Source organism: Lathamus discolor, chromosome Z (assembly GCF_037157495.1).
Source record: "Lathamus discolor isolate bLatDis1 chromosome Z, bLatDis1.hap1, whole genome shotgun sequence".
Lineage (NCBI taxonomy): Eukaryota > Metazoa > Chordata > Aves > Psittaciformes > Psittacidae > Lathamus > Lathamus discolor.
In genome coordinates, this window is record NC_088909.1 from 4,707,170 (window position 1) to 4,851,348 (window position 144,179).

The following is a 144,179-nucleotide window of genomic DNA, read 5'->3' on the forward strand; positions in this document are numbered from 1 at the left end:
ACCCAGCGCTTCGGGGGGGGGGCTCCAGTGGGGAGGGAAGGGGAACTCAATAAAGGGGTTTTCCTGTGAGGGATTAAATCCACCTCGGCTGCCAGGTCAGCCATTTCCTGCTCCCCACAGGGAAATCCCATAGCAGTCCTGCTGCGCCAGGGCTGACACAGCTCCACTGGACCCCAGGGCAAAGCAGGATCCTGGCTCTGGCAGCAGGGCTGAGCTGGGATCCAGACCTTGGGTACAGCGCAGGGCACCCCATTTCCCAGAACTGGCACTTGCTGAGAATGAGGATATTTACCACCCTCTGCAGCTTGTTCCCAAAGCTGTCCCAGTGCTGGCATTCCCTGCACACACCCGTGGTTCAGTCCTGCTGCAGGAGACACAGGGAATAGGGGAAATAAAGGTTAGTGGCACATTTAGGCAAGGCTCACCTCCTGATGCTCACAAAGCCCCAGCTTTCACACCAATCTCCATCCCTGCGTTTACTGTTGAAACACGGTTTTACTCACTGTGAAAGGAAATGATTGAGCAAAAGACAAGCTGAAAGTTCCTTTTTTTTTTTTTTTTTACCTGTTTTGTTTCTTTTTAAGTAGAAACCAGGAAAAATTAAACCATTATCGTGACTAACAACATGAGCACATCACAGCACCTCTGCTGCAGCAGCCCACAGCAGGATGCTGCGGTGCCGAGTGTCTGGAGTGAGCAGGTCCAAGCATCACCCCTCTACCCGGGTCCATTGGGGTCCCCATGACCACATCTTCCCCTGCAACAGCCCAGCACAGAGGCAGAGGAGCACCCACCTCCTGGATTTAGCATATCCAAGCAAAGCAGCTATATGTCCAAATCCACTCTCTAGTCTTCTCTCCAAAGTTCTCTGGGGTAGAAAAGCCCCTCCATTCTTCCAAAGAGCCAATATATATTTCTTTGAGCAAAACCCCAGCCGCTTATTTACTATTTACAAGAAGGGGGTTTACAAGATATTCTGCCGCTGAGAGGCTTGTTTAAACCCAGCAGTGCTCAAAAAGCAGAATGACATTTATCACATTTGTTCAGCAGCGCGTGAGCAAAGCAGCAAATACTGGCAGCGGAGAGCAGCTTCTCTGAGCAAAGAAAATAACCCCTCTGAAGTCAGCTCCGAGACATAACTGCTGATTTAATCTCTTGCACCGTCCTCCTGAGGTCTTCTGGAAGAAACTTCTGGAGTCAAAACCTAAAGTGGCTACAAGAAAGCGGGAGAGGGGCTTTTTACAAGGGTCTGTAGGGCCAGGCCAAGGGGAATGGCTTTAACCTGCCCGAGAGGAGACTGAGCTGAGCTCTTAGGCAGAAGCTCTTCCCTGTGAGGGTGCTGAGGCGCTGGCACAGGGTGCCCAGAGAAGCTGTGGCTGCCCCATCCCTGGCAGTGCTCAAGGCCAGGTTGGACACAGGGGCTTGGAGCAAGCTGCTCCAGTGGAAGGGGTCCCTGCCCATGTCAGGGTTGGAACTGGATGAGCTTTAAGGTCCCTTCCAACCCAAACCAGTCTGTGGCTCTAAATAGCAGATTCTCAGCCCTTAGGGTGTATGTTCTGGTCTGTGTCTTTTAACCTGAGTTGTAGCTGAGCCACAGGAAGCCAGTCCTCACCAGTCAGTGCCAGTCCTGCAGCCTGATACAGTCACTACACCCTCTCTGTCTGCTTTTCCTCACAGATAGGAACTTTGTACTGACATACTGTGTATGTGAACCAACAGTGTATGGTCCATCACAGGGACCTGGCACTTCTATTCCACTAAAAGCGATGCAGTGCAACGTGGGCACGTTGCTCCCAAAAAGGCTCAGATGTTGCCACCACTACCAGCAATCCAAAGACTACACAGAACTGGGTTGGCTGGAGGTTCTGCACTGCTTCACCTTAAAATCACTGCATCCTTCTTCTTCCTTCCTTGCTCCTCTGTCTGGATCAATGAGTTTGCTCTATCTGCAGGCAGCTTATACCATCAGCGGAAAGATGATACAAGCAGCCTCCAGTTTCCTAACTTCCCTAAATAACGAGTGCAGAAGTGGTGAACCATGCTGAACCATGGTGCCCCTGCAACAGGGCCACCCCAAAACCATGCAGCTCAGCAGCCCTGACTCACAGCTCTCTAGAAGGTGCCATTCACTCCAGTTACCAGAATGCTGGTTTTAATTCATTTTAAATCTCACGTACCAACATGCAAATGCTTTCCAGACCTCGGAGAAACTCAGTATGTTGTAATCTCCACAAACGTTCCTATGGGAAATTAATCCCTGTAGGATGGTTTGGGCTGTCTGACTTCTCCATTGACCCTGCTGCTTCACAGAGATTCGACTTTAATCTACTCTTTTAATATACACCACTATGGTTTCACTGTACGAGTCATACATGGTTGTACTTGGGGATGAGCACAGCCTGGAATGAGATGTTTTATCCGCCTCATTTTGTCTCGAGTCAGCAGTTTTATGTCATACATTCGACCAAAGCCAAAACAATCAGAAGTTACTTTTAATCATTCAGCGTTATTACCGCCCTGATTATAACGTCTCCATTTCATATGTGGTAAAAGCCACATAAAGCAGGCTGCATATATAAGTATATATTAGGAGAGAAGGCTTTTAATGTAATAGCCAATGAATAGGAAGGAACACAGATTTCGCTATGCCCTCCTAATTGAACATGCAGACAGCACGTCTTGATTTTCAACTGCAACTAAATTCCCCTTTATTTCCTATTCAAATAGTGGCTCAGTAATAACGGCACCAAACTTGGGCAGCGACAGAGCAAAGAGCAGGGTGAGAGGCTCAAAGCCATAGTGGTAACTCCTGTTGTATCTGGTTCTGATTCCTGCTCCAGATGGCTCCTTGCACCCATATACAAGATGAGGATGCCCCAGCTTCTTGACCATCTGCCTTGGCATTATCTAGAGGCTGCTCCAGCAGATGAATTCACAATGTGGGGATCCCGAATCACTGGAGTGAAAAGTAGACATTTATAGATTGACTCCCAAATGCAACTAATGCTTGGCACAATGAAACCTTATTGATTCTTTCTCATTGCTCTCCTGTTCTGAGGCAGCCTGAACTGTAACCACCTGGGTTCATCTGCAGCTTCTTTTCTTCATCATAAAGAGCATCTCCCCAAACATTTAGTCTGCTGCTGATACTCAAGAAAATAACTCCCCACAAAACTTCCCAAAGCCTGTGCTGTTTCCTCAGTGTAAAAACTAAGGTAAGACAATGAAATAGGAACAAGGCATTTTAGACAATTTGGGGGGCATCACTGACTGCATCAAGTACAAGTGAAACATGAACTAAAAATTCACCTCTCCTTGTTACTGCAGCTCACCTTGGTTCCTGGTTATATCTGCAATAAGCCGTGTCGAAACGCGCTTTTAATAATCAAAATAACCGGTCCATATCTGCAGACTGAAATAGTCCAGAAATATTAACCCCACACACTCATCTTTGGAGATTTCACCCCAAAACAGAGAAGGTGAATTGCAATCACAAGCTCCACAGACATCACATCTCTTTATCTGCCAATACAAATTCTTTCCAAAATCCTTTGGGCCGTTAGAAATAGCCCAGAATAAACCCACATCTGTGTGAATCCCCAACATCTGAAGAACACAACTACATGTCAAAGACACTCCATTCCTGTTCAAACCCAGAGAGATTTAGGATACTTTTATGAAGATAAACCCCTTGCTGGCATGCAAGTAGGTCCCCCAAAACCCAGGCAGCAATTCTGGGAGCAGATTTATAGCTGGAACACCAAAAAACTCGGGAATGCCACCACTGCCCTCTGCTGCGGCGCATCCAGGCCCGTCCCACGACATCATCCTGGGGGGAAAATGTGGAAAACAGAACAATCTCTTAATTAAAAAACACTCGGCTTCCCTGCACCCTCCAATACGTTGTGCTTTTACAGCCTTTCTCCCCATCCCATCAAACCATTCCCCCATGTAGATCTGGCTTATGGCACAGGAGCTTTCTACCAGCCTTTTGGCCTCGCACATCCGGGTTTCTAGTTTTGAAGACTTTAGGTTTTAATGTGCTTTTTTTAAGAGCCATTTCTTCAAAGCTGGTTCAAGCATAAGTGAAAAAACATCAGATTCACGGTGTACCGGAGGGGGATTGTCTTGGGTGTTGGGTTTTTTGTTTTACATAATCACTCCCAGACAAAGCAAATAATCAAAAGGCTGCAAAATCCTCATTTTGCAACAAGGGGAGGAGTCTAATACAGAAAATAAAAACTGTGGTTATGTGTCCACATCACACTCTTGCCACATACACTTTATTTTCCTTTGAGCAATACACTGCAGAAGACAGATTTTAGCAACAAGTGCATTTGTAATATCCTTAGTGAGAAATCGATAAATTAATACCATCTGAGCTTCCATCTCATACTAAGGGAGAGATTTCAACACTTGCTTCTTAAACCGGCAATTACTCATTGTCATTTCTTTAGAGTAACTAATAACACTTGTAACCTGTTCCTGTGAAACAAAATGCAGAAATGAATAGACAGGCCCAGGGTGAATTGCATCTTTGCAGCAGGAGCTCCTGTCTCATCTTCCCCTATCCTGACAACTTTGCAAGAGGTCTACACACGTCTTCTACTAGGAGAAAAGGTCTCTGTTGCATACCAGAACCAAGTTACGATACAAATTCATGTTCTATTCTTACTCCAGGGTATTAGGCACATTAGACATTGGAAAAGCTGCAGGAGCGCCCATAGCTGCAAAGAAACACAGCACCATCCAACACCAAAAACCTCCCGAGAGAAAAAAACCTCAGCAAATAGGATGCGCTTCAGAACAAGCCTACATTAGGTAAAATTGTATTAGGTGATTAGACTGTGGTTTTAAAACTGTAATATTAATCTATCACATCTGCAACAAGTCTAAGCAAACCTGAGCAGAAATGCAAGCACAGCTACATTAAACAATACTAAAATCTCCTTACTTGTACACCACTTCTTTCTTTCGCATCCTATTCTTCACACTCTCTTCTTCACTTTTCCCTTATAAAGTCATTTCTGCTGCGCTGGACTTGACTCAAAAGTGTTCCTCACAGAGGCATCTGCTCCAGGTGGAACACTGTTGTTTCTGAGGCTGATGTGTTATCTGCAACCAAGACTCGTTTTATTTATCGCAAGACTGAGACTAACACGGTGTTCCCTTTCCAACAGACAGCAGAAGACAAAGACTTCTGACAGAAGCTGAACTTCACCGCACATTCCCACATCCTGGGAAAGCCTCACAGGGCTGCTTGCAAGCAGAAACCATCCCTGAAATAAAAAGTATTTCATTACACCTTTATTTTGCATACACCTGTATTACTAATCTATCCACAACTGGTTAAGACATCTGTAAAGAGTAAAAACCTTTTGCTAGAAACCCCCTCATCTGCCCAAATTGGACCTGAAAACAAGCTCCAGTTTGTTTCTACTAAATACACGCAACGTCCAACCCTAAAACATGAACCCATATTTGAGTAACACAAGTCCAAATTCAGCAGCCAACCATCTTGCCCAGTTAAAATCAAAGTTAACTGCAAGGACCTGATACTGAGTAATATATTGATTACCGATCACCTGCAATTTCATCTGGGCTGCTCTCATAAATCATCAATAACCAGACAGGACCTGCCCACAGTCCACTGGAGGTACAGGTCAATACTCAATACAGCAGCAAGAGAGGGGAAATACAAAGGAAGAAGGGATTTCTGCAGAACAGGAAGCTACTTCAAGCAGGGTGCAGACACAGGATGTGAATAACCACCAGTACCAAACAATTTCAAAACCTGTTTTCTTCCCTGTTTGGAATAACCCCCCCATTTCTCTTGGATGTTAGAGCCCAGTGAGCAGCCAGGAGCTGAAGTTTCCCCCTGTGACCGCCCAAAATCAAAGCAAACTTTGGACAGAAAATTGTTTTGGAGTTGGTGGAATGTCACCAAAATCATCATAGAATCACAGAACAGTTTGGGTACGAAGGGGCCTTTTCAAAGCTCATCTAGTCCAAACCCCCTGCAATGAGCAGGGATATCTTCAGCTGCATCAGGTTGCCCAGAACCACCTCCAGCCTGGCTTTGAATGTCTCCAGGGATGGGGCATCCACCTTCTCTCTGGGCAACCTGGGCCAGTGTTTTTCCACCCTGAGTGTAAAGAACTTTTTCCTCACATCCAGCCTTAATCTCCCTCTTTTAGTTTAAAACCATCACCTCTCGTCCTGTCACAACAGGCCCTGCTAAAGAGTTTCTCCCCATCTTTCTTATAGCCCTGTTAAGAACTGAAAGAATTAAGTACTTCCCTTACCTTTAAAGGGAATGAAATGCTCTTGTGCTTCCAGTGTTCCTGAAAATCTCCCAGCACTCACTAGTTCCTTTAATCTCCATAGAAGCTTCCAATGAATACCTCCCTTAGCTATCTGAAAATCTAAAACCTTTGTCTGAGAAGTTAGTTCAGCATTCTCAGCTGGATCCCAAACTGCACAAATATTGTGATCACTGCAGCCAACGCTATCAATAAAAGATGAAAATGATCTCAGTGAGAATTTTCACTTCAGAAAATACTAGTAAAATTTGTTTAATAAAGAAAACAAGAAGATAGCTATACATGTGGGTATCAAAGGTGACAAAGTCCTATACAACTTCCTCAGCATCAGGACCATGGTAATGATTTAAAGTTAACACTGCCTAAAGATTCAAGAAACAGAAGATCATGTCTGAAGATCACACAGCTTCGAGCAGGGAGAACAGGATGAGCCCAAACAGCCTGGCCCCATCATAGGACACCATCACCAGGGGCAAGTCAGGGGCAGTGAAGTCCCCAGCAATGCACCACCCCACGGGAGGGTAAAAGAGGAGAGCTTTCTTCAGCAGGTATTGCTGCTCACCCAGCACCAGGACAAGCGGAAGTTTTGATTCCACTGCATGAACTGCACATTCACCACGAGAGCCCCACACAATAAATCATGCAATGAGCAGCTGTGATTTAACATCCGCCTATCTCCAACTCCCCCCTAGGAAGAAGCCACGAACAACCTTTAGTGCTGACTGATGTGGCCAGAACACCCGGGACGGATGGGAATTCCATACCAAGGGACACAAGCTAAAACCTGAGGCATGTGCAGGGCTGCTTCCTTCTCCTGAAAAAGCCAGTGCTGCTTTTCACCAAAGACCAGCACCCATCTCCTGCACAGACATTTAAAGCGAACCACATTTGATCAGAGTATATGCAGCTTAATCTTTAACTGACAAGCTGTGTTCAAATCAACCCTGTTTTCACCAGTAACAACTGTAACATTGCCCCAATCAGCACAGAACATGGCTATCATCAAATTAAGGATTAAACAATATATAGATTTTTATCATCATATTCAGCAGCAGGGAAGGTAACAGGAGCTGGTCAAGGAAATACTTTAACCAAAGTTTTCAATGAAAATGTCAACTGGCTAAATAAGGGAATACTTCAGCCGAGGAAAACAACAACCACCTCAAGAACAATCATGCAGGGCTTTCATGGAAGACACAGAAGGGATTCAATTCCTTTTCTGGCTGATGGATGTTCAGTCCCGGGATCATCACAACCCCAGTACGTGCCCACCTTGGACCTGCCGCTGTTGTGGGTTGACTGCTTGCCTCCCCCTTTCCTTCTCTCCTCAAATTTCAATTCCATCTCAACGCCGAATGGGAACATTTCCAAAGTCTCAAGAAGTTGTAAAAGAAAAAGGAATCTATGCTAATTTGTGGAATGCTATCTACAGCCTGTGTAAGTGCTATGGGGCTTCCAAGGGTAGAATTTACACTTGAGGAAAAATAAAACCCACACACACACACACCTTAAACCAACTTTGTGACTTTTATTGATGGGCGACAACTTTATACTTCTAGGTATCACTAAACTGTGTACAATTAGGAACTTAACATTATAGGAGAGCAGACAGCAAAATTAAAGAAAGCAGACTTAAAATAAGTATCAATCTTAATTATTTGCCCATTTTGTTTTAATTTCATGTACACAGAAGCATAAATGCGGTTTGAAATTTCTTAATAGCAATAAAGTTACAATCACCCATCTATATAGACTAAAATCTTAACTCCAAATATTTGATCTGCAATGTGTACTGAAGCAGTTTCTCATCGCACAATTATCAAAATGTTTCTTCTTATTAGGAATCAGCAACTCTGCATTTCATATGCTCATACATGTTTTGAAGCATGTAGGACCATTTCCATCTCATACACATTTTACCACTTACTAAGAACTATCGGGGGAGCAGAGAGCATTTTTTAGTTGCTTTTTTTTAAAAAAATTTTTAAAATTTTTTTACTTAAGATAAACATTTTCACAGAAATCTACAAGTTCTGTTGCTGGTGCAGGGCTTTCTTCTACTACGCAATTAGGAAGTGGGAATCAAATGCAAATCCCCTTTCATTATCTTAGGATTCAGCATTAACACAGATTAAATTTTTTTAATGGGAGTTTTCTTGTATTTTTGTGATTCATGAGACTTGAGTCTTTCAACCAAGTGACTTCACTCTGCAAAGTCAAAAGTCAACACAAACTACTTTGTGCACAAACCCATGGCAGTTTCTTTTATCATTTGACCCCACAGTTGCAAGGGAAGGAAAAAAAAAAAACCAAAGAAAAAGAAAAATAAAGAAAAAAAAAAATCACTCAAAAGAGCATTTACAGGAGAAAAAAAAGTTAGTGATAGTTGGCGTTCTACAAAGCAGGTATCTTGCACACACAGCGTAGAAGGGCAAGGTTTCACAGCAGGTCAACTCTGCGGTAGTACAGGAGGTAGGCTGTGCGTTCTGCAGAAGGCTTCACCACCTGGCTCTGGTTGATTACTTTGACTGCCTGGTCATCGATACGTAACCAGCCGTTTAGGCCAATTTGGAAGACATCTGTAGTGTAATGGCCACCAGTTGCGCTGTTTCCGTGATGATAGACAACTGCAAAGAGAAAGTCATGATGCATATATACACTATACATTGATAAACAGCCACTGGAAAAGCACATAAAGAAAGAGTGCAACTAGAAGATATTAAGGTCCTTTCCAACCCTGGCTATTCTATGATTCACAGCATACTCATGGTTTAGCCAGATGGTATGATCTTGCTTAAGCAAGAACCTGGGTTTGTTCAGCCGAGAGAAAAGAAGGCTCAGAGATCTTATCACCGTGTTCTAGTATTTAAAGGGCAGCTATAAAGTAGATGGAAACTCCCTTTTTACAAGGTCATGTAGAAAAGATGAGGAGTAATAGGGAGTAACGGGATCCCCTGAGGAGATCCCAACTCGGCACTAGAGCAAAATTTTTCCCCAAGGAGAACAAACAGCCATTGGAATAATTCCCCCAGGGAAGTGGTGAACTCCCCAACACTGGACAGCATGCTGGAACAACGAGTCTGGGTCATGCTTTGCCAAGGGAAGTTGGATCAGATGATCCCTGAGGTTCCTTCCAACCTGGTACTTTATGATTACATCTTTTAAGTGCTAGTGTAAGTTCCTGCTTACATTTGATGCTATGTAGTATTAGTAATGTTTCTCCAGTATACCAGATCTCATGATACTATGTAAATTCAGAATCAAAAGCATCAAATTGCTTTTTACGACTTCCTGGAGGATCTTCTGGGAAGGATGTGCCTCACAAAGATCATCTCAAACAGTGCAGCACACTTTTCAGAGCTTCCAACAGGAATTGCCACACTTAGCAAGATACTCTTAAAGCTAGACACTGGGGTCTGTCTGCAGAAGACAACAGTATGCTGTTGTAAAAATATTTGTAAAAAATTTTGTAAAAAAAAATGTTGTAAAAATAAAATAAAAATAAAAACTTTTGCTAAAACTATGTAGTAGTCCAAAGGGAAGAGACCTTTTAAGTATGTAATTCTAAGGATGTATAAAGGAAATTGCATGCAACTTCTTCTAGGAGTAAGACCTATAATTAACAAGAACAAATAAAACCAGAAGGAATTGCCCTATTTGACAAGAAGTATATAATTATAAAATTCTTTACACTCTTTCAAGATTAGTCAAACTTCAAACTTACTCAGATCTTCCTCATACTTCTAAGAAAATAAACATGTTAGAATAACTAGAGTTAAGCAAAGCAAAAAGGCAGTATCTATATATACTATACCCATATGTTTGGGGGAATTCAGAAAATAACTTTTTTACAGCTTAAACTTTAATTACTGATTTCTAAAATTTAGTGTTAGATAATTAGGCGAATCCTGGATAACAGCTGAAACAGTTCAAAAGCTTATTTTAGTAATTTAAAATTAATCTAACAAACTCAGTTTCTGCAGACGAGAACTCCTCTACTGACTCAAAAATGAAAAATTTTCCACAGAAGGACTTAGAAAACAGAAAAATCAGCAACACATTTTCTTCAAGCCACCTTAAATACACTGTCTAAACTTGTCCCATAAAAAACACTATTAAAAAAAAAAAAAGAAAAAAAAAAGAAATTACGCTGGCAGAAACACTCCCGAATTTCCACAAGCCACCTTAAATACACTGTCTAAACTTGTCCCATAAAAAACACTATAAAAAAAAAAAAAAAGAAAAAAAAAAAGAAATTACGCTGGCAGAAACACTCCCGAATTTCCACAAGACACAGGTATGTTATTTCCCTCTCTAACCTCAGTGGTCACAAAACTGGATCCAAACCACCAAGTCACACAAGGCCACCAGTAACTGGCACAGATTTGGTGATGCAGAAGTGAAGACCTTTGGTTCTTCACTTTATTATGTTCTCCTGAAGCCAACACAAATAAGCAGGTGCAAACTGTGTAAGAGTTTTAAACTTCAGGAAATTCATTACTGCCCAGAGGCTGTTTTGTTAGATATTCAAATGCTGGTTTTGAATTTTTATATAAGCTTTCAATATTAACTACCAATTTAAGTATTTTGTGTACACCATAGACACATTGTTTTCTCACACAAAAATCACCATCTCCAAGTTAAACTTTTCCACCTACAATACACTATTCATACCCTGCCAGCAACACTCATCTTGAGGGCTCAAAAGGATGCAAAGCCAGCATTCAAACAGTCATTTCAAAGGATGTCTGAAATTATTCTGAAAATATGTGGTGTATTTTAGGCACAGTTACATGTCAGCTGTATTTCAGCTTCTGCTGGTATTTTTTAGGGTTGATCTGTTATAGAACTCTGGTTTTGTACAATGCTGGATCAGCGAGATATAAATACACAATGTAACAATGTATGTGTATATGCAGGTAATCAAGAAAACCCCACTAAATACAAGATTCTGACACTCACAAACTACTTCCAAGTAATTTAAAAGAAAATGTTTTATATAATCCAGGAAACTCTAGTGGTTCTAGAACTTTACATGCAGAATTTGTATTTGCAATACAGGGACTGGAAGCACACAGATAAAATACCTGCAAAGAGCCTGTAGGTTCTTTGGCCTTTAAATATTTTACTTTTCACACCAGGAGATAGTAGCTCTGGAGGAGACAAAAAGTTACAAAGGCAATAGTTACCAAGTTTAGAAATGCAATTTCGAACGGATCAATTATTTCTCAGAGAAACCAACACTATCATAAAGGAGAAAACATAACTAAAATGCCTTCTTTAGACACTAAAGAATGTTCATGGTTCTGATACCTGGTAATCAAGGGGATGAATTCTGAGATTTACTGAATGCTAACATTAACAGAAGGTTTAAAAATGCCACCAGAAAAAATGAAGGGGGCGGGTAGGAGAAGATGGGGATGGAGTGGGGAAAGATCACACTATTGTTCCCGTTCATTCCTAACGTCAGCCAATGACAAAATCAATTCCGAATTCCAAATCATACTACAACCATTTTTGTCAGTCAAGGCAAATTGAACTAGTTCAAACAAATTCATATTATTTGAAGAAATATATAAAATATCAAAACAAAAAGGTACTGTCTGATAATGTACATCTCTGACTTGAAATATGAGTAACCATTAATCTGATTTTTTTTTTCCCCTATCAGAACTAACAGTCAATTTCTCAGACCAAAACAAAACGCATTTGATTTGGCAAGCTTCAGATACGGGATTACATGCAGACTCTCACACTTTTCAAAACTAGTACCTCTTAAGGTAATTGTTAAATGAGAGAACTTGGCTGTTTAATCTCTGAACTATCTTCAGGCTCCGTCTTCTATAAAACACTAGTTTCTTTTCATCAGCCACTGTATATTACTATAATTTGACATTTCTCTGAATGAAATCTGAGACAAAAGTATCTAGTATTACTAGGAAACAGACTTTTATAGGAACACACCCCTCATTCAGCAGGATCACTTCCAATATTTGTCCTCCATAGTCTACAACCTTATTCCTTAAACCTGCAGGGACTTCTTATTTGGCCAACCCAATGTTCAGGACACGCCAAAGGCATTAAAATCTTCTGCCATATTGTTCTTTACAAAACAGATGGCCAAACTCATATACAGGAAACATCAGGTTCAGCAAGACTGAACCCAAAACCCCAAATACATTATTTTTTATGAGGGAGGAAAAAGGAAAAGAAAAGGCAGCATACAAGATTATTATTCAAACTATCAAATCTACAGACAACAATGGAGAAGAAAGCTTGTGCATAAAAAGGGAGAAAACTGAAACACAGATACCCCTAAGAAACATAGTATCATGTTTTCCCTAAAGAGGGGAAAATTCTATTAAAATATGTTTACCTTTACTAATTTCCAGATCAACAAGATACTCAATATTCTTGATAAGCTTCTGACATCCACCAGTCTTCTCATACACAAACCGCTTGAGATGTAAAACAAGAACAGGAGGGAGCTCTTCTAGAGTCACTCTTCGACTGATCTCCACCTACCAGATACACAGAACAAAGATAAAGAAAACCTGTAATTTTTTGTTAATTGCTCAAAATTACTCCTTTAAATGAGGAACCAGTATTTAATTTTGAATACACTAACACAAAAAACACAGATTCACTGTTGTTGTAATATTAATTTATGGCAAACACTCCAGTTTATGACTAAACTACACTGAATCTTCAATCCAAGTGTCGTCTCCAAGAACTCAATACTTTCAGCAGAATGTAATGTATCAGAATGACCACAGATATTTAGGTTCTGCAGTACTGAAGAAACACCTTGCTGGAGATCCTCCAGGAACAACTCCTCATGGTGGTTTAGTGACTAGTAATTCTAAGGAAGTTATTATACATTAATTGAAGGTCAATAACTTATAACACAGGCTGTTGATTTCAGAGAACCCTGAACTACAAAAGACAACTGCACTACACCTCAGGTACCTGATGCAAGAAGTTTTGAAAAGCTATTTTAATTTCTAAAAGCTGATACCTTTTTATAAAAAGCTGAAGAAAAATAAAATCCAATCCAGATTAAAACAGCCAGAAGACAACAATAATTTTTAGCTTTATCAATCATCCCGAGTTTCCCTTCTGTAAAATGGAGATGAAATTTTAAAACACATTCTGAAAATTACTGCCTACAAAGTCTTGTGCTGCCTGTACAGCTCAATCTTAATACAAGAACAGCTATTTCAACTTGAATTTCCTTCAAAAAAATCTAAAGGACATTGTGAATGCTTGTATTTCCATTCAGAGTCTAAAATATAAACCAGAGCAAGCCTCCAGCACCTAATCTGAACACCCATTTCTTCCAAACCCAATAACAGAACACTGGGTTATCAGTAAAGAAGTTACAACCATATGCAGTAAAAACCAAAAATGACTAGCAGAACAAAATCTGTGTGGTAGATCACGATGACCTTGCATTGCAAATGTTTCTTTCACATGGAAGACAACTGGAGAAATAAATGTTCTCCAACACTCCTACTGAGCATACAAAGAAGACAAATTTCAGCTATCCATCTTTAGCTCTTCCAAGAAAGTGGTCTTTATCCAACTGTATTATCATCTGGATTATTTAGAAAAGTTACAGCTACAGAAATGAATGTCAGGATGAAGATGAACGTCAGAAGTGTTAGAAATGAATGTCAGAATGAAGATGAATGTCAGAAGTGTTAGAAATGAATGTCACAATGCCTCCTTCCATCCTACCTACTGAGAGACATTATGAACAGTGTATTCAAAAATTCCATTTGAGTAATCCACGCACACCAGATATGATGTTCACTAATGCACGCCATAGTAAGCAATACCTCAATGGGGAAAAAAGCTTCATGATTTTCTTCCTTTGAAGTGTTTTTCTATTGCAATTATTACTATTATGCATTGTATTATTTGAAAAAAAAAAAAAACCCACAAAAAAAGATTGCAGAGCTGCATAAGAATATGGAATAAAGTGTCCTGGTTCTTGGAAGTGACAGTGAATCACAGTGCTTGGAGATCTTCACTCCATCTCCTCTGTATCAATTATAACAATTTGTATAATTTCTGACTGGTGTCTCTCTAACCTTCTCTTAAAGCAGTGAAGACAACTTTACAAGCACCACAGGTAACACCTAGTCCAGGTCCTATTCCTGTTTATTGTCCAAGCATCACAGAAAGATCAGCCTTTTCCTTTTCAAAGTAGCCATGACATATAAAATTTTACATCTGGTTCCATCTCTCTTTTTCCACATCTTACTTCCTTTTAAGGCTATGTACAGTAAACCAGTCAACTACACAGTGCCAAGAACACTACTGAATGGAGGTGTTACTGGTTATTGAAGGATTTCAGATTATTAATCCAGACAGAAAGATCATGGGAAGTTTTAGGGAGTTTCTACCAGGCCTACCACCAATGAATATTTTCATTTTTGATTTGTAAGTGAAATTGGTAAATCAAAACCCCTTGAGGAAAGCCACAGAGACAGTAATGCAATAGTTCTGCTACGGGAGTTTTCTTGTTAAAGCTAGAGTGTGCTTTCAAACAATACTCTGAAGAGCTGCTCCTCTACCAAGAACATCTGGCAATTACCAGGAATCATTATGTTAAGATCAGCTAAGGTATTTAACTCGTAACAGCATGTATTATGACCACAGTTCACCTTGCTAACACACACTCCAGTAAAATCTCCAACCGATTACTACACCAACTCAGAAGAGAATGCCTACTTACACGCACGGTTTTAAGAGTCAGTTGTCTCCCTTTCAGTGTATGTGTTCATGTGTAACATGTTTTAGTACTGCAGGACACTTTGAAGAGGTCAGTACCTCTTTTGTTAACGTAACATAACAGTGTTCAACTAACTATTCGTAAAGCAAGAGCTGCATAAAAAGCCTTTAAAAAGTTTAGTATTTGACTGTAAAAAGGGGTCAACAGAACACACCTCTTGCTTGGTTTTTGTGGTGTAACCCTGGACAGATTCTCTCGCCACCAAACTTTCCAATGCATCCTGAACTGTGCGTATCTTGTCTGACTGTATATCCAGTTGCAGGGTGAAGAAAGGTTGCAGTGTAGCAGACTCCTTAGAACTCTGCTGGTAAACAACAGACCTATGGAAACAAAAAGGAGAAAATGTAATAAAGCATGTAATAAAGTAATAATATAGAACCTTCAAGTAAGAATGGACTGAAGTCTACTTTAGTAACTTCATTTATAGTCAATCCAAAACAACACACACAAAGATTAAGCTTAAGTTTTAATAACCTGGATCCACTTTACTGCAATTTAAATGTGTTTCACATCCACTTAGCGCATGAGCAGGATTATATTTGAACTGTTTTATTTATAAAAGGATCAAATCACTTACTGGATTAGCACAAAAACTTTAAAGAAAAATACTGACATTTTTGATAATGCAGTTAAAAAGATGTGCTTCTGGACTCCTTTTGTGTTAAAGTTTTGAAATTACATTTTCCAACAGATTCTTGGAAGTGCGAACTACTAGTGCTCCTCTAACTGTACTTTCTACTGTAAAAATCACACCTGATTCCAGATTCTCCAATAAAAACACACAACATTTTTAGTAATTTCCCTAAAACCAATTTCACAGTGATTTTAAATTGTTTGCTTAAATCTTGCCATAGGAAATATAAACTATGCTCCCTCGAGTACTGGCATTTCCTTTTCCTCCCATCCTTTCTGTGTCCAGACTTTGTCTGTAGACTCCTTGCACATAAGCTGGAATCTTTCGGAAAACTGGCAGGAGTAATGACCCAGGCCATGAGAACATGCTTCCTGTTTGTTTGGTTTTGATTTTGGTTTGAAGTGTATTCAGTTGCAGCCTTCAAGAAGCCTGGCTTGGTGACCACTGTTTTGTGCAATGAGCAGTACACCCCTCAGCCACAACGTCACTGCACTAAATGGACTCTTCCTGCTTTTAATTTTTCTTAAATTTCACGGAAAACCACCCAATATGGCTGAAGAATTATTTTTTTTTATTATTTTTAAGGCAGTGCTTACATTAAAAAGACCCAGCTGCTACAAAAATGTGGTTTTATACAGCCAAAGAAATCATTCATTTCTTACATTGTTACGCTTGTTACACTGCGTTACAAAGCTTGAAAGTAGTAAGGTGATTAACACAGCTCTCTCATCCATGTAGCCATGCTGGAACATCTACAGGTCATATACGAAATGTTAACACACAAGTTTAATGCTGTACTGTAAATTCTTATCAAAAGCCCCTTGGACTCAGGCAAAGCCCTGGAGCACCAATAGGAAGGCAACATATCTTTATGTTGGCAAATATATATCCTTTAGAGCAAACAGAGTGTATGAAAAACAGTAGCATCTTTATTTCTGTTTAACACTTCCTTCTTGGCTATATTTAAGGACAAAACCTTCAACACATGGCAAGCACAGCATTTCAACAAACAAACTCTTCACTGTGTTAAGTCTTCCTGCTTTTGGATATACTTCCCAAACCCTTTTTAAGCTAACCATTATTTAGTGAAATAATCAACAGAAAACAGCCGGAGTTGTTAGCATTTTTCAAGTCCATGTATTAAAGACTTAATTAAGAATTTTCAGAATAATGTTCTGAAAAGTTAACTAAAAACTTTCAAAAAAAAAAAATTAGAAATTAAATTGTAACATGTCTTGAAAACATTTCATTCAAAAAGACATATAAAAATTGATTTCATAGTAAAACCATTACAGGACTATGATTTTCTATAGCAACATCATTATTATAATGTTTCATCTGGTCAAGGAGAAATTAATCAAATGAATAATTATTCTTGGGTACTGTAAGAACTCCACAGTGAGAATTTCTCAGGAAAATAAGCACTGCCCATTGCTAGCCTGTTTAGACTACAACAACGTAATTGATGTATTTTCTTTTAAACAGTGCATTTGAAGGAAGTTGGTACTACTCATGGAAATATTTAGCAGACTTCTAACTGCCCTGTGAGCTGGCTTGCATAACAAGTATTTGAAATTCACACAAGCTGAAAGTCAAAAAGGGATTTCTGCAGACGGACAAAGCAGATCCAGACAGAACCACGTATCTTTTACTTACAACATTTAAGTCTCACTTTGCTTAACGGAGACTTTTTGGGGTTGGCTTATTTTTTTTTAAGCTATCATGCTTAAATATGCATTTAACAGACAATTAAAACCTCAAGAGGACAGCCTGAAGCTTCCCAAGCCAAAAGATGCCAATTCAAACCACTTTTTTTTTTTCCCTAGCTGCTTTTTCCATGCAATTTTTCCCCTTTTCTGATGCTTTCATTTAGTGGAATTCTACTGGCAATTCTGTATTCAATCCTTCCTATGTCCACACTCAGCCTCTGAGGATGAAGCTTTCCAACATCACATGGGACACTGTTTCTGAGTGGTAAATTGTGTGATCTGGTTTGGAGGATAAATAAAGTGGATGTGGTGACAGCAGCCAAGAGATGTCAGATTGGACCCCGTGATTCTGTTGCTTGCTGCAAGTTTTTGCCTGTTTTTGGTATTACCTTTGGTTTATGTAGTTTTCCTACAAAAGACAGTGTTCTCTTGGTACTAATTTAAAAACTAATGGAATCATGTAGAGATCTAATCAATTCTGACCATGATAAAGATAATAAAGGTATTAACACTACCTTGGAGACATGAATATACATACCATCAATGTGGAATTTTATCAATACATATGAACACCAGTCTGCCAGTTTCTATGGAAAATATCATTTTATTTGCCAGATGTCTGACTCAAATCCCAGGAGAATAATTTAAGCACACTTCATGGGCAGAAGGCACTAGCCCAAATTATTCACACCTCTAGACTGAATACCTGGCAACATAATGGGGCCAAACACTAGCAATTAAGTGTCTGTCTCCAATTTAAAAATAATTCTTCAAGTCCAGCATTTGTGTTTTTGAGTATGTTTTTAGCAAGAGTTTACCTTGCTTTCATTTTAAATTACACATTTCTCCAAACAAATCATAAGGCTTCCTTTCCAGAAAATATTCTTTCACTATCTACTTTCTGCCTTCATCTGGTATCAGACCTGAATATAAGTAATGTCCCACATGCTTTTCATTCCTGTAACATCTTGTAGTAATTTACATTTTTCCAAATTTCTTTGGCCTTTAACACTAACTATTGCACATAACTTTCCTGCCTCTGGGAAGCATAAGTCTCTAAATCACCAACAGTTTACAATTTCTTTATTTCACTTTCACTGACTAGATTTAACTCTTGGCAAATCTCACTATACCCTTGTATCCTTATTTGCAAAATTAGTCAAGACTCCTCAGAGGTCATAAAAATTAAGTGGCTCTAAAGTTCTTCAGAGTTCTTAACAGATTAATACACAAAGCATATGTATTTCAAACTCATTCTCTATATGCAATTCAGGGCTTTTGTTGTCTAAACAGTCTATTCTTTTAAGACAATTTAAGAGATTCAGACTCGACAGTAAGTCACAGAATCATCTGATCACTGATCAATCCTTTGATCATTCTGGTCCATATTCTGAACCCTCTCTTGCATACCAAATGCTTCATGGTAGAATCATAAAATCATAGAATAGTTAGGGTTGGAAAGGACCTCAAGATCATCTAGTTCCAACCCCCCTGCCATGGGCACTAAACCATCTCACCAAACGCTTCGTCCAACCTGGCCTTGAACACTGCCAGGGATGGAGAATTCACAACCTCCCTGGGCAACCCATTCCAGTGCCTCACCACCCTAACAGGAAAGAATTTCCTCCTTATATCCAATCTAAACTTTCCCTGTTTAAGTTTTAACCCGTTAGCCCTTGTCCTGTCACTACAGCCCCTGACGAAGAGTCCCTCCCCAGCATCCCTATAGGCCCCCTTCAGGTACTGGAAGGCTGCTATGAGGTCTCCATGCAGCCTTCTCTTTTCCAGGCTGAACAGCCCCAACTTTCTCAGCCTATCTTCATATGGGAGGTGCTTCAGCCCCTGATCATCCTCGTTGCCCTCCTCTGGACTTGTTCCAACAGTTTCATGCCCTTTTTATGTTGAGGACACCAGAACTGCACACAATACTCCAAGTGAGGTCTCACAAGAGCAGAGCAGAGATCACTTCCTTCGACCTGCTGGTCACGCTCCTTTTGATGCAGCCCAGGATACGGCTGGCTTCCTGGGCTGCGAGCGCACACTGAAGCCAGCTCATGTTCATTTTCTCATCGACCAGCATTCCCAAGTCCTTCTCCTCAGGGCTGGTCTGAATCTCTTCTTTGCCTGACCTGTATCTATGTAAAATGTTCATCTCTCCTGGACTGAACAAACTGCGTAACAGTTTCTTCCACCCAACTATCCAATGGTGAAAAATACAGAAAGTAATGCAGAGGAAAACGTTATCTGTAAAAGGCAGAGCAGCCTGTGAGCTCAACAACTTTTACAGAAAAGTACTATACCTTATATGACCACCAAAAATATCGGTAATTGGAGTCTGAACAAAGTCAGCCTGTCGAGTGACTGATGATTTGTTGCGAGGTCCCACTTGCTCCCATTCATCTTCACTGCCTTCCCCTTGTTCGTCTTGCTCCTCTTCCTCATGAACAGTCTGAGCCTCAGGGCCATTGGAAACTGAGAGTTCTTAAAGAAGGAAAAAAAACACCACACTGATTTTTGTACAAATAAAACATGGATACAGATAAAGAATTTGAAAAAGGAAATAAAACCCAATACAAGTAATTTTCAGAGGACAGAATGTTTTCATTGATCATGGATTTGAGAAAATAAATGAGAGCAAGCATATTCCAGGCCCACTCTCAGCTGGACACATCCATGCATTAACACAACGCAGCTCACTGATGACTGTATGTATACAGAGGTAGTTTTCTAGCAAAGTGTGATATATTTTTAGTAGTAAATTCATTGGGTAGAAAATTAGAAAGTCAAGTGTTATTCTGGAAACATAATTATGCCATTATTAAATACAACTCCTTTTCTGCACAGATATTTTACAGAGAACCCAAAGCTTAGCAAATATTTTCTTTGCAAGTGCCAGTCAGGAGGCTATAAACTGCACACAGCTACAGAACAAAATACGGAATGATCAGTTTATATCATAAAAAATTTACCCTACTAAAGAGAAATTGGATAATTAAGTGATCTTAATTCTATGCAGGACTAATATTTGGCTAAGACTAACAGTGTTTTGTTTCATTTTTAATAGCAGACCCAGATGTAAAGGCACTATAAAATTAAGTGACATTTTAGTCCGCATACAAATTCTAATACTTCTTAAAAGACAATTTCTCCAATTTTGACAATAAAAATTTTAAAACAATTTCATATGCTCTGTTTTACGTTAGATATAAATTAGCCATTAGTCTAGAATTTTCCACTTCAAAAAAAGATCTTAATGGTGGCTTTAAAGATTAGTGGAAAAACACACTGATATAATTTTTAACTACCATGGAGAAAGCCAAAACCCCAGTAAGTAACTGACATTGCAGGTATTATGAATGGCAAACAAACACCCATGTTTAAGACAGGATTAGTCAACTTGAGTTGCTTAGCTGAGCTCAGTAAAAATTTGTAATACAGAAATGTGTCATTCAGGACCACCAAGTAAATGGCTTATTATCACTGTCATTCAGAACATTTACAGAATGATTATGCTTTTCCAAGTACCCAGTAACACTTGAGATCACTTGTAAATTGGACAGAATGGACTCATTTTACCCTTTGGGAAGATTTCAAGAAAAGATTATTTGTTAATGTCCAAGTTCACTAAAACATGGCATTCTACTGCTATCTGAACACCTACACCAAATATTGCTCTATTACAGAGCCACACAAAAAAAAGAAAATACAAAAAAATCTACTAACTTCCATTATGCGGAGAGAGAAGTTTCTTCAGGGTCAGCATTTCTTCATGTAGTCCATTGAGGATAAATCCCAAGTATTCTTCAGCATCCTCTTGCCTGCCCTGAATTATATTTGATTTTCCAATTATTATAGGACATTTTCATGTTTTCAATAGCAGGTAAACGACACTGAACATATAGCTTTCTCCTATTAATTTAGCCAATTAACCAACTACTCAGTCAAAGCTGTAAACTCAAGTAAAGTTTAAATTTTGCTATAACCACCCCATATTTTTAGACAAAAGCAGTCAAAAAGAACCAACACATTAACTGGTAAACTCGCACAAGAAGTACACACATAAGCTTGACCCGGAAACAAGCACTTCTACATTCTTCTCAATACAAATTCAATTTAACATGTGAATTGGGTGGGTTTCTTGCTATTACTTTTCAAAGTAATATTAAAAGTTGCTGCCAAGCCACAGCCAAATCAAAAAATGGTTTGGACTATTATTTCTTCTTTAAATTGAAACTAAACCTGAAGTAATACCTTGAGGTCTCTATATACCTTCAACCCTTCCAACCTGAATCCCAAGCAGAAATGAACAACTGTCCATTTCTTAAATATAAATCCATAGACATCTTCCTTATAAAAAGAGATGTTCCATTCCAATAGTTGTTTTTTTAATTCAGATATATCAATGTCAGAATAATCATGACAAATTTGTCACATCATGACAAATTGCTAATTAACATCTTCCTATAATTTAAATCAAGACAGTCTAACTTCATTACAATGAACTATCAGCTAGTTGATTTTCTTGGTATTTACGCACAGAACCTGATACTTAGCTTTACACTGCTTTAACAACAGTGACTGTCTTGCCACGTAATTACAAAAGCCAAAGATTTGGAGGTCTCACCTTTTCTGACAGGCTTGACTTTATAACCGTTAACAGTCTATAAATATATGTAGGTTCAAAGGCAGCTCCTGGTCGGATATCTCTCATAATTTTATCACCTAAAGCTGCAAGGCAAAAGAGAAGTACATATAAATAACGAGATGTAGACAAGGTTTTCTACATTCTACCTCCATGTTCTCTTCATACATCACTAGATTTCTGGAATCCAAAATTATTTTTACTATTAGCTTTATTACAATTTTAGTGATTCAAGCTCAGAATTCATAGGATATCACTCTCTTACATGTAAACTTTTCTTGATTAAAATACATTTTACATAATCCTATGTACTTACAGATGGCCTAGAGTATCACCCCTTTTTACAGTCAACACTCTGAAGCTTAACAAGAATATCCACAGCCATCATAAGGGAACAACTCTAGCTCTATTTAAATTTTTGTACTTTTGTATTCAAAGAACAGTTCCTTAAATCTTTTATATATTCATAATTCTAATAGATCATTTTTCCTCACTGCAGAAAAAAAGGAAAAAAAAACCCAGACAAAAAAGCAGTCTGACAGTATGTTCAACCTAATGATAATACAAGGCCTCAGAAACTTGATTTGAAAACTATACAAGACAATAAAATGACCTAGAAGTATAATAAGTTGCATAAGACACTAAGATTTGTTTTACAGAAACAAAACCTAAGCAGCAAACCACAGAAATGTCTGAACTGTTTGGAAATCACTGGAACAACCAGCTCCTTGTGATATTCTTATACTGTTACATAAACACACTCCTGAAACTGGTTTTTATTTCTATAAGTTTGTAATACAAGAGATTTGGTTTAGAGATTAAAAAAGAAAACTACATGATAAATGTACACTTCTACGGTTTTAACAGTGAAATAGTGCATAGGATGGAGAGGAATTAAAAGCCATGGTAACATGTCTGCAGGCAATCTCTAACTGCTAGAGAGACCTATCATGGCCCTATTTTCTTCCAAATGAATGTAAGTCTTTAGTATTTAAGGAATAATGATAGAATTGAGCAAGTTGATAGGCCAAACAGCTGGAAATATGTAAGGAAGGAAGCAAAGTAAAATCCAGCAAGCATCAAAGGATTTTCTTAGAAAGGGCATGTTCTTAGGTTAGCTTAACTGTTAAGATGTCCTTCAACAAAAATTATTCTTATTGCGGTTGTACATTTGATCTACCAAATAGAAGAAAAATAATATAAGGTGCAACACCTATGACTTCTTGACATGAATCACCAGTAAGAAAAATTGTTAACACTGGCAGAAAACCAACCACAAACTTCTTAAGATACCAAGAAACTTCAAAAGTCCAAAGAGCCAAGAAGGGGATCAATCACCAGTTTTTTAAAGGTCTTAAGTACAGCACACGATGCAGATCCTTACCCCAAAAGCCTTCCGATCATGATTTTAAGACTCTTCTCCCCCTACTCCCACTCACCTTGTTTTGCTTTAGGAGGTACAGGCATATTAGTGAACTCATTCATTAAACGAACACTGAAACAGAACGGAAGGAACAACTAGACATGAGCAGCAAGTTAAAGACTGAGAAGGACAAATAATAAAAATAGATCACTGTCAAAAAATAAAATAAGATCGAAGAATATCATTATGAAGCCTGAGTAAAGTTCAGACACAAAAATTAACCCCGTATTGCTGATGAAATCAACTTGTTCAATTAGTTCTTGCAGCTCTCATGGTTCATTTTTGCATATTAAACACCATTTGAAACCAATACTCCTCAGGCAACAGGAACGATCTTCCTTGACTACTCAAGCATTTGTAAAATACCAAGCTCATTATAAAAGCCATGTATTACCAAAAAAACACGCACAAAAAAAGAAGACTTCTGGATACATATCACCTTTAAAAATCTGCAGTAAACAATCATTCAGTAAGATATTGCTGAATGAGCTTAATCTGATCACAGACACATTTTGTTTTTAACAAGCTACTTACAAACTGTCTATCATTGGTGTTGAGGTACACGGCCGTTGCGATTTTGAATACATTGGAATGGACTTCATTAAATGATACATTGGAGGGCAAGCAACCAAGGCTTGCAGGGTCTATGTAGTGACATTAAGGAAATGTTCAAAGAATGCAGTTTGTATATTAACCAAATATTCAATTACATTTAAAATTATATGCAAAGCAAAGGTAGCTCTATTAAGTAGATCCAGTAACTAAACTGGAGCAGATGGATGGACTTTCATCACAACATTAACCATCAACATACGGAAGTTATACTTAAAACAACAAAAAAAAAACCCATCAATTTGTAACATGTAGTGATTTTACTACAATAATGTCAAGATTTTAATTTAAGGGGAAGGAAACATTAAGTCTAGGAACAGGAGAGGAAAAGAACTTTCATAGGAAACACTTAACAATATAAACAATTTGAAAATTGGCAAGTGATAACCTCTAACACATTTTGTGACAAGAATGGCAGCAGCCAGCTGACAGGATTCAGAAGTTTAAAAGGATGATTCTCCCTCATAACCAAACTACAGCACAAGTACCTGCTGTGATGTAAGACATTCTGCACTATAGAGTTTGGAGTGACCTTTAAAACTGCAGTGTATATTGGGAGGAAATACTTTAAAAACACAAAAATCCATGCTACTTGGTGAGAATAGTGAACAGAGGAAATGTATTAGAAGACATGAGGGGTAAGGAAACTACAAAAGAGGCAGTGATCTCAACAGCCACAGACATATATTAACTTGATCGCTACAGCATCCAAACATTGAGTTACAAATTCTCATGTAACATTTTAAGACTTTAAAAATGGGAGCCAATACATGAGTGCAGAACTGGTTATGTCACTGCTCTCAATTAGGTTATTACGTTCTGCAATAATTAGTCTTGAAATCGATCTTAATGTTTTTCTCTAGCAGTATTACAAGTTAAAGTATCCTGATTGTCACTTGGAGTGAGCCATGGCTAACACAGGAGATACAGATATACTAATAAAAAATATTATTGAACTGTCATAATACAGCACTGAAAAAGGCATTTTCTGTTATGCAAGTTATTTGGGGGGGGGGGGGGGGGTACAATCCTAATAAATTAAGAATGAGCTAATCTTCCATCCTGCTGCAAAACCATTAAACACTGCATTTACAGAAATATGATTGCAACAGCCTCCTCAACAGAAAAACAACTGATCCACTTACCGAACTGCCAAAAAAATAAAAAACCCTAGGAGTAAGAATAGTTACTTTAAGTACAAAAGATAAATAACCACTTTATGCACAAAGAGACATGAAATTAGTAGAAAATACAAGAAGGTTTTCATTCACAAGAAAGTTCTGAAATATTTTGACAGAGGGAATAAACTGCAAATAGGATTGTGCAACCACCTGCAGGGGGACCCTGAGCACAAAACACCCCTGGATTTCTAGACACTACCCTTAAGCACTTTAACCACAGGTGCAGGATATGGAAAGACAGACATATTATAAAATACTTACCAGAATAATGCAGAAAAATTCTGACAGATATAATATAAAGGCTTTAACTTAAGTGTATTAGTTTTTCCCAAGGTAAGGATACAGCATTGATGTAGCACCAGTTTCCTTTGTTGATCAGTCCTCGCGGTTGCAAAGACACTGGTTTATGTATTAGTCTTATATTTTCCAGTATTTCTACAGAATGAGAAACAGCAAGTTGAGCCTCAACAAAACAAACATGCTAGCCATCAAAACAAGTATCTGTTGCTGCATTACAAAATAATTCAAATAAATCAACAAGACTCCCAGAAACTTCAGCAAGTAATTTTTGCTCCATTTAAACACTGCTCATATTTCAAATCAGGCATATTTCTTCAGCCGAAGAGAGGCTGGAATTTGGGTCAGGAGGATGCTGATACAAAAAAGTAAACATCATAATTTCAAAACTGAGACCCGTTTTTGTTTTCTTAAAATCAGATACTTCTATTTATACAGATACAAAAATCACATTAGCTGTAATCCCTTGCCACCACTTCTATTAAGTATTCCCCAAGGTGCTTTGCTTTGAAGAGATGAAGCTGACTTGCAGTCTCCATTTACAAGTTTCAACATACACTGTCTTACACAAAAAATATCTTAGTGCAAACAGGACAGGCAGATGTTAACGTGATCTTCAAAACAGCATGTTTTCTTCACAAGTTTAAGACTTCCAAAACCTCCAAGATAACAGGCTCACATTATACAATGCCTACTGCTTTCCTGCTTCCAAAAACTTCAGCAATGGCCCAAGTTTAAAACTTAGAAACCACTGTGCATAAATAAGTCTGCCTCAGTTATGAAACGGACAGCAACAGGGGGAGTTTTTCCAGGAAGTCTGACCTGTTATTTAGGTACCTAAATAAAAACTGTTTAAGGAAAATATTGGATCTGGTATATTTTCAATTTGCAAACTAAGGACAAGAGGCATACAAGACAGAACTAAAATTGCAAATAAACATAGCAATTGTCTAACAAGGGGATTATTTATTCTTGTAATAAACATGAGGGTCCTTATATGCTGCTGCACAAACTTAAAGAGTTTGAGCTGTTCACTAGAAGGACTACCTGAACAGACAAGATGACATGACATAGATGAAAAAGCAGACACACTGAGCCACAACTAAGCAGAGAAGGCAGCAGAATTACAAACAAAATCCATGTCCTTCCGCTTACAAAATCTCTCTTTACCTATAAGATCTTATTTCCTGCTGACACCACCAGTTCTAAATAAATAAAACCATACAAAAAATAGAACATAAAGTAGTCTCCTATCACATAAAGAACCTGACACCTGAATGGGCAGACAGCAAAATGATATTAGCAAGATGATGAAAGCAAGATGTTAGGAAAACAATGACAGCAACATGTTAGCAAAATGACAGCAAGATGTTAGCACCTAGTGCTGATGTAGATTAAAATTCTTCTGTGAGTATTGAAATAGATGTTGTCAATTACTGCTCAAGTACCTCAGAGCACATTATCAAAGCAGCAGTTTGAAACATGATGCACATACAATCTTTTTGTTAATATAACTAAGCACAGTTGAAAATTAGGATTAAAATAATGAAAACAGTATTTGTATTTTATATTGATATCTCTTAACTTTTTATATGAACTGTATTTTCCCCACATTTTTGTCTTAAAATATTACTAGGACCTTTAGCATCCTCTTGTGGCCATAAACATGCTTGGTAAGCAACGTTTAGAACAATTACAGTGAGTTTTGTTCCATAAAGAATTGTTTTGTGTACAGCAACTGCGTTCAATACCACATTTTAATTTCACATCTAACATGTACACAATATCTAAAAGAATTTTCACGAGTTATGATAAGAAATATACACTTAGAACCATGAGGAAACCTTAAAAATTTCAAAACCTGAAATTAGAAAGCACAGATCACTTGTTAGAATGAATTCACATTCCCTTTGGTGCATATTGACTGCGGCCTCCATTTGAAAACACATCTGGAACAGTATTACCATGTTTAGAAATTTCTGTTCATAAAAACAAAATTTTTTTGCTAAGACTCATTCACAGGGTGGTGTTAATACAAATACCTGACAAAAACAGACAAAAAGGTAATTCCCTCATCAATGCAAGTCCCAAGTTTAACAGAAGAGAAACCATGCAGATATGGTCTCCACGCTGAAGAGATACGTGTTACAACTTGGCAATTTAACACTTAGCTTGAGAACATCATTTGGCAAATGCTATGTACACTGCTAAGATTTCTCTTCAAATCTGGACAATGCCAGGACAACACTGCTGAATAACTCACCCCCAGATCAGTTGCTGCAAGAATACCATTTGATGATACAACAGACTAACAAAGTTGCTTATAAAAATACCCCAAACCTTGCATGCTTCCATTTCACAACAACTTGCTCTAGTCCTTACCTAGATTTATGAATAAGAAAACATTTTCTACTGTGTAACATTCAAACACCTTTGTTACAAATTAAACTAAGCAGTTCTTGTGGTGCTCGCTGCAGTCTTGGGAGAGCCACCTACTCCCTGAATTTGCTACATATTTGAAGTTACACCCACAATCACTCCAGCAATCTTACCCGATACAAAGTAAATCTAAATTGCCCGCGTTTGCTAATAGATTATGGTTTTCAGATCTTAATTCTGTTTTCACTGATGCACTGTTACATCATGCCCACAGATGGCATTTCCATTGAGTCCGCGAAGCAACAACAGAATTTGTTATCTTCCATTTTCTCCATGTAAATTGGTATTACACACACTGGAAAAGAACCTTTGCCTTCTTCAGCTTTACTAAGCACGTTTATCAATTCTCTAAATTGAATTCCGCATCTTTTTATTCTCTAATACTACCACCAACTATTCCTCTCACTTTAAGCTTCCATTTGATTTCTGTTCTGCTGTATCCTTCCACACTTGCATTTATTGCCTTCCCCTCTTTCTAATTTAACATCATGTCAGATCTAGTCAGATCTTACTTGTTTGTGTTCTTCATGTGAAATTCTGCCTGCTGTAAACAAGTTTTATGTGCACTGCTAATTCTACCATCCATAACGAAAACACTGCAAGAATACATGATTCAGAAAATTTTTTTAGATTTTCCCATTGAATTTTTTTCCTGAAGTGACCAAGAACAGTTAAAAGAGCAGCTAGCTTTCCAATCACTTATTTCCTTAGCTTACTTAGAACATTATATAAGGCATTATTAGCGATCATCAGGTTACACATCACAGGGTAGTAACTATGAAATGTGGCAAGTGAAGGCCAAGTCTTATTTTTCTTTACAAATACAGACCATTTATGACCTTATGACCCCTCAGAAAGAGTTATGTCTGTCCTAGTATCTAAATTAGGCTACAGTGTGTAATTTGTATAGTTGTCCCCTTCTAAACAGGCAAGTGCTGTATGTGTACTTCTTTACTATTCTGATGTTACCTGCCTTTAGTTTTGCCACATAAACATCAGTGGTTCACAGTTTGCTTCAAAAATTGATTTAACTTGCTCACTGATTTTGCCCATGAAGCTTCTCACCACATGCCTTAGCCATCCATTAAAATTAACTCTTCAGTGGTGTTTCTCATCAAGATTAACATGAAAATTGACTATTTTCTACTCCTGACCTTAATCTCCTTATTTTGTGTAGCTTTTGTTTACATTTGACAACTAAGAAATGACAGCAGCATTAAACTATCTTCAAGGTGCCTGTGCCTCATTAACCTCTGTTGTAGTAACTGCTGAAATTAAGGCACAAAACAGCAATGTGCCTTCCTGTGGCCTGATAATCTGATTCAAATAAAAGCCATATAGAGGGGCCTCAGACCTCCAGTATTATGTCAGAAAATTTGCTAGTTTTGCTTGTTAAACTCAAAATACTTTAGGCCCGGATTTTACCTGTGTTTAGCACACTATGGCACTTGTGGTTAAAAATTCTTTCCCACTAGCATGAGCTGAAACTGGTGAATCCCCAGCAGATCCAACAACAGGATCTCAACTCAGCCACACAGCAAACAAGGAACACAATCAGCAGCTACCTGTGAAACACATACAGGATTGCCATAGATCCCTATACAATGGTATTTAACGAGGGAGATTTAATATCTACAGGAGAAGAGAAATATGTACAAAACAGAGCAAATTATCTGCCTGGAAATCATAAACTGAAACTCACATTGCAAACACAGATTTGTGAGTGTGGGTGTATGAACAAAGGCCTGATGTACCTACTTTCCAAACAGAACAGAGAATGTTAAAAAAAGAACAGACCATGAAGAAAGTCACCTTTTTCCACAGAGCAAAGCACATATTACACGGCATTCAGATCCCAAAGTGAGCGTTTTAGACCAAGATTAGTAGCATCTGAATTACAGTAATATAACTCCCACCTAAATCAGCAACAATGAGAAGATTTATTCTTTTTCACTGGAAAGGTTCTATGCTCAGATTATTCCTCTGCAAAACCAACTCGCTAACAATGAATGTGCAGAAGAAAACTGTCTAAAAATTACATCACTATTTTAGTACATGAAGATGAAACAAAAAGCTCTGCTCCCACCTGGTGGCAAAAAATAGTACAAAACCAGTAGAACTCTAGAAAGTTAACTTAAAGCTGAAGCAATCTGGATAAAATTAAAAAAAAAAAAAAAAACAACTTTTTCTGCTGTGACAAGCAACTGCAGCTTTATAGTTATCACAAAATAGTTTTAAGTTGAAATACATTAATAAATGACGGCTTAATATTTAAAGAGTACAACATACTCCACATGTATGGTTTTATACAAACCATTATAACCTGATTGTACATATTCTTTTTAACAGTAAACTGTGTTTGTGGCCAAGTGAAAAATACACAGAAATATAAATTATTCTGACAGCTTTCCTCTCAACAGAAAATTTTAAGTAATGAAACCGTTACTGGGTAAGGAAAGGAAAGGAGGCAAGCATATACTTCTGGGTATTCTGTACAGAAATACCAAGGTCAGCCCCTGGTTAGAAAGAAAACTTGAAGCTGTCACACATGAAAGGCCACTGTACTTGTATGTTAGCTTGTAGCAGGAACAGCAGGACTTTGCACAAACCTTTTCACATACAGACTATTTCACGTATTCAAAATAATTGTTTTTGTTCTATGAGTCAGCTGTTAAGGAAATGCAAAATGCGAACAACTGGGTATTTTTCATGTTTTCTGACTGAATCAGCAAAATACAATCTCATGCGCATTCTAGCATTTCTCATTAGAACCACAAATACAACAGGACCAACAGTCAAAGCCTTTGTATCACGCACTGCCTTTCCCCATGTACCCTCTGGACAGTTCCTTATGGTTTTTCTTGAACAGAGAATAGCTAGCACTGTTTCTTAATAAAATGATATTGTTTATAATGGTTAATTCTTCAAAAATTGACTGACAAACCTCTCAACAACATGTTAATAAATAAAAAGAAATATTTCCTGAATTAGAATTTCCTATCTAAATGCTACATTTAAGCTACTGTTAAGTACCTATGAATTTTGGTTAGTCTGGCACAAAAATACATTAATACTCTTTCCTTCTTGCAATGAAATACATTACAAGATTGTAAATACCGGATAATACAACACACAATTTACAGAACGAACTCTTCTAATGCATTCTCCATATTACACACCAGTCTATTTAAAATCACAGATTAATCACACAGTTTGACACTGTAGCAATAATTTTATGGTATCCAGGATGACAACATGGTAATGTCTCATTGGGATGCTTACTTGGGAACACAAAACTAGGTTTAAATTACATCTTTTACGCAGTGTTTGAACAGACATCTTACTAAGAACATTAATAGAGGAATCTTCTCTATTGATAAGGCAAACTCCTGTTTACAAGGGGAGTTAATACCCTTCCAGTGTAACATCCACTCATGTATTAACTATACCTGCAATCTTTATGGCTACAGGATCCTCTGAAACTGGAACAGGTCCCTCTTTGACTTCAACCTGTTTTTCAGGGACCAGAGTAGATGTGGCAGGAGGGGTATACTTAGTCTCAACATAGACCACAGATGTGGAAGCAGAGGGCTTGGAATTGTGAAAAAGACTAGCCCACGATTTTGCAGGCTGATTAACATGGACTGATCCTGCAACCGGGACTGTTGCTTCAGTAGTAGGTGAAGCTTCCTCAGGCTTAGCTTGGTCTGAGTCAGTGCTTTCCACAGTGTGCAATTCTACCCCATTGGCAGCTGTGTCCTCACCAGAGGATTCAAGTGTTTGTCCATTAGTAACGCCAAGATTTTCAGTAGTATCAGTACCAGCATAAGACTGTACAACAGCTGTCCTTAAAGGGCTATCTCTGCCAGTCTCTGAGGGGATGCAAAACTGTTCAGAATTAGTAACACGGCATACCTCAGGCTGCCCTGCAGTCCTGGTATTGTCTAGTGCGCTAGAAACAGAATCATCAGAGACAGTTTCATTAATGAAGTCCACAGAGTTGTCTGGGCTATTGCAAGTCCTTGGTGTGGCCAGAATGGGTATGTCTCCTGTCAGTTCCGTATCCTCTGTGTTTATATTGTTTAGTCCCGAGGAATTTGCATGGCCATTTACAAGAGCTTCTGCAGGAGCGATGCCATCACTGACATCTTCCAGGTAGCTGTAGTATCCAGGGGGTCTTTTTTTCTTCTTTTTACGCTCCCTTTGTCCAAGGCCTCCAGACAAGCCATCGTTTTCAGCGTTAGAACCGCTGTCCAAAGTGAGGCTAGCATCAGTGAACGGACAGTCAATGGAGTTGTAGTTTGTTTCGCTGAGAGTATCATCAGGGGGTTTCTGAGCAGGTGCACAACTGAGAATGAATTCTGGAGCCTGAGGATTCAAAGTACTTGAAATACTGTAGTCTGTGTTACTTAGGACAGATGACTGTGTCTCAATTACTTCATTAACACCAAATTCAATTCTCTGGTACTCCTCCCCTGGACAAGAGAAAGGAAACCTGAATTAGTGAATGACATCTAATCAAAAAGTTACAAGATCAAGAAAACAACCCCATATTTTCCTACATCTCAGAAAGCAAACTACATTCCTTCAGATTTAAAATAATTTTTATTCTCCATCTCAATCCTGAAGACTACCTCAAAACATCATTTTGTTAAGGAAAACAGAGTATGATCCAGATTTTCTTAGCGTATGTAATTCCCCAAACCACTGCACTGCTCCTCCAAATAACTAATACCTATTAAATGCACCCATTAAGAAAAACTCCTAAAGCCAAATTACTTTAGCAATGGTCTATATTAACTTAATGACCAGATAATTGCATATAAAATATGGTGCAATATTATAACTTCCCACTTCTTCTAAAGCCAGTCTGTACCTGTTTAACTTTAAAAAATAATTTCCACATGCGTAGTTTGGTGTTGTATGTGGGGGGGATGTTGAGTTTTCCTGGTGTGTAAAGAGTTATCACAACCCTTAACAACTGAGCAAGTTTTCATTAACTGTATGGAAACAAAGCAATTACATCTTTTCAAACCACGACAAAACTCTAGGCTCATCACTAACTTAATCACAGTTGAATTTATTACTATATGAAATATCACATATATGACAATTTTATGATAAAATATGTAACAGACTTCATCATCATGATGTCAGCATTCAACTTGTACATACAAGCAGTACTGAAAAACTTATGAACACGTTTTTGATTTCTGTTGGGGTTTTTTATTTACTATGTTGGAACTTTGACATGCTCTTTATAGGAAGGCTAAGAAATATTCTCCTGGCAGGCTGCAGTACCACAGAATATTGTCAGTCACTAAGTACTGCAATCTCATGGAACTTAGTTCCATAATGCGTGTGTGGGAACTAGCAACACTGAATACTTCAGTTACAGCTATTTTCTTGACTGTCAAATAAAGAGATGATGAAACTGAGTCTCAGAATGTTAAAAGTAAACTCATGTTTTAGTACTTTAAAGTTTTGTAGGTCTTTCTAGGATATGTATGTTACTGTCTCAAAGACATTATTTTTAGTATTTTCTGTTTCCTCAAATGGGGGAGCTAAAAACACATTTCAGATTTTAAAGACTGTTACTAGAGAACCAAACAACACGAGATACTATTTCCAAAGGAGTACAAGTAGATACACCACTAAACTTTACAGATTTTGTGCAACTTGCATTACACAAGACAGGTCAGCAAATGCATGCTTTCATGTGTAACACAGACACTAAAAAGGAGGTGGTTTTGATCTGGTTTTTGTTTTCTTTTTTTCCTTTTTTATATTTTTTTAAAGCAACAAAAAGCTAGCAACGGTTCTTAGGGGGAAAGAAAGTTACTTGCACACCTAAAGAAATAATCCTATGGGAGCACAGAGGCTAGTGGAGAATGTTTTGATAGGTAACATTCAATGCAACCATTCTGAATCTCTCCAGATACTTTTTAGAAAAGTCTGATGAAAATTACAGCTTTAAAAAATAAACTGGAAGAAAAAAAAAGTGAGAGCAAACAATCTACAACGTACATATTTAACAAACATTCCATGAGTCCTGAGGTCTGACTTACCCATGCAATACCAACATATTATGAATTAATGAACAAAGATATATAATACAGACGTTAATTGCTTTTCTGCTTTGATCTAAGAACCTGAGAAGTAAACACATTTCATGTATCAACTTCAATCCTGCTGCCAGTCAGACTGAAGGAAACAAACAAACAAAAAGATGAAGAAAACCTCTCCATACCCATCTGATTTCCCCAAATCATATTAACAAGAGTCTGGATTTGAAATCTGCTTCACCTCTACACTACACTTGTCATAAATCATCATATAACACCATATCATGTCATCATATAACACCACGCCTGTCAATCCACCATTCAGCAAGTACTTCTCCAATCACTGACTAGCCATCACCAACCAGAAAAGAGGGCTTAAGTTTCCTCTGATAAAAATCAGCAGCTTAAAGGCAGGGAGCTAGGAAGCTGCTACCTGATATCCACATAACAGGGAAGGACTGTGAGATCTCAGGCATCACCTAACTGGTCAGCAGCAGCACTAAATGGGCTATCCACATTGTACACTGCCTGTCTTGTCAAGATGCACACAGCTCAAAACCAGCCACTGCGTCATCTGCTTGCAAATGCAGGACATGGAGTTTTAAGGGATACGGAACACACATATACAACAAAACTATTCCTCATTAGCTCATCTACTTACAGAGCAAGTTGTTAGTTCAAGCATGAACCAAGAGCAAGTTCTCTACCCTTTGTTACAACAGTACAAAGCACAAGCGACAACTGGCAATATGTAATATTCTTCCAGACATGGTAAGAATGAACTATTGGGCACACTTCAAAACCCTACCAGTGCAAAATAAGCTGGGATTTGTGCTTCTTTTCCAAAATCCCAGTTAAAAGAAAAAATAAAATAATAATTGCTTTGAAACAAAGAATGTGGCTTGCCTTCATGGGTGAGTCAAGCCTAACACAACCAAAAGTTCACTTCTGTGTTCCTCTCCAGCAAGCTTCCAGTGCTTGTGGTACTGAAAGCTAAGAGCAAAAAAATTAATTCAATCAAGTATTTTTTCTTGGTTTTAGTGAATTTTACAGTGTTCTATACACTAAAGAATCACAAAAGCCAACTCGGGACAAGTGAGGAGCAGAAAACAAAACAATTATGTTTCAATTATGGCACACTTGTAATTTAGCTGAAAGTACAACATGAACATTGTAGGCCAAAATTTTGCCAAGAGCAAAACTGATACTCTAGCATTTAGCATACAAATTAGGGATTGAACTTTACACCTTACAGCAGGATTAGAATAATAAATACCAATACCTACTGTACAGTTAGTCCATGGAAAGACTCGCAGAAGCTCATTTGTCATAAGACTGTGTCAGGTTTGTTTGAAGAAAATGAGAGGTAATCTTTTCTATCTATTCTGACTTTGAACTTTGCTTCTGGGCATCTTTGTTTCAATCTATTTCACAGCGCTGTTCCTGAATGGACTGGAACAGATGTATCTGTCATGAACAACATGACACACATATTGAAACAAGTATCAACAGATGCTCCAAGGACAAAGTCTGTGTATTATAGCAAAAGCTGTGAATACATATACTAATTAGTCTGACCAGAGTTCGGCATATTAGAGCTTCAGCTGTGATGTGATTATCCCTAGTAAGTATTAAAAGATCTTCTAATTCCAGAATGAAGTTTAATACTGAAGGTAAGTATAGAAAAAAGTTATATGTGGAGTGACATGGTCAGTGTGTATCATCTTATTGTAATTATAAATATTCTGCATAAGCATAGCATTCCATTTTAGTTTCTGCAGCTTCTTATGCAGCCATCGCAGTTAATATTCACGCATAATACAGTGCAAGCTTGTTAAAGGCATTTTTCAGGCGAAACCTAATTTGCTGTCATTACCTAATGTCAGGGCTGGGAGGGGGTTCTCTCAGGGTCTAGGAATGATCTGAAAAACATTTGTGCAAACCAGCTTTCTGTATGGCTAGTGAACATTAAAATCTCAGTCTTAACAGAACTTAAATCCATAGTTAGACAAAGCAATACATAACTGGATGCTCCTACCATCAACAGATGATTCATACGATATGGTCCTTTTAATGAACTTTTCAAACTTCTAATTAAAACTACTCAGGGTCCTAAACCTGGTCTTTTACTAAATAAAGCTCCTCAATTTTCAGAAATGTTGTGTATTTGCTTTCAAATGGGACATGATGTCCTTCTTTATGACTATCTTAATTTACCTTTAAATGCAAGGCCAAAGCCACTAAGCATCTGATGTTCTTAGAACATTGCTATGTGCATGAGTCTTTTTAAGTCCTTTTGAGAAATGTCCAGTCAGACACTTGCATTATTCTGAAGGAGATCTGGATGTCACTTGTATCGCTCACATCTGAGTAAGTCTCAGCTTCCTTGCTCTACCCTGGTTCAGGGAAAAAAAGAACAAACACTAATTTACCTGCTGCTTAAAATACTGTCAATGTTCGGTTTAAACTACGTGGAGTGATGATCCCATGGCAACTCCTACTTAACTGTCAACTTTATATAGCTATGAAGTATGTGCAGGTTGTAAGGTGTATGGGTCAGGACAACAGTAGATGTGTACCAGATACAGCTTCAAAATAGGAATTCTGCAATGCATTTTTACATCAAGAGTTGTACCTTCACCAAAAATGGGAAAGAGAAAAAAAAAAAAAAGTATTTTCCAGAAAAATGGCTGAGCCAGACAAAAACAAGAATCAAAGGGAACACTGAACACTGCTTGCAGAGCTGTCTTCAGGTTGTAACTGCCAGCAAATACTCACACTAAATACCACACTACTTACTTGCTCCTTCATTATAAGCTCTCTAGCAAGCTTCAGCCCCCTGCATTTTTACAGCTACATCCCACAGTATTTCAGCAAGGCACTAAGATTGTGTGGGAGCACAATCAAGGAGAAGTAAGCACATCCACCCTACCTAGCTGAAGTTCAATGCACTATTTTCAACTACCTCACAGATCTCATTCCATAAAGGTATTTAAAAAAACCCACCTGCCAAATATATGCATATATACCTGATGAATGAGTTCTAAAGATTAAAGAGAAGCTGTAGTATATCTAACAGAAATGTCAGAACCTTTAAGTTTAAATAGAAATACATTAAAAAAAAGGATATTGACTTCTTACCATCATGAAACTTACCCACGGACTTAATACCACACGAAACTGTTTCATTGTATGGGGGGAGCTGTATAAAAAAGAAAGACAAAGCAACTTTGTTAACATTTGATACCAGTTTCATTCGAAGCATCTGAATCCTTCAATAACATCATTGCTAAGGTCTGATTTTCTGAGAGTATGTCTTGAACTCATGCTTCTGTATTTATCAAATCCCACACTGTAGCTTCAAGTGTCCTTGCAGATTACCACAATTACTAAAAGATAAAAATTATCGTGGTTACACACCACAGGCTCATCAACTTCTCAAACAATTTACCTCACAGCACCAGGATCTTCCTTCACCAACAGTAACTCACCCTGATTTCAAAATGAGGAACTTACCCTCTTTTTGGACAGAAACTAAGGTTGAACAAACGATCTGTGAAAGGATGAAACGAAGTTTTGCACAGACAATAATCGCACCTAAATCTTTCAACTCTCAACTTGGTTTAGTTATAGTACTGTCCTTGAAATGATTCAGTTTTTTTAACCACATTTAACAAGATTTTTGATCATCAGCCTAAGCATAACACAACCACAGCATTCAACTTCTATCTGGATTGTAAATATGTCTAGTATAAAACACTGGCATCATTTTATAGTCTCAGTGGTCAACAGAATCCTTCCTATTGTGTAACAATGGGTGGGCAATTTCTAATCCTCCCTTACCTGCCCTCAAACTCCCCAGCAGCTGAAAGCCTTCTCCTGTGCCTGCATGAACTGGGAGCCATTGCTACACTGAAGTGCAGCAGCTCTGTGGGTAACAGATGAACTACATCTGTTCTACATCTGAACTACATCTAACTACTACTATTTCTACAGTGGGAGAGAAAACGTTGAGTATAGTGAAGTTTTATGACGCTATCCTAAATATTCATTGTAATGGTGTAATAAATGAAGGCTTCTCCACTGAAGTCTTCAATTCTCTAAAGCTACAGATACTTACATACTGTCTTCCCAAAGCACTGCAGACAGCAGTGCATTGCAAATGCCAAGAAAAATATTACTGAAATTCCATTATTAAAAAGTGCATAAAAAGAGCACATACTGTAAAACCATTTTATGAGCCATAATACGTCTTAATACATGACCTTTCCAGGTCAAAAATGAGACTCAGTGGGTCAGAAACAGGCTCCAAGCTGTTAAGGACCTATTATCCGTATTAATATTGAACACATTCAATATAATGTTATAGTTAAGAGCTAAAAAAGTTACTCAAACTGCTGACTGAAGACTTTCTATGGTAAGACTTGCAATTCTTGGTTTTCTTCCAATTCCAAATGCTTAAGAAAAATACCAAGTTTAAGGAAGAAAAAAAAAATAAAATAAAGTAGTGCACCTACTGGTCCCCCATGTATCTGGCTAATCAACAGCACCTTTGCAAAGCAAAGATTTCTGAGTTGACCTGTTTTGTACAATTGGGTCATCTGAGTCAAGTCAGGCAGCAGGTTATCTAATAGAACATGTATTAAGAATGACACATATGAAGAGACATTCTAGACAGCTTTTAGCTTTAACTAGTCCCTTGCCTCAGTCCAGCCTTCAGACTGTAAGTAAGGGATTTCAGAGGGACACCAGCATCAACAGATGCTTGGACTCCCAGAACTGGCACTGTACCCAACAGAATGTATGTCAAACACCACTGCAGCATTATAATCTCAGTCTTGCCCTTCTTGAATTTCACCCTATTTTTTTCAGACCACTTTTCTCTGAAATATCTGCACAGTGCAAAACTAATAAGCATAATTTTTATTTCATCATCTAGATAATTAAAACTTTGAACTGAACCAGATCAAGGACAAACTTAAGGAACATCGTTCAACACAGTTTTTTATTTTGACAGCTAACCAGTAAGTGGTACACTTGAGACAGTTGCAAAATGCAGTGAGACTGGTTGTAATGCTGTAGGTTTGTGTTTTCTCAACATGCTTTATGAGAACAGCTTTACAGAAATCAAAGTATGACATTTTCATCTTCCACAATGTAAGCGTTAGCATAGCTGATGTAGGACACTTAAGGTGACACTAAATAGGATGGAAAAGTCACACTGCTGCTACTGCATTCAGAAGTGGGAAAACAGCAATATAGACAGAAGAACCATCTATTACATGAAGATCTATTCAGCATTACTTCCCACCTACCAGAGAAGATACAAAGCTATCCCTACTTCCCTAAAGCCAGGTAGAAGCTGCATTTTTCTTCCTGAACTTTCCCACTCCGTTCCCTTCATGCACCTTTATTGTTCAGTGGTATATTACATTAATTATACTTGGAAATTAAGTTACAGGAAACTAAGTCACATTGACAATGGTCGTCAGATTTGTAAAATGTGACAAAAGGATTTCCCCTTGTGCAGCTGGAAGTGTTCATTTCTTTTATGTTGAGGGGGGAGGACAGAAGCATGACTGAAATGTTCAGAGCAAAAACACAGAACTTGACCTAGGAAAAAAATTATTTTCCAAGTCTGGAGATTAGGCCAATGGCATAATATTCTTCCCTACAAAGGAAAATGGTTTTGTCATCCTCTACCAAGAACTACAAATAAAAATTCTACAATACTGTCTGTAATTTGTTACAAACTCAAACACACATAGACAAGTGTTTCTACTCTGTGGTTCTCACTGCCCCTGTAATTAGTTCATTATTGATCCATTTCTCAGACCCCATGCACAGCCTTCCTTGTAAGCATAGCTTTGATGGCCAGCAGTGCTCCACCTTTTTAAAAAAAAAAAAAAAAAAAAAAAAAAGGAATCTCTGTGCTTCCAAAGATTCATTAGACTTAGAAGCCCACGTTACTCACAACAAGAACACTACTGAAAAAGTTCTCTATATGCAACTCAAAGCTGAGGTACCAGTACAACTCACTTTCCACATCTTATCACTACAGTGTCAGCTATTCCAGCTCAGCAAGCTGACAAGCAGAAGATGGAATAATTAGTTTTCTTATTTCTGAGAAAAATCACTTAACATCTACATACACAGAAAGCAGACTCCTGTTCAGTATCTTCATTTTGTTAATCAGCAAGCTAGAAGAATGATAAAGAAGTAATTGTAGTGTTCTATTTCAAAGACACACAAAGAGATGGAACTTTAATGTGCAATTTATAAAAGAAGGTAAAAGTAGATCTTACCTCAACAGAGCATCGTGGAGTCACAAAGAACTGATTGAATTCATCAGGGCTGAACTCCCCAAAAATGTACTAAAAATAAAAGAGAAGAATCTTTGTTACAAAAGGCTTTAAATACAATACAACTAATAAATTCGTTATTAATTCTATTAAGGTACTAGCATTCCAAAAGACCTGTGTGTTGGGAGCCAGAAACTCATCTGTTTGCACCCCAGCTCTCATCTTTCCCAAGTCTTTAGCAATGTACTTCAGGCTGTAAAACTGCATACAATAAATTTTCCTTCAAATTCCCACTAGAGCTAAGCACAGCACTAACTGCAGTTCATTCTGTGACCAGTCTCAAACCAATATATTGTCCATGTAAGCCCCAGGCATACACTGGTATACCTTCCAAAACAGCACAGATATTTATCCTTCACAAAAGAAAAAAAAAAAAAAAAACAAAAAACAAAAAACCAGGAATTAATTTTCCAGAGTTCTGCCAAACTATTGATATACTGAAGATTAATGGTACCACTTACTTAATAGCAGAAGCACATAACTGAAACTGCCTAGGTGTAAAAAAAAAACAACAAAAAAACCCACAAGATTTAAACACCAGTTTTGGTACAGCTGCTCTTAGTATTCTGTTACCCCTGTGCCTCAAATGTTGCATAACAAACCTAAGATTAAATGTCTTTTCCCAACATTATCTTCCTGCACCTGTCTAGGTACCTTGCATCTATATTTCTATGAAAAAAAGAAACAGGCACCTAACAAGACCACAAGAAAAACCCCACAACCAACCAAATAAAAAGCCCAAATCACCAAAATGAGAGTTTATATTTAGTTTACAGAAAACACAACACTCCCAATAAGAAGGCCTCACATGTTGGCATTTCATAGCACCTGTAAGCTTCTAAAACTTTCAACCCAGTTGTAATTCACTGAATAGCACCTGAATAGCCAGAACAGCAGAGGGATACCGGGACAGAAAACTTGAAACAAGGAGCTGAATAAACTGACCAAATAGACAAAGAGGACTGGAAAATACCAGTTAAAATACCTTCTTAGCATGCGGAAAGATATTCACATTAAGAGTCACTAGTCACAAGAATTATGGATAAAACCAGGTCAGTTTGGTCCAGTACATTACAGTTTACCACTCTCATTCCTCCTCAGCATACTCGGACAATCATTTCAGACAACTCTTTACTATCCTCCACCCTTCCAGCAGAAAAGCTTTTAGCAGTGTCAAGTCTTGTTCATGGTAAATCCTTAGCTTGGCTGTTTTCAGACTTTAGGTGGTTTATTCCAGTAAAACTAATGTATTTGCTGTTTGCATCACTCACAGCCATCTACATTTACAAGCTTCGAAGCTTAAGTTAAAGCTAAGTTCCACAGCAATTATAAAATTAATTTATCTTACACCAAAATTTATACATATATCACTTTTAGGTGTGGAGTTTAATCTTCAGGGGTTTTAAACAGATATCACCTGGTTTAGTCAATAAGCAATTCTAAAAGTCAAAATAAACTGGAACATCTGTGATACAAACGTTTGAAGCACATTGACACGACCACAGTGCTACACCCAAAGAGAATAGGATCCTGACTGAATGGCTGCACAGTTCCTGGCACAGGACTTATACTTGGCTTATGCTCTTGATATAACCAAGTCATTTTTATTCAGTAACTTAAGTGCTGGAATTTATGATATTCCAAAAACATGCCTAAAAAAAAAACCACTTGGTGAATCATAACTGAATTATGTTTATAGGAGGTATTTTTGATGCAGTCGTGCAGCATAACAAAATTATAATCTCAACTGCAGACTACCAAAAGTTACATGAATTCAACCCTAATTCCTCTGTATAATAATACAGTCTTTTCATTTATCAATGTTTTTAACAGAGGTATCACAGGCCTGGTACCTCTTTCTGAGCAAAAGAAAGTGTTTCTTTTCTAATAAATGAACACAAGACCGAAGTTAAACAAAGTGATCATTAATAGTATCATAATGGAACTGTTTTACTATATAATGATGCATTCACATAAGAAAATGTTGTCTATGCAACTGTTTCTTCACGATTTAAAACAGGACTTGAAAAATTTACCAGCATCTAACCCAAAACCCAATTCTAGTCAGACTGTATCACAAAAAGATCCCATCTATTTGGGCCTGAGGAAACTAGAATTTGACGAGGCTTTATTTAACAATGCGTTATACCTACAAACACAAAGTAGATCAGTTAAAAGATCCCTACAAAATAAACTGAGAAAAATACTGTTTCAAGATAAACTTATTAGGCCACAAGACTGATGACCTTTTCCAACTTAATTGGCCTTCTTGCCGTCTGCCTCTCAAGGCAGCCTCATCTCCCAGTAAATAGATTTCTGCAAGCACAACAGAATTTTTTACCCTTTTTAAGGCACGACTATGTGCTGAGGTAAAAAAGAACAGAGATATCCCCCTGAGGGGGAAATGGCATTGCATATTAAGCAGCTTGAAATACAGCCATAGCTCCTCCCTGTTCCCATCCACACTATGTCCCACTCAATCTGTGTGCCTGGCACTATACATATTATCTGCATGCAAGAAAATACCTGTGTTACCTATGAAACAGCTTCAGAAAGACATCACTGTAGTACTTTCTTTGAACCACTGGTTCAAATTTAAAAGGTTTATCTGTAACTGAAATACAGCAAGCATTTTTAAGCAAGAGAACACTAGGATTTTACAAAAGCAATACACCCTAGCAAGAAATAGTCTCATTATCAGTGTGAGCTTTTGGGATCCTAGCTTGTACACTCTAAACCATTTCACACCATTTCAAAAGCCTCATGGTACCATTCTTTTTCTGATATTTTCCAACTGACAAAATCTAATACTTGAACAATCAAACACAATTTACTTGAATTATTTACACAATTCCTACACAAGTCAGGATTAATTTACCCCACACTTCCTAAATCACATCAAAAACATACAGCAGAGATGCACTAGCACAAGTCAGAACTTTGCCAAAGCCATTTCAGACTCTTTCAGTTCCAATTTCAATGTTTTTAGGCGTGCATGTGTGTAAGAAACAAATATACCCATAAGGACCAGATCAAATTGATTCCTTTAAATGCCAAACTGTCATATGCCCTACGCTGTATCTATCTCTAAAGTTGGGTGCAGGTCACAGTACTTCAAGGTCCTGATCATGGCTAACAGAGTGGGACTTCACCACACAAATTCTGAGGAAAAAGTGGGTTTTGGATACAGACTGCTTATGGTCAGCCCCAAAGCAGGTAAGAGCTTGTGATGTGCTCAGAGCTAAGCTGCTTGTCACACCGACCATTCCTGACCTGTCAGTGCAGCATCAGCCTTCCACTTCACAGGAACCACAACTGTGCAGTTACCTGAGCAAAGGAGGAGCACAATCACTGAGACAGCCCAACTGGCCCAGTTAGCAAAATCCATGCCTGTTACCATCAACAATACACTAAACTGAAGTACATACAACAAGCAAACCCCAAATATTGAAGTTAACAGTGAAAAATCGAAGCTTAATTACTCTGAGCTCTACACAAATTTCATTTTAAGGCAAAAACAAAAACAAAAAAAACCACAAAAAAAAAAAAACACCCAAGCTTTCTCCAAGCAAAAATACTGTTTAGCATTCAGTTACTTCTTTCAAAAATTAATTTTTATTTATATCCTCAGATAAAAAAGCATCTGCTCAAAAAGCATGCTAAGTGGTAGTCAATGGTGTACATGGTTAACTCACAAGGTAGCGCAGGAGTGATGCTTGGAAGAGAGTCCAGCCTCACACCAACAATGGATTTGGAAGGAAAACTCCAAAAGAATACTGGGGGGAAGTTTTGAACATTTCCAATTATAACATTACCCCTAGACTTATTTTTAAAGATACATAATCCTTAAGAGGCTTAATTCAGAGTCAAAGCTGATCTCTCCTTTCCAAACTATCTCGGCAACCTACATAGCTTCCTCTTCAGGCTCCTGGGAAGGAATCCTCTCACACTTTTTTGGGAGCACATATTTCACACTGCATTTCTCCCACTACTTTTGAGATTATTTTACTCTGCAGAGCAACCATTAACCTTTCATTAAGTGTATTCAAGGATCCTTTAAGATACCTCCCTCTCGGGAGCTTGATTTCTGCCACAGATTAAGAGCAATGCCAAAACAGTATCATACAAATTTCAACCATCTTTCATTTGCAGCTGTGTCAGGAAAACATAGAAAATAACAGTCTCCTCTAGGGGAAGGCATAGGCAAAGTGCTGGGTCCTGCCTTGGGCCATAACAACCCCATGCAATGCTCCAGGCTTGGGGAAGAGTTGCTGGAAAGCTGCTCACGGAAAAGGACCTGGGGGTGCTGACTGACAGAGCTGAACATGAATTAGCTTGTGCCAAGGCAGGCAAGAATGTCAGCAGCATCCTGACCTGTATCAGAAATAGCACAGCCAGCAGGGCCAGGGCAGTGATCATCGCCCTATAACTAGGCACTGGTGAGGTCGTACTGAGCAGCAACAAAGCTGGTGCAGGGCCTGGAGCACAAGTGTGATGGGGAACGGCTGAGGGACCGAGCCAGGGTGGGGAGCATTACCCTAGAGAAGGCTCAGGGGAGACCTTATCCCTCTCTATACAACTGCCTGAAGTGAGGTTGTAGTGAGAGGGGGTCAGTCTTTTCTACCAAGTAACATGTTGATATGGTAAGAGGTAACAGCCTCAAGCTGCTCCAGGGAAGGTTTAGACTGGATGTTAGAAGCAATTTCTTCACAGAGAGGGTGGTCAGGCACTGCAACAGGCTGCCCAGGGCAGTGGTAGAGTCCCTGTCCCTGGAAGTATTCACAAACCATGTGGAGGTCCTCAGCGACATGGCTCAGTGGTGGCCTTGGCAGTCCTGGGGTAACAGCTGGACTTTATGTTCTTAGAGGCCTTTTCCAACCCAGTTGATTCCATGACTCTAGTAACTCTGATTGCCATAATTGACTAAGTGGCACCTTAATTATGCATACAAAAGCAGCAGCAACAGAACTAATTCCAAGAAAGGAGGGGGAAAAAAGTGTTCTTTGAAGACCCCAAAGAATTAAAATGCCTGACTGCAAGCTCTCCCCATTTCATGCTAATGTTACCCCACTGTCTGTAATGTAAACTCCACTGGTATTCGAGTCCAGCAACACAAATACTCTCCTAGAGGAATACAAGAAGCAGGAGGAGTACGGATTACACAGCTGCTTGTCCTAGAAAAATTAGTAGAAATAGCACTGCTGATGTACCCTCCTCTTAGCATCACCTGTGCTAGAAGAAAACTAGGAAAATGAAGTGCCAAATTCTGCTTTCAAGAAGCATTAATGTGACTTTCATTTAATAACCAACAGCTTCAGTTCAGTCAAATTAGTTTATGCCACAAATACTCCAACTGTTTTTCCACAAACGACTTAAAAATACAGTTTTTACTTAATGGTGACAAGGAATAATTCAACTGTACCTCAGCAGAAGACTTAACAAGTCAAAACTAGCTCACTTATAAACTGAAATTATGAAACAGCTTATAAGTATTCCATAAGCTGTACAATCTTGCTCACTGAGCTACTCCTGTAAAGTGTACTTACTCTTACAGCTACCGGGATAGGTTGGTTTTGGAGGAAGACATTTGGTCTGTTTTCTGGCAAGAAAAAGAGGGCACAAGACTGCACCTGGATTTTATTACCAGAGGAAACACTCTTACATTAGTCATCTCAGCAGCAAATAAGGTGCTTCTCCCTCACCCACTACTTCTTTCCCATTTTCTCAAGGTTTGTCAATATGGAAAGTGTAGGGAAAGACAACCTTCTTTAAGGTTCTACTTCCTTTTGAGCTGAAATATATCCAGACTTAGTGCACAGATGATTACTTAATTTCATACAATAAGGTTTTCTGAACTTCCAAATCCCTTGAAACTTATTACTAAACTGCTTATAAAAACAGACAAAATCGCGAGACTGAAGAACATGCTTTTTTTGGTTGTCTGGGTTTTTCTGAATTTGCAAGCAACAACTCGTAACCAGGAGTTATGAAGACCACTGGCCATATGTTTATAGTTGTATCACAGCCAAAACAGTAGTATTTTAGGCAGACCAGTTTATGAGAAATTCCCATGTTGATACATTCTCTCAATGGAAAAGTAAAATCTGTTTTTATAGATAAAATGGGATAGAATCTATACTTTTGAGGTGGAGCGGTTGCATATTAAAGCTTTTAACAACTGAAAACACAATAAAACATGAAAAAACTCCTAGTACAGCTTGCCATCCTTTATCACTAGCCTGTGGCTTAAAACTAGAACATTAACCGATCTACGTAGTGCCTGAAGAAAGATCAGAGCTAGGTAAATGTAGGTCAACTAAGCCCATGAGTCAGTGCAAGTCTGCCTGCCTACCATTTAAGCAATCAAAGGCTCAAAAATACAATGCTTGACTACCTTCCATCCTTTCTTGGATGTTAACACAGGATTCTTACAGCTGAAAGGCGGCAGGCATTTTCCACACACTTCACATGAATTAATCTGAGGGGAATTTATTCCATTATGAAAAAAAAAACAGAAAAAGCGTTCTCAAAAGTTCACTTTCTGATCAGAAGGAAAACCAGATCACTGGCTAGTGTGAAAGTACAAGTTGGTCACATTTGAGCTGGGGCCACAGTGTTAGTGGGAAGGCAGGTTTAATGAACAAACAACCCTTCAGCCTGACAGTCACACAGGGGCACAATGTGGATCAGAACAGTTTATCTTGAAGATTGCAATTCAAAAAAGCAGAACATCTTATGCTCTTTCATTATTTTTTTGTTTTTATCACTTACATATTTCAAGTAAGAGCAACAAACCTAACAATAACCATACAGAAACCTGCCAGGAGCCAATTCCCTGCAAAACAAATTCTGTTTATATACTCCCTTCATTCTATTACCAAAAATTAGGTGCTTGTTGGCATGTTTCTATTTCAAACAAACAGCAGCTGCCACAAAGTGCAACCAGCCCAAGGAAGCTGTATATAAAGTTAGGACTGTATTTTTAGAGAGAAGAATAAAAAATTACACATCATCGTACATTTCTGAAACTTACATTTATTACATTCCCCAACTACAGACAGCCCCTGCTGTCTTCTGGTCTCCAAAGCAAGACTGCCCCAGCAAAAAACGACTCTGTTGTTTAACATTTAAAGCTTTCCGCAATTGATATTTTTCTTCTGCTCTACAAAACAAATGAAAATAAGGCAAGCCCAAAACAGCCATGATTTCATTATGTAAATAATACTACGATAGAGAGGGCAACACACATGTATCACTTACATATGATCACAAAGCAACGGTCCAGATGCTGGAAGATTGTATCTACATTTTATATAACTTTTAATTTGCATCCTATGAAACAGAATCAGGTATTCTTGCTAAGAAAATACCTTACTTGAGCCTTCCACTGGACCCCAAGGTAAGAACATATGTTCACATGCTATACAAGAGCTGTAATGAAGAGCGCTCATTCTGGGACTACAGCAGGAACACCTGGGAAATACACTCAAGACAAGCAAGCTAGAAGGAAGATAACTGAATTATCAGAGCCAATTACATCAAATTTTAGCTCTTTGGAGAGCAAAATATGGAATTTTTGACACCTTTACACCAGCAGCTCCACCACTACAAGCCCACAGAACATCTGTCAGTGATTTAGAGAAATAACATTTTCCAACCTATTTTCTTGCAATGTTAAATCAAAATAGAAGCCAAACAAAAATACTTTCCTATTACATTCTTCAAGTAGGCAGTCCTTGCAAATATCAAAAGTACTTCCAAAACGGGTAAAGAGATCCTTCCTCAGTTTTTTATTCTAGTACAGCCGTTGGTAAAATACATACTACTAAGCCTCTACTTTCACACCCTAAAACAGTTTGGAAACACCAGCTTCAAGCTGGTTACTCATAATTAAGCAAACACATTTACTTCAAGCTCTGCAAGATCAGCTTGAACTCATTACTGAGTCTAACACATAAATTGTAAACTCTTCCTATAATGAACAAAAATAATTAAGACCTGAATTACTCTGATTTACTACAGCATGATAAGCATTGAGGAGAGAGAAGCTGGAACATGAAGTTACTCAAGAACACAGCCAGTTTAACTGCTATTTTATTATAGGTGGGGCAGGTAAAACAATCTCCCAGTAATTTTATCTAATACTTCCCAGCAGAAAAACCTTGGTGTTAGCCTTTGTTTTTTTCTGTGCCAGACTAAAATCATTAGGGCTGCAATCTTTTGTGCCAGATACCTACAGCAGAGCAAACTTCTAAGAACACAGTAGTAAAATCAGTTCTGCAACTGAAGAATACTGCTTTGGCCACATTAAATAGCAAATTGTCTTTGAACACCTCACAGCAGTCCACCCAAATTCCAGACATGCTATATAAATCAGTGTTTTTATGAGGTTTGTGGAATCTTTATTTAGCAGGGATTCTAGCAATTAAGATTTGGAAGGATTGTTTTTAATGAGCTACTCTCCAATTCTCTAGGTGGAAAAACACCACATGGACTATCTTTCCTACCATCCACATAAACCAGTATCAAGGAGCCTGTTCGTTCCTACCCTGGTAAAGCAGGATGCTCCGGACTACCAGAACAAAGACACTTTCCCTGTAATGGCTCCCCATTAGCTAGCTTCAGAGGCATTTGGCAGGGTCCTGGCAGAGGGAAGCCTTTCTCCTGTGCTTGCTATACCTGAATTTACCTCATAGGCTACTTCTATCCTTCAAATCCATGACTTTAAAAAGTAAAACTAATACATCTAGACTTGTATGAGATAATTCAGGAGAGAAGCAGAGCTCTAGGAAGAAAAAGAGCAACTGAGCTTTAAGAAATTAAACAACTTTGAATATAAGAGTAATTTTAAGTAGTTCAAGAAGGAGATCACAATTGGCTTGATGATGCCAAAGATGAGGAACAAGAGAAACAAGAAAAGATGATACGGGATCTGAAGTTACTGGCAGAGACAGCTCAGGAGGGTAAAAAGAAATTGAAAGAACCAGTCTGTGCCTACCACACCACTCCCCTCTCCAAAAGCTGAATTATCACCCAAAATTCTGGAGTCACAGAATACTTCTACATTGTCAGAAGCCTCTTTAATTCAGCTACAGCAGTTATGTATCTCAGTTTTGCTAACAGTACTCCTTCTCTTGTGAACTGCTCCACATGCATGAGTAGTGAATGCTCTTTCTGTGTAGGTAAAGGTGCTAACCTTGTATATATGGAACGTGAGGTTCAGAATGGCACCCTATTAAGGAAATTACATGAGAAGTTATGTTTTTCAAATCAAATAACCAAAAGTAAAGCTGCACAAAACTTCATACTGCTTATATAGTCATTTGATTGCCACTAGTTTGTGTATATTCAGTATTTTCTCTGCTCACTTCCACTTCTCACATCTTCACAGAGGACTAATGCCTCACAGTATTAATGCAGATGCATTCCCAGAGGACAATTCCACCCTGGGCAGTAAGGTGACTGCTGTTCTTCCCATTTGTCAAGGAAGCTGAAAAATACACTGGAATATGAAGAAAATGGGGGGGGGGGGTGTGTGTGGTGGTGGAATGGGTAGCTCCTAATAACTGTAGCTAAAAGTTGTGGAAAACTAAAATCTATCCCTAAGAGCACCACAGCTAGGTAAGTCACCTACACAATGCTTTTCACAAGCAATTACTCAGGGCAGGATTTAAAATGACTAAGATTAGGTGAGGTAAAAATTAGCTATCTGGACTACATCCCTGACAGGCAATACAGACTAGCACACTCAAGAAGGCAGTTGAGCCCACTTACCCAGGACTTACTATGTGTCTTCGGAAGGCCTAACTTCGTATCTTAATCCTGAATTTCAGAAACGCTGAATGCTTATGTACCCCAGCTGAGTGAGATTTAACCTATAAAGTTTAATATTAATCTAAATGCAGTGCAAAGTCCTATCAGAACCACTCTGGCCACCAAGAGGGGATAAAAAAAAGACAATGCAAAAGCTAGAGGGGTAGCCACCCTGGCAAGCCACTACACACTTAACAGAAAACACTGGCTGGTCATTAAAAACAAGCACCACCTGCTCCTTTCACAAAAGCCACACAGACATTACTTGGCTTTTTGATGCACTGGATTCACATTCCGGCCTCCTGTGCTGCCCCAGTTTAAATAGCAAGGCGATTATACTCTGAGAGAAAATGATCCAGATGATTTTTTTTTACATATTTTTCTTCACTGGGGAAAGGAGGTGAGGAACCAGCATAAAGCAAAAGACGGAAGCGGCCAGGAGCAAGAAAGTGTAAGACTTTCCCTTTGCAAGTTGTGACCTGCCAAAAATGGGTTATAATCTCATAGAGAAACAGCCAAAAATAAACCAGAGAACTTGAGAAAAATACAGTGATTGGTAAATGACTCCAGGGGATCACAGAAACGAAACACAACTACCACCACATAGTAAAGTCTTCCATATTCTAAGCATTCTGACCGCTGAAGTTTGAGAGTAATTCTGTGGGGGTTCTTCCTCTATCTTCTCTCTGCAGGAACTCAAGCCCCTTCCATCACTTCACCACATGACACACGTGCATGCTGCATGTCCCCATGGCAGGCAGAAAACACCATCTACACTGGTTTGATCCTCAGTACATACACAGCCACCCATCTCCTCTACCAGCATTATGTGTGGCAAGTGGCAGGTGGGAACCTGAGAGGATCTGGCACTGCCCATGAGAGCCACTTTGTATTTTGAAGTGACATGCGAGTTAAAATGAAAACTGGGACACCACACATATGCCACCTCCTCCTGAGGTACGTTTACAGCTTAAGTATCTGCAACACAATTTTATGTAGATGCTGTTAAAACGAATGCATCTATTAACACACTGCTGCAACTAAAACACTGGCAGTAAGCACATAAGCACCTGCATTTTTAAAAGGCAGCATTAAAATGGGTCTGAATATGGCAGTAGAACATTTTTGGTGACAACACTGACAATTTTAAGACCTTTATTTTTAGGTATATCATTTCAAAAGGGTAACTCTGATAGTGGTGCTACTTCATGTCTTATATGAGATCTGATAGCAGTCACGATTTCTCTTGCACATATGAATGAACAGAATGCAAAATACAGCACTCAAGATCCTTCCCAACACATTTATGATACTGAAGATACTGAAATTCTCTTGCTTGCTGAGGGCAGAAAAAGGACTAAACCAGAGTATACTCTGACACACTATTACTGATAAAGCCCACAACACTGTGAGATCAGAGTATACATCTGATGGCCTCTACCCAGGCAGGAGCTGCAGTCACCACTTCTTTGGCCTGCACATCCAGCTATCTACAAATGGGAATGCCAATACATGGCAGGGGGGACAACCATGACACAGCACTGACTTTACTCACTGCAAGGACAGAGACAGAAGCAGCTGCTGTCTGCAGTGTCCCTGCTCACACCCCTTATGTTCATGAGCGTATCTGCAACGCCAGCAGCTTCTTCTGTCCTCTCCCTCCTCCATCTATGGTTCAAAGTAGTAAGAGCATTTTAGGGGGTCCCCATGTGAATAGTCGCAAATTGCCATCTAATCCGCAACGCTGACAAGGCTCAGGGCTGAGCAACAGTGATAAGGCCACTCCCTCATACTTCAGCATGCATACCTGGAATTTATAATACTTTCCACTTTGAAACACCACCAATGTAGGCAGCTTTTGAAAGAACATGTTTTTCCTGTGGCTGTGCAATGCCTCTTTTGGTCCCAAATCCAATGAAAAACTCTTGCAAATCATAAGAACATTTGGTAAACACAGTCACTCAAGCTACTATTCAAAGTGGCTGTTTTGCAAATATAGCATAAAATACAAACTAAACTAAGTTTCAAACCAGTGATGTCTGCCATTATCAAATACTGCAACCTCTGGCTACTCAGTAAACACACTAGACTTGCTGGACACTTGGAGGTGACTTTCAAAGATAATAAGCAGTTGCTCACTAATTAAAAACACTTTTTTCTTTAACCTGTCATAAAATAAACAAATTTGAAGCACAAACATCTATATAAAATTTGTTATGCACCCAAAAGGCCACAAAATCCCTTGGCTCTTAGATAAGCCCTAAGATTTTTTACTAGAAAAACACTTTGATGAATTCAAACTATAAAGTCATAATACCATAAAAACACTGCACATGCATATGGTATGTAGCTTCAGCACAAATCCAAGCACTATCTCTGTGAATGAGGGATCCCTCTGGGCCACTGCAACTCCTGCCTATGGTACACACCATTAATAGCAGCAGTACAAAACAAAGGAAAAAAAAAACGTGTGCAAGTGCCCTAAAGCATCATTCCAGGGGTGAATACTAATGAAAACTCAGGGAAATCTCTATTTTAAGGATGTAATCACATCAAAGCAGAAAACCATAATGGCCTTGTATGTCACTTCGTACTAATGATTGTCACATAAAAGTCCATTACCTTTATCCTCCCCAACTAAGGAAACTCTGAGTCTTTGGCAACATCTAAAACACAGCACGCCAGCATCTGGTATTTACAGCCAGTCTGACTGGCAGCAACAAGAGTGACCACCCCAATTCAGTGTTGTATTTGAACAAAGGCAAAGTTCAAAAGACTGCAAACCTGTTGACAAGAGCAAAGGCAACAGCTTTACTCCTGCTCTGAAAGCTGATTACTCCTCTTTCACACTTTAGGATTCTGCAGCACTTACACTTTCTGTCCCTTTCATAGCTATAAAGTATGAGACACATGAAAGCACTGCAAACATGTTAACAACATAAAACCTTTTTTGGCTGTCTTAAGTTTTGTTAGGAAGCTTTTGCTATCTGTGATTTGTGGAAGCTTGAACTTCTTGTTAAAAATGGCAACAGCCTAATGGTCACAGCCTTTAGCTGACAAGAAAATGTGTATCGGGAATTCCCTAAATAAGTTGTTTTTGACTTTTTTCCAACTTTGTATTAATTAACTACAGTGCTCCACAGGAATTTTCAAACAGTGGCAGCTTTGATTTTGTATACCAAAGGCAGGAGACAAACAGCAAGTGAGGTTTGCCATGCTTTACTGACATTAAAGCACTGTTTCTTACTTTCTAGTAAAAGCTAACTGTTATTTGAGACCATATGACTTAATGGATAGCCTGAACTAGACTGGAACTCAGGATAACTTAATTCTTCTTCAGCCATAACTCGTGCTGACAGTAATTCCTCTCTGCTTTATTTCCCCCTCCTTTTATCATACCTACTCATATTTAAGATGACAAGACCATGCTATATTATGTACATGTACAGCATCACTTTTAACCAAATACCCTTCTCAGTAGCATGGTCCAAAGAAACGTTATTTGCATGTGATTAACCTAATTGCCTGTTGCTACAATTGAACTAGCAACTGAACTTTTTCCACTTCCCTCTCCATCCATCCTAATGCCTGCAGTAAGAATCACAGGGATTATCAGAATCTTGCCTCTATCTTCCTTTTTTCCTGTCAGTAATTTTTTTTAACTCCCACCTTGTCAATATTAGCTTTGAATCCACCTCCCTCTTTAAAACTTACACTCAGCCTGTTCAAACAAGACAGATGTGCAACAGAACTCTGCTTCACCAGACAACCAGGAGTGAGAATACCTGCGGTTTGATACCACGTACAGCATCTGAAGCCTTGATATGTTCACACAATGAAAGCTCATCTCAAGTCACTCTAGTCACCTGATACCTGGGGTAATCCCACCTGCATTCTAGGGGTTTTCAATGCTTGTAATAGGTGATTCTCAACCAACTTATGTCTATTTTAGCAATAGAAGCTAAAGAGCAAATTATATACATGTTCCCACTGAGACAGGCATGTGCATACGGCAAAGCTGTTAAACACTCATGAATACACAAACATTACCTTGACACTCTGAGAATTACTATTGGTTACATGTTTTTACACTACCTAGAGGAATCATATTCCTACAAGCCTTCGCTTCTCTGTATCAATGATACACAATTTTCCATATTATAAGTGACACTGGTAAATACATTGCCAGCATGCAACACTCACGGGGACAAATGAGGCAGGAAACCTGTGAATCACTACAGCAGGCTCTAAATATACAAAAATACACACCTGCTGCACTGAGGGAATACAGCTATTTTTATTGTTATGTTCAGTTTAGTTCAAACAAAATAAAAATAAATCTTTCATACACAGAATTCTCTGAAGAAAACCTACTTTCTCACATTGTTTGTTTGTGGTTTTTTAATGCATTTTTTCACACAATCTTTAGAGATATGTTCTTCTTTACAGTTTCTTCCTGATAGGGCATTTTCTCTTCCACCTCGAAGCTCATCCCCAGTTGGTTGTTTACTTTTTTATCAAAGTAAAAAAGTTGCAGAAACCTTAATTGATTTTCTTGTTTGTGTTGACTTTACATTGAGTGGAAGCTGATCCATATCCTTCTTTCCTACTATAATTCCAATGCAAATATCTTAAAATGCTTCTTTTAGAACTTCTATACATGATATGAATCCACATACAATCCTATAAGCAGAAAAATTCCCAAAAGCACTCTTGCCAATTTCCTCCAGTTTGTATGGCACTAGCATTTGTGACTATCATAGTACTCAAGAAGGCAATTAGTTTTATGTTGAACACATGCTTTTCCTTAAATCTTGCACAAACACTTTGTTACAGCTGCTGTGATTTAAGCTATCTCCTGCCTACCTACACATGAAGGAAAACAGACCTTGTAGCATGCCCCAGAAAATCAACAAATCTTATGCTGTCAAACCAGGGGGAAAAGTTCTTATGTGTATATAAATATCAAGAACATCTGCAATTACATTAGGTATTAGGGAGTCAAGTACAAAATGAAAAAACTAATGTACTTCAAAGTTTTACTCTATTAGAGCATTAACGAATACATTAACATGAGCGCTAATGTAACAAAATCCTTTAAAGTGTTTTAAAACTAATCATCATGGCACCATTACTGGGAATACTTAAAACAGTCTTAAATGCATATGTTACAGTTTCACGAAGTGAAGACAGGGTTTAGAATCCCAGTTATCAGACTAGTCCACTATGGTCTGTTTGCACATATACACACACACACGTACACACACACACATAAACACAGTTTTTCACCATTAAGCATAACTCTTTGTTCCATAATCCCCAGTTGTATGTTTAATCATCACACATAAAACACTTCCATCAAAAAGAAAAACTGCAGTTCTAGCATGTTTAATTCTTTGGAAATGAACATCTACATTGCTGAAATGGCATTAGAGTGACAAATGACTATAATCCAATGGCCCAAGGCCAGCAACTTCTATTACAACAAGATTTTGCTGTTTTGTACGACACAGCATGTTGTACGTGTGTCACTAAACAGAAATGAGACTGCTTTGTTTACCTATAAACAAAACCCCAGTTAAGTTTACAAGTATTTTAACAGCTACATGTAAGGAAAAAGCAGTGTGTTTAAGCAACTGCCTAGAGAAACTGGATTTAATAATAGGTAAATGGCTGGATCTATTCTAAGAAGTCCCCAAATCAGTGCTACAGTCTAGAATGCACAGAATAAATAGCAGTGATTCACAAAACCTGTAGAGTTTATTCTAGTATTTGCATGCTGCCATATAGTTCCAAATTTAAGTCCTATGTCAGTTTTCTCAGACTTGCTTTTTTTAACCAACCCACATTCACCCACTGTACTCTGCATGGATCCACCATTCACATTTTAGAAAGGCAAATGCTATCTTCTGGCTACCTAAACTCACAGCTTCAACTGCAGTCTGAATTCTTGAGACCACAGAAGCTTACAACTACTCACTCCACTGGCAAAAGTTTTGGCAAAAGTACAAACCCTTTTTGCTCAGAAGGCCCTTCTGAGCAATGAAAGCAGGACTCAAAAAATGAAGGGAGGCAAATCCAGCTTCTTCACCCCTTTAAAACACAGTACAGTAACTGCCCAGGACAGGGTAGAAGCAGCAGCTACAACAGCAAGACGCACTCCCAACACCTCCATCCAAATCCACTACTGGCAGCCTCTGCCAACAGCCACCTTTCATTTCGTTGTTCAGGCTGTCCTCCCGAGTTATCAGTGTGTTTCAGAAGCCTGACAGACAAAATCTACACTGCCCTCTCTCCAAACACTCCTTTCTGCCTGTAAGGACCCTGTCAAGTTATACACATCTGCGCAGATGCAAGCAAGCTAGCACTCACCCAGCAAGAAACTCATGCAGCTGCAGAGCAACCTTGGTTTTCTTAAGAGTATTTTTGAGACAGATCGATTTCCTGATGAAGGTCACCCACAAACATCAGGCAACACACTGCAAAGACAGCACAGAACAAATGCCTACAGACTGCAGTCTTTTTTTTTTCTCCTTCCAGAAACAGTGCTGGCTTAAGGGAACATCAAACTACACCGTGCCAGGGAGCAACACTCCAAGTAGCCATAAAAGAGGCAGTTTGCAGGGCACTATTTCAGGGAGTCAGATTGCATGTCATGTTCTGAGTTCCAGTTATTCTGGTTGGCAGGCCAGACACAGGCTTGAGTGAGGATGAGCAGCAGCCTATGAGCTTGTTCAGCTTTTCCTGAACTCAAAACTCAACCAGTTTTTACTTCAGCTGGGTCTGGGGACACTATGGTACATTTATAATGGCACTGAGTTAATATGACACCACAGTAATGGTGAAAGAACAAAACAAGCATAAATGATTCATTCTGCTATGGTATCCTTTCTTCTGTTCAACTTGTTTTCACAAGATTTATAAATGATGAGTTTGCATTAATTCTTTCTATGAAAAACAATAGGAAAAGCAGCTAAAACAACTGTTTATACAGTTTCTACAGAGCATTACTCTTTCCAAAGAGGGAAATAGCTTTTTTAAATGTCTTAAAAAAAAAAAAAATAAAATTAGATGATCTTGATGACAAATGGTTTCAACTATATCCAATGCTAAATTAGCTCAACATCTGTAGTATCATGCAAAGCCTGTAGTGATACAGCAAGTTTACTTTTAGCTCATACTAATAAAAACCTTACAGATTTTGAATATACTCAGAACACACCTAGAAAACTGACAGCAATACTAAAGTATCTCATTAAATGATTATGAAATAATGACACGCAATAGAGAGGTACAAATGACCAGCAATGTCTAACCTGTGTTACCATATACTCATGCTTGCTGACTAGCTGGCTGTCCAAAATTAATGCCCCTTTGAAAATAAACGATACGGTCATGTTGCATGATTTATTTGTTAGAACGTGTAAAGTGCCTGATGAAGTATTTCTGCCCACTACTACATGAATCCATTAATTGGCAGAAATCAGACTACCTATTTTAGCTATTAAAAGGATATGATTTTCTTGAAGACTTCTTTTTGCCCCATGTGACAAAAAAATGTATGTCTCAATTACGGTACGCTCAAATTACAGTCACAAGGGAAAACTGAGCACTTTTGTCTCAGACTCTGCATTATGACACAAACATAATCACCAAATAATGTTATTTATGTCTTCAGAACAGAATTTCAAAGTATTTCTACCGATCTGCAACACTACCATCCTACATTAAAAAGCTGCATCTTCAGGCATGCAAGAATCCAAAATATCGTTAACTTACTTCAGCATTATAGCATTAAACTGCTGTAGAATATACAGTCATATAAATCCCAGACAGCATTTAAATAAAATTAATAAGAAAAAAATAATAAAATTAATGTAAAAATAAAACAAAACACAAGGATAGGCTGCATTTAATGACACAAACAAGCATTAACTGAAAGATATCCTACAGATTCGCTTCCAAATGATACATGAACTTAAGGAGCAATCCTCATGAAACCTAAATATCTCCCTTTACCTACACAGGAGATTGATTTAAAATAGCCTATGTGAAAGTTAGTATTAACATGACTTTACAGTCTAGTTTTAATTACAGCTGTGTACTGCTTCACAATAAACTAAATCATCAGCTGAACTTCCTTGTGTTTCAAGGTACACCAACTTAATTAAAGTACAGACACAAAAATGTCCTTAATTTTTCAAATCCAGAAAAAACAGCTGCAATGTAAAACCCAGTGTTGTCCAACTGACCATATGCACTTCTGCCTAGTACTAAGAGTACTGAGGCAGTGAGTGAAACAGCTTCAGAGACAGACACTGAATTCTTCTGATGTATGTGCATTCAAACTAGCATTCATTTGAAAAAGACGTCCAAAACGAACTGCATTTTCTCAACAGTAAAATAAAAATTGAACTATACAAAACTTTAGCGCACTTTAAAATTTTAAAGAAACTCCAGAAACTGCAACTGCCTTCAGAACACTCACATTAAAAAATAACATCCCTCTTTTTTCCAAACATAAATAAATTAAGTTGGACAAGAAATATTATTATAGTTTTCACCAATAAGGCTTTTGTTCATGGAAAAATTACTGTCAGGACCACTAGCGTGTGTATCTCAACTGCCATTCACAAAAGCAGAACTCAGAATTAAATCATAACTTTGTTTCAAACACTTAAAATTTATAGAAGGTATTTTCTACCACAAAAGACACGCTTTCTTAATAAAATCATCTTTAGCATGATCAAAGCTTTCTAAACTTTATTATTTGCTAAAACCAAAGATGTATGAAGTCTTGCAAATACACACCTTAGTGCACCACACGCACAGCCCGGTATTTTTGCTTTAAAGCTTTTGGAGACTGAAATCTTACAGGAAAGAAATATGAAGTTGTCCCACTCGATCAGTTGCTCTAAGCAGACACGAGATTACACCAGGAATCGAACTTTCAACTTCCACTGAAAAACTACCACAACCGCAGCTTTTCTTCTACTCCGCGCACACATCCTTTGACTGCTTTAGTCAGTGGGAGAGGGCGAAAGTGGACACACATCTCCATGCACAGCGATCCTGCAACACTCAGCCTTTTGCAGCCTAATGCACTGAGATTTACTGAGTGTTTGGGCGGGGGGTGGGGGGAATTAGCCTACAGATCTCCATATCCCCGTCTCATTATATCGTTTCTATCTCTCCCCCCCTCCGAAAAGGAATAAGCACGAACTATCGCCTTTCTCCCCGCACATCCTCTCCCGGCGCTGGCTCAGACAGGGGCACAGCACCCGCTTCACCTCGCGAAAGCCCCGCACGCCGCCTCCGCCCCTTCCCTCCGTCGAGGCGCAGTGACACCGGCGCGGAGAAGGGGCGAACCCCGGCACACTGGCTCCCTCCGCGGGGCCGGCAGCACGGGAGGCCGCCGTGCCGGCGGGCAGCGAGGCGGCTCCACCGCCCTCAGCAGATTCAATGAAGCTGCAGAATCACCCTAGGCCTAGTCCCGGCCACCACGCTCCCCCCCTCGGTGAGCCGCGACACGGGGCCCGGCCGCCTCTCGCGGCCCCTCAGGAGCCCCCGCGACGACCCGAGCCGGCCGCGCGGGCACGGGCCATACCTGCGCGCCGTTGACCGCCATGGCACCCCGCGTCCGTGGGGAGCTCGGCTTCTCCCGGGCGCCTCACGCCGCTGCCCCCGCCGCCGCCATTTTCTCTCTCGCACGCACCAGCCGGGCGGGCAGGCGGTGCGTACTGCGCCTGCGCACGGAGGTGGAGGGGGCGTGGCGGGCGAGCCTCTGCGCCTGTGTGCGGGCCGGGCGGTGCTGGCAGGCGAGGGCTGCGCAGGCGCGGTGGCCCCCGGGGCGGCTCTGAGGTAGGGGCCCGGCGGCGGGGAGCGGGTCTGTCCCTCAGCAGGGCCGCCCAGAGGCGGGAGGATGGGCGAGGAGGCGCAAACCACTTCGGTTTCAGCCCCCGGGCACCGGCTGCGGAGGGGGAGCTCCTCTGAGGAGGGCCCAGGCTGGGGAAGCCGCCGGCGGGAGGCCGGCCCCTCATCGCCGTTGGCTTCGGCCGGCCCTGTGCTACTGCAGTGAGGGAGAGCGGTGCAGGAGAAACGCAGCTGGAAAACTGCACGTAGTCAGGCTGCCCCAGAGGAATTAATGCGGGGTTCACCTCAAGAGGTTGTTAGAAGCTGCACGGCAGTGGTTGCTCCGGCAGGTAACCGTGCCCGTGTGAGGCAGAACGAAGCTGTCCCACGTCTGGCCCAAATAACGAGTGGGAATGGGCTCATTGTTTATATCTGGGAAAAAAAACCCTCAACTGACTAAGCCAATCTCATGATTTTGAGATGACTGATTCATAACCGAATTCTGAACCCCCCCTCCGGCGAGAATCCATTACATTAATTGCTAATTACTTTTTTTTTTTTTTTTTTTTTCTCCTTAAACTACCAAATCCTGCGAAAGTCTCGTTCAGTTAGGATGCAAGTGGTAGGGAAAGCTTAACATTACCGTGAAAGTTGAAAAAAAGAAAGGGAAATAAATAACTTTGTTTCTTTGGCCGCTGAAAGAGGAGGCAGTGGGAAGAAGATTGATCCACCTCCGTCCGATAAGGACGTTTCCCTCTCGTTTTACCAAGTACAGCACTCCATGTGTGCTCCTGACAGCGAATGATTTTCTGTATCGGCCTCTGTCCTTTCAGCAGGCACACCCGTGCGGCCGCTCCCTTGTGTTTCTAGCAAGTGTTGCTCTTCTGTCCCAAGGCAGAGAACTAGCAGTAAAAACGGCTGTTTAATATGAAAAGAGAGAAACAAAAAAGGGAGACAAATGCATAGGCCTTTTGCATACAGCATTTCAAAGGTCTGAAACCCCCTCTCCCCTCGGGAGTCTCATTTACAAGGTAAATAAAGGAGTGAAAACCCTTATGTAGCTCATCCGCTTGAAGGCAAAATTCCCTCCTGCCCACAGCGCTGCCTAAATAAAGAGGCTGTTTTTGCTGGAAAAAGCCCCTTCAGATGGCTGGTATACAAATGAGGACAGTACTTCCCACTTGAAAGCTGGTTAATTCAAATACCAATACTGTTAAATGCTGTAGCTGATGGCAGAAACTGACATGGGCATAAAGGCACTGTGTTGTAATTCAGCAACATGTAAAACGCCTTCAAATATTATCCAATCAATACAGTTTAATTGTAAAATCTCTTAATTTACCACAATATTTTGCAATAATGCAAGTTTTGCAAGTTTTATTGTAAAAGGAAACTTTATTGTTTTGCAGAAACTTACTTACCTGCTGGGAAGTTTGCACCTCAGTTCTCTTTTATCATTCATTTTCACCATTTTAATGGTCTGTTACTGCATTACCACTTAACTGCAGTGCCCAAATCGGTTTTCCTTGTATCTGTCCTTTATGCCAGTGGCCATGAATTACAGCTCACAAACAGCATGCTGTATTTCTTTCAGTGTATCCATGCTCTTAAGATTCATGGAGTAAAGCAATGTTCTTAAGAACTTGGTGCTGACTTAATTACTTTGTGACGTGATCAACAAACATGATCTATGGCTGGGGAAATAAAGGGTTGTCTGATGTTAGCTAGTGAGCTGAATAAGCTATTCCCAGTTTAGCTGCCTCCCAGTAACTGCTGTAATTGTTTTTACCCCACAGGAAATGCAAAGTGTTTGGGAATGGCTCAGCCTTCCAAATCAAACTCCTCACAATTTTGCTGGATCGAAAGACCTGTGCTCATGACACCAGCCAGGAGGTGAAGGATTTATATGTATGACTTTTCTGAAGCAACCAGGACCCACACATCTATTCTTTTAAGGGTGGAGGGGAGTATCTTCCTGGAGTGTTGCAAGAACTGGTTGATCACTGTGGGAGGTGTCCTGCTGTCCATGTAAAGGTTCCTCCCAGTGCCCAGAGCTTTAGGAGCTCTGAAGGCTTTCTTCAGAGATGAAGAACTTTTATCCCTGCAGTTTCTAGGCACAATAAGGGCTTTGCTACTTCTCCAGTCATTCAGGTAATGGGATTCAACAGGGAAAAAAAGAAAACAGCACTGTACTGTATTTTGGGGGATCAAGACACAGAAAGCCAAGGTGGCTGCTGTATAGAGAAAACCTAGAAACATTACTTAAAGCACCAAGAATCTAAGGGGCCATGGTGGTGCCAACTTCTAGCCCATAATGGCAGAAAAACACTGTTGGGGAGGGAGCTTTTTTTCCTCTGCCCCTCACCACTGCCTACCATAAAGTACTTACAGGCAGCAGCTGTATTCCCTGGTCAGCTTGCCAGGAGGGGTGTTTGCTTATGGGTCTGTTGGCTCCTTGTATTTCAGGTTTTCCATTTAAAATGAGCCTAATCTAGGCCAGCATCCCCAGAGGTGCTGTTGCTGTACCCTGCCAAGCAAAGCTGCCACAGAGCTCTTCCAGCATGAGGCCCAAGAGGTGCTGTGAGCTTTACTTGAGGGAGGTTGATGAAGCTGTTTTCACTGTGGTCATAGGGGCCCAAAGGCTGTTTGTTACATGATGTGGTGCCTGTGAGAAGAAACAGAATTCACTGCTGAAGGAGGTCCCTTTTGATTCTCATGGTTACAACAACACATTTTTACTACCCTGATAAAGTGCTTCTCCTTGCTTTGGAGAACTTGCTTTGTTCCTTCTGGTTGAACCTTTTTTTGGACAGCTGCTATCACTGGATAGTCTCTCCTGAGGTTTTCCCAAACCTTATACTTTGGAGTACCCAGAGCACTGAAACAGGACTACAGAATAAGTTTTAACTTGCTGTGGCCTGAATTGCAGAGGCCAGAAGTGGGTGGACACAATAAGCCAAGTAGCAAACCAATAGCAAGTGTTACATCCCAAAAACGCTGTAATGCAAACCTGGCTTCAAACTCTGTATTTCTAAATTTGGTGGGAAATTGTAAGAATACATAAGAATACTGCCTTTAGTAGATCATGTGGAGGCTTGGCTCAGTATGTTCTGTGTTTCAATTATCTATTCAGACCTCATGGCTGAATTATTTGTGACTTACTCATCCTTATCAACATGAGCCTTCTGTCCTCTCATGCAATCGTCTGTTTTAGGCCTGCAGTCTCAAGAAAGACCTGCAAGTCTATGTCTCACTTTCTTTTTGTGTTCTGTCACCAGAACCATCAGGATATAAACAAAGGTACGTATTTTCCCAAAGCCACTCGGAGTTCCAAAAAGAGCCTATGTGATGCCAAAAAATGCATGTGGGATCAACAAACCCGCTGCTGCGCTGTCTGTGTCTCTCTCTGAATCATGGAGTCGTCAGAAGGGAGAAGGAAATTTTGAGTAGCTGGAGCTGGTTTGTGCTCAGACTCACAGCACACAGACAGGGTACCTCCATCTGGACTTGGGATACATCAGCCCTGATCCAGTGGCTGTGAGACAACTCAAAGCTATAAGGTCATAAAGGAGTAATTAGCTTCTTGCTCATGGTAACATTCATGAGAACTGAAATATGACAAGAAGCCAAAATAAAATCTGTCACTTTAAAAAATACTGACTCCTAAACTGCACATGGAAAATCACCAGTATTTGGAGGAAAGCAGTTTGATCTTACGGAGACAGACAGAGACACTTAGGCACATTTATCTCAATTGAACAAAAATATTTCCAGCTTCTTTCTCAAGCCTTCAGAACAACTTCATCTCTTATGTCAGTGATTTTTCCTTAAGGTGTCTCAAGGGATTTGTGTTATCTAACATTGGTGTTACAGGCAGCAGCTCCTCGACAATGCTGATGCAAAGGTACAGGCATGGAAGTGTGGGAAGAGAAAACGTGAGGTTTTTTGGTAGCTGCTCTGTGTCAGGTAAAACGAGCTTTCCTCACAATTTGGCAATAGGAGCCTTTCTAAAAGGAGATAGAGCGGTACTGTCGTGGTTTAAACCCAACCACAAACCTCTTTTGCTCACTCCCCCCCTTCTTGCCTTCCCCCAACTTCTGGAGGGACGGAGAGGAGAATCAAAAAGAATACAACTCCCACGGCTTGAGATAAGAACAGCCCAGTAACTAAGGTATAACACAAACCACTACTGCTACCACCAATAATAATGGTGCTAAAGGAAATAACAAGAGGAAAGAATACAACACCTCAATACCAGCCGACCAATAACTCACCCCACTCCCCCCAGCCAAGCACCGACCGATACTTCCTCCAACCCTGCAGTCCTTTTACCCCCTTCCGGGTCACTCCAAGTTACCTCCTGGGCATGACATGCTGTGGTATGGAATACCTCCTTGGCTAGCCTGGGTCAGGTGTCCTGTCTCTGCTTCCTCCCAGCCTCCCCTCCTCCCTGGCAGAGCATGAGGCTCAGAAAATCCTTGGCCAGACCAAACATTCGAGCAGCAACTGAAAACATCGCGTTATCACCACTGTTCCAAGGCCAAAAGATCAAAACACAGCACTGTACTAGCTCCTAAGAAGGAGAAAAATGACTGCTGCTGCTCAACCCAGGACAGGTACTTATTTCTCCCCAAGGCAGGAAGAAAGATCTGTGCTTCCTGGCAAGAACTAAAACGTTTTGTAGAGCTTGCAGTTGAAGGCAGGTGCAGGAGCCAGAGTGATTCCTTAGAAGCACGGACCAGGAGAATATGCCTTTTGTCTACGCATTTTAATTACTCACCCAGGGAGCTGTTCAGACCTCGAAAATCAAAGTAGAAATCCACTTGTGTCATACATATTCTTTCATTTCTGCTGAATTCCAGCACACCGATTGCACAGAGCAGTTCAAGCACTTGGGAGCTCAACTTATTTTCGGGCATCATGTGCTGTCTCCTAACACTTCCTGAGTGATGATAAGCCATGTCTGGGTTCACAACATCTAAAATCCGTGCTGCCAGACTGCTTTCGGCAATGCTTAACTGCTGTGGCTCTCAGAGGTGCAAATGGTCGTAACTTCATATAATAGTGGAGAAATGCTTACGGCAACGAGAGGTATGATACCCCAGCAGCCTCTGGTAATGTGAGAGATGTCCCATACTCACTTCTAGCCTCTGTTTTCAAAGGGATGATAAATGGACTGGGAAAAATAAAGCTTTGATGAGTACTGATGTGCTATTCTGCCCCTGCAATTATGTTTAAAGTTACGAAGTCCTAACATGTTTATCTACTCCCCATTAAGTGCTGTGTTTGAAACCACTATATAAACTGGATCAGGTCTTTTGCTCACAGCTGTGAAAAATGTGAAAAGCAGTTTCTGACTGCCTGGTTTGGAGCACCGCACAGAAAAGGTGGATTAGCCAGAGAAGTTAATTTTCTACTTCATGTTGTTACATTTAGCTTCTGCCTTTTAAAACGTTTCCACTATTATCAATGCCACTTAAACATAATTACAAAATTCCTTCTGCAATTTCTCAAAAAGGAAAGCCTCCCTTAAATCAATACACAAGTCAGATGGTGATGAATGCAGTAGTCTAAACTGAATTTATTGTTTCCAGACATTAATGCAATACATAAACACATTAAAAGGGGAGATATAGGAACAAGCAACCCATTAACAGAAACACTGAAATTTATGTTCTATACACATGAAAATATCAGAAAAAGTTAAGTAGTTGTCCATCAACATAGCAAGGATTACAGATTATAAAATAAACTCAAACAACTAATTAATGAGTTTGTCATAATCAAAATGGTTTTTTGTTTGCTTTGTTGGATTTAAATTTATTTTTAGGGTAAACAATAGTAACCATTACCTCATGAAGTGTAAAAAGGCTTTAAAAGAAAACCAGTAATGCAAATTCTAATGCAAATGCAAAAAGACTAATTCCAGAGGCCTTTTTTTTTTATTTTTAACACCAAAAAGTCCTCAAGGGGTTTAATAAAAATAATTCCAATTAGTTGTCTTAAATCCTTTCTTAGCACTGAAGAAGAAATCTGCAACGTCCTTGCACTCAGAAACTTACTCAGAAGTACTTTTCAATACAAATACAATCTTATAATGTATGAGAGAGTTCTTCAATTTACAAGAGCTTCAAATGCTATTAAGTGCAAAAATGTTTTTAGTGTTTTCCAATTACTGAGATAAATAGTTAAAAAGTAATAAAAAAGGAGGGTAGCGGGATATCAGCTGTATGTACACCACATGCAAATAAAGAAGGCAAATCTTAAATACATAGTAATGGTGCACGAGGGAGACATGAAAGAAGGGACAGGGAAGAAAACCAGCAACAATTAACAGTTTCCCAGCAGGACTTTAAACCAAAGCCCCTGCAGATCCCCACTAGTTGCAAATAAAGCGTGTTTATCAGCATGTCTGGTGAGCTGGGCTACGGGGAAGAGCCTGTACAATAGTCACAATTACAGCGGACTGCCCGACAATGCTGAGAATGTAAATGCTGCTCCAACAGCTGCACTGCATCCCAAGCAACCACACAAAGACCAACAGAGCCATCAAACGATGAGCTCCTGATGGCAACAGCAGGGCCACGATTACAGAGCAGTAGCTTCTACAGTAAGTAACAATATATGGCAAACAGGAGACTGAGTTAGCAAAATGCGGTATAAAAAAGTATAAAAGTTGTTTTTAAAAACTGCCTATAAAGTTCTTCTCTTGGGAAGGAGGAATATTTAGTCTGCGGCATTATTACAATAACTGAAGTGGCTGTATCAGATTGCTGGTGATTGACTTCTTGTGAATCAGAGGTGCATTTGTGAAATGCCCCAGGGTGAATGCCTGAAAGCTGCCCAGACAGTCGGGGAATTTTAGTATCTGAAGCAGAATCAGCTGTGTTTGTAGAGGGTGGACTAACACTTGGGTCGGAAATCTCTCTACTTGGTATGCAGAGGATACTGTGACACAAAGGGTCTCGCAGACAATTGTCAGTTCATTCCCAATGTCTGGACCCCAAACGCAGGCCCAAGTATATTTTGGGTTTCTGCCTTTTGAACCTGTCTTGCTGGGGAAGGTGTCTGGTTGCACAACTGGTGAGTGACTGGTAAGTCCCCACCAAACCCATTAGGAAAGGCTACTCTCAAGGAAAGAAATTTTAAACTTAAAAAAAGGAGGAAAGTGTGAGCTATTAGCTCAGGTAAAAAACCAAGTTGCTGTCCTTCAGGATTACCAAACCCCAATTAATCATCCTTGGTTAATAAGCTTTTTGACAGCAAAGTCTAGTATGGGTCCCTGCTCATACTGGCTACTAGCCATGACTGCTGTGAGCCTTGAGTTAAGTGAGGTGGATCCCAGCTTCTACATCCTGTTAGGGCTAGGCAGGGATATCTTCCCACTTCAAGTCCACTTGAGGGATCCTCCTGCTACTTCTCCCCACTGTTACCCTATTCAGCAAACCTCAGACTTGCAGTGGGCTCTGTGAGTTCCATCTACTTTGAAGCCTGAGGCAAATTGTGCAGTTTCCATCCAAATTCTCAAATCTTCTTTCAAGTTCTTCAATATTATTTTTTTTAACTCAATCTGGGACACTGTTTAAAGCTCAAGGAAAATTTGTTTAGAGATGAAAAGTGCCACAACAAGGGATGCAAAATCATCTCTCCCAGATTTCCAAGTCATAATGCTGTCGATCCAAGCCCCAGTCAATCCTATCTATTCTTCAGCTACACAGAAAGATCTTAATCTTAAAGAGTACAGTGGAGTTATTTGCTCTTCAAGCTGATCTGACCTACGTCCAGCAAAAGCAATATCCTCTCTGAACACCTATATGTTCCAGAAATCTGATACTTACAACTCAAGAACATATTGTAAATGAAATATAACGTTACAAAAAAAGAATAAAAATCAAGATTTACAACAGTGAAGATCCATTTAATTTTATCTTAGCAGCTGTTTCTAAATCCCTTTGAACTGCTCTGTAACTTCAAACCAGACACTCAGTACTCTGCCTCCTTCCTCTCCCTTGATGTTATCAATTTAGCCACAGATTAAAACTTATTTTGAAAACATTGACATTATACAACTTATGTGGAAATGCCACGAGCCAAGAAGTAAAAGACTGAGCCTTAACATTCAGGAGAGCAGCACAACCTCTCCTGCCATCTCACCCCTTACAAAGTTGGAGTGTTGGGGTGTTTTTGGTTTCTTTTTGTCGTTTTTATCTTGACCATGAGCTTAATTCTCAAAACGACATTCAACTGTACATTTTATGAGGTTTCATAATATCCCCCCCCCCACTCATAAAGAATCAGGGTTAGATAGAAATTATATAAGGTCCTTCTGGAGCCCACCATCAAAGGGTGGTTATCCAGGAGTAGTCATCTTCCTCGATCTTGATGTTTTCTTGTTTTTGTCTTTTTCTTCTTGTCCTCTGTTTTGGGTTTCAACGCACAGACACATGCAGACACACCAGCGATTGCTTTGGGTAAGTCGGTTCCTTTGTACCACTTATTTTTCTCCTTATCATAAACCTGGACCGTTTTGGAGAAGACCGTTTCTTCCCAGCTGTAGCCTCCAAGGATGTAAATCTTTCCCTCCCAAACTGCCACCCCTGACTCACTGTTTGCTTGCAGCAGAGGAGCAACTCTGGTCCACTGGTTACACTGAGGGCTGTAGGACTCCACACTCAGAATGTCAAAGCGAGCCATGGTTTCTATGTTGTCATCACTGCCACCGATGGAGTAGATGTGGTCCTGTAAGGTGCACATGCTGTGCCACCCTCGGGCAACAATCATTGGTCTCTTCTCCTCCCAGACATCCGTGCGGTAGTCATAACACAGCAGGTTTTTTCTGTAGGGGCCGATTTGGTAATCATGGCCTCCTGAAATGTACACAAATTCCTTGAAGACTGTTCCAGCATGGCCGTAGGTAAACCTAGTACAGGAAATCAAAAACAATCCGGCTTAGTGCTTACGGAGTTCACCAAGACAGACAGTGTTCAACAGGGACTGCTACTAAAGAACAAAATAAACAGTAACTAAAGACAAAGGAATCCTTAATCCTCTTAGTTATCAAGTAACTATTCTTATCCACAGTGCTCCACCCTGCTCTGCAGAATGCTAAGGTATGACAATCACTTTTTAAGGCATCCTCTACAGTGTGTCATACAACACAAGTAACCCATCCTGCTCTAGCTGGCATGGCCTTCACTCCCAGTTTCCTGATCCAATGTTTGGGTTGTATAAGTTTGAGAAGGTCAGAGAGGAAAATATCCACATCCAGCAAGGGTTTCTATGACAGAAAGAGGAAATAATCATGATACCTCTCAGACTTATCAGTAGCTATTAACCAAGAAAAGTACTGCTGCCTTCCACTTTCACAGCATCAGGATCACAAATCACATTTCTTACCCACTACTGTCCATGAGCCAGTGTATCTGTAGTGATGATACATGTAAGTGTCCTTTTCATGAGTATCTCCCTGTTTTACCACTTCTATACAGATAATAAACTTCTTTGGTCACCCCAAGACAAGGCAACAGACCTCAGTCAATCACAGCTTAGCATCCACATTTTGAAACAAGATGTACTTAGATGGCAGAACCAACACCACATGTGCTGTTTCCACAGGGCAGAAAGAAAACCCCTTTGATCAGCTATAATAAAGCCAGTACAAACCTATTTTTTGAGGCTTTTCTATGACTTCACACAAGGATATTCCCAACCAAACCCCTCTGAGCTCTTAGAAGTGGAATGCTAAGGCCAAGCACAGCATCGTCTTCTTTGAACACAGCCTTCCTGCACATGCCTTTTTCCTTTTTTTGGGGTGTGCAGGATGTCAGAAGATGTAGATGCAGCACCTGCCACAGCAAACTGGCTCACACACTGGCACGAAGAGCTAAATTTAATACCCATAGGGCTGCAGAGCAATATACTCCTCATGCTGTACTCACCAGCTTCTACTACCATCCTTTGTAGTCAAGGACGCAAGACGACTCAATCTCTATGGCAGGCAAAGCTACATTAGCATTACTTTAGCTTGGAATGCTTTTGAACCATGTCTGAACATGCTTGAAACAATGTGGGTAAAAGCCTGAGCCATTTTTTTTTTTTTGCATGGTAATAGTTTCAGCAACACAAATGGTATCATAAGCTCTTCCACACACCTCAGCGCCAAGCACTTTTGTGCCAAAGGAAAAGGTGGAATAGAAAAGAAACCCCACATCTACCCCGAAAGCACAACAGTTCTGAGAAAAGCTAAAAGATGTTTATTATTCTATATGCCTACAGAACCTTCTGATCCCTTACTGGTGTATGAATCAGATCTTTCAACAGGCTCCTGCTACAAAAAACAAAGAAATCCTTGACACGCTTGGCTTAAGAATGCTGAGTGACCAGAACAGACCTTTCAACTACAAGGGCTGCAGCCCCATCCCTGGAGACCTTGCAGAGATTACTTCAGAACTGTACTGCTTCTTAGTCACGCACGAAAAAGAGAGAAAAAAAAGGGAGGACTAAGCATAGTTATGAGACGTTATCCCAAAAAGCAACTCAAAAATTGCACAGCTCACAATCTCCCTAACCACAGAAGCACGTAACTCATGCTCAGTGCTCCTCTTTGACATGACATACCCTGACCAATGCTCTCCAGCTTTCACACCTCCTAGAAAAGCTGTGGCAGGTGAAATGTGCATAGCTGCTGCTCCACCTTGTTTGTGGTCACTTATGGACAAGAACCAGGAGCTTATGTCTCCAGTGGCACCCAGTGTGGTTGCTGGAATCTTTGGCTTCTCTATATACCCAGGGATGGGTCTTAAGAAGCAGACTGCTTATCTGAGAAGTGGAATGGACAACTTGAATTAGTCTCCTTTCTCAAATTGCAACAGATTTTAAACCCACATCGAACCAGCAAGCCACCTGGAGGACGTGCAACACACTCCACTGCGGAGGCAGTGTCAAGTAACATATGGTTTTGAGGAGCCAAGAGAACAGTGTAATGACATTGGATCCAGCACAAAGCCCAGTATTATTGAGCTGCTGATAACAATCACATTACATTTGGCATTTTAATTAAAATTAAATATAAATGGCAGCAAGTTAAAGAAAACTTGTGTGACCTCTATTGTTTTCCTACAGTAATTGCAAAGTGGAGTTCTGTAAACAAGAAACAGACATTTTCTCTCAAACACATGAATGCAGCCTAGCATAGACAGCTACAGAAAAAGCTCATGCTTTTTGCCTCAATCAGTGGCTATGCCTAGTGAACAGCAATAGCTACAAAAGTAATCTGAAAGAGGCAATCATTATCTGAAGCATCAAATCGACCATCAAGTTGTTATTTTTCAATTCAGGGAGATTACTCATTGAAATACACTGGAGGTGTTTCACTTTGCCTGACTTTTGAAAAGCTCATCCAAAATTGCACATACCCTGCTTCATGTTAATAGGAAACAGAATGAAATATAGTACAGGAGTTGAAAACAATCAATAAGGATCCCCTCTGCAAGCCTGTGGCATTTCTAAACACAAAACACGACAGGAAACTTCAATACAGTGGGTACAGACATCCTCCAACAGAAAGAATCAAGCATTCTCCAGCAGTACCGGTAAGAGTGATCAGAAGAAGACACAGGCATTAAGGGGAAAGGATTTTCAATTTAGAACTGCTGCTAGAGCCAGTCGCCAATTCTGAATGACTTACTCAGTACAGCGCTGCAAACTTGCAGTTTCTGACCCAGTAACACCATTCAGTAAATACTAAAGAATCTACCACTTATTTTCTTGCACAGAACACTTGACCAGGCTGGATAAAGCTTTGGGAATCCCCTGCTCCAACCAAAGTCCAGGCAAGCTGTGGTTGCTCTGAATCTCGGTGTCCACCTGCTCCAACCCTGTGAGGTTATTCATGACACAACTAGCAGAGCAGATACCATCACTCCTTAACCTGTCCCAACGCATTTCCTCTCACAAATGCTTTCAGTTGTTCTGCCAAACTTTAACCTAGGGCCACTCAATTAATTTCACTGATGTCTGCAGCAGGCTTTTTTTCATGGTCTATTCAAGATGAGAACACATTGCACCAAATTGTATTCTGCCAAGCTTGTCAGCCACTGCTGCTCCCTTCTGGGCTAGAAACTGTGGCAGCAAATGCTCCCAGAGAACCTAGGAAAATGGTGAAAACAAAACACAGGACCTCTCTGAAGAATGGGAAAAGTATCCCACAACCAAGGACCCTAATGAGAGTCAGGCAAAATTCACTTGTAGCAGACTTGAACCAGGTCCACCCTTCAGACAGCTTGGCTGAAGTTTTCCACAGTAAGCATCTGCCTCAAGAGGCTGTGTTTTCTTCTCCACTAAGACAGCAATACCTCAATCAAAACAGCTCAGCTCCTACCAGCAAACTGGCTAGAGAAAACAATGTGTTGGTTTGACCACGTTGAGTGGGAAGAGGGTAGAGGGAAGAAGAGACAAAAAAGAGCTTGCAAAGCTCTTTAGGGGAGTGTGAGTGTGCCTGGGTACAGCAACACAGACGCAGGATTTGGCAGCAGACAGGAGGCGTGTGTCAAGAACGCAACCACAGCCTTTCCCCTGGAAGTCTCCACAAACATGGCAGGCTATAACCCTTGGGAAGAAAAAAATTAAACCCTTTTCTAGATGCTCAGAATAGAAGCTGTAACAAATATAACCTCTGAGAGTCCGACCCCACACAGCTCAAATTGAGCTATACAAGCCCTCACACCAAAATGACCTCAAGATGCGCCCATCACTCCAGGGAATGGTCTTCTATGAGTCTCTGCCCTGCTTCTGGTGGCCATGCACTGAAGAGGACAAAATAACCCTCAAGAAATACAGGAAACAAGGCAGCTATGATGGGACATGCCTAATCAGGCCCTCAGGATTGGAGTTTCTGATTTCCCCCATGTGAGGGGAATGCTGCTAGAATACGGCTGGGGAAGATGTTATTTGAGTGAAAACAGTAACTAAAATCAGTCTGAGGAACAAAAGCATGTGATGGAGAGAAAAACAGACTGGCTCAAGGGCATGTTTAAGGGAAGGTAGGAGTACACAGAAGGAGCTGTAGCTAAGGTACTTTCTTTTGGTCTTGAACAGAGCACAAATTTCTTTCTTATCCTGCCTGCAAACCCGTATGAGGTACATCAGGAAAGGTCCCTTCCCAGAGCTGCTCCCCTCTCTGAACTCAAGAAGCCTGCCCCTGCATTCAGAAAGGTTTCTTCCTTTGTCCACCTCTGCACTGATTTTTGCCTTTTGCAAACTGCATAATGTATTTTTTGCTTTACTCTTTCTGTGGAGAGAAGTGGTTGTTGCAAACAATATGCTGCCCAAGGCGAAAGTTCTTCAAAAGAACAAAGAGGGATGAAAAGACAGAAAAACTGAAGGTACTAAGTGTCCATTAAGATCTAACTAAAGACATATTAACATGGAAGAGAGCAGCTGCACTGAAGTCTGGGACACTATCCTAGTTCCCTAGAAACACTTGATCTGGCTCAAAGGACAGTTAGCATGGGATGAGGACAGAGCAGGCAGAAAGAAAGGATGCCAAACTATGTTTTCGGGATGCAGCAATAGCTTAAAACAGTCACTGTACAGCCCAACCCCGCAGCTTAGTGACCAGTCAAGTCAGTTTAAGTGGGGTCTATCCCATAAGGGGGATTTTTGCCAAGTCCAAGTGGATCAGCTATGCAATCGAATGAAAAATTAACATGCCCTATGTCCAAGTTCACTTTTACATGCTGCAGCTGTAAAATTCCCAAAGCCAGCACTCAGGTAGCAAGAGGAACATGCAAACTGCGCCTTTTTGGGCAGCTTGCAGTGTGGCTGGTTAGGCCAATTGTGCAAGCTTCCCCAGGATCACTTATGAGCAAAAACATCCATACCTGTTCTAAGGTTGTTTTTCTAACAAGCCAGTGAGGTCACATCTACACTTCTTAGAAAAATGTTTAGAAGAAAAGAAGAGCGGTGCTACAATTTCTATGAGATCCTACTGGCATCTCACAGGTCACCCCAGTTAACAGTAAGGCTTAGAACTGAAGATGCTCTTATACCCAGCTTCTCGGGAAAGTGATTGTGTTGTTTAGCCTTGACTGCTCAATCTGCCTGTGTGAGCAGAAATGAAGTGGATAAAAGCACTGTGGTTCTGAAGAGCACTTGAGCCCAGCTGTTAGCCTGGATCACACTCACATTGCAGCACCAGCCCAAAATAGAACTGAGTAACAGGCGCCTCCGACTCTGCAGCTCTGCGGCTGAGGGAACAAGGGAAAGAAGCCTCAACTCAGAAATCAGATTGCAATTATCTTATTCGTGATGCCATTAAGAAAGCAAGTGCTGCTGCTGCTGTCGTGGGTTTCAGACAAGAAAACACCATTCACATAGCCAATACTCCTGTACTTCCATGGATGCCAACTGTTACTAAGCCTGAATAGCTCTCTGCAAATTAGGTGCTATCCTACCATTCTTATGAAGTCACCACTCACATATTGATTCAAAATACTAGCAGTGTCCTGTGCTGCTGTTACAAGAAGAGCTGTGGTACTAAAGCCTGTCAGAAGTAGAACAGCTAAGCTTTAACTCAAGCTGAGAGAAACAGAGGTCACATTTGCCAGGGTTACCTATTTGCAATACAGGTCAATGTGGTTTAACTGCAACAGCCAACCTGAGCAGCCAGAAACACCTTACAAGGAAAACCATCTCACCAAGGTGACAAAGTAAGGCCAAATAAATTAGAAAAGCATTTGCTCAAGATCTAAAGAGTGCCTCTGAAAAGATTCAGTTCCTTGTGACCTCAGGAAAAACATTTTAAGAATAGTAGAGCAGAATTCTGAGAATTCTCCCTCTTATCCTTCAGACTTATCTCAGAGTAAAGTATTACAGCCAACCAAGCTGACATGAGGCATGCTGTCATGGAAGAGCTGGTTGCTCAAATACCAAATGCTGATATGGTTTGTTACTTGCAGATACCATGTTGGTTTCATATCCCCTCACCTCCTTTCTAGGGATACACATTCATCAGCTCCCTTTACAAGTGTTCTTCAAACACAGGATAACTTTCCGAACATGTCCCTTACCTGGGCAAGCCTGCAATGTAGGACCATGAATCCTTCTGAGGACTGTAAGTCTCGACTGAAGAAAGTGCTCCGTTTTCATTCCTGCCACCAACAGCTACCAGCATGTCGGTAACAGCTCCCAGGTAGAAATCTACACGGCGCTGTCTCATGGAGGCAACCTGTCAAAAAGAACAACATGCTGATATCTTCAAACATCTGGCAAGCAAGCTGGTTGAAGTATATTCATGTCTAAGGACAGAATAGTTCTTCTTCCCATTTATTTGGAAAGAAGAGCTACTGGTTTTGACTATCATATTCATAAAATACTTTTTGTTTTTCTGCAATAGCATGTTACATAAAATTCATTTACAAAAAAGGGGACATATAAGCATATAAGAGGCAGATTACTCTATAAACTTTGTCTTACGTAGGCTTCCTTCCAAAACTCTGCAAGAAGTATACACTGGAATCACTCAAAACCACAACTGAACCACATGGGATGATTGGTTCATCTGGGGATCTGCACTGACCGTAGGGTTTTACGGCAGACTGGAACTAAATAGCTTATTCTAAGAGATATTTAGTACAGAGACACTGGACAAGAATCAAAGACACTCTTTTTACATCAGACCCAGTTTTGATTTAGTCATATGTGCTCCTGCTTGAGAAAGATGAACTAAACAATCGCCTCTCTAAATCCATTGTAGCATTAGTCCCAAAGTACTCTTAAGAGTTGCAGGTGGATGCCAACCAAGAATTTCACAGATGAGGCATCCAAATCTCAACTGAAGTTGAAAATCTGCCCCAAACTCTTCTGCTGTGTGCATACACAAAGAATCCACAAAGGGTTCAAGTAGCTGCTTTTTCAGCTTAAATACATTTAATTTCTATTTTCTAGTTGCTATGTTGGCTATTCTAATGAGCCCTGTCCTTCAACCAGAAAGAAGAAAACACTCTAGACATAAAGGACTTTAAACAGAGAAATAATACAGCTCAAGTCTCACCTTTATCCACTGGTTACAGCGGGGATCATACCTATATAGCAGATTTGAAGCTGCATCCCCTCCATTGTCTCTTGAAAAGCTGCCTCCAGCTATGAAGATGAAGCCTCCCAAGACTGCAACACAGTGGTGACTTCGTCTGGCTGGGAGAGGGGTCTCTGCTACCCACTGCCCTTTTTTGGTGTCCAGGAAGCAGGTATCATCACTCAGTTCCAGGCAGCGCTCCGAAACCTCCCCACCTACAAAGAGGAGCCTCTCCTCGCAGGTCCTCAGGGCTGTCCGCTTGTTCTGCAGCACCGGCTGAGCTGTGACGTTGTTGTGATAGTGCACTGCCTCTTCTATGAATCCCTCACAGTTTGCTTCTTTGGGAAGAAGAGAGCAGACAGCAGGCTTGACTCGGTGGAGAAGATCACTTTTAGGTATCAAAGGAAAATGAATGTTATCCAGAACCTGGTAAGCCTCATTCTCCCTTTCCGGGTACTGGGTAAGCCATTGCAAGGCAGCCTGCAGCAAGTCGTGCTCACACTCCTGCTGCACATTGCTGCTGTTCAGGTATTGGCACAGCTTCTGCAAGGAAATGTTCTGCAGGAAGTCCGGAGTGAAAGACAGTGTGCCAAAGTTCTTCAAGATGAAAGAGTCAATGTAGGAGTCAAGGCGCTTCAGGTTGTAAATAGAGGCCAGCTCTTGCAGGTACAAATAGTTCTCCTCGCTGACTTCATTCTCCAGGTACTCACAGCAGAAGTCAACCACCTTCCAGATCTGCAGCAGATGAGCTGTTTCAAGCACATAGTCAATATTGCCTCCATCTAAAGACAGCTCACTGCCATAAAGGAAATCTACCACAGCCTTAAGTCCAATGTAAGAAGCTCCAAAAAGTTCTACCTCTTTTTGGTGGGCTTCTCTCATACCAATGGTGAACATAGAGTTGAAGTAGTCGCTGCAAACGGCGAGGAGGTTCCGATGGGCAGGGACTCTCTGTTCATCCACCACGAGGACAATGTCACAGAAGAGGCCTCGGTGCCTCTGTTCATTCAGGCTCTGAAGAACCAGACTGGAGTGGTCATCCCACCTGTACACCTGGAATGAACAAACACGGGTGTTATCTTCACCAACATAAACTTCAGCGTGTACAAAAGCATCTCCCCATCAAATCACTCGAGAAAGCTCACTTGTGATGCACATTTCTGATTAATTCTGAGTGAAGCAGTTGGCAAGCAACATAGTACGAGCACCCAAGCCCCCTCACCTTCACTTTGAAAGGCCTATGCAGACTTTCACTGCTTCCCACTCCCCTTATATATATAATTTACTCCCACCTCCTCCACAGTGCTGCATCTAAACCTCTTCCCTGATGATTTATACAGGCAGTTTTCTGGAACTCTTCCACTCATTGTCTTTGAGACATCTTGCTGACATTTCCTTTCTTACTTGTCCCCCAAATGACTCCTGACAGAGTTCTTCTCAACTGAGTTACTTGCTAAATGTATTGTCTGGGTTACTGCTTGTTTGACAGCTACCCTCTCTTAAATCTGTTCAGAACTCTGCATTTCCAAGTTTGTTAGGGTAAAATCCCTCTTTCTTTCTGTGTTATTACAGGCACACACACTGCATTAAAAAATAATAGCTGTTTATTTATGTGCAAACCCACACATGCGGATAACTTATTCCCACAAGACTTATACTTGCTTCCAGAAGCCAAGGTAATCGTATTCATTAAAACAAAAACTAAGTATTTTTCTTTTAAAGAAAGGGGAAAATGCCCCCAGAACATCTCCAGTAAGTGTCCCTATGGGATGCCTCTGGTCCAGACATTCTTTCCACCAACAGTACATGCCACAGAGCTTTTGAGGCAAACAGTGTTTGCTTCTTTCTCACAGACTCGCATTACTAGTCTTAAGAAGAACCAAAATGGAAATATTTTGTTACCCCTTGAATGTCCTGCAGAACACGTATTGAAGGGGCTGGTCACCCCAGTATGTCAGGCAATGCAGCTTTTAGGGCCTTCCTTCCAGAGGAATGGAATGCTTGATGGTACTGTCAGCTACCTTGTGATCTCTCTTAATAAAAGTCAGGTTAAGTTAAATGCAAATACATAACTTTAATTACCAAATCCAAACCAGGCAGAGCTGCAGAGCCTGTAAGAACATGCAAGAGAAACTAAAGGAGGTGGAAAGGAAGCACATCTTTAAGTTAGCTCTGACCACTTCTGGCTTTAAGACCCTGGCTCTTGTCCAGTTCTATACCCTCAGGCTGCATTCCCTGAAGTGACATCCTGAAAGTCACCTCAGCCCATATCTACATGGCAAACTGTCACGCAAATGATCTGAGGTCTCTTCAAGGCTCTCAGTCAGGCATTCAATCTTTCCCTCACCAAACTGTTGCTTCTCCTAGAAACCCTTAACTATCCGTGGCTTTCCTGGTTTCCAAAAAAACAGAAAGCACATGATTACTGCTGTCTGGCTAAGCCATTTATGGGTTGGTTTAAACACAGTGAGACAACCTCCTACCTACCTGGGTGGGAAGGGTTCAAGTAGTAGAGGCAAGTTTTCTCCCCTGCATGCAACCCTTGCTTTAGATAAGTGCTTTGTGTATATAATTTGGTAATAATCCTGGTTATCTCATCAGATAGAAGCATGGAGGCAAGCAGCTCACCACTGGCCAGACATGATGGCAGCCAATCTTCCCAAGCCAACACCAACACTGGGAGCCTCATCTCTTACGTCTGCCTTTTAGCAGTTGGTGGTACCGTGACAGGCATTCCGCTAATGGTGATATGCAGATTAATAACCAAATGTGCTGCTGTTAGCGTGACAGCCCAGTTAGTTTTGCTTATGCTCTTCTCTAAAAAATGGAGACCAAGCTGCCAAAAAGCCTTCTGTTGGAGTAGCTTTGTACATGCAAGGGTACAGAGTTATACCAATGTAAGTGACAAGGCTTCAATAATTATAAGTTTCCTGGGCAAAATCTTTTTAATTTGCCTTATACTCATTGCCTCATCAAATCTCTGAACCTAAAAAGGGATTTATGGGATAAACAACAAAGTACCTTTGACTGAGGAGTAAAACTGCCAGACATCTGTATCAGAAAAAAATATGGGGCTTAAGGACTGTAAAGTATTTTACCTTCCTTTTTTGAGGTTGAGAAAAGGTGGCACTATACAGGAGCCCAAACAGAGATGAGGGGATGGAGGAGATGGGAAGAATAATAAATATGGCAGAGGACAAACCACTGATCTGTGGCAGCTATGATATAGGATAGTGGATGAACAGACAATAACTAACATGTTACAGCACCCTCTTGTGCATCTGCCTCCTGGAGGACAGTTACTGGATTGCATATTCCCTCTCCTCTCTGTAAATTGGCTGATTGTTTCTCTCTAATATTCTCTTAATACACTATCATGCATAACAAGATTACACCAGAACGTAAGATTTGCCAGAGATCCCCATTTACTTGGCTGGATGTCGAGTCAGCAGCATCATCCTTACTGCAAACACGCCCGATAACTTGTCCTCCTAAAAGCCTTGTTACCATGCAGAACTGCTGCTACTTCGGGAATCAAGCATTAAATCATGATGTATGGCATTGGATGGCCTCAGAATACATTAGCATGTTTCAGTCTCTTACCAAGTTCATTTGTTCAGTAAGCAAGTAACAGAAGCTGAAAGCTACATGCTCCAGAACCCACACTAGTTTTATACTAAACATGAACATCTTTCTCAAGCTATTTATATTCTGTAGAACAGCTTTAGCTTTATCCAGTAATTCTAAGTTTAACAGATAGTGACAGCTGCTGTCTCAGCAAGAAAATAAAACAATGCTGTCTAGTTAATTAATTTTTAATGCGGTGAATTATTATTACATTCAGACTAAACAACTTAAATGGCAGACAGGATCAGCGCTCAAGGACAGATTACACTGGTACAGACGCATTTAAAAATTAGCCCTATTTACCTTTTATCCATCGTATCAGAGCAGTGTTTTAACTTCTTTTCAGACTTAAAGATCTAATTTCTTTCAGATCGTTAATGCAGTACCACTACCCATCAGTGATGCAAGAGAGAATGAGGTCTGTTTCACTCAACTTTTGTAAGACAGATACAGGCACTGAAAGTTTCTCTTTCCTAGCTGTTGGTAGTACAAGGTACTTGCTCTGCAGCTTCTGTAACCTACTGCTCACCCTGGAACAGAAAAGCAGTTTCTACTGGCATGAAACAGTGAACATAATAATTGCAACTGATATCAACATCTCATACGCCTTGGGCCATCATTCTTGTGACCTGCATAAGGACCTGCCTAAGGTGGACCTCTGTGGATTCCCAACTAAAATCAATGTACTTGTGCAGACAGAGATGCTATGCAAAGAAAATCAGCCTCACAACTCGAAAACATCTTGAGTTCACCGGAATAACCCCTATTTGGAGGATCTAGACTCAGTTTCATCTGAATCTAAATCTAAACAGCAATCCCAGCTTTGCCTCTGTGTCTCGCCTGGACTTTGTGAGATGGATCAGTGTGAAAAATCCCCAAAATAAACGCATTGTCTTCAATGACTGAATTTCTAGTGCAGCGAAAACACTGTGCTGCGCTGATGCGGGTTTCTTTACTGAGTAATGAGTCACGACGAGCAGAGGCCCATTTGCTGCTGATTTTTCCTTTTCTTAAAAAAAAAATAAATCCCTGGGTAGCAACTTTTTCTACCAAAACATTTGAGCAAGCAGATCACCATTTTCATACCCCTTTTTAAACCTGTCAATATCCACATGCCTCCAAAACATTTCGTTTCAAGGAACAGCCTTTACTACACACACACACACACACACGATCCTTCTTGTTTTTTGTGTAATTTGGGGTTTTTTCGCAACACAAAACATACAAACCTTTGAGGACTCGCTTATCTTGTGAGGACGACAGATCCTGGTTTGCCTGGTTCCCTCCATGACAGCCGGCTCCGCAGCACTTCTGCAACAAAAGCAAAGCTGTTAGCAGCATACCAATCCTTTCAGGCTGCTGAAACCACGGCGTGATGAATAAATAACGCAGTTAAGAAGGCGTGCACACCCTAACCTGAAAATCTGAGCTGAAAAAATGGTGGTTTTGTCGCTGCCTGCTGTTGCTCTTACCGCTCGGTTGTGTCAACAAGTTGGCTGCTGGGGTATAACCAAAGACCACCGCGGCTACGCCTGACGGAAGTCGTTTACTCACCAGTGCTCGCTACAGCGGGCAGGGGCAGGACCGCTCCCTCTCACGGCCAAGCCAGCACACGCTTCACCCCCGGCCGACACCGGGCCCCGCGTACCTCCGGCACGGCCCCGGCCGCGCATCCTCATCGCGCCGCGGCAGCCGCACCGGCCGCGTCCACCGGGCCGGAAAAGACGGAGCGAGAACGGAAGGCGCCTCGGAGCCGGCGGGCAGCGGGAGCAGGGCCGGCAGCGGGAGCAGGGCCGGCGGCCCAGGGCAGCGGCAGCGGACCCGGACAGCCTCCCCTCAGCGCCGGCACAGGAAATGCCGCCGGTCCGAGCGGGGCGGCGCCGAGGCGGGGCGGGAAGCGGCGCCGGGGGAGGTGTCCCCGCCGGCAGCAAATGGCGGCCGGGCCGCGGGGTGTGTGGTGCTGTGTGGCGGAGCAGCGGCCCGTGCCAGCCCGCTGTCAGTGAGGCGGTAGCGGCACACGGGCAGCCCGCTGCCATCGCGTCTGCTGTACCTGCTCGGGAAGCGTGTGCGACCAGCGCAGCCTGCCGGCGGCTCCCCTACAGCAGGGCCTGCTGCGGCTGCCCGGCTTTGTCTCCCTCGTTAGGGCCCAGCGGGCTCACAGGTTAAAAGCGCCTCGGTGCTGATGGTGCGGCCCCGTTTGCGCGAGGTGAGGTGCAAAGGGTTTGTACGGGAACCCACAGACACCCGTTTCGGTGCGGTGGTCCCCGCCGCACAAACGCCCCTTTGTTAACCCAGCAGCGCTCACCGTCGTACGGACAGCAAGACTCTGCGTGTGTACCCGAGCTTTGTCTGCTGCCACCAAGGACACCCCAGCTCGGACCCAGGATGAAGACCCTCAGTTCCAAAACCTACCTTGCTGACATCCCTAATGGTGACTGCAAGCCCTATTTCCACAGCAGCCCTTCCTGAAAGAGAAAGTATTATTCTCTCCATTATCTTCTGTGCACAGAATAGACACGGATAGAGATGCAGGACCGGGGACAGCCATATGGAAAGATCAGAAAGGCAGCAAAGAGGTGTGCTGGCAAAGAGCCATAGGAGGAAGGCACTAGCAATGTACTTTAGGAGGACAGCTAAGCCTCCTGGGGCACTGTGACTGTGCAGAGCCATCCCGTTTGCTCAGCTCCCTCACTGAGACCCTTCTTGAACGTCAATCTAGACAGCTAAATGTCAGTTCAGAAATCCAAGGCCTCATAGTGCTGGAGGCAGCTACTTGAGAAAGTCTAAAAGTCCTCTTTTAAGTCCTTTTACTTTCTCTATTTGTGCTTTCTCTATGAGGACTCCTGGGAGATGGAAAGATGCTTCTGCCGGTGACAGAGGATGGAAAGACCCATATGCAGAAGATGGAGGTCTCAAAACCCCTATATGAAAAGCAGATCAGAACTCACCAAAGCCAGAAAAGTAGGTATTTCCCCCTCTCCAGTTAGAGCCTGATGAAACCTAGTGAAGTGTTCATTCTTCTATGCATTAAAAGAAAATTAAAATAAAAAAGTAGTAAATAAAAGAAAAATTGAAAGACAAATGAAAATGCGACAAAGAAGAGAAGGGAGGGAAGGCACATGTTTCTGAGGCTTGAATCTGGCACAAGAGCATCAGGCATGAATATAAATCAAACCACAGGGTCACAGAGACCTAAACAAGGTTCAGATTTTCTCCTTTTAAGGGAAATGGCATTTCAGCCACCCACTTCTACCCTAGGGAACATCTGGAGCTGAGGATCAAGCCTGAAAGGCCAAGGACAACCGGTGTTACAGCAGCAAGGTGGTGCCAAAGGGATGATAAATGGTGACTTGAGGGGATAAAATATGTTTATGAGCAGATAATGGTCAGCAAAAAGGCTTTTAAAAGAAGAAAAAGTGTTCCTAAAGGCAGTTCCAAAAGAAAATCAATAGAAATTCAGAACTACTAATGTGTGATTATAGTATCATCCACAGCCTGCAGTCTTGGGCATGATTCACCATGTCCTACCCTTGTACTGACTTCAGGGATATTTCTCCCTTCCCTATGACCTCATCTACACCATGAACATGCACTGCAGCAACACGCTCGTGTTTTGAGCCCTAATACTCTGGGAACCTCACGTCATTCAGGAATAACCCATGTTCAGGATTAGGGCTTCGTGTTGTACAGCAGTAAATGGTGTGCCTGGTGCTTAACTCACACTTGGGTGATCTCGTTCCTTGGGATGCCTGAGAGCACTGAGAGCTGTGTGTGTAAGGAGGCTTCTTACTGTTCAGGTTTCACATTTACAACATATTGATGTGAGATAAATAATGAACATCTCACTGCGAACTTTAGAAGAACAACAACAAAGTGATACTTTTCTATCCTGTAACGTAGTTTTCATTACATTTGCGAGACGCAGCTCCCTGTTTTAAGGTAGAAACCCAGCAACACACACAGGGACCGGTGTTTAAAACTCTGATCCTTGGCCACAACAGCAGCCGGTGACATTTATTCCGAGCTGAGCTCTGCAACGTTATGCCTGTTTCTGTGGACACAGGACTGATCTTACAAGCATCCCCTATCCTACCGCATGAACCCCAGCATCCCTCCTAAGCGCATTGACTTGGGGTACATCTCGTGTTTCCAGCTGGCAGAGCCGGAGGAGCAGCCCGGTAGGGGGAGATCGCTGCATCTCAAACGGGGTGAGCACACACACACACACACACGGAGCCCGGGCAATAGCGAGCTGTCACAGCCCACAGTGTCCCCCACACGCCCCCCGCCGGCGGTGTGGGGAGCCCGGAGCGGTCCCCGGCCCCCGCCGCGGGGCAGCGTTCACTCACACGGCCCGTCCCCGCCGTCGGCCCGGTCCCCGTCTCCATCCCCTCGCCCTCCGCTCTCTTACGTGCTGTCCGGCTCGGCTACCTCCCGTGCGCCCAGCCCGGCTCCCGGCCCCGCCGCGCCCGCGGCGGCTGCAGCATCTTGCGCATCGCTTCTCGCTCCTTGCTCGTCCCGGCCGTCAGGGGCTGCAAACACATCGGGAAGCTGCAGCAATACCGGTAAAGCGCATCCCTGCAGCGGCCCCAGGGCAGGTGCCCCCCCACACACTCGCTCTCGGTCCTCGTCCCCGGCCTATTGCATCACCCCGGCCGCCCCGCCCGGCCCGGCGCACGGCGCGGAGCCATTGGCAGCCGGTAGCAGCGGGGCGGTCCGCGGCGGCGGCGGGCTCGGCACTGCGTGGCGCTGCGCGGGGCGGTGCGGTGCGGTGCGCTGCAGCAGCGGCAGCGCTAGCAGCAGCAGCGGACCCCCCCGCTCAGCTCCGCGCCCCGCTCACCCTCCTCCCCAGCACGGACGGTCCCATGGCCACCAAAATCGACAAAGAGGCGTGCAGGGAGGCGTACAACCTCGTCAGGGACGATGCCACCGACGTGAACTGGTAAGTGAGCACGGTGCTCGGCGCCTTTCTCTCTGCCCCCTCCCGAAAGGGTGACTTTGGTAGACATTCTCCTCATCCCTCTTCCCAAACGATGGGTTTCAGTATTATCCTTCCCCATCTCCTCTTCCCCCTTTCTAAAGGCTGTTAAATGTATTATTCCCCCTCCCTATCCCCTTTCCCAAAGGCTGACTCTTAAATGAATTATTCACCTTCCCTTTGCCCTGTCCCAAAGGCTGACTGTTAAACGTATCACTCCCCTTCTCTTTTCCCCTTCCCAAAGGGTGACTTTTAAATACAACGGCTCTACCATCGTCCCCGGAGACCAAGGGGTAGACTATGAAACCTTTAAAAGGAAGTGCACGGGTAAGCTCTGTCTTAATTCCCTTTAGCACCTTTTCATCTTGCTCGCTGCCTGGTGCAGGGAGGGGGGAAAGGATGGGGAAAAACTTGGGTAAACTGGAATTAGAGCCGCTGCTTCCTCGCGTCTGCGCTGTCCTGCACGATGGGCTTCCAGCCGCCGCCGAGTGCAACTCGCTGAAGTCCACCGTCCTGCCTGTCCTTTGTCTCACCCTTAAGTTCGGGTCTGTTGGGCTCTTTTCTCCCCTTTGCACAGTTTCTCTTCGCTTCTCGTTTGTAAGCAAGACAAAACACTTGATTAGCATTGGTCTCCTTGGTCAGTGCTGCAGTTCCAAAGCAAAAAAGACTCCATTTTTATGTCTAAAAAGATGCAGGCATGCAGATCATTTTGCAATAGAACTCTTCTGTGTTCATAGCGCTAAAGTAGCTGCAGTTAGAAGGCTCGCTTGGGTCTTCTAGAAACATTAAACCCAAGAAGAGAGTAGTTTTGCCGAAGGTCAGCTCGAACAATACAGACCTGAACAGTCGTGACTGTGGCGTTGCACAGCCGCAACAGTTGTGGCTCTGGGTTTAAACGTGGCAGTTGATTGTTGAACTGTTGGTTGTGGAACATTAACAGAAGAAACAAAGCCTGGGGAGAATGAAAATAAACTGAGGAATATTTAACTTCATCTGATCTTAACTTTTAATGTGGTTTAAAAAGGTGGTCTGTGATTTTTCTCAAACTAAGTACTGGGGAGGGGGGGATTGTATAGCTTATGCTCCTGCCTTGGCTGCTATTTAACAATGCCATAAAGTGGCATGAGATATGAAGTGTTTGTAACTAATACTGGACTATAACAAAGCTTTCCTCCCTCATCGAGCTTCTCCACAACAGAGTATTGCGATTAACCTCTGCTTTACGTATCTGTACTGTGAGGAGCCGTGTGCTGAGCAGTCTCTCCCTTCTCAAGGTGGGGTGAGTCCCAGAGCACTGCACTCAAGAGTACCACAGCCATTGCAACACCAGCGCCTGTCCAAATTTGGTCTGTCAAGTCCTAGGGCTTGGCTGTATTTTACTGAGGTGAAGGGGAGAACTCCCACTAACTTCAGTGAGGGCAGCACCGGTCTGCTCAGTCCGTAAATACCGTAGGAGGAAAATACACTCTAGTCTGTGGAAAGCAGCCGCTAAATCAAGACGGTTTAGACTGCACTGCTATGGCATTTGCAGTGGGGTCTTATTAGGATTAACACACCTACTTGTTTGTAGCTGGTCTTGAGACCTTGGCAAGGGAGATGCTCAAAACAAAAAAAGGATCCTTTTGTAGCTGATGTCAGAAGAGCTGATGCCCTGTCCTGCAAGAGCTGCTTCCTACTCAACTCTTTTTAATGGGCAACAAATGGGAAAGAAGTATTACCTGGCATACAGGGAAATATCCAGGGCTCAGCACTTCTGATGCTCACACCAACCTTATCTAAAGGGTTAGCAGTTTTCTTTGGAGGGCAACTGCTTCAGTCTCTAAGTGCCAAGGTTCTCTGTCTCCTCTCGTAGCCTAAATAACAGCATCTCCAGACATCTGAGGCTTGCAGAGGAACCTTCGCCATTTGTTTTCTGTCCTTGTTTTTAAGGACAGAAAATGAAGACTCCATGTCTTATTCTGTTTGAACAGGTTTTTAATGTTTTCTTTGGAGTGGCACACTCTCAAGAACAGTTCCAATCTTCCCTTCTGTAGCAAGGGGAATACTTTTATCAATAGACTAAGCAGGCAGGGAGCAGGCACCGGCTGGGCTGGGTGGGAGGCATATAACAACTAATGGAGGCACATACTGAACTGTGGAATATGGCCAGTTTTGTCGTCTTGCCATTGTTTTCATGTGCCAAATCCTTATTTATAAACAGGGTATTAAAACACAATTTAAGGAAAACTTGTTTTATACCAGCAAAGTGCCAAGCTGGCCCAGTACTGAAGCATTTTTACAGCAAGAAGTAATTTTTGCATATTTTAGGCATAAGCACAGAAAGGGACGAGTTAGAAGAGCATCTGTGGGGTTGATGGTGGCCTGTTCTTAACCTTTAATGTGGAACTAAATCCCTTATAGCTGCTCCTTTGCTCTCTGTTCCTTTTTCTTCTTCCCCTGTTCCTTCTCAAGCAGCTGGTACAGGCTGCTCCTTGGCAGACCAGGGGCAAGAGGTTCTTCTCACCCTACCTCTGGAGCACAGTTGCTGGAGGCAAAGGCAGGTATTGGGCCCATGGCTGAGCGCTGGAAAGGCTCTTCCTCCACCCAGGAACCTGGTGCAGCCATTGGGGAGGCAAAAGACACAAGTTTCAGTGCCTCCATTTGTTGCAGCATCTTCTGGACCACTAGACACAGTCACAAAACAAGGCATGTGCCGGCAGTGAAGTTAGAGCTTTTCTTTCCATCTGGAAGAAAGGTGCGAAGTGTTACTGTGAAGTAGAGCTGTTTGGAATGTTTCTACTGGAAAAAGTCAGTAATAAAGAGTAGAAAGGGATGGGAAGAGAAGCTAAATATTATCCCTTCCTATTGGTAATGTCTCTTCCTTCCTGGCTCACACCCCATCTCCTACGTATTGCTGGAGGGGACAAGAGCTATTGTCAATGCAAACAGCTTTAGACAATGTGATTAGAAGATTAAGAAAAACCTGTTATCAGAATAAACTTCCTTGTTTTGAATTTCTGTTTTGTGAAAAACACTGCCCTGAAAGCCACAGAACACTGCAGCTGGTGGAAGCTGGGCCTAATTTTGTGCTTGAAGGTGAGAGCAGGAGCTGGAGTTGAAAACCTCAGCATGTGAAGTGTCACCAGGACCCTCCGTCAGGCTTGCTGTGTTCTACTTTCTGCACCATCTATTTCAGTGCTGTTCTGAGTGGCAAACATCTGTGTCCCCTGCTTTCCTTAATAACCATTCTTATTAAAAGCACCTTTGGCATGTGGTACATCTTGCTCCCCTCCAGGGCATTAAATTACAGAGCAGGCAGTGTCAGTGTGTGCTAATTCCTGTGGCTTCGAGACCAAGAAGGTCTTTTGTACCAGTTTGGGAGACATTTGCCTGTGGTGGAGAACCTGCCTTGTGCAACAAGGGAGGTTAGGAAGGCCTGGAGGGGGGTTGTTGCTAGCAGGCCTGTACTTTTGCCTTTTCTTCCTCCCATACATAACCCTTGTGATGCAGACCATGGCCCGGCCCATTGCTGATTCTGCAAACCTCCTCGGGGAATGAGGGTGGTTGAGGACAAAGGGAAAAGCAAGAAACTGAAATTGCTTCTTTTAAAGGAAGTAGCAGTTCAAAAGGACTGTGCTAGAACCAGCTCTGCAAACCTCCCGCGAGGCTCTGCAGGCTGCCACTGAGGGAACACGCGACAGCCCGAGATGCTGAGCTCCTGGGGCAGTGAGGCCCATGCCCTGAGCCAGGAACTGCTGCAGCACCCAGAGTGCCTTGGGCAGGCTTCATTACTCTCCCTGCTCTGCTCTCAGATACACCTTACACATCAGACCCACATGTAAGGTACCCTGGGGTGGAGGCTTTTTCTTCCTAAGCTATTCACTGAGCTTCATGTACTAGCAGAAAAGTTTTAAGGAACTACATAAGCAGACTGTCCTCCTTTTCCTATGCCACTGTTTGGAGACAGCAATTGCCACTCTTAAAGGAAGAAAACAAGGTGTGAAAAGCTTCTTTATCGCCCAGGATGATTCTGCAAACACACCCTGAACCCTGGACTTCTGCATATCAGTTGCTGTCGTGCTGTTGCTGTCCAGGTCTGTGTCAGGCCATAATGCACCTTGGCTGGGAGGTAGGAGACTCTGCTTTAGTCTTCTCTGCCATCCAAAGACCAGCCACAGGTGTGTGAACACCTCTCCTCCAGCCAATCCCAAAGTAAAGTCAAGGAGGTTGGCTTAAACCACTGGCACAGTAAAGTCTTCATGTGACTGTGAGGTGGCTGCTGATGGCACTTCTTGCAGTCCTGTGTAATGACCAGTGCATGTGACTGTATTGGCCTTTGTCTGACCCAAAGATTCTGGAGACTAAAGTTGAGGATATTAATTGTGTTGAGGTCATTAGACACACAGTATAGACACCCCCTGTGTCTTCTGGCCTGGGCTGGGTTTAACAGCACAGATTCCTTCTGCATTAAACAAGGACTTAATTTGAGGCTTTTGATCCATTTTACTTCACAGCTACAGCTCTTGCCTCTGCAGATGGCACAGATCCAGATGTAGCATTAATTTGGTGCTTAGTAGTACGTGCCATCAGTACACTTAAAAAAAACCCCAAACAGCTGAGCTGGTGGATTTGAATCCAGAATTACAGATAAGAGTTGAAGGTTATTGTACGGAAGGATGTGAAGGGTCTTGGGGTATTTTTGTTGTTGTGTTTAATTTCAAAGTCTCATAGCTGGGCTGTTACTGAGAAGAGTACAATGACAGTCAGCTGAGATACTGAACTAAAAGTCTGTCCAGAAACACCTACTTAAACTTCTGTGTGTGTCAGTTACATCTCAGTTTCTGTATTATGAAGCAGCAGAGCAATGCATTGTGTCTGTCTGTGGTTTATTGTTTTAGAAGTGTGTATTCTGCCATCAAGTAATGGAGAGGTCGGAAGACTCTGTTTCCCCCCCCCATACCACATGTGAACAGTTGTTTTTCAATGCATCTCTGACTAAAGAAATAATGAGCCTTTTATTTGGAAAGCCTCAGTCCAGATAAATAATTGCAGTGACAGCATGAAATGGGATAGTTATTCATGTGTCTGAAAAGATCAGACCAAAACCACACTGTACATTCAGCACGAGGAAGAGCTGACAATCTTTGGTCTAAAATAAATACCCTATAAAATAACTTCTGGTTGACATAAAATATTAGGAAGAAAATAGAAATAGAATTGGTTCCGAAGGTAAATGCAAGCTCTTTGGGGCTTATGACAGTTGTCCTATAAGGCCCGGCCTGCATACAAAGTTTAGGAGCTAAGAGTTAGGAGATCACCAAGATTACGTTGGCACCTTAAGTTGTAGGAAAGATTTGTCAAAATGCACGAGGAGGTATAATGAGATAGGTGATTATCTGCATTTGGCAACATCTTAAGTTGCTAAAATGGGCTTTGTAAATCAGTCTCCTACTGCTTTTGTTTTTCCTCTTTAATGTGTGTCTTGCCTGCTTTCCCTTAATACCTATTTATAAAGGAAGACCTGGGGCCATGAGTGGCTTATGGGAATTTCACACTGTCTTTGCAGTGTTTCCCTGCTCTGGTGCCCTCCCTGCTTGCTGTAGAAGTTGTGCTTTTGGGAGGCTCAGCTCAAGCGGCGTGTGTTTGACAGTGATCCCCAGGCTGCCAGCTCGACCTGTGGCTTAGGTTGTCCCTTGCAGTGGACAGGAGGTTGTTTTAGGGAATGTTCTCATCAGTTTTTGTGATGGCAGCTCATCAGGTGGAGTTCTGCACTGAAACAGTAGCTCTTGCTTTAGTTTAGTTTAGTTCTGTGATGCATGACCAAAATAACATGGCTGTGGGTCTCCATTTACCATCCTGTGCTAGACTTAGGAGCAGGTAAAGAGCAGCGTTAGACCTTTTGCATGCTTTTTGTTTTGGGGCTTGCCTGGCCCCTACTTCTGGCCAACCAACACAACTGTTCCTTCCTTCAGGAAAGGGGAACAAAATTAAGCTGGATGCCCTGTTTCCTCCCACTGCCCTCCAGTATATACCCAGGCCAGGAGAGAGACCACTGCAGGACCACTGCCACTGGGGTAGCAGTGATTCATTCTGATGAACCAGAGGTGGTTCCTCTGGAGCAGGAAGAGCTGGAGAAGTCAGCATGGGGTCATCCTCCCTGTGCTCTGGTGTCCTGAGTACCCTGTCAGCCACCACAGCTTACAGGCAAAATGTTGGGTGCCCCAGCTACAGCTGGGGTTATGGTCCTCAGGTCAAACGTCTTGTTCGTTAGGTCATCTGAGACAGGTACATGTCAGCACAGTGCAAGGCAGCACTGCATCAGAGATGCAGGTTTAGTACACAGTTAAAGAGGTCAAAAACAGAGTAGTGAGAGTTAGGGGAGGTTTTCTGTCTGCACTTCCAGTCGTGACTACAGGGGTGACTGACAAGGTGGAAAATTGACAAAATAATCTAAAATGAATCCAATTGAAACAAATAACATAAATCCTCATGAAACCTGTCATGCACTATCAGCAACTCATTGTTGGACACAACACAAAAGCAGATCATTCCAGCAGCTGCCTTGCTGTACGTGACCTTGATTTAGCAAGCAGGTGAAGCTGGGAGCAGTGGTCTTCTCTTAGCACATCCCTGGCTTGGCCAGTCAGAGCTATAAGACTAAGAACCATGAAGCTTTTGACTGTATCTCTTTCCTGCAGCTATTATCTTTTACTGATGAGTCAGGGCATTCTAATCTAATGGGGAATTTTTTAGTACAGCCGAACCAAAGGGTTTGAGTGGATGAGAAAGAGGAGAATACCATCAAGGAAATCTCTGCAGCTTGGCATCGAGCTGTGCTGACAGCCAAGGGCAGCTTAGTCAGTATATTTGGAAAATCCTGCCCACTGATAAGTAAAGGGTTTGGAGAAAAGTACTAAGTGATGCTCATTAAGGCATTCATTGTACTTTTAATTGTTTGTATAGCCTCGTCATGCCGTACAACCATGGTTAAAGGAGTAGTGCTATTAGTAGGAATTAACCTTGTTAATTTCTGCGGTTTGCTCAAATAAAGCTGCTATTTCCATTCTACCCAGACCTGTTATTTGTTTCTTTCTGCCCTGAAATTCATGGCTTAGTGACTAGGATGGTGGTTGTGTAGAGCTAGGCAGGATTTCCCCTTTCAGAGGAAATCTGCTGCCTCTCTGTGATCTGTCACACACACACACTGAGTAAATTCCTAAAACCCACTAGAAGTGGGTTTATGTGGAAAGGAGGGGTGGGTATTAATGCCTTGATATTTCTAGGGGAGTCGGCACCGATGGCACTGATGACTTCCAGTGCAGTGATGTGATTGGCAGGGTGGAACTGATTAACTGTGAAAGAGGAAATCTGGGAGTATAAAAGAACTTGGGTTTTGATACCGTTATCACTCTGAACATGCTTCAGACTAATTGTGAAACTCAATCACTTCTGCTCAGGGATTTTGCCCTGCAATTGGAGGGGCTCATACCCAGGCTGAACTAGTGCTAAAAACCTCCACATCTGTTCTTGTGGCCTTCTTAGGAAATTAGGCATGTTAATTGCTAAGGGTTCCAGTTCACATTCCCTCTTGGCTTTATCTGCAGCTGCTGAAATTTCCTCAAGTTAAAGCATCACATATTGGTACTTTATATTAAGTGCATTGAATGAAAACTGTGGCAGCTGAAGAGTCTGTTCTGCCTACTGTGCGGATACAACCTCCACAGGGAAACAGGAGGAGAAAGCACACAGCTTGGGTGTAACCTTTCAAGCCCCCACAAGTTAACCAGCCCCAGGTAAATTCTGCACAAGACAGTGACTCAGAGCCTCACATCTAACCTCAGCTGCTCGTTAAACTTCTTGCTACTCCGTATGAAGAGTTGCTCATAGTCACTGAGTAGTGGGTGAGCTAATAGATAAAAGCCCATGTGGAACTGGATCTCTTGATCAAGCTGCTTTCAGACAGGATGGGGAAGCACTAAAACTCTTCTGAGAAGCAAATCCTGCTGCTGTCAGTGATCTGTGGGTCCATGTCAAGTTAAAGTTCATGCTGACAGATAAATTCCTTCAGCTTGCTTTCTATGTTGTTGTGAAAAAGCACTGTTTTTTCACATGCATTGTATTTTTGCATCATCTTTATTATAAAGAGGCATATTCCAAAGAACTCTTTTCAGGATGCACAACATGCTTTGGCGGAAGGGGCAGGGATGAAACACCTAAATAGATACCTAAAAGGTGTAAAGTGATGGGTCCATGGGAAGGGCTGTGACACGGTTACAGTGTAGTAGGGGCCAGGACTTGATGACATTAAAGTGCCTTCCAGCACTGTGTTCCCTTGGGAACCACAGCACAATTCTTAGCAGAGTGTGGCCTCCTTTGCTGTCAGATCTGGGAAAGCAAAGTTTTTTCATAGTAACGTTAAGGGATTTACTGCCTCTCTTCACCTTGGGTATTTCCTGGCTGTCGGTTCATTTATGGTTCTAATCAATCTTGGGAAGAGGATTTACTGTCAGAAACAGGAGTGTCTCTGTGTGTTTCTTGTAGTTGGCAGTAATAGGTATCAGAGAGAGAGGTTGTGTTTGCCTGCAGTGTCAATACACATGACTCTTAGTCTCCTTTCAAAGTAGAGAGATTTCTCTTTGATTCAAATTTGAAGTCTACAGAGGAGTTTGTTTCAAACGCTGAACTGGCTCACACACACCCCTATGTCTATCTTCCACTTTTCCTCAGTAGTCTTCTGTCAGTGGCAAAGAAGCAAACAGAGAACAAAACAGAGAGAGCATAGGTAGATTTGTTTTTCCAGACCTAAAAACATCTTACCTTTTATCAAGGGGAAGTTGTCTTTACTCACATTTTGGCAAAACAAAGTGGGATCAAGCTCTGGGATCTGTTAGCTTTCAGAGAACATCCCGCTTTTGGGTTTTTTTGCACTGATTTCTAGCAGCTTATTTTCTGGGAGTGAGCAATTTAGAGCTGCTTCTCCCCAGAGTTCCTGGGGCTGTCCTGACTGTTCATGGAGCATTCTATAATGGAGCCAAGGATGGGCTGGTGAATGTTACTACACCTGGAGCTTTCGTCTTCACTTGGCACTAGTCAAGACAGCAAATACATGGCTATAAAGCATGTTGAACTGGTCACAACAAGTGTAACCAGGTTTAACATGATTCTTGTCAAACAGCAAGTTTGTTCTTCTATTTTGAGTCATCTTAATTTAAAAGGTCTTGAGTGACCTGTAACAGATGAAGTAGCTATGATTAGGTATATTCCATGATTGCACAACTGTCCATCTGCTCCTCTTTTCTGCACAATCCTGGTTGGAGGCTCCAGCATTGTGCATGCTACTGAGGCTGGGAATATGAGTGGATGCTATGATGTTCTAAGGGCCTGTGATCATGAAGGCATCCGAATGCTGCAGCTGGTGAGTCACCCTGGAATGATGGAATAAACTCTTTGAGACAAGGAGTTTGCAAGGTTTTCTACTCATATGGCCAGGCTAAACAGCTCTAGTCTGATGTGATATAGCAGAAACCAGCTGTGAAACAGAGACCAGAATAGTTCTAAAATCCAAGGCCTTTCTCCATGGAGCTTTGGAAGTAGTACTGAAGCACATCTGGGGAAGTAATTGCAGATTTTTCTTTTGCTCCTTCTTCTCCCCTCCTTCTTCTAAACTCATAGCACACGTGAGCCAGAAATGCTGCAGAAGGGAGGGAGGGGAAAGGATAAGATTTGCACAATGGCCACTGTGAAGGTCGTAAGAGCAGAGCTCCTGTTGATCCCAAATGATGGAATTGTAACACAGGATCAGTGCCTGGGCTTGGTCTTCAATTTTCACCCTGGCAATAGCAAAGCAGGGATGTTTCTGGGTTTAATCATTTTATCTTTTGCTTTGTCTCTCCAGATGATGTTAGATTGTTTGGCTTTGTCCGATTCACCACCGGCGATGCCATGAGCAAGCGAGTCAAGTTTGCCCTTATCACTTGGATTGGAGAGGATGTCAGTGGCCTGCAGAGAGCCAAAACTGGGACCGATAAGACTCTGGTCAAAGAAGTAGTACAGGTAACCTCTTCCTTCTCTTTTTAACCACCAGTTCTCATTGCTTTTAGCTCTAGAGGCACCAGTAGAAGGGCAGAGAGGGGAAAAGATTGGATCATCCTTCAACTTTGTAGTAAATCCTTTAAAAAGAAGATAGTTCCCTATTGCCTGTCTTCCTACTAGGAAGACTTAACGTTTGCCCTTTGAGCACTCAGGCATAAAGAAGCACCTTTGAGTGTAAGGCTGTCTTAACTATTTCATTGGGAGGGAATATATGCACTCCCATCCTTGTCACCATTAAGTTGTTTCCCATCTCCTTCCTTGGTATGGAAATAACGTAAGGAATGATCGAGAACAAGGCAGTATTAAGTTAATCAGGTAAAATAAACATAAAAATCCACACCCTTGTTTAAACTTCTTTTGAGGCTTTTTGTCTCTGCACGATGACTTCATGGACCTAATCGACTGAAGTCTGAAGTCTTTATCAATACCAATTAACTAACAGCTTTTAGTAACTAACTAAATTTGAACAGTCTTCTGTTTGGCCTTGAACTTATCAGGGAAAAAGAGAAATGATCTTAGTACATGCATTGGAAGGGCTTCACTTGAATGTGTCTGCCCCAACTGAGCTTATCATTTAACTCTGTTGAGGCCTTCCAGAGTCCTCTGAGCTGGGCTCAGTCCAAGCAGCAGCCACAAGAGAATTGAATTGTGTAAGGCTGCAAAGAGCTGCTGCTGAAAAGCTGATTTTATTGGAGAAGATGCTAACATTTATCATGTTTCCCATGAAGAAGAATTCAAAGCAAGATTAGGTCTTTCAACTAAACCTAGGGCCAGCTCTCCATTGCCTGAGGAATGATCATTCTTAGGTGCTTGGAGCACAGGCTGAGCGTTGGAATAATCTCCCTCAATAATTGCATTCTTGCCTATGTAAAGAAATCTCCCAGTAGGATAATATGAAGGATGAGAATGCAGTCTCTCCCAATTCATTGGTTGTTTGCATGATACAGAAGACTATATTTAGATAAGAAGCATGAAGAATATAAAAATCATATCCTTCCAGAAGGTAAGAACTGTTGCTAAATGTTTCAACATTACAACTATGCAGAGGGGTCCATTCTGAAAAGAAACTTCCATAATGACACCCGAAGAAAGGAAAGCAAACTTCTATTCATGTGAAGTAGCTGAAACTGTGTAATTGTAGCTGAAGATGAAATTATAGAGTGCTAATAAATGACTCATAGAAGAGTCACTAAGCCCAAGACTTAGAAAAAAATATGTTTAGACAATTTATTCCTGTTGAGTTGAATAGCATTCCTGAATGCAGTTGTAAGATCTGTGCCTCCTCAGGTCAGTTGTATTTAAGTTTGAATTTCACTTATTTCATCTTTGTTTAGTAGTCTAAATGAGTTAATAATAAGGTGGAACTTCAGCCATTCTTGGGTGTTACTTTAAAGTTTTCATAATCCAATTAATCTGTACTAAAATGTGAAAACAGTACAACTTGTGCTTAATACACAACTGAGCAACCACGTCTATAACCCACTCCAAAGCATTTCTGAAAGTAATGTCAATGGTCATCTCCTTTCCATAGGAAATTATCTTGGCCACTGTTTTGAATAGTTCTACATGTGCAACTGAATCCCTCTGAGTGGAGTGGGACAAAAGCAGAACTCTTTTCTTCTTTATGCATGTAACCTTGCAGATAATCTGTCAAAATGAAAAAGGACAAGAACATCCAACTGAAATTTAGTGGAGGCAATTTATCTCAGGGCTATTTCACTCCTACTAGTTCTCTTGACCTTCAAGTACTTTCCAGTCACCCCAGTGCTGCTGTTTATTACAGAGATTGAGATGAGAGTTACACATAGAAAAATACGTTTGGGTGTTTGCTGTAATGATAAACTACAAATTGGACAGCATTGGTTCATCATTTGGAATAAGTAGTAACCGAAAGTGGGAATTTTCTCTTTACAAACCCTGAAGAGAATCTAGACTACTGATGGAGTTTGGCTTTCTGCAACTTAAGTGCATAGCCTATAGGTGCACTTCACCTGTGTGAGATGGCTCTCCTTCCAAGGAAGTGTGGTATAAGGAGGCTTTTTGTACAGCAGGTAACAACTTTTATTTTTTCATCTGTAGAAGTGGTTCGTTGGATTCCAGAACAACTGCTCTTCGGTCTGAGAAGCCCTCAGTGAAACTCAATGGGCTTTCACTATCTTGTAATAGCTGCAAAAGATGATGTGGCTCTTTATTTACGACCAAAGATGGGGCGTGAGGGGAGCCTGCTTCTTATCCTCTGCTGTGTTGTAGATGCACTGATGATCTACAGTTGAACTCTGCTCAGCGCTGAACAAATGCCAATAAATGTTCTTCCACTGAGACTCCAAGTGATAGGGAGTCAGCTGGAATACCGCAAATAAGCAAACCTCACCATACTGCATTTTAGAATAAGGAATGTTCACACATGGTGATTATTAGCAGTCTCCTAGAAGCACCTGCCATAAGGAAAACACAAGGGAGGATGCACTGTTGAAGAGTAGATTCTGAGCTTGTGAACAAAAGGATAAAGTATTATAAAGCAAGGAGAGGAACTGGGTTGCCCTCGCTTTTATATTCCTGCCTTGGTAGGAGGAGCAGGTGCTGTGAAATCTATAGGGAGGTGGCCTGGGAAGCAGTGCTGATAGTCAGTGGAGGAGGTTGCCAGAAAATCTGTCAGGAAGAAAGGACAACTGATTTTCAGCTGTGGTAACTGTGAAATTACAGGGATGATCTCGTCTGGTGGAAATGGCCATAGTTCTTCTGATCTGTTCTAGCTGAGAATTAGGTCTTCTTGCTTATTTGGGATCATCCTTATTACCTCTTTAATGCTGTTGGAAAATAGGTTTTGCATTTCTTGTGTTTATTTTGTATTGCAGAAAAATGCATTTTCCATCTAAGGAACATTCAGTAGCTTTTTCTTCCCTTTTTTTTTTTCCCCATAGCCATTTATTGTCCATCCTTTCTCTTTACCTTAGCTGGAAATACTGAATCAAGTCTGTGGCCTGGTCCATGTAGTTCAGCTGAGAGTAGGTTAGGAGTAAGGCCAGGCTGGGGAATGAGTATTTATCATAGAATCATAGAAGAGTTAGGGTTGGAAAGGACCTTAAGATCATCTAGTTCCAACCCCTCTGCCATGGGCAGGGACACCTCACACTAAACCATCCCACACAAGGCTCTGTCCAACCTGGCCTTGAACACTGCCAGGGATGGAGCACTCACAACCTCCCTGGGCAACCCATTCCAGTGCCTCACCACCCTAACAGGAAAGAATTTCCTCCTTATATCCAGTCTAAACTTCCCCTGTTTAAGTTTTAACCCATTACCCCTTGTCCTGTCACTACAGTCCCTGACGAAGAGTCCCTCCCCAGCATCCCTATAGCCCCCCTTCAGATACTTCTCTTCTCCAGGCTGAACAGCCCCAACTTCCTCAGCCTGTCTTCATACGGGAGGTGCTCCAGTCCCCTGATCGTCCTCGTGGCCTCCTTGTTCTTAAGCGTATGGCTAAGTACTAAAGTGTAGAGACTCTCCTGTGTAAATCTTTTCTCACTGAGCTTCTGTTTAGACCAAGGACACACCTAAGTGCAGGGAGTCATAGCACACAACATCCCATGCTTTGCAGACTGTTGCTTAAGATGTTTGGGAGTTCATTTCTGGGGTACAGTCAAAATCTAGAATGATCTAAACTTAACAGCTGGAGAACTTTATGAAGGATTAAGCTAGGATGACTTAAGGCTGCATCTATTTTGTCATCATCAGTAGAGTCTTGCCTTGTGCCCGTGGGTGAACTAGCAGATGCTTACAAAGCATCACATACGCGGCAGACCCCGCAGCAGCATTTGTATCCTGTGCTGCTGTTTGATCACTGGGAGCCACTAGTTGTCATGCCAGAGTTGTACCCAGCTGGCAGTAGGTACCAGCTGAAAAGAAAGGCTTTGGGCATATTTTCTACTTGGCTGCAAAGGAGATCATACAAAGCTGGTCTTAAACTCATGTTTTATATCCCTGGAAGTAAGGACGGTTCTGCTTTTTACCTCCTTTATATGCATAAGCTGTGGCTCATTCAGCCTTAGTACAAATCCATCCAGGGGACTGTCTATGCTGTGAGGGCTGTTGTTTTGACCTGTTTTATTCCAAAGGCCCAGGAGAAACAGGTCGGTCAGCTTAAGCCCAGAAATCAAGGCTGTTGTAAGCTGCTTGTCAGGGCTGGAACGGCTGCCAGCATGAGGTTCAGTTCAGCCATAAAAATTCCTGCAAGGTGAAACCTGGCAGCTGTGGAGTTTAAGCACAGGAGCATCAGGCCTTACAGTGAATTCGCTTTGAGAGGCAGCGGGATGGTGTTCTGGTGCTTTTTTTCCAGTTAGGACAAGCCCAGGCACAACGGTTGTGGGGCTGGTAGTGGCAAAAGTGGTGCTAAAGCAGTCTGGTTTTGATGTGAAGCTGAAGAACTGAACACAGGACTTGGTTTCCCTCTGAGTGTTGCTTCCTCTCTGTGAACTTGTAGCCCTTCATGACTGCATTTCCTACCAGGAGACTTTAACCCTTCATTAGGCAATGTGGAGGTCTTTCTCCTCAAGGGGCTGAATTTCTCTACAGGGCTGTCTCAGGAAAGGGACTGCCTCACCTTTGACAGTCTATTTTCCATGACTTTTTACTCTTCCCTGTTTTCCTCAGCACTGCTGCCCCCACAAAGTCATATGCTCTATTATTTGCATATTCAGGGTAAAACAGCTCTGTTTCTGTGAGCAAATATTCATGGCATTTTATTCATTTTTATTTTCGGTGAGGAATTGGCCTGGCTTTAGTGATGTCAACAAGTTTACCGAGTTCCTGCTTTCAAGCTCATCTCTTTCTGCTCACCTTTCTCTTTTCCTCTGTATTTCTCACTGCACTGATGCTGGTACCTCTTAAGGGAGGATGCACTTATGGGGTTACTGTCCCTGGTCTCAGGACAGATACAACACATAGAACTCCATGTATGTGCATTGGGTTTCTCATGTTAGTACAGCTGGTTTAATAGCTTTGTTAGAGCAATCCGAAAATCAAACTCATACGGTAATAGCTTTGAGATGGTCTTTCTCAGAAGGGTGAGTGAGATCCTGCTGGGAACGCAAGCGGGATTGTTCATTTTGACTGTTTTTCCTGTTATGTTTTACTGTAATGACCATACCAAATGGATATGGATTTACAAGAACTCCTAGCCCTGGTGCAGAGAAGGGGGCAATTTTGTAAGTAAATTTTTCAGGTCCTAATAAGCAGCCTCTTCTCATCCCCCCACATCTGACATGCAGCCCTGTGACTTTTCCAGTGGGATGCAGCACAGATAGGAAGAATTTGCAGATCAGCTGGAATGTAGTTCCCGTTGCTGAGGGATGTGTTTGCCAGAGGTTTTGGGCTGGCTTCTCCCAGTGGCTGGAACTGGTCCATGTAAAAATTGGCAAGAAGTAGATTTGAAGAGAGAGTTTTTGCTGATAGCCTGGACTGTGACAGCTGATCACAGGATCAGATTTGGTGTAGCCAGAGTAGAGTAGAGGACAATGGTAATGTATTGTTACAGGCGCTTCTCAGTTTATAGCTGTCCTTGTGCTCAGAGAGGCCGTGAAAGAACATACCTCTGCTGCAGCCATAGGACATGTCCTTTCTTCCCCATGACCTCAGATACAGGACTCATAAGAAACATGGGAGATGTCATCTCCACTGTACTGAACTGACAGTAAGGTTACCAGTGGATGGGAGTGGTGACATTAAGCACAGTAGAACTGAGGATTTTGAACATCAGTGGAGGCTGCTGCAAGCCCCAGTGTAAATAAAACCAGTGGGAAGCTGCTCAGCTACCTGGCACCATCCCTAGCTGCTAAGAACCCAAGTGTTGGTAGACGATACAAGCATTTTCCTTCTGGCTTCAGGCCTACCCATGCTGGGATTTATAAGGGCCTCTGCAGACCTTTTTGGTACAGTATCTGCACCGCCCAGATTCTCCCTTGTGCAATTTAGGGAAATTTTATGGCCCCATATGCTAAACATTCAAGGCCTGGAATAGGAAGAAATCTACTTCACCTTTTTGGGTTTTTTTTCCCCCATAAAGTTGTCTGGAACAGAAAGGCTGGACTGAGCTTGCTGTACAAATCTTCCCAGGGAGAGATTCAGGCTCGCTTTTGGCAACCTGACCTGCGTGGTTGTAGCCCGCCCTTTCTGTAGTATCTCATAGAGGTTGACACAGGATTGGATTGCAAAATCATGACCCTCTGCTACTCAGGCACAAAGTAAAGCACGTGCTAGATAGGTGCATTGGAGAACCATGAGTAAACCTTACTTTTTACATCGTAATCAATGATTTGAGAGGCAAAGCAAAGAGACTGGTCACTGTTGTGTGAGAGAGTGATAAAGATAAATGGCATCATTGTTTTTGTTATCTGTAGGCTGCTGGTGACTCTGGGGTGAATACAAAGGCTAGAATTCACTTGCAGGGCTTGCTGTGGTTGTAAAAAGCTCGGGGATAGGGGGAGGAGAAGAGAAAAAGGAAGTGGAGGATGTAAAATAAGGATGCATGTCAGCAAAGCGAGGGCCTCAGCATCAGTTATGCACTGTGCCTTAGGTGGCTACAGCTTCTGCAGTGCTCTTGAAAGGCATTAGGTATTGGTGTATGCAAGAGAAGAGAAAGCAGGGACTTTCTCCACCCCAGTCTCTTAAGGGCAGAAAGAAAATCTGGTGGCAGAGCAGAAATCTGTCTTAAGTCGGATGCCTGTTGGCATTGCTGTTAGCTGCTTGAAGCTGGGATTTTTCCTGTTACTTTGCAGGACCCAGTTTGCTGTGATCAGTTATTTTTAATTGCAGATGACAGCCATCCCAAATAAGGACCATTGCCTGGTCTAGCTAACATCAGACCCAATTAAATCAGTTGTGAGCAGTTTTACATTCTGGTAGTGAAAACGTGTGAACTCTGGATAAGATGGCCCTTGGCTGAAAAGTGCTACTGTTGATCATGGGTGCCCAGTCTCCTGATCTAAGGGCCACAGTCCCTCCTGTCTTCCTGCCCTGATGACACAGGAGGCAGTGTCAACCATCTCTAAAATACTTATATGCCTCCCTTCACCTCATGATTTGCATCCTGGACAAAAGCTCAGCTCCAAAGAGCTCAAACAGTGAATTCAGAATTACAAGGCAGGCTATGGCTGAAGAAGGGTCAAGCAGGATACCGAAATCAGGAGTTGCAGGCAGCAAACTCACCAGAAGCATCTTCTCCCCTTGGGGTCAGGCTTGATGAGACATCATGGTGGGTTAGAGTTGGTGCAAAGAACCAGAGAAGCCCCTGACAGCAGAAACCAATAAAGCAAAGAGTTATTAAACAGTGACCCAGACTCTGAGGCTACAAACCTGGCACAAGAGGTGGCCCAGGCAGCTAAGGGGATATTTCAGACTGGCTGGAAATGTCACCCATCTGGCTACTGCTAGGGGGGATTGTTCAAACCTTGTGAGGTGTCTCGGTGGCATAGACACAAAACAGTGGCTGGTGCTCACAGATCATCACGCAGGACTCATCTGGATAAGTGTCCAGTTGGGAAGAACATTTGAGTAATTACAATTAGTTTGTGGAACATATAATTCAGTTCCTCTCTGTTCATTCGTGATTGCACTTGCAGTTTCAATTTCAGAATCAGATGGATTCTGCAGAGTGGGTGCTGAAGGAAACCCTCCATGGATTTATAAAACACACGTTTCATGGAATCCTTCTCAGAAGTGGTTTTATGAACCTGCCTCTCAGTTCTCAGTAAAGTCAGGGCAAAGACTAGCGCTGAAGCTGAGTAGTCCTGAATAATCTGCTTCCTCAATTGAAGGTAAATTTGTTAAACCTGTTAGCACAAGAGAAGAGAAATTGAAAAGGCTCAGCTCAAAATCCATGTAGGTAACACAGCTCAGTGAGCATTGAACAGTAGAAAATCATTTGTTTGGTTTTAGCAAGAGCTGAGCTTTGTAGATTATCTCACACAGGAGACCTGGAAGCGGGACACTTGTGAGCATGACCAAATCTGATGTTTTGGGCAGTTTGCCTCTTCATTTCCCATCTCAAAAGAAGGATCTTTTTTCTCTAAATAAACAATTTCTTTCCTATTTTCCCTGATCCGTGCTCAGACACGGCTGAATGCCTGTAATGTCTATCTGTCCTCACACCAGAAAAGCTGGCCATTGAAGCATGGAGCAGAACGGTGCTACGAAGCAGTTGTTAATGTCTTAGGACTGTCTAGCTGCTGATACACTAAAGCAGAGCGGACAAGGCTTCTCATAGCTGCTATAAGCTTCCCCCCCCGCCGAGCAGCTCCTCGGTAGTGAGGATTTCCTGCAGTGTGAAACAGGATCAGCCACAGCCTGGGAGAGGCGAGGGGGAGGGAGCTGTTTTGCTCTCCCTTCCATTCCTTCCACCGCATGAAAGAGGTGCTGAGGCTCTTTCAAGCTGAATCCTTCTCCACCCCCTCCTTTACCCAACTCTGATCCCAAACGGAGACCCTTGAGATGCTGCCAAATAAACAGCTCTCCCATGGCTTAGAGTCTGAAATCAATTAGAAACCCCCTTCCACGGTTGTGCCGGAGCTGTTCCAGCGCCAGGAAGACCCGGACAAGATGACTGCTTCTCTCTCAAAGCAGTGCCTCATTCTCTCAGGCAGCCCCTGTCACCGTTCAGGGCGCTTGCTGCCCAGGGAGCCAAGCATTGCAGCTTTCCTGAGACATGGCAGCAGGGCTGTTGGGATTTTGATTCGTGTTTATTTGCCGTCAGTTTGCCCCTGGCTCTGCAGAGTCCAGTGGATGCTCGTGTTTTTCATGCTGTCTAAAACCTCTGCGGGCTGGGGGGGAAGGGAAGGACACATGCAGTGTTTTCAGTTGTGGTTAGGAAGGGAAGGAAAGAGGCAAATGTGGATGTTTGCTGAAATGCCTGTGCGCACATATGCGTGCCACCCTTGCTATGAGACAGGAGGAACAGCCCCCACAAAGGAACAAATCCTTGGCTGTAGTGACGCTGCCCTGACAAGTGCCCCAGAGGCACTGTGGGATCCCATTCACAGCCATCTCTTCTGAGAAAGGTTTTCTCTGTTCACAACCTCACATCACAGCGTGCTGCCTTGGGCTTGCCCAGCTCCCAGAAGTGCAAAAAGCATTCAAGCAGCTAGATAGCACACAAGTGTATTAATAAAGCGTGTCCTTAAAGGTCACTTTGCATCATTAGACCACAGAGCGTAGTGGAGCCTATTAACGCCAGCAGCCTGTCTGATGCAGTTATCTTGGTTTTGGCCATGATATGTGTTAGACAATTGAGAGAAGGAGTTAGTAAATCTACTGAAGTGGCTCAATCTTTAATTGAGGCATCCTCCTGTTAGCTTGTGGGTTATGATACTGTAGTGTACTGTGGTGTGGCACTGTTCTTTTTTTAGAAGAAGGGGTCCTAAAAAGGGCACAGATAGGATTAGTGACTTGCCCAAGATTATGCTGAGGGTCAGTGGCAGTTATAAGGTCAACAGTTTTGAGCTTTTTGGTTTGCATACTACTTAGGAAACTTGACCTAACCCAGCCTGTGCATTAACCGGTAGGAAGAGCTGTTGCATGGGGCAGGATTGGGTCTTGCAGCCAGTGACTGTAGAAGTAGACACATAGTTGCGGGGTTTTTTTCTAGAATAGGATAAAATTGAATAGGATAGGATAGAAATAAGTCTTGGATTTTGTCAGTCTTCAGTCTCATCCAAAGATTCCTGTTATCATCCCTACCACAGTAGGCGTGTAGCTCATAAAGCCATGGAAGCCGGATAACTGTCTTTATTCAGGCACTTGGATGAGTATCTCCTTTTCTAACAAAACCTTTTCGTTATCTCTTGCAGAACTTTGCCAAAGAATTCGTGATCAGTGACCACAAAGAGCTGGATGAGAATTACATCAAGAGTGAGCTGAAGAAAGCAGGGGGGGCTAATTACGATGCACAGAATGAGTAAACATACCAATCTCCTGGCGCTGTCACCTGGGTCTGACAGGGGGAGGAAAGGCACAACAAACTAACAACTGAGAGATGAGGCAACTGAACCCCCCAGCTTTCTGTGTGTGCACACAAGAACTCCCTTTTTCACATATGGTGGACTTTCCATTCCATATCACAAAGCATCACTCTTGGGGTGTTTGTTTTTCTCTTTTCCCCATTTTTTTTACTCATAACTCTGTGGGTGTTCTCACATCTGTGGAATTTAGGTTTGTATCTATCTGCTTTTGGTGTTTTTCAGCATTGTGTTTGTAGAGGCTTGCCATTGTGTCCTTCTTCCTGTGCATGCATGTCTGTGTCTTTTAGTTGGGCTCAACCCTGGTTTCTGAGGGAAGAAAGTTTTGGGGGAGTTCTAAACATCGATTAATTTTTCTAAATTTTGTTCAGGTTAATATTCTTGGGGATAATGCTTTTTGCTTTCCTGTGCTCAGATCAACTTGAGCCAACTTCACCGAAACATTGATTAAATTGTCTAAGTTTAAATGTCCAGCTGAGATGTTATCCAACAGCTTAAACAACAAAGCAAACAAAATTCTTCATCTCCTAAATGGGAAAAAAATTTGCCTTAAACATTGCTTGACAGTTGCTATGCTATGTGCTGCATCTCTATCCCTCCCTCTTCAAAATAAGATCCAACATGATCCAGATGTAGGGTTTTTTTTGGTTTTCAGAGGTATCAAGGCACAGTAAAACCGAGTGGCTTAGAAATGTCTGGACACTTGTTCACTATTTTGTGTACATTGGTCTCTGGGTTTGTATTTGACTTTCTTAATACTGGGGCTCAGGAGGTAAAACCGAAATGCACAGATTTCCTTTTTAAATGATGTCTGCGAAAATAGCAGCTACTGAATCTTAGCAGCCTTTTCTGGCCCATGTGCCCCTGCTCTTTTAACAGTTAAACACAACACCTTCAGTTATTTGGGGCCTTTAAGGAGTGAACTTTCCTATAGCAATGAGTACGGGATAGAGCACAGTGGCTCTATCAATGTGGGGATAAAACTTTCAACAGCAGAGGCCCAGAGCGAAACTGGGCACTGTTTGTTTTGTATCAACCTGTTTGTCTGGGGGGCTTCTTTGTATGGCTTTTTCATTTTTCATCAAATGTAACTGTCTTCAGAATTACATGTAGGGGGAAAATGTGTTGTACTGGGGCTTGGGCATCCTCGCTACAAGCCCGTGACAGAAATAAATGTTTTTCAAAAACAGTTCTGAGCAACTCTGTTGTTCTTTTACCTTCCATGCAACAACAAGCCTATATTTAGGAGGTCTCCTAATCCTGTGTGTAAGACTTTGAGCTCTGGCAATCTTGGGGCTATTAGGAGAATTAAACACTGGCTTAAATGTAAAACGATCTCTGCGCCTGCAGCCCTTGTCTGCTCATCTCCACTCTAAAGGGACATAGTGGTGACCACAGTGCATCTGACACACTTTTTGTTCAGCAGCTCTACATCTACATTTCCAGCACCAAAATGCCAAGTGGGAATTGTAATTAGGTCAAAAAGAATTTCACGCACCGATAAAATAAACGTAGAGAGGTCAGGAACAGATTTGGGAGCAAGAACAACACTTTCAGCTTCCTGCACAGGGTTACGTGGGGTGTCACAATTCTGGGCAGAACTTACTAAAACTTCCCCTGAAAGAAGGGATATGGTTATTTTTTACAGGACTGACAGTGGGGACAGGCATAACTAAAGGGAAAAAGCTTTGCAGGCAGCTTGCGATGCTCAGAGACTTTGCCTTAATGCTTCAGTGACCATGATAAACTTTTATTTGACAGCTTGTGGGGTACTGAGACAACAACCTCAGTCTGGTCTTGAAGCCTGGCAGCAATATTGAGGGAAACACATCAGTACCAGCTGTGGTGTGGGGTTTGATGCACTGCTCAAGGAAGAGCTCAGCACAGAGCCAAAACAGCATTCTCAGCCAAAGGCATGTCAGTGAGTCAAAGCAAAGTTCTTGGGATGGACGAAGTGAAGGCATCACCCTGACCTCTTCAGTGGCTTTGCTATCCTCAGTCAGCACATACCTCTCGCAGAGTATTTTTCTGTGTGTTATCTAGTACATTATCTTTTCTAATATATTATCTTTTCTTATATTATCAGAGTATATTTCTGTGTATTATCTAGAGTATATTATCTTTTCTAAGCCTGTCTCCTCCAGGTCACTTCTCCTGGCATGTCTGTTCCATGCCCTCTTTGAGAACTGCTGTTGGGGCCCAGTGCCCTGAATCCGGGGCTGACTCACCAGCAGGGTCTGTACCAACTGGGATGGGAGATCCTGGGCTTCTCCTTCGTGTGGATTTCCCCCTGATTCCTGCAGGGGTCTGAAGTGGAACTCCAAAGTACTCATACAAGATAACCACCCCATTTGCCCTTAGTCAGTCCAGATTGCACAACATGCAAGGTCCCGTATTCCCTCTTTGAATTGCTTCTATGGTATACTGGCACATGTGGTCCTATTTTGACCACAGGAATATCCATCTTGCTGTTGCTAGTACAACAACGGCATGAGCAGCATTAGATACACATGAGAAAAATGAGGAAGAGAAGGAATTAGTCATTTGTGATAAGACATCAGGATAAATCCTTATGGAGAAAGTAGCCTAACGAATGCTACTAATAATGGAGAATTTAGTGGGGTTTTGCTTTGTTTCCAGACCCAGTTTCATCTTCTCAGACAGGCTACCTTGTGATCTTGCTCTGAAGATCTTTCTGGGGGAAAACCACCATGAGATGTACAAAAGCATTACTGCTGGTCTGTCTTTGGCCTCACTGGAGCACAGTTGGGTCCGTTCTCAAAAACCGATAGGGAGGCTCTTATTTGTACAGTCTTGTTCCCCTAACACTGCAACAGCCAAGTTAATCAAATCCATGCTTGTCAAATCCTCAGTCAAATATAAGATTATCTTCGTCATAAAGAATGTCGTGGAAGCACACCCAGCCCTGACCCCAGCCCAAGCTGATGAGTATACATCCCAAGTGGCTGCCTAGGAGCGTTTGGGGCAAAATGTGTTTCAAGAATTCAATGCTTCCCGCCCTCTGTGCTCATCACTCTTGCAAGAGTCATCTGAATTCGCCATTAAATGGCTTTGTTTTTGAAATGCTGATTATACTTCAGTGTTACCAAATGGTCTTAATTTTCCTCAAGAGGGTGACTTTATCATGTCAAACCCGTATGTTTGTAATAGGAGCAGTGCAGCTAATCACAGGGGTGTATGTGCCCAGCGTGACACATAACATGCTGTGCAGGCTAAAACTTAGCTATTGCTTTGCTGTAAAAGTATTTACCCCGTGGTGTTTGTTTGCATTATCTTTCCTTGCTAATAATTAAGAATGCAAGAAACAATTGACAAAAACTGAGCAGAAAAAGAGACTGGAACATGAAGAGTGAAAGCATAAACCCAATTATTCATGGTACATTTGGGATCTCAAGCTTGGCATATCACAATAATACAACATAAATTGGAAACTGTCTCTATTTTAATACTCCAGGCCTCCTCAGCATCATCCTTCACAGCACATTAGTGTAGCTGAATGCAAGTGGCTGATGCTCTGATCAGATATATTAGGGACTCTGTCACAGACTGCATTTGTACCAGAGTGGTGGAGACAAAAAAGGAACGAAGAATACCTATTTTTTCCTGTAATACTTCTCATCAGGAGGTCTCAGAGTGTTTCAGAAAGATCAGTATAAACCAGATTATGCTGCTGTTCCTGGAGCACAATACTTTTGTCTAGGAAAGGGCCTTTTACAATGGAATCGAAGCAGAAATAGCAGCTGTGTGTTACAGGGCCCCACAGCCCAGCCTGGGGAGTCAGCCTCTTAAAATATGCATTCCTCACCTTATCAGAGCAGTGCTGATAATGCCCCATCCTGGGATTTATGCTAATGACTGTATGAGACATGGGCTTTCCTTTCCATTTTTAATGTATTTTCGATACAGTCAGGCGCCCTGTTTTGTGTCCGTTTGGTATTCAAAGCCTGCTTTGGCCTTATCAGCCCTTTCATCAGGCTTTAAAAAACCTGCTGCTCTGCACAAAGGCTTGTGGGCTGCATTACAGGAGCCTGCAGTGTTCCTCGTGTGGCAGCCCAGTGGGGGCTTTGCCGTATGTCAGGTCTTGGGTCTGGGGAGACTGCTCTGCCTCTGACAAAGCAAAGGAGAGCATCAGTGGTGGCAAGAGCACTATGGGGGCTGTGTCTAGCAAGGAACAGATTGAAACGGTTCAACGGCTGCTTTATATTTGGCATCACCAAAGGATTTTCTATTCCCCCACATTACGAGTGCAGCAGATATGAGGTGGCATCCACTTTTAGTAGGGAGGGAGCAACAGAACTCAGCAAAATATCCTCCAAAATCTTCTGATTCAGAGTCAGACACAGCAGATGACTTCATTTTAGCAAGCCCAGACTTGGGGTCTTCTCTGGAGCGCAGTCAGATGGTGGTAGGGGATGGGGTGAATGGGTAACCACCCCAAGACATGTTTAGGAGACCACAGTACGCATAAGGGAGAAAAAGGCTCTGTATGCAGGGGCAAAGTCGTAGTTTGAGCATGGGAGACAGCAAGGCTGCTCTGAGTCATAGCAAGCTGCAACACGTGAACAACAAATTCTCACTCTGAGGAGTAAGTGGGCCTTTGCAGAATATAAAATAGCTGAACCAGGCAACCCTGGCTGCACAGAGCAGCCCATGGAAACCGCCGCTGTGTTTTTATAGCCTGCTGTCCCAAAGAGTGCATGATGCCAGATTACTGGCTGGTGTTAAGTAGGCTCTGCTGCACAGACCCCTGGGGTGACCTAATCTCTCCAGCTTGAATTGTTGCAGTTATTTAGCAACAAGGCACCGGAGGTGCTGCAGAGACGGGTGAAGAGGAGATGCAAGACATTTTGTGCATTACAGTATTAGTCTATCTCAGTTCAGTGCTCCGGGACACAGCACAAAAAGAGACATTGTTTAATCACTGTCAGTATAATATGTGAGCTATAAGCTCTGTTTCAGCATGACGACAGAAGCTCATTTTCTTGCCTCGTCCCCAGCGGACGCGCTTCCGCTTGCTCTTGGCACTGCATCTCTTACAGCCGCGGTAGTGCTTGGTGGGGCTGAAAGCAGGGAAATCACAGATTTCCCCAGACTGGAACCATTCCACATTGTGGAAGTGGAATCTCTCTTATTGAGCTATGAAGTGAGACCTCCTCCGCCCCCAAACCTCAGACTTTTGGGACCTCTCTAGTGTATAATGGGGGCAATGTGTTAATGCAGCCCTCATCTAAAGCTTGGCTTTCTGGTCCAGTGATGCGAAACACTGAGAGATGGTTCAATTGCAGCATGATGAACTGCATATTGCTTGGTGGGAATAAGTGCAACCCCACCATTCACAGCCCACTTAGGCCTTAATCTCTGGTGTGGTACAGGCTTTCCTAGTATGATTTGCACCTATGCTGGCAATCCATCTGCTAAAAATGGTCACTTCAGCTTTCACAGACATCTGTTTCTGGCCTGGAGTAGCTCACTTGGCTCATCTTACAACAACTGATTGATCTGTGTAAGTTTAACAGGGCTGAGAAACAGAAAGAAACCTTCCAAGATATTTCAGCTTTCTCCCTCCTCCATCAAAATATCCAATAAGGTTTTTCATTTACCTTAAGGTGCCTTCAGAATGAAAGCATATTTCCATGTAAATGCTGCAGAAGGGGAACAAACAGCATCTGTTCTCCAAATATTAAATGTGGGCAGTAGATTAATAGACTTATCTTCTTTATCGTGATTAGCCACATTTCTGCCTCGTAATTTTGGCCTATCACTCAACAGAAACTGTAATCAGGATGTAATACATCCTATTGGCAAATTACAGCAATGCATCTGTTCAAGGCAACAGCTGAACCCAGCAATTTAAACTAGGCTTTACTACACACAGGGCAAGATTCCAGTAAGGATATTAGAGATGTGAGTTAAAAATAATAAGAGTTGAATCTTGTCCCACTGAAGTTGATTCTGTCATCATTTTTCATGGGAGGAAGTGTTTTGCCAAAATCAGGAATCCAACAGGTCTCAGGGGTATCCTCGGTGGAGTCAGAGACTCCGAGAGCAAAAAAGCTGTAGTGAGATCACCCCTCTGCAAAGGTGGAAGGATGCCTTCTCACACTGATTTCTAGGTTACTATGCACCAAGAAACATTTCAAGTGAGAAAACATATGAAATCTCACTACAGAACACAGGGCTCAGAAAAGACTTAAAGTGTGCCGTGACCAAGTCTAAATTTTCATCTCTTTTCCATCTAGAATTTAACAATAAAGGGTGTGTTATCATACCAAAGAGCATGAAAAGTGCATTTAACTTAAAATTTCAATGTTTCAGTTTTGCTGAGTTCCAAACCAAAATTAAAATAAAAGCTGTCACAATTCTTGAGAAATCCTGCAAAACCCCCACAGTTTTATGCAAAAAATTACTAGTGTTTTTTTTTTTTTATTTCAGAAAATATCATAACTCTTTATCATAAAATTATATTCATGCTATCAAGTGCCAAATTATTCTGTGTAGGCTATTAAAAGAATTTGAACTTAACTAGTAAGAATAGGGAGCAGCACTACACTGCTTTCTAGCTAAAAAGTGACTTGTCCATTTTGCAATGAAAGGGTTTCAGTATCCTTATCAAGTTATCAGTATTCTCTGTACTTCCCAGACAAGCAGCTGTTTCCAATATCCTTGTGCTGGCTGTCATCAGATACCATATTCTCTTTGAAAATGGTTTGAGTTCTTTTCCCTAAACGCCTTCAGTACAGATGGAATTTACAGGGTTAATAAAAGCATTTCAGAGTCATGAAAAAGTCAGAAATCAGCACTTCCTTTCCCTCGTAAGCTGTCTTCCCAGAAGCATCTTGCATCAAACTGTATCTTCTTTCTAACATACTTAGGCAAACTTTCAGGAGAACCCTCAAGCTTCCAGAACCATGCTGCCACTGGGCTAATGTGGATGTAACTATGGAGTTACTTGATAGACAATATCAGCCATGATCTATGCAGGGATGTATATCTTACATCAGAGCTGTAAGTCAGACACACTACAAAATCTGTTCTATTCCTCCTCCTTATTGAAAAGCTAGGACCTGTCAGATGAAACCACAAATCTGGTAGATGGCCCTCCTTGCATCAAGCCTTTTAATATTCCAGTTCATGTTTGTTTCTGAAAATTCTCTGCCAGCATTTCATTTTCCTCTCATACTGATACTTAATGCCTTAAGTGCTTGGAAAGATAAACACTGGCTTTAAGCAGTACAATCTCATGATCAGTTTATCTGAGGATTATTACACGAGTGCACGGAGGAGTCAGTCATAAATTGAGCACGTTTTTGCTGTGGGTGATTTAATTGCAGTGAATGGGATGGCATACTACAAGAATTACTGACCTGGGAGACAGAGGAGATTCAACAATTGCATCCAATTAACAAAACCTACTGTGATGGGGCATCAAACTATAGAAACGTGAACCATGCTACCTGGGGCTGTGGGTGAAGAGAGAGGATGATGTTTTGCTGGGATCTTGTAGCTGAGCAGAGCATGACAGGACAAGAATCAGTGGCTGAAGGCTGAAGACAGACGAATTGAAACAGCAAACTAGACACACATTTTTATAAGGCAAGGTGTTTAACCTCTGGAAGAAGCAGTCAAGGCAATTGATTCACCATTTCTTCTACTACACAAAGCAAGAATGCTCTCTTTCTGGAATAAATGCTTGAATAAAACACCACTGGGCTCAACAAAGAGGGGAAATACAATTGCCTGCTGTTCACAGAGGATTAGATTTTATCTCATGTCTCTTCTGAACTTCAAGCATCTTTGCTGTCTCAGGAACCATGTAATACAAAGTGCATTTTCACTAACTCATATGCATTTGCAGTCACAAGGCATACATAAGCCAGTTGTACTCTAGGCTGAGTAGACAGGGCAAAGAGCTGAAGTAGTAATGTCTTAAAGCATTACAGCTGGATCCAAAGATAAAACTTGTCTCTTATAGCCATAAGGTTCTCATCCTTAGATAAGGATACACAAGCCTTTGTTTGCAATAGTGCTTCTTTTTCCTTTCAGCACTATTTTGAATAGATTAAGTTGTCTGAAGTAGGGCTTATGATAGTAGCCAAATGCTACTTTCAGCACAGCCAGAAAACCTGAAGCCTTCCAGTGGGAAAAGAATTTATGAATTGATGTGGAATTAAACTAAAGCAGCACAAGCTCATCCTCTTAAATGTAAACCAGGCAAGAAACCAAGAAAGTTTGGTTTTAGTGCATGTTGGATAAAAATGATGTGCTGGGAAAGAGCTCTGATGGAAATGTAAGGGCAGATTAAAAGAAGTTATGGAACTGGTCACTGGCCCCCAGCTGCCTGATCTGCCCTCCTGGTAAATGCTGCCACCCCACACAATTGCCTCTGAACCTGCTTGCAGATCACTGAGTTTTCTTCTGAGTAGATTAATAGAAACTGGAAGTCTCTGACAGGATAAACAGCAAGAATACATAAAGCTTTCACTTAACCCAGAGGCACAAAACAGAGCAGCAATCTCAAATAGCGCCTGTGGAGCTGGGTAGAGAAATTCTGGTTCTGCTATTGTTATGAACACCATAAAGTGGTACCTTTCACTCAAGGCAGGAGGGCACAATGCTCAAAAATTGAACTAAGAGCAGTGAAATGTATGCTCAAGTTTCTGTTTTTAACATTCAAGCATTTAAACTGCTTCCAGCAAGTCAATCTTGCTGTTTGCAGAAAGAATGCATGTTATTTACCAATCCTTCATGCAGTGTAAGAGGAAAGGGGAGGAGGTTGCTTTGAATGGTGAATCCTTTGCAAAGCAATAATGATTGAATTGGGAACTAAGGTCGGAGAGGGCTGTTAAGGCAACTGCCAATTAATTATTGCCTTATTAATGTAGTTATCCCTAATATTAATGCACAGCATGCAGCTTTTCATTCTGCAAGGATATTTTTGAGGCGAATTTTAAAATCTGGTTAATGGAGAGCATCCATGTTCTGCATTCACCAGCTTGCAAACACCTCTCACAGGCCAAAATTCTCCTGGGGTTTAGCTTTATTGGAAATGTAAATCACAACAGCAAAACAGCTTTCACTGTAAACTTCTTTTCCAAGCTTAACTGTCCCCAAGGCTGCTCCCTGGTGACATTTCATTGCCAGTCTGCAATTTCTCATTTTTATTTGGTTGCAACTTGTAAAAGCAATCTGCAAGTGTGATCCAGCAATAATTACTCCGTTCCTTTATGCAGGGTGTAGTATTTGAATTGAGCACAGCTCTGCATTTACAAGCAGGTTGTTAGAATTACTACCCAGTAACAAGTTATTTTCTCAAATACACATAAATAATTCTGAATTTACATTTTACTACATTATTTATATCAACAGATGTCAAGGCAAGCACACACTTGAGTCCTTCCTGAAAACTGGTACTAATTTCAGTTTGGAAATACATTTTCCTAATGAAAAACACATTAGAGGCAAGGATGTTTTCAAAGCAACTGTTTCTGGCATTACATTTTGAAGCTAAAGATATGCTTTCTTTTTCTAAAGGGATTCCATAAGATTCACACATACTTGGGAAAACAAAAGGTCTTTCTGTCTGTGTATGAAAATTGACCCATTGCTGGACCAAGAAATCCCAGCTAACAAACAAATCTGCAATGGTGATAGATCATTTGGGGACTTCTTTACAATGTAGGTTCTCGGACCACTCATAGCAGTGATTTTTGAAATTCTTTGCTTTTGAAAGGTTCTTTGTGAAGGAAATGTGGTTTAGATTGAATCAGGGATATGGGAGCTGGAATAGAAAGAGAGTCCACTTTCTCATTAAACAGAGTACTTTTCATGTTACAAGCACGACAGACCAATATAAATCACAGATAGGCCTGAAATTCTCTATTTGAATCTGCAGCCAGATTTGACCTTCCACTATATTTCAAGATAACAGAGAAAGACACATCTACAGTTTGCATTCAGATCTGGTTCATAAACCAGTATGAACAGTAAGAAGAGACCAGACAGCTTCTCTGTGGCTGGTGAATGATGGCAGCCTGGTGTGCAAGATCAATTGGTGCATGAGATGGATTTAGGATAAACCTCTATGGAGCCCTGAAAATACCTGTGAGTTACCAGACTTTGCCAGGGACCTCCCGTATTTTCCAGGATGAAACTTGTGAACTCTTACTTGTCTTTTTACACACTTACAGGTTCTTGTGGCTGGACACCCTGTAGGTTGCTGCAGCAATTAACTAACTTATTTCCACAATTCCTTTGTGCAAATTAAGTTACAGCGATGTCTCCTACCTGTATGTTGTCTGATACAAGCTCTATTTGTTACCGCATAACTGAAATTGTACCTCATTACCCTTTTCTACAGAACAACTTTTCACTTTACCAGGCTTTTGGATCCACATCGTGTTTCAACAGTTACAAACTTGGTGTGGTAAAAGCATCACCAAAGAACACACTCTACAAATAGTAACAAGGTCCCATGTTGCCCTCTCACTCTTTAAGAGAGAAAAATTATCATTTCAGCAATGAAGTACAAAAGAAATGAGAAAGACCTGTTGTTGCAGGTCATCTGATTCTTCTCTCTGTTACTGTTGGTTAAATAGAAAGGAAAAAAACTCAGAACTGTGATTTTCTTTTTTTTTTAATATCATGTATTCATATTTTGATGTTGGATTCAACTACATGAATTATTGCTGAGCTACATCTGTTAAAGAACATAGTCCAGGTACAGTCAGCATCTACTGGCTCCTGCTCATCTGAAATCAATCTTTATAGGACCGGATACAGAGATGTTGCTGTGACATGTGAGGGTAAAAAAATTGTACGAGCAGACAGAGTCAAAGTGTCTGTAAACTGAAGCCAAAGCTTTTCAGCCTCCGGCAAGATTGTGTTCTTAAATAAGTACACAAAAGAAGGATAATTTGATTCATAAGTAACATTATCTTTCCTTTACGTCCTCTCACGCCAGGTTTCACCGTAATAAATCAATTGCACAGAGCATTAAGCATACATCTGTGTTGCTGCAGATCTTCCCCACTATGGTGGTTACACAAGATCAGAGGAATCTAGAGCACAAGTAAAGATGTCCTGAACTAGTTTTCAAGCAGTGAATACTACAGAAAAGATGTCTGGAGATTGGGCACCATGCTGGGTATCTAATAAATTTAAACGGTGTTTTTCAGCACGATCACAGAGCCAAGATGTTCTACTTGATGAGCTCAGGAAGAAATGATCACTGAAAGGGATGTATTATAGTGCTCTGACTTTGACAACTTCATCACTGCAGCATGGTTGCATTTTTATGCCTTCCTTTTAGCGTGACAGCTTCACACTGACCAAAGGAGAAGCTTAACATTGACAATGGGTCATCCCCACTGCTGTGATTCCTCTAGTAACTGTAATCTCCTTTTTGATGTAGTTCCTTGAAAAGTATCCAACATGATGAAGAGTTTTTCAGGATAACTTAAAAATGTAAAATTGATAAGATGCTTTTTGTTTCTTCAGTCATTGATCTTTGCAAGGCCTATGTGAAAGGCTTTACTGGAGAGCAGTATTTTCTATATTTGCTTGCTACCCAGTGATGCAGAGTTCCTATACTTCCATCCCAACAGGTCATCACAGTGCATCAGACAGCAAATGGCAGCTGACTGGATCACATTCCTTTCTAGTTTTTATTTCCTTTAGCTCACCTGTGGATCAGCAGAGAGGCAGCTGAATTCAGAAGACACCATCAGAGCCTCTAAATTAACATTTAATTTTTCTCTAACTTCAGTGCTTGGGATAATCTATTTGGACATCAGTATGGTTAGGGATCAGTTAATTTCCCCAAGCTGTCAAGCATTCCCGTCAGGAGCTATAAGCAATACTCAATTTTATCAGAGGCTTAAATTATCTCCTGTGTCAAGTTCTACATTAATTTTGAGCAATTAGCAGGGATATCTCCTTTGGGGCCATTTACTCAATTGTTCTGTTCTTCATAACACACAACCAGTGGGAAAGTGATACAGACGAGTGAAGGCAGTATCATCTGTACATCCACAGATCATAGAAGCAAACCAAACTCGTAAAACACACCTAATTCAACATCACCCTAGACAATTGTTGTCCTGGTATATACAAACACTTCTACCAGCTCATCTTGGATATCTTCTAAGTACCAGGGAAAGAATTCAACCATTAGCATGACACAGACCTACAGCAGCTTGGATTTAAAAGGGAAAACTTCCACACTGCACTGAAGGAAGACTGTGGCTCTATAATCAGAAATTTATCTCAAAGTGTTTGTATCTGACATCTTATATTGCAAATTAGATTGTTAGGATGAGGGTGGTCTAGGGCTTGACTGCTGATTGAGGGTTAGATTACAAATTCCTTGGTGGAGGGACTGCTTTTCTATGTCTGTACAATGCTTTAAACCAGGCTGGACTCACTCATAAGCAGACTTCGAGATGCTTCCGTAACTGATGTGTGTTTTCAGTGGTCATATGCAACCAAGCCTGACAAAAGGAAGAGATGTGTTCAGAAAAAATAACTGACCCCAGCACCATCATCAAAGATGATGAAGCAGGAAATGAAGATTTCAAAGAGACTTCTAGAAACACAGATGAGTAGAAGACGCTATTGGAGTTGACTGGAATATTTTTAGTTAAAAAATATAACTCAATAGCCACCATTTTCTGTGTGCCCAACACTCTAGGAAATTTCACATTAACATTTAGGAATAGGTGTGCATTTTCTCCTGCATTGAAGCATTTCCCCTCTTCTATTTTCAGAGCACTCTGGAGCACTCAGATAACCCAACTCTGTAAATGAATCCCAGCAGGAGACTATTTAATAAAGAGTCTTTTTTAAGATAAATCTTTCCCACAAAGGTGGAAATAATGCAATACCCTATAGTCCTTTTCAAAAGAAACAGCATCAGAGAAGTTAGATGTGGAAAAACCCTTTTTGATCATCCTAGTCCCTTTCTCAATACAACAGGATACAGGATTCCAGCCCAGAACGCAAGTGACAGAGGTGCAGCTGTGCTGTGTGATATATGGTTATGGCAATCACTGAGACTCATCTGGAGATGCCTGAATTTCATTACTCTGTTCCACATCGTTGCTACTGACCCTGTAATGTCCTTGCACTTACTCAGATCTGTCCGATGGTGGTTTCTACTTCGATTGTTAAAGAGCCACAACAAGGGCTGAGGCCTGTGCTATAGCTATTATCCTTGCGTTGCTGCACCTCTTGATAGTAGTATGTCCTGGGTTTAGCAGTAGCAGTCAGATTTTCTCTGTCTTAGTAGCTGGTGCAGCACTGTGTTTTGACTTTCAGTCTGGGAACAGAGCTGATAACACCGATTGGTTTTAGTCGTTGCTAAGTAATGTTTGTTCTGGCTAAGGACTTTGTGAGCCTCATGCTCTGCTAGGGACGAGGGGAGGCCAGGAGGAAGCAGACAGGACACCTGACCCAAACTAACCAAAGAGGTATTCCATACCACAGCACGTCATGCCCAGGGAGGTAACTGGGAGTTACCAGGAAGGGCACGGGCTCTCTCTGGGGGGGATCAAACTTGTTCGGCAGTGGTATTGTATTCTCTTCCCTTGTTATTTTCTCTTACCATTATTACCATTGGTGGTAACAGTAGTGATTTGTGTTATACCTTGGTTACTGGGCTGTTCTTATCTCAACCTGTGGGAGTTACATTCTCTCGATTCTCCTCCCCATCCCTCCAGGAGCGAGGAGGGGGAAGGAAAGAAAGAGGGAGAAAGTTGGGGTGGAGTGAGTGAGCGAGCTGTGTAGCTAGGTTTAAACCACAGCAGTTCTTTTACAGTGAGCGGCAGGAGGTGGGGAGTGGAGAGGAGACCCGGCTGCGGGAGGCGCCCGGACTGGCCAGGCCGAGCAAAGCTGAGCCGAGTTGAGCCTGGTCTCATCGGTATTAAAAGGCCATTCAAAAACTTCAAAACTCTCAAATGATGCTGTAAATGGTCTGGGAGGGGGGCTGGGAGGGTAAAAGAATGTCTCCTTCACAGGTTGACCGCCCGAGAAGGAGAAAAAAGATGCATAATTGCTAAGCACTTTTATTATATACCTCCCAAAGTATAAAGGTGGTGACCACACTGGAAGCATAAGCCAGATCAGTTTCATGATCAATGATTCTATTGTATTACAAGTCATTACCATAAAGTACAATGAGACAAGAACCTTAGCCCAAGGCCCCCAGCCGATAAACACTAACACAGCAAATACTGGCTCTAAGTAAGCTATGATATACTGAAACTGTGAGATTAAGAGGAACAACTTTGAGAGCCAATAAATCAGCATTGTGATGACTATTAATCTAAAACCATGAATGCTTATCACAAGTACAATTAGACACACTCTGGTCAGATCTGTCGTTATCTCAACCCCTTGTGCCCCACGTTGGGCGCCAAAAAGAACTGCCGTGGTTTAAACCCAGCCACACAGCTCGCTCACTCAATCCACCCCAACTTTCTCCCTCTTTCTTTCCTTCCCCCTGCTCCCTCCCCGCTCCCGGAGGGATGGGGAAGAGAATCAAGAGAATGTAACTCCCACAGGTTGACATAAGAACAGCCCAGTAACCAAGGTATAACACAGATCACTGCTGCTACCACCAATGATAATAATGATAAAATAACAAAGGAAGAGAATACGATACCACCGCCGAACGAGTTCGAACCCCCTGAAGAGAGCCTGTACCCTTCTGGGTAACTCCCAGTTACCTCCCTGGGCATGACAGGGGTATGGAATATCCCTTTGGCTAGTTTGGGTCAGGTGTCCTGTCTCTGCTTCCTCCCAGCCTTGCCTCGTCCCTGGCAGAGCATGAGGCTCAGAAAGTCCTTGGTCAGAGTAAAGATTACTTAGCAACAACTAAAATCAATCGGTGTTATCAGCTCTGTTCAAAGGCTGAAAGTCAAAACACAGTGCTGCACCAGCTACTAAGAAAGAGAAAAACACTGCTACTGCTAAACCCAGGACATAATAGCAAGGGCAGCTAACCAAGGAACCTGCTTTGTCTGCTCCAAATTAATGGAAAATTCTCTCTACTGGTGTTTCCTCACATGTCCAAATATACTTATCTCTTGAGTGGGCCTCACTGTAATATAATTGGCCAGTCTGACACAAGAGTTCAGTTTATTGCTGGTTCTTAAAGAGTCCCAGGTTAAGAGCTGTGGTTGGCTCTGGCAGAATCAGATGGTTTAATTTTGCTTTGTCACAGATAATGGTAATTGTGTGTGACTTCTCCAACTGACCAAGTTAGCATTTTCTGGCTCCCTATCTTGCTTTGAATTGAACCATTGAAGCAATGGAACTGTGCATGTGTCAGATAGCTTGCAGTGTCTATACTGGGACACGTTTGCATTTTACTCTGTTCTGTGGAGAATTGTGCTTGTTCATGTCAAGCACTTTGGAAATTGAGCTGTTTATTTATTTGCTATCTTTGTCTTATGATTGCTGAGCACATTCTTTCCAGCCTTCAGAATTTCTCATCTTTAAAGTCAAGGAGAAACATCTGGGCACCGTCCTTCAGCAGGTTTTTCTGGACAGATATTTCTAATACACAGTTATTAGCATCCCACCTGTGTTCCCAATGTGTCTGTGGGAAGCCAAGTATGCTGGCTCTCCTGAGACTTAGTTCTGCTGTGATTTACCACAAGGAGAAACATCACCCCTGTCAGATGAGCAATCTGGGCCTCAGAGAGGAAATCTTCCAGCTTTGCATTTCACTTCACAAGCAGGAAAATCAACAAAGTGAAAAATGTGCAAGGTCTCATGTACTGTCTGACAGCCCAAACCGTCAGAAGACTGAACTGAAAGTCTTCTCAGTTTATTCATCAATCCCCCTCTTTTTTCTCCCATACATCCACAAGGTAACAGGACAACTATTCAATTTCATTTTGACTATATTTCAAATAATGGACGTTTTAAAACACAGCCATGGCTCTAGAAAACACTCATTGTTTAATGAAATTATCACTATTGTTTCAAAGAGTACAGCAAGGTGAAAGCTCTGATTAGTGAGGGTGCTCAGTGTAAAAACACCAGTGTTTACAAAATACTTCCTCAGAGGCCTGCTCTGTGTTTGCAGTGTAAAGCAAGCCACTTCTGACTTGTATTTCCCAGCCCTGCAGCTGATAATTTACTGAGTTCAATGAAAGCTGTATTATGTCCAGGACATGCTAAACAACCTATTTTGGGTTTTTATTCTGCTTGCAAGTGCAATTGTAGCAACTGCACTTTGCATTAACCCCCCAGTGAATGCTGCAAGCTGCTGTTTGCCTTTTGTGATATGCTCTGGTCCTCCATTTCAACCCAGTTGAAAAATAATCTGAGAGCTTGCTCCTTCCCCAGCTTTTTTCTTCTGTTAAGCAGTCACCTTTCCTCGTGCGCTCAGGAAGCCATCTTAGTTATGTCTTTATCTTCAGACACTAGGCACTTCCCTGGCTGTTAAGAGTTTTCCAGTTCCACCCAGTACTAAAACATCAGGGATAGTAATGCTACAGATCTACAGGAAATAAAAACCCTAACATTATGCATCATCAACTTAAAAAATATTCAGAGCCTTGGCAGAAGAGCAAGAAACCCATTTTGGCTTATAGATTTCTTCACATTACCAGTGAGGCCAAGGACACTTTCTGCATCTCTGACGTGAGCTCCACTGAGGAACTGTTGCTGAGATAAAGACTGACTTCCTGACAGATGTTGATGATGATGCAGGGTAAAGATGGCAAAGGAGCCGTGGGCAGGCAGAATATGAAAGAGCAACTAAACCCCATGCATTTGGCAAGGGAGACACAGTGGCATTGGGCTGTCTGTCACTCTGCCTTTTTGGTGTGATAAATATTAGCCAGTTTCTTTTTCAGATGATGCTTCACAGAAACAGTCAAAAAGCAAATCAACACAACCAGCTTCCTCATCACCACAACATCCTGCATTCCCCAGTCCTGCTGCTGGCATAAACATGAATTTGAATTCCAGGATGCCTGGACAGGAGAATCCTCTGTGTGTATCCTTTTCCAACTCAGCTTCCTGGCATGATGCTAAGCTGTGGTTTGAGAGAAGACAGTCACAAGTTTCAAAGAAGGAAATTCTGATCACGCCTAATGTTCACAAAGAGAGTGGTGAAGCACTGGATCAGGGATCCAGAGAGGCTGGGGAATCTCACTTCTTGTGGAATTTCAAACTCTGTGAGGACAAGGTCCTTGCACCCTGATCTAATTCAGAAATTAGCTCTGTTTTGAGCCCAAGCTTGGGGCTTATGTGGCCTCCAGAGATCCCTTCCCACCTCAGTTTGTCTATAAGGCTGTAATTCCAAATTTGCTTTGTGCAAACTGAAAAAAAACAAACCCACACAAAATGTTGTGATGCTTCTAGCAAAACAAAGCCTTTTTTGACACAATCAAACCATTTTGTGTTGATTTCAAGACACCATTTGCATATATATAAAGAACTGTAGAAATAGTATCTGAACAGTGACATTTATTATTTCTTTAAAAGTAATAAATAACAAATGAAAAGAATTTAAGCGATTAAACTTATTTTTCCCCTTCAATGCTAAACTGAACTGATGTATTCCGGGGGAAGCTTTTAGCTTGTTCTAAAGAATGTTAAAAAAACCCCAACCCAGCATGTTCCAAGAAATTTTTGTCCCATAGGGTAATTTTTATCCACTTGCATCCGGTAATTGTTCTGTTTTTCTTTAAAAGGCCTCAGTTTGATCAGTTCAGCTTTCCTATACTGGTTTACATGTATTTCCAACAGGAAGACATCTCTTAACTGAATTAACCGAGTATTCTGCTAGTAACTGGAAATCTAATGCAAAAGGCAGTATCTTTTTTTAGCTATTGCAAGAATGGAAAATGGGCATTTTGGACAAATTAGAGGTATTAATATAAATCTGTTTCATATACTGGGCATTGTTGAATTGCCATGGCAATTACCTCTATTGAGATTTATAAAATATCAATAGTTTACAAAGGTAAATGTTTCCCTATTGATCAGACTCATCTGGAGGCCCCCAAAGTTATTGATAACGTGTATCTTCAAGGCCCTGTGTTTCAAAGGAAGTAGAATTAGCTTGGATGCAATTTTAATTCTACATTCCTGAGTTGTTGTAGGAACAGTTCAAAATTCACCTTTCTTTCAGTTTTCATTCAGCATGAAAATGTCAATTACGCGATTTACTTTACTCAAAAGAAAATGACAAGAAATGGGGTGGTTCAGAATTACTGCAGCTGCTAGAATTTAGAGTAAATATAGAAAAAATACTCAGGACCAAGAATGTATAAAGAGTCTTATAAAAAAACACAGGCTTTTAGATTGTAATTTGCAAACACCTGGGATTCCAAGGAGTACTTCTAAGGGATCCATAATACACCACTAGGAAGAGAAATCTTATTGTGAGTAGGCTTAAATTTACTATTCAGTGACCACATATCTAATAGAGAACCTGAAGCTTAACAAATAGCTGAAAACCTCCTCGTGGAATAGATTTGCAGCCAAGTATTTGAGTAGTACATGTCTTATTTCTGCAAACAATGATTTATTTCACAACAGACAGTCAAGGAAGGAGTGAGTTCCCATCATACCAGATGGGAAGAGGCTGGCTCTGATTCTATTTTTGCTGCTGCTACTAAGCTATTGTCTGAGTTGGGGCATGTTGCTTCCCTTCTCTGTGCCTCCATCCCTCCCCAGCCTCTCTGAATTTTGACTTTCAGAATATAATTTCTCCAGGTATGGGCTGCATTTTATGATGCTTTTATATAAGACTGAATACAACAGAGACTCACTCCTAACTAGGATCTTAATGACCTAAATGTTTCTGTAATCTTTCCTATCATAATAATCCTATCCAGTTGTCTTGCTTAAAAAAGAATCAAGTCTCGATTGAGATTATTTTACACGCTCAGGTATCATTCTTTTTTTTTCTTGCCTCTGATTTTTGGTTTATTGCCAGGAATCCATCCATTCCAGGAGTTCTGTGCTTTTTATGGACTTCAAGAAATTGAAGTAACATCTTTCCCTACACACTTTGATTCTCTTTGGTTTTGGAGATAATTTTTTTTATTATTAAAAAAAGAGTCAGCAATAATAACTATCTGACTGCAGACTTTGCTCCCAGCAGAACAAAATACCCTGCATGGTTCAGAGCACCAGTGTTATGACATGGGAAAGTTCTATCTCTGGAGCTCTCCTCCACAGGTAAGGCCTTGGGGCTGCACTATGTGCTCTGTACACAGACTGTGCAAGAAAACAATGAGCATTATCAGGAATTAATTAATTACCATTTTTTCCCTTTCAGCACAGATTAACAAAGAGAGAAAGACAGAACAGTTGTACTGAAGGACGAACAACAACATAGCTCAGAACGGACTCTGTCTCTAAATACATCAATCAAAGCCTTCAGATTTGTAAACATCCATGCTCACTCTCCATTGGGGCTGACCTGCAGGAGTACTACAATAAACTGCTTCAACTCTCTGTGGCTTACGATGGACTGAGCTCACTGTAAAATTACTCTTTCTGGGAAGCCTCTCCCTTGTTTACTGCAATTCCTTGTTTTCTGGAAGAGACTACAAGATTGTTCTGGCTATTGTGAATGTGACCTCAGATGTCTTAATTATATTTCTGTCACCAGGAGGGTTTAACAGCATGGTCAAGGGACCACAAAGAAATGCCCCCAGTTAGTGTGAAATGTTCACCTGGCACCTGAGCCACGCAAGGAAGTTACTCCTTGAGTCAAAGTGCCCAAATTGGAAATAGGTAATAAAACATTATCACACAATAGCGCATCTCACAAAGAAAAGGTGTCCTGTTAAAATAATGAAAGCAATGAACGGCTTCAGGCACCCCCGGAACCCCCCTTACCCCCCCCCCCCCCCGCCAAAAAAAAAAAAATCCAAAAAGCTCAAGCAAATTTGCAATCAGGGATCAATTCCTTTTATCAATAGGAAACCTACTACTAAAAGGTACAAGAATTCCTTTTCTCAGTTTGGAACTGCTACTTCCTTTACATGAAATTATAATTTATTTCCTTAAAATCAGATGCTATTAACCAAAAACATTTATTAAAAGAATAACCTTGATTTGCTAAGCTTTTCCTCGGTTTGACAAAGTGCTTAAACTATTTCAGGCCTGACTGCTTCAGTCATTTATACCAATGAATGTCTGCAGTGGCCAGCTTAGGAAACCTTCATGTGGACTGGGGAGCAATAGTGCTCCATTCTAGCCACAGCTGGAATGTTTCACAGCTGCTTTCTCATTTGGTGACATCTCATTGGACTCTTAAGTTTTCCCAGTACTTAAGGAAGAGTTCTCTCCAGTGGTTTGCCTGTGTAGCTCTGCTCACTTCCCTGGTGACAGGACCAGGAGAAATGGTTACCCTGATCCTCCTTGAGTGCTCTGAAAAAGCACTGCTGCTTTCTTCAAGCATCTTCCCACACTTCTGGATTGAGGCCTGGTTCTGTGATCATTAATACCAGACCTCTGCACTGCTGGTCTGCCAGAAATACACATTTGGTGTGGATCAGGCATCGGCACATGATCGCATTTCTGATGTAGTTGGAGTGCAGGACACAGTGTTTATACTTATGCTGCCCTGCCTAGAAGAGGACAGACAATTCTGATACAGTAAAAATATTGGAGCAGTAGCTGCAGAAGATGCCTTATCTGGGGGTGAGACTTTTGATCCAACATAAACTTGTCATTGTTTTTTAATACATTTGAATAGGTGAATTTGCTTACTCTGGATCAGTGCTCCGTGTGATGTGATTCTGTGTCATGACTTTTCTGATCCGACACAAGGAGCTCTTAAGCTGGATTTATTGTATTATTGAATCATGACCTCAGGGATTTGCAAGAGGAATCAGCTGCAGCCAAATGCCAAAGATTTTAAGGCAATTTACAAGTGGAATCCTGGTCATACTGAAGTCAACAGCAAAAAATCTTTATTCTTTTGGGGACAAAACCATTTGATTGCTGAAACAAGAACTTTCTATAGGAACATATGGACCACGTTCAGGGTGACTTAAATTTCTGGTCTGAATCTCCAAGGAGGGGAATATCCATTCTCTAGGAATGATGGAGTGTCCATCCCACCCTTTATCTGGAAATGGGCTGGAACACACTCTCACCAGGATCCTGAGCATCCTAGACTTCACTAAGAAAGCCGCTGCAGCATTTCTGCCCCACTACTGCAATTTAGCTCTCCCATGTTTTACCCTGGTTTAGGCATTAGCTAGGAAACATTAAAGTGATCTTTGTTTTGGAGAAGGTGTTTAAGCCTCCTGTATCTCTTGTAAATCTCCTTCTAGCCAGTGACTAAGTAATCTGAGCTAACATCTCTCTAAACATCTAACTAAAACATTGGTGTGTTATCAGCACTGTTCTCAGACTAAAGTCGAAAACGAAGCACTGCACCCGCTACTAAGAAGGACAAAAATAACTGTTACAGCTGAACCCAGGACACATATATAACTGCAGGATGTCGAAAGTACCCCCATCCAATAAAAACTTTCATAAATATTGACATCCTTATCAAATTCTCCATAGCCAAATTTTCAGGAGCACTAAACCAGCTGAGTTACTTTTTAATGTTACTTTGGTTAAAACACGAATTTTCTTTCAACTGATAAATGACCTTAACTGGAAAATTATTTGCATTAGTGGAGTGTAGTGGTTAACTCAGGCAAGTTGATCACAGAATACAATGCAGAGAACCTTTGCCTACTTGAATAAGATTGCTATAAAAAGAAAGGAATATGTGCTATCTCTTTTTGAATTAAATTGCCTGTTGCAGGAGATGTCACATTATTCAGCATGAACAGAGCTTAGATGAAATGAGGAAGGAGAAGAGAAAAAAAGTCTGAGAAGACACTGGGGGAAAAAAAAGGGAAAACATACAAAACAAAATTTAAAGGCTAAAGAAGAGAATGAATATTTTTTGCTGTATTCTTCCAAAGGGTCAAGGATGAAATATGGTGACAGTGAGACACACAAGAAACAAGACAGAACTGAGCTGTGCTCTGTACTCTGCTGCTTTAAGGGAATTTATTCTGTACTTGCAGCAATTCAGTCAGAGTTGGGCTCTGATTTATACCAAGAAAAGAAAGCTCTTAACCAAAACAATTTCTATGCAGCTACCACAGACTCCCTTGTAATTGTGCTTGGGAGCAAGGCAAGGCCAAGGCCAAGGCCACAGCCAGAACAGACTAGGCTGCGCCTTGCTTTCAACTCAGAAAATCTTCAGGCAGAACATGTAATTTCAGAAACTAGCTTTAAACACTAGGCTGATATAATTCTGCTGTGTTGAATCCTTTCAAATTATATGTATGGATATTAATTATGTAAATAAATTTATCATGGATGCAATTAATTACACATGGCTATGAATATAAAGAGGTGTGTCATGCCAAAGGCCAGGGAGAGGCCCCTCCAAAATTCAGAACAAGACCATCTGTTCTCATTTCGGTATGACAACAGCCTCTTTGATAAGATCTCTGGGGAAGTCTTTCTGCAGATTAGAGCTACTTGTGCCGCTATGGGACCATTCAAAACTGGAAGGTATTGCCAGGCTGGACCCCTCAGGTCTGAAAACTTGGTATCACTGAAGGGATTCACTCAGAGAAGAAAAGATAAAAATTGGAAGATAACTTTTGCATAGCCATGTCTGCATGGAAAGAGTCCAGTCATTTCCGGGGTAATTCTCTTTAATTTCACAGTACAATCCATCTCAAAAAAGCTATGGGATCTGAAAGAAATCATGCACAAATTTGAATCAATCTAAAGAATACCAGGTTGTTACCTATGCTTCCTGGCATTGCTCATACACTTTAGAAAACTAGAACATTACAGTTATAATTATGCTATCAGAAGCATCGGCTGTGGTGAGTTAGTTGGATGCCTGCACTTTGCTCCCTTTTTGCTCTTTCCTCATTCAACCTTTCAGTTATCAAGATGAATAGCACATGAACCAAACACCACTCCACATTTGATATTCTCCAAAGCTCAGTTTAGTTTGATTAATTTCTGAGAATACCTTCAGCTCTAGATCAGACAACCTCTCGTAATGACAGCTTTTTAGAGTAACTTCAGCATCTCACATAAAAAGGAATTTAAATCCTGCTTCTCAACATACATCACCTTTATTGTCTGTATGGCAGGTCTGGACATACCTCAATTCTCTGCCTATCAACTAACCTTGCTTTAAACCACTATTTGATCAAGTGGAAAAGGAAACCATTCTTGTAAATATGTGGAGATTTATGGAGGTCTAGGAGTGCAGTGGACCCATTATTTTTTTTTACAGTGAATCAGGACATGGTTTATGGTCTAATTACCACACAGATACACACTTTTAAAGCCTTTCCTAGGTGCATGCATTTTACACGTTTGGATTGTCTTGTGTTTTCTAATGATGAGCTCTAAGAGGACCACTGAGAACTAATTTCCACGTTTTCATGGCTGTGAAAGATTAATATATGATCCTATAATCCCAATGATGGACAAAATCTGCAGATGCATTTGCCATTTAAGCTTCGCAAGTCAGGAATGTCTTCGTAATTAATTCTCTGAAAACATAAAATGATTCAAAGGTGTCATTAAATACACAATTTAGTCTAACGAACCATCATTATAAGATAAAACCTAGTTTGGCTCAGAAATTTTTACCAAGGCACCTGAGTCTAGACTTCCCATGTGTCTCTATTGGCAAGGTGGTATGTGGGTAGAGGCTTGAGGCAATTTGAAAAGCTTTCTCTGGTGGAGATTGCAGGCCTATGCTCTGCACTAATGCATGTCTAAAGGAGCTTTTGTTTGCCTAGGTTGCAATGGTACTGAGCAGCATCAGGCTTTTTCTGAAAAGACCCTGACATGCCCACAAGGATAGAAGGAGCCTTTAGATGCATAAAGCTTGAAGAGCTGTGGGGGAATTTTCCTCTCTTCCCTAAAGATCCAGCTTACTTTAAAGGAAATTTGAACAATAGCAAAATGCCTAGCACGTATGGACTCTAATCTAAAGCAGTAAGGTTCCTCACCCAGACAGTGCTCAGATGTTCATACTAAAAATCTATCCAAGAGCTGGCAACAGGTCTTTCAAAGCCAGTCTGGTCTCTAGCTGGGATGTACTGGGCTGCCAGACGTAAAATGGCTGTGCCTTAACTGGTGCCAGTGTTCACATCAGTATGTAGGATACTGGGGTGGATATAATGCCTGCCGTGTTTACATACTTGCTCCTCTTGTCACTGCTTAACATTGCCTATTTAGCAGCTTTACAGAATGCCTTTGGTCATTCTTATATCTGAGCAGTGCCATGGAAAACCAGTGTTGGGTAGGCCTTGTACAGCATCAGAGTAGAGCTGAGAAAACAGAACACTTTAACTATAATTTGTTGCAGTATTAAATTCAAAAAAGACAGGGAAAAAACATCCTTATGAAAGGGGACCATGATGAGTCTTCTGTTTCCACAGTGTGCTAACAGTAAATTAGTATTCAGTGCTCTCTGAAGGAGGAATGTTTTTCTTGTGCTGTACCATTTAAAAAAATGGTTCTTCAAAAAGTGTTCCTAAGCATGCAGGGAATATCTGAAGATCTTGAAAGAAAGGAGCACTTTCAAACCAGAACTTGGCTCTCACAAAGATTTTAGTTTTCTGTGACCCCAATCCTCCTATTTTATAATTACCATCTAAAAAGAAATATTTTCATCCACCTAGCCTTCCCTGTAACAAAATAAGCCAGGATCTTTGTGAGAAGCACTGTGTTAATTTGCAAAATGGGCACTTCTCTGGGATTTGGACACTGCAGCTCTAATTTATTCCTTCATGTGGCATTTATTCCCAGCACAGTGATGTTGGCAGGTCACAGAAGGGCTGCAGAAGGCCTGGCTCTGGCCAGGGCAAGGTAGGCAGACACCAAGCAGAGCCATGAGCTCACTGCCCTGGTAGAAGGAGTCAAACAGCCACTGTAGTGGGCTGGAGGGAGAGTGCATTTATTTGCATCAGCTATTGCCAGTCCCAACATCCTGTTGGCAGTGAAACCATGAGCCTTGTTCCTTAAAGATCTCAGCTCTGCTCTTTGCATACTTCTGTTCTTTCTCTCTTCCTCCCTTTCACTGAACAGGGGCCTCCATACCTAAACCATCTGAAGAGTGGTGAAGTTCATTTTGCCTACTAGAAAGCTTGGATAGATCCAAGTTCCAGCTCATCTTCACTGCTTTGATTTAGCTTGACATCAGGCCTTTAATTCCCGGTAAGCTTTGAATTCTTTGACAAAATTAAATCATTTACTTATCTGTTACTGATCATTTCCTTATTTTTCTTTCCTAGGAGATTAAGTGAGATACTATCTGTAAGCACTTTGAAGATGTAAAAGCACATATTACTGTAGTTGGAATGTCAACAGAATCATAAAGTTACAGTGTATAAATACTTGAAGAAAAAAAAAACCCAAATCCACCTCCTGCCTCACCAGCACTTCTGCATGCTGTGTCCTTCTCCCTCTGAATTCTGTGCTACTGTTCATCACACCACACAAATAGCACTAATTGTCTGGATGATGACAAAAAGAGGCAACATCTAATTTGGGATCTCAGTTCATTCCTAAAGACATCCTCTGACATCCAATGCTTTCTTTTTCCTGAAACAGAAAGGGAATTTTACATCACCAGTTTCTGGCTTTGCATATGCAAGTAAACAGCTCTGGTTTCATAACTTGAATATGATGGCTTGCAAATTACAGCATGATTCAGGATGCTGCTTCATATGCAGTTAATCTGTCCCTTCTGTGAGACTATTAATTGCTGGGAGCTAGACAGGACAGACTGCTGGCATTTGGTACTTCAATTTAATCTGTTGGTGCCTGGGAGTCAGTACCCTGAGGGAATGGAAAGGAGGTGCAAGGTGGAGCCTTTCCAAATTTAGGTCAGGAAGAGTCATAAGGATGCAGAGCATCCTACAGATGGATCTACAGTAATTGAAGAATTATTGTGCAGTTAGTGACAAAATCATATAGAGCAGAAAATAGATTCAGGGTAGATGTTAAAATTGGTGAGGGGATATTGAAGGTGGTGAAAAGGTGTACCATGATGGCACTTGGTTTATGTCCTTTTATCTCCTGGACATAATCAATCTTGGGGGAAGGAATATACTCTGGAACAGGGGTCTTGCCTTCACTCAGCAGTTTTCGCAGCCAGGCCTTTGAGGACTCCTGTATATGAATCCTCAGAGCCCTGAACAGTATTGATCTTCCTGTATATTTGAAAACTTGTTTTCTTCTGGAAGGTTTCTCTCTTGGCTTTTCCAGAGCTTGCATTCAGACTTGTCACCTTGCAAAGATTTCAGTTAAAGCAACCAGAAAAAGAAAGAAGCCTCAACTGGAATTGTTTTTCTTTGCTCATATGACATGTGTCTTGCTGGCCTTTCAGTGAATCTATTAACCTTGGTCAGTGTGACATTTTAATTTCCTGAAACCACGAGAAGAAATTAACAACAAAAGGGCCTCAGCAAAAGCTTTCCAGCACTGTACAACGAGGCTGCAGCCAGATTGTGTATTTCTGAGCCACTGAGTGCAAGATTCATCCCCAATGCAATTGCAACAGCATCCAGAATGCATTACTTCACCTCCAAGCTCAGTAAAACCACATATGTTGAAGGCATAGGAACTAAAAAGTATCAAGACCCTTTTCTAAACCTTAGAGGAGTGTAGATAATATAGCAAAGGAACAGCAGTGTCTGCAGAACTGTAATTCAGGTATTTTGTACCTTCTTTGCAAAGTTTACAGAGCTCTCCTAAGGTATTAACTGTCTCCAGAGTGCTTTGTACTTCTCTGACATGAACCCATGCTTAGCTAATGCTTTTACAATGCAAAGAACCTGTTTCATCCGATTATTTTTTGGCCACTTGAAATTAGGTATAGAAACTCATTTACAAATGAGCCATCTGAACTGATAAGAATGAGAAAAATTAATTCAAGTGCCTTTCAAAGAAATACCCTGACATTCGCAGCTGCTGCTGTGGAAGAAATGACTGTACTGAGCTTAGAACAGGAAGCAGCACCAAGATCTCTTTAGCTCCTTTTTTTGCATCTAAACAGGAAACTGTGTGAGCACAGTTTAGGGAACAAAGTGAAGAGCTCTGAGCTATGAACTCTGCTCAACCCCAGAGACGGGGGGGACTGAGTCTGCATTCTTGGTTTTCAGCAGCTCGGAGGAGTATGCATGAAACAGGGTGTTCATTCGTCTTAAACACAAGAATATGACTACCAATTCAGCACCTTGTCTATGTGCCACAGAAGCAAAAAGAATTCAACAAGAATAGATAAGGTGTTGATTTTAATTGTAGATCAGTGATAAGGTATAAGGAAAACAGTTCTTTTAACATGCTGTCTCTATGGTAACTGTGTAGCAGAGCACTCATTACATATATTTGCTTACTGTTTTTTTGTATTGCACAGGAAACATACATATATCTTCTATATGAACACCAACATATGTTGATTTTATTGAGTAATCACACACAAAACCAGAAGATGTGCAAATAATGGAATTAAATTACCTAATTTCAGGTGTGGTTTTGAGCTAGATAGCCCCAACCTCCCTTATTTTAACTAGCTAGTTTTTTATCAGTGGGAAAGCAATGAGTGGGAAATGTTTCATTCCAGTGAAGAAGTCTTGACCTTTGTGGGCAGAAAAAGAAACCTTTTTTGTCTCCCAGAGCTGTGTCCACTTTCCTATGCCCACTGTGTCTCATGCGTGGATGCAAGAAGGTGTAGATTTTGCTTCTTTGAACAATTATTTCTTCCTGGCAATATACAAAGGCAGAGACTCTTCTGCTAGAATGATCTGAAGCTTATCAGTAGGGTTGAGTGCATGGTGTGATAGGACCATATGACAAGCTTTGAAGGAGCTTATGGGACAGCCTTCTTTTAAAGCCATCTCCTTCTCTGGAGACATAAAACAAGACGCAGGCATTCACATTTGAGTTTTCACAGGATCTTTTTGAAATCCATGGGACTCATCTGGACCTCCACAGTCTCTAGATCTGGCCCAAAGGGAGAATTTTTAATCTGCAGATGTATGAGCTTCTCAGCACATCAGTTCTTTTCCCCAACGTGACTATGGTACTTCACATCATTTCAGAGTGACAGAGATGGAATGAGAGGGTGAGAATGAAATGGGAGATAGAAGCAGTGATACAGATAGATGCATCTGTAAGAATGAAAGGATTATGAGAACCTTTTGTCTGTGTCTAACTTCTGATGACAAAGTTAGACCTGGGATATCTCCAGAATGACCAGGAAGAACTCTTCAGTCTAAAATCTTGCCATTTTCTTGGTCTGTAAAGGTCAGAAATTGCTGCCTATAACACATTTGATCATAAACAAAGCCTCACCATATAAAATTGGTATTGTTACTGTGAGGTAAATTAAGGTAAGCACTGAGGGACTCCAGTTCCATTAACTACTCTCTCTATGCTGTTATCTACTCCAGGGTAGTGCCATGAAGTTTAACAGTGACCATGTGTGTGATGTGCTATCAGCTGAAAGACAAAAGGCTGTAGACAGACAATATCATTGCAGTGATGGTTGTTACCATGAACCACTAATGATGTGATTCTGAAAATGGTATTGTGAAAGTTTTGTTCTATAGTACACTCAACGGTGGCACAATTCCCATTAAAGAGTCTGTCTTTCTCACTTCCTCCCAGAAACTGTTGCCTGTCTCAGGCTACTTGTATAATTTCAGATTTGTGCTTACACAGAGAAAGTATTTCACACAGCATATTCTGGGAGACCAAAGGTCTTCTATCTCTAAAGCTTCCCAGGATTGAAGCACAGATGTAGCCCAAGAAGAAAAGCGGAAAGGAACAAAAGCGGAAAGGAACAAAAGCAAATAATGCTAAGAAGTAGACTGAGTTTAAGGCAGATTAATTTGCAAGGGGGTTTCCCACTTTTCTTTCCATTGGAGTACAAGGAAATAAAAAAACTAAACAAAACCTAATTAACATGCTTAATTTGATCACATCCTGAAACAGTAATAAAACCATTTTGGAAGTCGGTTGAAAGCCAGTGTACAATCTCGTCTTAACTCTTGTAACTTCTATGGAGAACATCACAGTGGGCTCATACTCTCACAGCCTGGCTGCAGCAACACAGCACAGTAACTACCCAAGTCCTCTCCAGAATCCCAGAAATGCTTTATTCAAGATACTGAGCTACAGACCGAAATAATTCTTGTGCTTATTACAAGTGGTTTTAAGTACATAATGTCCTTAACTGAAGGAATCAGTGGCCTCAGCTGGTTCCAACATTCTTAACTCACACTTTTGCTAGTGACAGAGAAGTAAATGTGATTTTAAAAGATTCTGGGCAAGGTTCATCCATGTTCAATGCATCAGGGAATGATCTGGCCCATTTTGTGCATCTCAATTTGTTTGACTGTTTAAAGCAGCAACTGTGCCTGTATCCTAGCAAAACACAAGATTTATATAGTCAAACTAAAATAATTAGTGGAATCTACTACTCTAGTGAAAATGCAATGGCTTCATAGCTGTGATCTCACATAAAACAATGAGTTTGTAGTATGAATGGCTACAGCTCACTTTAGGTGTTACGCTGAAAGGAGTGAGAGTGAGAACGTCAGCATAGCTGGGGCACTGATGAGACTGGATTTTTGCTGGCTTCCTCTTGGCAGTGGCTTTGTACTATTTCCTGTTTCCAGTTGCAAGCCTTGTTCTTTCTGTTCATGGCTCCATCGTCTACTCTCTTTTCTTTTAGCCCTTGACAGTTTATATTTCTACTTTATGCCACAGAACTTTTTCATACTTTACTGCTACATCCTTTAGCAGCAGCAGCAGCAGGTTTTCTCTTTCTCTCCAGCTACTCTCCTACTTTGTGTCCCATCCTTATTCAAATCTGGAGTTTTGACACCGATTTCCACTCTGATCCCCTCTTACATGTTTCTTTGTTTCCTGCACTTATCCCTGAAATGTTGGTCCTATCTTACTGTTTTCCTGTGCTTTCCTGACTGGCGAAGGGAGCCTGACCCACGCTTGCAGCTCAGACAGACTGACCTGCTTTATTCGAAGCTGTCACAAGGCAACACTTTTCTTTGCCATCTGTGAACTTACCTTTCAAAGAAATCAGAAAATAGCAAACCTGTCCTCCCCAGAACAATGATTATTGATAAAGGAAAGAGAAGCAGACTTTGGCATGTTCAAGGCTGAATAATTCGCTACAATTTTCCTTTTTGTGCTGTCCTGCCCCTGGCAGACCTGTTTGCCGACTCACAAATCCTTCCATGTGGCAGACTTAAAAGACTCTATTATAAATACACTTATAATCTGAGCTGTCTCTACTGCTAGCTGCTAAGCTCCTGCTTGGGGCACTGGCAATAATGAGTTCTTCTATTCCTTTTTTTTCCATAAGGGACAGCTAAACTGAATGGTTTTGTTATCGGACATCTGCCCTGCAGGATTCCGTAGCTACTTATTCTTACTTCCACTTTCTAGAGAAGGGATAGGTTGCCTTGGTTATTTTGTCTGGGACAAGAAAAAAGTGGCTAATTCTCCCTCCTTTGTGTGAATTGTGTTTTCGGTAAGAGCTGTTGGAGTTATTTATTCTGAAGGACTGTTGTACTCAACACAAGGGCCTAGGAACACCTACGTGTGACTCTGTGGTCATTTCTCCATGCCTTTTAACAGGAGCAATAAGAACAGGACTGCACAAGCTGCCTTGTGTCCTGTGGAGAGACCGTAACTTCACTTTAGAAAGGAGGCTGTAACTGGAGCTTTGCCATAAACAGGGGAAAAGGAAGTCATGCTAAGCCTCTAGCTAGCAGAAGTTCATTACCAACTGTTATATCCTTGAGGCTTTGCTGCCCACCCCTCTTCCTCCCTCTGCTCCTTCCAGCTCCTCAGCCTAGAGACTGGCAGAGTAGAATAACTCCCCCATTCATATTTTTATTCTGTAATGCTAATCAAGTAGGTTAATTATACATATGCCAGGGTTGACATTGGCAGAAACTATGAAATTAGACCCACCTCCCACCCCCTCACACTTCTCTTCTGTTCAGACCTGGAGTGCTATTAATCCCCTAACACCAGTTTAACTCTGTTCCTATAGTCATAGCTAAGAGTCTAATTTGCACATGTATCAGAGTTTTGAACATTACTCCTCTAGAAATCCCTTTGGTAAAATGGGTCAAAATTCAGTGACAAAATAATTCTGCCACTACAAGGCCTGTTTCTACAAACCCTCTGTTTTCTTTGAGAACATGGTGATTTTCATGTGTTACCATGTAAAAAAAAGTCCTCAAAACATGAAATACTTCAATGTGGTTAAATTATTCTGCTTTGGCTTTATGCCCAGGAAATATTTTGAGGTTGTCTTGTGCATTTTCACTCAGAAATAATAAGATTGATGCTAAAATTACTGCTAGATTGCTATGCCCTGTAAACATCTACTGTTGTAGGCTTCAGATAGAGACAGGGTAATCTCTTGTGAACTATTTCTGTGGGAGTCTTCATGCTGCACCAGTCATTCCATATGCAGTGCAATTTATTCGTTGTTAGAAATAGCTCAAATAGCTCTGAGAGACTACAGCTGCCCACACCTGGTATCAAAACAAGGAGGAGGAGATCTTCCCCCAGGAGGTACCAAGGACACAACTTAACCGACCTCACTATTTAACAAATATATTCATAAAGCACAGTCATGTAAGACTGTATGATTAAATACTGTATGTGCTGGTTTTTAAAGCTCAATTAGACAATAACAGCATAACCCTTCACACCACCTTTACTTTCTTATAGTATTTAGCCATTCTTCAGACTGTCCCTATTCACTTTCGGCCATACTGATCTGCAACTTTAAGAGTAAAATTAAAAAATGAGATCCCTCTTTCCATTATATCAAGTAAGAGACAACCAAAGCCAGATTTGTCTGGAATCTCACTGCAGCATGTTCTTTAGAGAACTGAGATAGTCCTTTTGGCTGTATTTTCCCCATTTCCTGCTTCAGCTGCTATGATCCAGGAAATCCCCGCACCCATATAACTGTTTCCCTTTTCAGCCAAAGGGTGAAAGCACGAAAGAGTTGTTCTGTAAGTTGTGGACATCACTTCCAGTTGTGTAAAATCTTGGATGAACTTGGAGTTGTTTCAGCAAATGGTCAGAATCAGATAAATCAGAGAAACTCAGGTTCACACCTATAAAGGTCCTCCAGTTTTTGTCAGTTGATAAACTTGGGCTACATTCTAGGCAGGTAGCAGAAGGCTGAATTGGGTAGCCATGGAGCCCTGATAACATCCAATGTGATTTAGAGCAAATAAAGGAGGTTGTTTTCTCAGAGGTGGAGAGCAATTTAGCTGTGTAGGAATTCATCTGTCCACCAGCAGCAAGGACATGAAGGTTAGTGGGTTGAACAGAATTGCTTTTCACATTTCAGTTTGGGAGAAGAAGGTGGTTCTGAAGTGCATTCAGCACAGAGAGAATAAAACATGGTAAGAGATCTTCCTGATGTATTCTCCTACACTGTGGGCAAGCAAAGGAATTCTCCAGATCTCCTGTTCATCATAAAGCTCAACTGATGAGCAGAGTTTTGTATAACCATGTTATCTGCATGACCATGGTAAAGACAGAAAAAATAAGGTGTGATCATGCCACTGTAAACAGATATCCAAGACAGGACCAAGCAAGCAGCTAGAGAGACAGAACCATCACAGTCCAAGAAGTAGCCAAATAAATTCCTATCCATGGGAGCTCACGATTCTAAGCTGAGGCTAGAGGTGTCCATGTAGGTAATGAGCTGTTGCTTCTGCAATCAAGTTAGTAAACTTTTGGAGCAGGGTGTAAGGAATAGATGAGGCAATAATCTCTTACACCACTCCTACAAGATTTAACAGAGCTCATCTCCCAGGGCCCTAAAGTTTTGGCACCCAGAAAACACACCAAAGTTTTCTGGCTGTAATAAGGGTAAGTCTTTCCAAACAGAGCAATGCAAGACCAGGAGTTACAGACCTCACCCCACCAAGATATTCTGGAACTGAAACCAGTCACTGGACTGGGTGATTTCACTGCAAGGATCCTGCTGATCTGAGTAAGTGGAAAACAAACACCTGATATTCCCACTGCCTCCAAGGGCAGCTGCATTTGCTCAGGCTTGTGAAGCTGGGGAACAAAGGGCTCCCAGGACATAAAGGGTCCATGGTAAAGCTGATATAGGCCCATCTGCTCAGAAGTGATTTCTGCAACGGAGAAAATAAGAGGAAGAGAAAAAAACCCTTGAAGCCTGAGCCATTCCGAGTTTTAGCATGAATCCTTGACAGCTTGTGATTGGGGTTGCCATAGCAATCCTGAGCCTTTCTGAATAAAGGTAGCTCTGAAGCAACATACAAATGTGTAGTGGTTTTGCCCTCTTCGGGGCCTGCAAACACTCAGAGCAGCCCTTCTGGGCACCTGCAACTGCCTGCAATATCACCAAACAGATTCCAGCAACACAAACTTTGGGTAAGGATTAGTACAAGTAATTAGAACAACCAAAAAGTGCCTTTTCAACACAAATTCTTATTTCACAGCTAAAGTGTGCTAAGTCACCTTTTTACTTCGGAAAGGGAGAGCGGATAGAGGTTGCTGGGCACCGTCAGCAGAGCTGGGCCTTTAGAGCAGGTTTTCAGGGCCTCACAGAATGGTCTGGTTTGCTTTGAGGGCACAGCGAACCTGGCATCTAGACCCTCACACAGTGAAGAAATCAATAAAAGTTTGAAGTTACCTTCAGACAGCAGATCTCAATCTTGAATGGGGGGGAAATAAAATAAATAATAAAATGAAATAATAAAATAAATAATATAAAATAAACCGCCCCCAGAATACACCAATGCTATTTCTGCAAGGTGCTGAGAACAACCAACACACATTTGCTTACTAGAAGACACTTAGAATCCCAAAGAGGACCTTTAACTCACAGGATATATGGAGGGTGAGCACTAATCTTGCAGTCAGTTTTTCTGAGGTCATATATGAAAGAAAGCCTGTAGCTCTGCACTGTTGTAAATAAGAAAGAGATCCCATAACAACTTTCATTCTGCAACTTTCAAACTATTACAGCAAGGAAAAGGAGGGCACGGGAGGATGGTGTAAAACCACAACCATGACACATCTCTCTCCAGGGTATTTGTGTTTTGCTCATATTTCTTGGCTTCTGATTTCATTGTTATTCATATGAGAGCAGAAGCCAACACTTCTGCCAGGCTTTCTGATCACTAGAGAAAGCACTACCGTCTACAGTCCCAGCTGAGCACCAAAGAGAAGCAGTATATTAAACCAAAAGTAGAAAAAGGTCAAAGCAGCCAGCTTCACAGAGCTGCAAGGCCCACTGGGGATTAAGAGGAAAGATTTTTAAGGGGGGTAGTATAGACCCATTCTTCTCTGGCAGCTTCTCTCCTAGTCTGAGACCTGGCCTCTGTTAACCCTGCTTTGTTACGTCCCAGGGTTACCCACTCTCTTAAGAAATGCTGATGGGGATGCAGGAAGTAGCCATGTTATCCTAGTGCCTTTGAAGAACTTTGCAATGCAGCTGGTTTTGGCACAGGAGTTACTTTCTGTTAATATTTTAGAGTGGCAAAATATTACGATGTTTCTTCTCAAATAGAGTTTTTGCAACTGATTTTGACATTTGTTTTAAGTGGGGTTCTCAACCCGATGTTATTTGGAGACATTTTCCAGAGAACACATTTCTGAAGACAATCTGAGGAACTCCTGGAAGCTTAGAGCTCTGCAGTAATAGTAAAATACTGGGTAACACAGCTACAAGAACCAATTAAATATGATATAGAATCATCTCCTTCATTGTGCCAGAAGTATCTGACTGACTTTTTGGATATGCAAAGTGAAGGAAAAGAGAAGATTATATTGGAAATTGGACAAAAAACCCCAAACCACGCACTGCCCCCCCCCCCCCCCTGCACAAAACCCCCTCAAGACCCATAACTGTAAATTTCCAGCCTAATCAGTTCCACAGCTCAGGACACTATCTGGTCAACCAGAGTTGCATAAGTTGGCATTACCACTATGATAAAAACACATACCAAACTTCCTCTCTGGCCTTTGGCTAGTTACTAAATCTTTGACCCATCACAAGTCATGACAGGCTTTTGTGGAAGGTGAAATCCTTTTTCAGGCTTTGCTACTCATTTTGTGTGAGAGCAACAGGACCTACTTCTGGGATATGGAAAATTGTGATGGCTGTGAAAACTCTGGGTGCAACTGGGACTAGATTTTGTCTCTCTGCTCATCAAGTACCTGGGGAGTAACATTCTCTGTGAAAATACCAGAACATTTCATGATGTTAGGAAGGGAAAAGAGTTCACCTCCATTAGCCAAAATCTCTGCAGTAAGCTTGCTTGAGAAGTCAGCAGTGTGGCCATTCAGGTGAAGCTGCAAGAGAGCGAGGCTGAGTGCTAGAAATTCTCCTTACACTTGAGATGATGTGACTCCTTTATGTGGATTGCAGAATATGTTTTCCTCTGTCACTTTGCATGCATTTTTATTCTGTTATTACAGAGTTTACCCACTTTTGATACCAAAGCCAAATAGCTTGTGTTGCTAAACCTCCAGCTACAACAAGCACAGCTTTTTTTAACTGTGCTCTTGTTTAATGTTAACTCCAGTGTAGTGGCTTTTTAATAACCCCCTGCATTCAGTAAGCTTTGTGTTGCTGCATGCTCTGGAAGGGCAGTTATTGTGCACATTATAGTGAGTACTGCATTAAACATCTGCTGTGTGAAATCAACACACTCTCCAGCTGAGTAAATTGCTGGGTGTTGTTGGGACTGTGCTTGATGCTGTGGTCATTTACTTGACTAAAACAAAAATATCCACCTCTCCTGCAAGCCTTAACAAGGGACTGCTGTGTGTGCCAGCTGCCAGGATGGGAAAATCACTGTAATTGGAGTGATTAAAAGCTCACAATGGCAACAGACATGCTTCTCTATTTAAGGTGGAGTGAAATCATCTTGTACCAGTGACATAGCTGCTCTTGTAAAGCCTGAAAAATTGTATCAGTCATCTTTGCCCCAGTGTTTCTAAGTCTGCAAAGCTCACTCCCATCCACAGGTTAGCACCTACATAAACATTTCCAGTAAATATTGGGGAACTGAAACATAAAGTGGTCTGCTAACCTCCAAGCTGTGCTATGGATCTGTGCTTTAAGATACTGCACTTTGATATATTATTACAGTAATGGCCATTTTGGTACTTAGTGAGGTGAACACGGAAGGGGTTCTATTTATTATTACAAATAGTGCAGAAGCAGTGGTCTGAGAAATTTTCAAATGTATTTGCTAGGACTCAAGAGATAAGGATTTGGAATCTCAGTAGAAGTTAGTGCCAACCAAAGCAGTGGAATTACTGTTGGTTTGAACTGACTACATCAGTGGGCTTTTGAAGATAAATCTGCCTCCGTGTCCTTCAGAGTTAAGCCAAGCGATATGGGTGTGCAGAATACCTAAATATTTTCTAGTCTTTCCACAAAACAGTTTTCAGAAAACCAAACAGTGCTATCCTCTATCTCTGAATACCTTCTCTCCCTGCCTGCACATTTTGTACTAGATAAAAATAGGCTCTAAACCCTGGGTTAAGTAAGCTTCTTACATTAAAAAAACCTGTTTCAAGTGGACAAAGGAGGCACAATTGAGACACAAAAAAAGGCCTTTGGTTTCAGTGTCTGCAACTTGAAATGCCATGCTGGTATGATTCTGTACATCCAAGAGGGAACTAACTAGCATTGAGACACTGATTGAAAAAGCAGAGTAAGCACAAATACAGAGATGTGTGCAAACAGGGTGTGGCTGCCTACTTCTCCTTTCTACATTTCTCTCTCTCAAGATCAGACTAAGTTCCTGTTCAAGATTAACTGGAAGCCATGTGAAAAATCATTCACAGGGAAAAGACAAAAATCTATTCTGCGTATCTCATCAATACATCGGGAAAAGATAGTAAACTTACAAGTCAGTCAAGATCTCTGCTACAGAAGAATCATCTGCAATCAGGCCATTTCCATGGCTCATGATTTTGAAACTCTCACAAATACTGAAAAATTCTAGACCCACATTTTTCTTATTTCTGTTGCAATTATTTCTGAGTTCAAAGGAAAGCCAGAGAACAGGATATGAGGTTGCTCAGTACATTTGAAACTGTAGTGCATGAAGCACTAGCTCTGTAGATTACTCCAAAGGGACTGAGAAGGGAGCTAAGAAAAGCAAACCCCATTGTCTAGCTAAATTTAAACAAACAAACAAAAAAAAAAAACCACAAACCCCAAACAAACAAAAACAACCAAAAAACAGCGAACAAACAAAAAAAAAAAAAAAAAGGGTGGAAGAAAAGAGCTAAGCAAGGTATTCAGAGACCTGATTCTATTGCTCAGTTCTACCAGTCTGCTCCTAGCTGGCTGCACCATTACAGGCAAGCTTGCTTGCTTCAGTTTCCCTCAAGCACCCCCCTCCAATGACCCACCAAAAGAGAAAGTCAGAAGGTTAATAATCTCTTGCAATTATCCACACTAAAATCACTTTGGAAGATTATGACCAGAGTCCTGAAAACTGATCTTTGCAGGATCAGAAAATAAAACATTTTTCTTCTTACTAATTATTACTATTCCCCTAAGAATCCCTTTGACCAAAATCATAGAATCATAGAATAGTCAGGGTTGGAAAGGACCTTAAGATCATCTAGTTCCAGCCCCCCTGCCATGGGCAGTGACACCTCACACTAAGCCATGGCACCCAAGGCTTCATCCACCCTGGCCTTGAACACTGCCAGGGATGGAGCACTCACAGCCTCCATGGGCAAGCCATTCCGGTGCCTCACCACCCTAACAGGAAAGAATTTCCTCCTTATATCCAATCTAAACTTCCCCTGTTTAAGTTTGAACCCATTACCCCTTGTCCTGTCACTACAGTCCCTGACGAAGAGTCCCTCCCCAGCATCCCTATAGGCTCCCTTAAGGTACTGGAAGGCTGCTATGAGGTCTCCACGCAGCCTTCTCTTCTCCAGGCTGAACAGCCCCAACTTCCTCAGCCTGTCTTCATACGGGAGGTGCTCCAGTCTCCTGATCATCCTCATGGCCTCCTCTGGACTTGTTCCAACAGCTCCATGTCCTTTTTATGTTGAGGACACCAGAACTGCACACAATGCTCCAGGTGAGGTCTCACAAGAGCAGAGTAGAGGGGCAGGATCACCTCCTTCGCCATGCTGGTCACGCTCCTTTTGATGCAGCCCAGGGTACGGTTGCTTTCTGGGCTGCGAGCGCACACTGAAGCCGGCTCATGTTCATTTTCTCATCGACCAGCACCCCCAAGTCCTTCTCCTCAGGGCCGCTCTGAATCTCTTCTTTGCCCAGTCTATAGCTGTGCCTGGGATTGCTCTGACCCAGGTGCAGGGCCTTGCACTTGTCATGGTTGAACTTCATAAGGTTGGCATCAGCCCACCTCACAAGCGTGTCAAGGTCCCTCTGGATGGCATCCCTTCCCTCCAGTGCATCAGTCGGACCACACAGCTTGGTGTCATTGGCAAACTTGCTGAGGGTGCACTCAATCTCACTGTCCATGTCAGCGATGAAGATGTTAAACAAGACTGGTCCCAACACCGATCCCTGAGGGACACCACTCGTTACCGGTCTCCAGCTGGACATTGAGCCATTGACCACAACTCTTTGTGTGCAGCCATCCAGCCAGTTCTTTATCCACCGAGTGGTCCATCCATCAAATTGATGTCTCTCCAATTTAGAGAGAAGGATGTCATGTGGGACAGTGTCAAACACTTTGCACAAGTCCAGGTAGATGACATCAACTGCTTTACCCTTGTCCATCAGTTCTGTAGCCCCATCATAGAAGGCCAAGCAGAGTTTCTGTGGAAATTTCCAAGATAGAAGCAGGACAGGTAGCTAGCTGATGGAAGGTACTCACAGCTATCCTACAGCAAGCCGTTACCACATCTGAATGAGTGCCTTTTGTGATGGGGTTGAGCTTAGAGTAGAGAAGACTGTTGGATCCCTCACTACGTCTACCCAGTTCTAGGGACTACAGCTGGTGGAGGCCATACTCCACCACTGGCCATGAACAGATCAAAATCTAGAAAAGAGAAAAGTTGGATGTAGTAGACAGTATTACATCTACATTTCTCCAGTTTCTAATGTATGGAACAAGTATTTCACATTAGCAGATAAGATCTGAAAAATACAGATGAGCAGGAAACAAAAA

At 41.5% G+C, this 144,179-nt stretch overlaps 3 protein-coding genes across 9 annotated transcripts; 1 reads left to right on the plus strand and 2 right to left on the minus strand.

The window, feature by feature from the left end:
- Positions 1–7,831: 7,831 nt before the first annotated feature.
- USP10 (ubiquitin specific peptidase 10) lies at positions 7,832–60,039 on the minus strand. 2 transcript variants are annotated; one of them, XM_065662248.1, is made up of 14 exons: positions 59,908–60,039; positions 40,431–40,499; positions 37,282–37,327; positions 31,510–32,535; positions 25,668–25,759; positions 24,066–24,175; positions 23,548–23,603; positions 22,091–22,194; positions 21,190–21,289; positions 19,767–19,947; positions 15,278–15,443; positions 12,700–12,844; positions 11,411–11,476; positions 7,832–8,950 (listed from the first exon to the last, which is right to left on the minus strand). In XM_065662248.1, exons 1-14 carry the CDS (start codon positions 59,926–59,928, stop codon positions 8,763–8,765), a joined length of 2,370 nt encoding a protein of 789 aa, XP_065518320.1. In that variant the 5' UTR covers positions 59,929–60,039; the 3' UTR covers positions 7,832–8,762. The 2 variants fall into 2 exon arrangements, with proteins under 2 accessions (XP_065518320.1, XP_065518319.1); XM_065662247.1 differs by having other exon boundaries at positions 37,267–37,327.
- Positions 60,040–65,713: 5,674 nt separating this feature from the next.
- On the minus strand, positions 65,714–84,477 carry KLHL36 (kelch like family member 36). 6 transcript variants are annotated; one of them, XM_065661435.1, is made up of 7 exons: positions 84,263–84,352; positions 82,800–82,871; positions 82,264–82,316; positions 81,081–81,162; positions 76,204–77,277; positions 75,221–75,378; positions 65,714–69,072 (listed from the first exon to the last, which is right to left on the minus strand). In XM_065661435.1, exons 3-7 carry the CDS (start codon positions 82,272–82,274, stop codon positions 68,517–68,519), a joined length of 1,881 nt encoding a protein of 626 aa, XP_065517507.1. In that variant the 5' UTR covers positions 82,275–82,316; positions 82,800–82,871; positions 84,263–84,352; the 3' UTR covers positions 65,714–68,516. The 6 variants fall into 6 exon arrangements, with proteins under 6 accessions (XP_065517507.1, XP_065517509.1, XP_065517511.1 ...); XM_065661437.1 differs by lacking the exon at positions 82,264–82,316; XM_065661439.1 differs by lacking the exons at positions 82,264–82,316; positions 82,800–82,871 and having other exon boundaries at positions 84,263–84,477.
- A 140-nt stretch (positions 84,478–84,617) lies between these two features.
- On the plus strand, positions 84,618–106,096 carry COTL1 (coactosin like F-actin binding protein 1). Its single transcript, XM_065661441.1, has 4 exons — positions 84,618–84,793; positions 85,074–85,156; positions 94,704–94,861; positions 104,740–106,096. The coding sequence occupies exons 1-4, from the start codon at positions 84,717–84,719 to the stop codon at positions 104,848–104,850; spliced, it is 429 nt and encodes a 142-aa protein (XP_065517513.1). The 5' UTR covers positions 84,618–84,716; the 3' UTR covers positions 104,851–106,096.
- The last annotated feature ends 38,083 nt before the right edge of the window (positions 106,097–144,179 follow it).

What these genes read in the sequence shown, in the direction of transcription:
- USP10 (XM_065662247.1), bottom strand. Translation starts at nt 59,928, where the DNA reads ATGGCGGTCAACGGCGCGCAG. An exon ending in ACACCAATGATAGACAGTTT is followed by an intron (nt 23,604 to 24,065) that starts GTAAGTAGCTTG and finishes GTTCTGTTTCAG; the next exon opens with TGTTCGTTTAATGAATGAGT. An exon ending in ATTTTTGGTGGTCATATAAG is followed by an intron (nt 15,444 to 19,766) that starts GTATAGTACTTT and finishes TTGTTTCCATAG; the next exon opens with GTCTGTTGTTTACCAGCAGA.
- KLHL36 (XM_065661435.1), bottom strand. An exon ending in GCTGTAACCAGTGGATAAAG is followed by an intron (nt 75,379 to 76,203) that starts GTGAGACTTGAG and finishes TCTTTTTGACAG; the next exon opens with GTTGCCTCCATGAGACAGCG. An exon ending in TACATTGCAGGCTTGCCCAG is followed by an intron (nt 69,073 to 75,220) that starts GTAAGGGACATG and finishes TTCCTGTACTAG; the next exon opens with GTTTACCTACGGCCATGCTG.
- COTL1 (XM_065661441.1), top strand. Translation starts at nt 84,717, where the DNA reads ATGGCCACCAAAATCGACAAAGAGGCGTGCAGGGAGGCGTACAACCTC. An exon ending in GATGCCACCGACGTGAACTG is followed by an intron (nt 84,794 to 85,073) that starts GTAAGTGAGCAC and finishes CCCTTCCCAAAG; the next exon opens with GGTGACTTTTAAATACAACG. An exon ending in CTTTAAAAGGAAGTGCACGG is followed by an intron (nt 85,157 to 94,703) that starts GTAAGCTCTGTC and finishes TTGTCTCTCCAG; the next exon opens with ATGATGTTAGATTGTTTGGC.